Genomic DNA, 144,179 nt, shown 5'->3' with positions numbered 1-144,179 from the left:
TTCTGTGGTTTATCTCTCCCCCACTCCTACCCCCTCTTCTGAGGTTTGTCAGTCTGTACCCTACTTCCACATCTCTGGGTCTACCCTGTTCCTCAAACTGTTATGTTCATTATATTCCACAAATAAGTGAGATCATATGATATTTTCTTTCTCTGCCTGCCTTGTTTTGCTTAGGATAATACTTTGCAGGTCCCTCCATGTCATCTCAAAGGATAAGAAATCTTTCTTTCTTACATCTGCATAGTACTCCATTGTGTATATGTACCACAGCTTTTTTATCCATTTGTCTACTGATGGATACTTGGGCTGTTTCCAGATCTTAGCTATTGTAAATAGTGCTGCTATGAACACAGGGGTACATATATACTTTCTGATTGGTGTTTCAGGCTTCTTAGGGTATATTCCTAGAAGTGGGATCACTGGGTCAAATGGCAATTCAATTTTTAATTTTTTGAGGTAGTTTTTCACAGTGGCTGCACCAGTCTGCATGCCCACCAGCAGTGTACTAGAGTTTCCTTTTTTCCACACCCTCGCCAACACTTATTTGATGATTTGTTGATGGCGGCCATTCTGGCAGGTGTGAGGTGATACCTCATTGTTGTTTTAATTTGCATCTCTCTGATGATTAGTGATTTTGAGAATTTCTTCATATGTCTCTTAGTCATTTGTATGTCCTGTTTGGAGAGGTGTCTATTTAGCTCCTCTGCCCATTTTTAAATTGGGTTCTTTGTCTTCCTTTTCTTGAGTTGTATGAGCACTCCATATATTTTGGAAATTAACCCCTTATCTTATGTATCATTGGCAATTATGCTCTCCCATACAGTGGGTTGCCTTTCCATTATGATGGTTGTTTCTTTTGCTGTGCAGAAGCTTTTGAGTTTGATGAATTCCCATGCGTTCATTGTTTCCTTTGTTTCTGTTGCCTAGGTGATGTATCAGTGAAAATTCTACTGCGTATGATGTCTGAGATTTTGTTAGCTACATTTTCTTCTAGGATTTTTATGAATTCATAAGTCACATTTAAGTTTTTTATCCATTTTGAGCTTATTCTTGTGTATGGTGTAAGTTGATGGTCTAGTTTCATTTTTTTGCAGTAGCTGTCCAATTTTCCCCAAACCGTTTACTAAAAAGGCTGTCTTTACTTCATTGTATGCTCTTTCCACCTTTGTCAAATATTAATTGAGCAAAAAATTTTTGGTCAATTTCTGGAATCTCTGTTCCATTCCACTGTATATGCCTGTTCTTGTGCCAGTACCAGACTGTTTTGATTACAGTAGCTTTTAGTATAACCTGATATCCAGTATTGTGATTCCACCTACTTTGTTCTTCCTTTTCAAGATTGCTGTGGCTACTCGAGGTCTTTTTTGGTTCCATATGAACTTTTGAAGTATTTGTACTAGTTCTGTGAAGTATGTTGTTGGTATTTTGATGGGGATTGCATTGAATCTATAGATTGCTTTGGGTAGTATGGACATTTTAATGATGTTAATTCTTCCAATCCATGAACAAGGTATGTGCTTCCACGTTTTTGTAAGGAATCAGGGGCGCCGCCGAAAAACAGAAGAGCCCAATCAGCCAAATAAACAGGGATCAGGCTTTATTGGGTACACTCCGAGCGGGCTCACAGACTCCGGGGGTCAAGTCCTAGAAGCCGCGTCCAATGCTGGGGTTTGTGCTTTTTTATATCTGCCTGTTGCAGCTGGGATTTGTCTGTTAGGGTTTGACCTTGCTGGGGCTATGCATGGAGCCTCTGGAATGTGAGTCGATAAGAGCAGGATGGGAGTTAGTCTACAAGCCCGGGGCAGGCCGCTCCTGGAACAGGGTGGGAGGCAAGGCTGCGCAAGCGAGACAATGGTCGAGCAGTTTGCCTGGCGCCAGTTTGAGGCTATCGGACTGGTTATATATCTTCCTCTATTTCTTTTTTCAATGTCCTGTAGTTTTCCAAAAATAGGTCCTTGACTTCTTTGGTTAAGTTTATTTCTAGGTATCTTAAATTTTTTGCCACAATGGTAAATGGAATTTGTTTTAGTTTGTCTTTCTGTGTGTTCATCATTGGTGTATAAGAATGCCGTTGATTTCTTGACGTTAATTTTGTATCCTGCTACTTTGCCAAATTCATTTATTAAGACTAGTAAATTTTTGATGGAGTCTTTAGGGTTTTCTATTTATAATACCATGTCATCTGTGAATAACAGTTTCACTTCCTCTTTTCCCATTTGGATCCCTTTTATTTTTTCTTCATGTCTGATTGCTGTGGCTGAGACCTCCAGTACTATGTTAAATAAGAGTGGTGAAAGTGGACATCCCTGTCTTGTTCCTGTGCTTAAGGAAATGCTTTAGTTTTTGCATATTGTGTATGATGTTGGCTGTAGGTCTTTCATATATGGCCTTTATTATGTCGAGATATCATCCCTCTATTCCCACATTGCTGAGTGTTTTTATCAGAAATAGCTGCTGGATTTTGTCGAATGCTTTTTCAGCATCTATTGATATGATAATGTGGTTTTTATTCTTCATTTTATTTATATGGTGTATCACATTTATTGATTTGCAAATATTGTGCCAGCCTTGCATCCCTGGGATGAATTCTACTTGATCATGGTGAGTAATTTTTTTAATGTATTGCTAGATCTGATTTGCTAGTATTTTGTTCATCAGGAATATTGGCCTGTAGTTTTCTTTCTTTGTAGTGTATTTTTCTGGTTTTGGAATTAGAATTATGCTGGCCTCATAAAACGAGTTTGGAAGTCTTCCTTCTTCTTGAATTTTTTGAAATAGTTTGAAGAGAATGGGTGTTAATTATTCTTTGAATGATCAGTAAAACTCCCCCATGAAGCCATGCAGGGTTGGGCTTTACTTTGCTGGAAGAGTCGTGATTATGTCTTCAATTTACTTAGTTGTTATTGGTCTGTTCAAAATTTCTATCTCTTCTCGGTTCAGTTTTGAGAGACTATGTGTTTCTAGAAATTTGTCCATTTCACTTAGATTGTCCAATTTTTTGTTGTATAGTTGTTCATAGTATTTGTTAATGATCCTTTGTATTTCTGTGGTGTCATTTATTACTTTTCTTTCATTTTTGATTTTGTGTATTTGGGTTCTTGTTCTTTGTTTCTGTGTGAGTCTAGCTAAGGGTTCATCAGTCTTGTTTATCTTTTCAAAAAACCAGCTTTTTGTTTCACTGATCCTTTGAATTGTTTTTGGTCTCCATGTCATTTATTTCTGCTCTGATCTTTACTATTTCCTTCCTTCTATTTATTCTGGAGTTTTCTGTTTGTTTTCTTTTTGGTTCTTTAAGTTGTGAGATTAGATAGTCATTTAGAAATTTTTCTTGTTTCTTGAGGGAGGCCTGTAGTGCTATGAATTTTCCTCTCAGAACTGCTTTTGCTGCATCCCATAGATTTTGTGTTGTTTTGTGTTCATTTTCATTAGTTTCAAGAAAGTTTTAATTTCTTCCTTGATCTCCTTGGTAACCCATTCATTGTTCAATAACATGCTATTTAGCCTCCATGTTTTCAAATGTCTTTGCATGTTCTTGTTGCAATTAATTTCTAGTTTCATGCCATTGTGATCTGAGAAGATGCTTGATATGATTTCAATGTTCTTGAACTTGTAGAGACTTAGTTTGTGCCCTAACATGTGGTCTAACTTTGAGAATGCCTCATGTGCACTTGAGAAAAATGTGAATTCTGCAGTTTTAGGGTGTAATTCTCTGTAGATATCTATTAAATCTATTTGATCCAGTGCTTCATTGAGAGTTTGTTTCCTTGTTAATTATTTGTCTAGATGATCTATCCAGTGATGTCAGTGGCGTGTTGAAGTTCCTTGTTATGATTGTATTGCTGTCAATTTCTCCTTTGAAGTCCTCCAGAAAAATTTTAATATATTTTTGTGCTCCTATATTGGGTGCATATATGTTTACCAACATTGTATCTTCTTGTTTGAAAGATCCTTTCAATATTATGTAGTAGCCTTCTTTGTCTCTAGTTATGGTCTTCCATTTGAAATCTTCTTTGATCAGATATGAGTATTGCTACCCCAGCTTTTTTTTCTTTTTCGTTTGCTTGGAAGATTTTTTTCCATCCCTTCACTTTCAACCTATGTGAGTCCTTTGTTGTGAGGTGGGTCTCTCATACACAAGATATATATGAGTTGTGCTTTCTTATCCAATCAGCTACTCTATGTCTTTTTATTGGAGCATTCAATCCATTTACATTTAAAGTGATTATTGATATATACTTATTTATTGCCATTTTTATTTAATGTGGTTATATGCTTTTTTCTAATTCTTCCACTAATTATAGCAGTCCTTTTAACATTTCTTATAGTGCTGGTTTGGTGCTAATATATCCCCTTAGTCTTTTTTTGGTCTGGCAAGCTCTTTATGTCACCTTCTATTTTGAATGATAGCCTTGCTGGGTAGAATAGTCTTGAATTCAGATCCTTGTTTTTTATGACCTTGATTACATCATGCCATTCCCTTCTGGCCTGTTGTGTTTCTGTTGAGAAGTCAGCTGAGCTTTATAGGGGTTCCAATGTAGGTAACCTGTTGCTTATCTCTTGCTGCCTTTAGGATTCTCTCTTTGTCTTTAATTTTGGGCATTTTAATTACTATGTGTCTTGGTGTGTGCCTGTTTGGGTTCTTACTTGGAGCTCTCCGTGCTTCTTGAAATTGAATGCCTTCTTCCTTCACCAAGTTAAGGAAGTTTTCTGTCTTTATTTCTTCAAATATATTCTCTAACCCTTGCTCATTTTATTCTTCTTTGGGGACTCCTATAATGTGAATGTTATTATGTTTCCAGTTGTCCCACAGTTCTCTTAAGCCGTCTTCCTGTTTTTTTTGTTTGTTTGTTTGTTTGTTTGTTTTTTGTTTTTTTTTTAATCATCCTCACCCGAGGAGGTTTTTCCATTTTTTTGTTCAGGTAGAGTGGGAGGAAGAGAGAGAAACAGAGAGAGAGAAACATCGATGTGAAGGGACACATCGAGTGGTTGCCACCCACACAACCAACCAGGGCCGGGGACAAACTGCAACCGAGGTACGTGCCCTTAGCGGGAACCGAACCCGGGTCTCTCGGGACCGCAGGCCAATGCTCTAACCGCTGAGCCAAACCGGCCAGGGCCGTCTTCCTGTTTTTTAATTGTTTTTTTCCTTTTGGTTTTCCGATTGATTGATTTTTTTCTACCCTGTCTTCTAATTCACTGATCTGGTCCTCAGCTTCCTCTACTCTGCTGGTTAGTCCTTCCAATGTGTTCTTTATTTCTGCTCTGTCATTCTTCATTTTCACTTGGTTTGTTTTCAATGTTTTTATATCTTTACTCATGGTGTTGATGTTCTTACTCATGCTGTTGAGCTTCCTGAAGATCATGGCTCTGAACTCTACTTCTGATAACTTACTTAACTGCATTTCTTTTATCTCCTCTTTGGTAGAGTTCTCTTGTTCTTTCATTTGGGATTTGTTTCTTTGTTTCACCATTTTGGCTATCTCAGTGGGTTTTGGAGCCTGCCAAATTTTCCCTGTGGGTGTTGGTGTTCTGCTGTTTGTGGCTCCCTTTACTGGGTTTGAATGAGTGTGGGAGGATCCATGTATAACACCACTGTCAAGTCTTACTTTTGTGGGTAGATTTGCAAGCCCAGGAGAGGTTCAGTTATCCTCTAGCTTTTTGCCTGAAGGCTATTAGTTTCAGTTACTCAGGGCCTTGGGTTGTAGCCTTTAGCTGCATGAAAACTCTCTCAGGTGTTCAGCCTAAGAGAATTTTCAGAGGGTGGGGCAGATGCTAGTTGTTAATGAGTCTCAATTTGCATTTTTTGGCTCAGCTAAGTGCAGTTGAATCTCTGAGGGAGGGGCTGGTGCTTCTTTCCAGAGCTCCAGGAAGGAGCAAGATGGCTACTGTCCTCTGTGGCCATGACTCAGCAAAAGCTCTGAGCACTCTCCAAATCCCAGGTGTTTACACAGAGTTCCAGCCCAGTCCACCCTCCCTCTGCCGGAACCCAAGGTGAGTGGCTGTAGCTAATTTAGTGCTTTGTCCCAGCCCTCTGTGCTGTAAAGCTGGCTTGAGATTTTTACCCTGGGGGCAGTGCCCACAGTTAAAACTGCTGCTGTCCATGGGCTCCCAGCCCACTGTCTTCTTGCATCTCCGCAGACCTACCAGGCTTGATTCAGTGACCCTGGTTATATGGTCCTCTCCAGCTGCTTTTCTGTTGCTTTTTCCCGATGATTTGTCTTTATTTTAGTTGTAATTCCAGTTTGGTCCTGGAAGATCATCTGTGTAGCTTCCATGCATTCCACTGCCATTTTTTTCTTCCATATCGTGTATTTTTTTTATTTTTTTATCCTCACCCGAGGAAATTTTTTGTACAGATAGAGTGGGAGGGAGAGGAAGAGAGAGAGAGAGAAACATCGACGTGAAGGGACACATTGAGTGGCTGCCACCCGCACGACCAACCAGGGCCGGGGACAAACTGCAACCGAGATACATGCCCTTAGCGGGAACCGAATCCGGGTCTCTCCGGACCACAGGCTGATGCTCTAACCGCTGAGCCAAACCGGCCAGGGCCATATCTTGTATTTTTTTATTGGAGCATTTAATCCATGTATATTTAAAGTGATTATTTTTAGCTACATAGTTATTGCAACTGTGTTATTCATAGTTATGAGTTTTTTCTTTCTTCTTAAAAAAATCCCTCTGTTGCAATAATTATAATAATACTGGTTTGGTGGTGATGAACTCCTTGAACATTTTCTTTTTTTTTTTTAAGCTCTTTTCCTTTCTTTCAATTTTAAATGATAACCTTAGCCTTTACGGATACGGTAGTGTTGATTATAGGTCCTTGCTTTCATCATTTCAAATATTTTGTGCCAATTCCTTCTGGCCTGCAGAGTTTTTATTGAGAAGTCAGCTGACAGTCTTATGTTAACTCCCTTGTAGGTAACTAACTTTCTTTCTCTTACTGCATTCAAGTTCCTCTGCTTGTCTTTAACCTTTGGCATTTTAATTATGATATAATTTGGTGTGTGGCTTTTTGGGTTCATCCTGTTTGAGACTGTCTGTGTTTTCCGGACTTATGTGTGTATTTCCTTCACCAGGTTAGCAATATTTTCAGTTATTATTTATTCAAACAGGTTCATAGTTTCTTGCTCTCTCTCTTCTCATTTCTGTACTCCTATGATTGAATGCTGCTATATTTGATGTTGTTGTTCCAGAGGCTGTCTCTTAAACTATCCTCATTTTTTCTTTTCTCTCTCTCTTTTTTTTTCTTGTTTGCTACTGTGATTGGGATTGGTTGTTGTCTGCTATCTTGTTTTCCAAATCAGTGATTCGATCCCCTGCTTCATCTAATTTGTTGTTGATCCCTTCTAGTGTATTTTTCATTTCAGTTATTATATTCTTTATTTCTAATTGGTTCTTTTTAATGGTTTCTACCTTTTTATGCTGTTGAAGTTCTTACTAAGTTTCTTGAGCATCCTTATAATTGTTTTGAACTCTGTATCTGATATATTGCTTACCTCCATTTCATTTCATTATTTTTCTAGAGATTTTTGCTGTTCGTTCACTTATGTCATGTTTCCTTATCTTCACATTTTGGTTGCTTCTCTGTTTGTTTCTTTGTATTGGGTAGATCTGCTATGTCTTCCAGTGTTGGTAGGGTGGCCTTATATGGTAGGTTTTCTGTGGGGCCTAATGGCATAATCTCCCTGATCACTTGAGCTGGGTGCTCCAGGAGTGTCTCTTGTGTGGATTATGTGGGCTTTCCTGTTGAAATTGAGCCTAAATTGCTATTGGCACATCCATGGGTGGGTTGACCCTCAGCCTAGCTGGCTGCAAAAATTGGGCATAACCGCAGTGTTGAGTTTTTTTTTTTTTTGGCTGAACCTATGAAGCAAAATTACGCAGCAGGGTCTAGTACCTGCCAATACCTCCCTTTGGGTGCAGCACTTGTTAAGCTAAATGGGCCATGTTTGATGTGGTCTGAATCCAGCTATTGGGAGGGACTCCAGTGCAAGTCAATGTCAGATGCTGTCTGCCACCAGCTTTGGGCGACCTGTTAGTGGCTACAGAATGATCTTTGGCTGGTAGCTGGTTGGTCTCTGCTGGGCCTGGATGAGCATGAGAGGGACCAAGCTGCATACAGAAGCTGGCTTTCCCCAGTACTGGGCCTGTGGCAGGTCAGTGAAAGGCCCAAGGCACTCTGAAACCCACTGCTGCCTGTCCAATGCCCATTATACTCAACCATTAAAAATATTCCTTGGGTAGCACATGAGTTGCGTGAGGCAGGTTCTCAGGGAGTCACCAGGTGAGAGCAAGTGGTGTTCATCAGGTTAATGCACATTCAAACTTGGCGCCAGTGCTGGGTCTGGGGCCACTCTGCAAAAGTCTGAAGCTACACCTAAGCCAGCTGCCACCTGCCTGACTGGGGTCTGTGGACCCCTGCTGGGGGGCGGGGTCTCAGGGAGTCATCTATGTGGAGCCAGCAGCGATCATCAGGTTAGAGCAGAGTAAGCTTTGCCACGTGGTGGAAGGACTCACAGGAACAGTAGTGCCTGTCAGGTGTTTGGGAACACTACCCTTGCCCTAAAGCCACAGAACTCAGTCTTTCCCTGTGTGTCTTTGTCACCACCACCTCACTGAACTTGCCCATAATTCCTCAAGAATTAAAAAAAAAAAAATGCAGTTTTCACCCATGCTGGTTTTCACTGGCAGAGCTTACAGTTACGTGGAGTGGAGTAGGGCAGGGCCTTTGGGAGCTGTCAGGGTGGGGCTGCCATGGTAATGCCATGTGGGTGAGTGCTCCACCAGAAGGAAGAGTCTGTGGGTGGGGGAGAGGAACTCAACACAGGGACATTGGCACTGTCCTTCCAGCCCTCTCCTCGAGCCACACACCTCAATCTCTCCCTATGTGACTCTAGCACCCTCTGAGCCGCCATCCCTCTGCCAGAGCCAAGGATGAGTGCCTGAAAGTGAGATTTTGTGTGCTGTCCCTTTAAGGGTACACCTGGGTTTCCAGCAGCCTTCCTTTTCATCCAGGTGTGTGGAATCTTCAGCAGTTTTCACAGCCAGATGTTATGTAGGCTCCTCTTCCCAACTCTGGTGCTCCAAGGTGGGAACCGCAGTATGCGGCTGAGACTTCTTGTTTCTTGGGGGCACCTCTGCTAACCCTCCAGTTCTCAGCCACCACCCAGTGCGGAGCCAGCCAGTTCTGCGTCCCCACCTCTTCTACCAGTCCCCATGTGGCTTCTTTGTCTGTCCATAGTTGCAGGACATCTACTAAGCTAGTCTTCACGGGGTTGTCCAGGTGGGTTGTCCGTACTCTAGCTGTAGTTTGGGTGTGGTCATGGGAGGGAGTGCCGTTTCCACCGCCATCTTTGAAAATCCCCTGCTTGTTCTGAATGTATTCTATTTCCATCAGGATTTACTTCATATGCTTTAAAACTGTATAATTAGATGCATTCACACTTATAATTGTCAAATCTCCTTGATGAATTAACCATTTGCTAATTATGACGTATCTTTTTTAAGTCTCAGATGTGTCAACTGATGGTCATTGGTGTCAATTCAACTTCCACAGGAACCTCCAATTTGGGGTGAGGTGAAGAAGGAAACTTCATTCAGGGCAAAATAGCTCAATGTGATACAGCACAGCTGTGAAAACAGCATGGCCGGGAGGCAGCCCTGGGCCAGACCCTGCTCCAGCTGGACAGCTCCGCTCTGCTGCTCCTCGCTCTGGTCCCCTCCTGGCCAGGCCGCTGCACCCGCTGGCCTGCTGGCTGTGCCCTGGTCTATGTTCTATGCCCGTCTGCTCGCACCCGCTGGCCTGCTTGCTGTGCCCTGGTCTATGTTCTATGCCCGTCTGCTCGTACCTGCTGGTCTGCTTGCTGTGCCCTGGTCTATGTTCTATGCCCGTCTGCTCACACCCGCTGGTCTGCTTGCTGTGCCCTGGTCTATGTTCTATGCCCGTCTGCTCACACCCGCTGGCCTGCTGGCTGTGCCCTGGTCTCTGTTCTATGCCCGTCTGCTCGCACCCGCTGGCCTGCTGGCTGTGCCCTGGTCTGTGTTCTATGCCCGTCTGCTCACCCGCTGACCTGCTTGCTGTGCCCTGGTCTATGTTCTATGCCCGTCTGCTCACCCGCTGGCCTGCTTGCTGTGCCCTGGTCTATGTTCTATGCCCGTCTGCTCGCACCCGCTGGCCTGCTTGCTGTGCCCTGGTCTATGTTCTATGCCCGTCTGCTGCACCCGCTGGTCTGCTTGCTGTGCCCTGGTCTATGTTCTATGCCCGTCTGCTCGTACCCGCTGGTCTGCTTGCTGTGCCCTGGTCTATGTTCTATGCCTGTCTGCTCACACCCGCTGGCCTGCTGGCTGTGCCCTGGTCTATGTTCTATGCCCGTCTGCTCACACTCGCTGGCCTGCTTGCTGTGCCCTGGTCTCTGTTCTATGCCCAGCAGCTCACACCCGCAGGCCTGCTTGCTGTGCCCTGGTCTATGTTCTATGCCCGTCTGCTCACACCCGCTGGCCTGCTTGCTGTGCCCTGGTCTGTGTTCTATGCCCGTCTGCTCACACTCGCTGGCCTGCTTGCTGTGCCCTGGTCTCTGTTCTATGCCCAGCAGCTCACACCCGCTGGCCTGCTTGCTGTACCCTGGTCTATGTTCTATGCCCGGCTGCTCACACCCGCTGGCCTGCTTGCTGTGCCCTGGTCTGTGTTCTATGCCCGTCTGCTCACACCCGCTGGTCTGCTTGCTGTGCCCTGGTCTCTGTTCTATGCCCAGCAGCTCACACCCGCTGGCCTGCTTGCTGTACCCTGGTCTATGTTCTATGCCCGGCTGCTCACACCCGCTGGCCTGCTGGCTGTACCCTGGTCTATGTTCTATGCCCGGCTGCTCACACCCGCTGGCCTGCTGGCTGTGCCCTGGTCTATGTTCTATGCCCTGCTGCTCACACCCGCTGGCCTGCTTGCTGTGCCCTGGTCTATGTTCTATGCCCGGCTGCTCACACTCGCTGGCCTGCTTGCTGTGCCCTGGTCTATGTTCTATGCCCAGCAGCTCACACCCGCAGGCCTGCTTGCTGTGCCCTGGTCTATGTTCTATGCCCGGCTGCTCACACCCGCTGGCCTGCTGGCTGTGCCCTGGTCTATGTTCTATGCCCGTCTGCTCACACCCGCTGGTCTGCTGGCTGTGCCCTGGTCTATGTTCTATGCCCGTCTGCTCACACTCGCTGGCCTGCTTGCTGTACCCTGATCTATGTTCTATGCCCGTCTGCTGCACCCGCTGGCCTGCTTGCTGTGCCCTGGTCTATGTTCTATGCCCGTCTGCTGCACCCGCTGGCCTGCTTGCTGTGCCTTAGTCTGCTGTGCTCTGTGCCAGTCTATTCGGGCCTGTGCTGATCTGCTCTGGCCGACATCTTCCCTGCTCCAGCTCAGCCAGGGAAGTGTGCTTGCAGGGGCCCGCGGGCAGCTGGTTTATATAGAGAGTCCCCATCCCTGATCCCTGATGGATCTGTCCTCATGCAAATAAGAACTCTAAATCCTTGCATTTTGTTTGATCCAAAAAGCCCTTTCCTGATTGGTCAGAACTGAACCGCTCTGGTTGGTCAAAGCTGCACAGCTGGATTGAATGGGGAAATCCTCAATCCTTTTGGTTGAAATAGGATTCCAGAAACTTTCCTTTCAGAAGGGTTTGCTCAGATGACAGAACCTCTGGGCAGGCGGGCAGTTCAGTGAGGAGGCAGGGAGTTCGGTGCAGGCTGCTCCCTGGAGTGCAGGCTACCAGGTAGAAATGGCTGCTGGGCTCTGTTTTGTTTTGATTTAGATTTAAGCCCAGTTAGACACCAGGAGACCCTCTTAGTAGGTGATGTCTTCTTTCTCAGGGTTCACAGGTAGTAGTTCTTGTCATAAAGGCTATCTTGTCTGATATTGATATAAGTCTTGGCTTTCTGTCTTTTTTTTTTTTTTTTTATCCTCACCTGAGAACATTTTTCCATTTTTTGTTCAGGTAGAGTGGGAGGGAGAGAGAGGAACAGAGAGAGAGAGAAACATCGATGTGAAAGGGACACAGCGAGTGGCTGCCACCCGCACGACCAACCAGGGCCGGGGACAAACTGCAACTGAGGTACGTGCCCTTAGCGGAAACCGAACCCGGGTCTCTCAGGACCGTAGGCCGACGCTCCAACCGCTGAGCCAAACCGGCCAGGGCGGCTTTATGTCTTTTGATTAGTGTTTATGTTTCATTTCTTTTTCCATCTTTTACGTTGTAATATATCTGTGTTTTGGTACTTAGAGTGAATTTCCTACAGACAGCGCATAGTTGTATCTTGCATTTGACAATCTCTAACTTTTAATTCAGTTGCTTAGTCATTATATCTATAAAGTTATACATTTGGGCTTAAGTCTAGCGTCTTGCCATCTATTTCCTCGGGAACTCATCTTTGCTCCTTTATTACTTAACTCTTGCCATTTTGAATTCTTTCAGCAATTCCATGTATTCTACTTTATCTCCATTATTGGCTTATTAGCTATTTATCTATTTTTAGTATTGTTATTAATTAACTGCTCTGTATTTTACAATAAGTACATGTAACTTATGTCTTACCTTCAACTAGTATATCTTTCCAGGTGTAACGTCTGAGTCTGCAGCAGGGCCTTCTGTTCACCCGTCTTACCTTTGTGCTGTCGTCACACACGTGACTTCTACATCGATTACAGGCTCCACAAGAAATGCTACTACTTCCTCGTCAAACTGTCTTTTGTGTCTACCTGTACATGCAGCATTTCTGGTGCTCTTCTCTCGTTTATAAAACCCAACTTACCGGTGCGATTTTACTTCAAACTGAGGACTTTAACATTTCTATGGTCCAGGACTACTGGGGAAGAAATCTTTCTAGACTTTGTTAGTCTGAAAATGACTATTTTGCCTCCATTTTTGAAATATTTTCATTAGTTCCCACAACTTCTTTCAGCAACTTATGACTTTGGTGAGAAATGTGGGACATTCTTGTGCACACAGTGTCTTCTTTCCCCTTCTGGCTGCAGCTCGGACCTTCTCCTCCTCGGTGGTTGGCAGATATTATGGGCATGATGTGTTTTGGTGTGTTTTTCTTTATGTTTCTTCTGCTTGGAATATGTTGAGCATCTTGAATTTATAAGTTTATAGTTTTCATCAAATTTTGAAAATTTTGACTTATTTCTTTAAATATTTTTTTTGCCCTCTTTCTATTCTAATGATAAGTTAAATCATTTGATATTTTCCCACATGTCAGCAAAGCACTGTTCATTTTTGTTGTCTTTTTCCTCACTCTGTGCTTCAATTCAGGTGGTTTCTGTCACTGTGTCTTCCGTGTCCCTGGCTTTTTTCTTCTGCGGCGCTCAATCTGGTCAACCTTCTGTTGATCCTACTCCGTGACTTTTTTTCTTTTCAGGCTTTATATTTTTCAACTCTAGAAGTCATATGGCTTCATATGACTTCTAGAGTTGAAAAATTATATATACATGTATATTCTGTATTATATATACATGTATGTCTCACATACATATACATATATACATATGCATATAATCTTACATTTCCCTTCTTATTTTGTACATTTCTTCCCTTACATCCTGAACACAGTTGTGAGTTCTCCCAGGTCTAGAGCCAAGGCAGTGCTGTGTCTCGCACTGTTGTTTCCCTCCTGAGGACCCCGCTCCTGTGCTCTCTGTGGCCCAGGCCTCTGAGCACTCGTTTCACGCACTCTGCCTCTTTCCTAGCGGGCCGTGCGGGGGCAGGGCAGCGACAAGGACTCCCACGTGGCCGGAGTGGTCAGTGCCGCAGGCTCCCTGCCCTCTTTCCCGAGTTTCTCCTACTGGGATGTAAATCTGTCAGGTCAGGGACTTTGGTCCACTTCCTTCCTGCTCTACATCCATTACCTAAAACACACCATAAATATCTGTTTACGTATTGAATCAAGTATTTATTTTGTCTGTTATTTAAAATACTTTAGCCAGGAAACAGTGATACTATATTTGTTCCAGTAATTTCAAGTCTTGACATAGCACAATTTCCATAATCATGAGTCCACATTTGGGTGAGTGTAGCTGAGTTCACATCAGCCAGCTCTTGAGGCATAATTAATTAGCATAATGTATACCAAAAAAAGGCCCTCACTGGTGAAATCAAAGAGTAGAGTATGGGCATAGGCTAACATAGTTCAAAAATATTCCTCACCCTTATAGGATGTTAAGAAGCATAATCGTTAAATGATCGTGTCTCCAGCCATTAATCTAGGCAAATATCTGTTGGCCCAACTCAAACTATGAAATGTTGTCATGCATTTTATGCGAAGTGCTAATCAGAGCAGTCAAATGCACAGAGAGCTGGAATTTCATCTGGATTAGAGAACCAGGTATATACAATTTTGTGTCTACTCTTCTATCAATGCTTACTTAGTAAAGGGTAGTACCTATACAGAATTAGGTCTAATCTATGCTTTCATCACACCTGGTAGGAAGGCGGTGGGGCAATGGCTAACCTTCCACCTCAAACTCTTCGGCGGTTACTGCTCTCTACCAAACAGGAGCTAAGAGTTATGCAGGAACAGATTTATTTAGATCAATTTGTAATTGACCAAGTTGGGTTTATTCCCAAGAAAGTTAACTTAAAAAAAATCTAGTAATGTAATTCATCTCAATAGAAAAAGAAGGAAAACACTATCATCATGTTAGGAAATGTATCACAGTTTTGACATATAATTTCAAACAAAATTATGATTTAAAAAATTGTAGCAAACAAGAAATGGAAGAGACCTTTCTTAACTTGAAAAATGTTGTACGAAAATATAGCAATAATAGATCTATGGAATAAATTAAAACCTAAATAACAGTTTGTTTTATGATATTATACATGAAATACAATAATATTACAAATTAGTGAGAAAAGTATTAACTGCTGAACAAATTGTACTCCTTTTATTATCTGGAAGAAATTTCAGTTTAGTGTTTTTTGTTAAGAGTCCTAGTAAACTTTGATAAAAAGTCTGAACTACTTTAAGAGAAAGTAAAAAAGATTAAATACCTCATCTCTTACTAATAATATTTCAGATACACTCTTATTGTGTGCCAATAGTTATAATTCATATACTAGAATAACTGGCTATACCTTCGGGGAAAAATACATTTATTTCATATTATACACAAATATAAATTCCAAACACATTTAAAAATCTGAGTATGGAAAGTAAAAGCTTGAAAACTAGAAGAACACATCAGAGAATATCTTTATGGAATAAGGAAATATTAAACACGGCAGAAAAAGCAAACACCTCATCAATTTATCCAAAACTTAATACTTGTATTATATTACTATAATTTAGTTTCGGTATAAAAAGGATATCTTAGACAAAGCTCAAAGGTAATTGCTATACATATAACCAGTCACAAATTAGTAACACAATTTATATGTAACATTCAGCAAATCAATAAGTAAAAGACAAACCAAGGCAAAAAATTGGCAAAATAAATAAATGGGTAGTTCAAAGAAGATATATAAATGGTTAATAAGCATTTCAAAAGATATTCAACCTCACTAATAACCAGGGAAATGCAGCTAAATATAATAAAATATTATTTCATCATCATTAGCTCGCCAAAGTTTAAAACCAAGCACTGGTTGGGGGCTGTGGAGGAATGAGGACTCATGGAGCACAGAGAGTCAGAAGGACCACTTTAGAAATCAATTTGGCACCCAGCCGTGTGGCTCAGTGGTTGAGCGTCGACCCATGCACCAAGAGGTCGCCAGTTCAATTCCCAGTCAGGGCACATGCCCAGGTTGTGGGGGGCATGCAGGAGGCAACCAGTCAATGTTCTCTCTCGTTGATGTTTCTCTCTCTCTCTCCCTCTTCCTTCCTCTCTCTCTAAAAATCAATATAGAAAAAAATTTTATTAAAGAAAGCAATTTGACGACAGCTAGCAAATCCCTAAATTCCGTGTTTAGGTACCTTGTACAACTTTCATATATGTGCACTAGGAGTCACATACAAAGATGTTCAATGGATGTCCCTTGCAGCATTTTGTAATAGTGAAAAGCTAAAAACAATCTAAATACTCATCACCAGGGCAATAAACAGACATAGATGATAAGATCACCTGGCAGAGATGTTTATCTCTTTTGTCCTTTCCACCACCTGCAGCAATGTCTGGCTCTTAGCAGATGCCTCAATAATTATTTGTTATATATGTGAATAAATGAATTCTGGTACATTTACAACATGTTATACCATACAGCAAATAAAACCATCTAGATACATCAATATTCATGAGACGAGGAAAAATGGCCTGTAAAAAATTTGTGGAGTAGAAATTCATATGTGTCAATTTTCAAAACACACAGAACAGCATTATATGTTGCTGATGCATGTGTAGGTACAGTGCACTTCAAAATAAAACTGGATTCAGCCCCTCCTGCTCACATCCATGCAGCCGGGCAGGGCCCAACCGTCCCCATCTCTGCCCTGGATAACTGCTGTGCCCTCCCTCCTAACTGCTCTCCCTGCTCTGCCTCTGCCCCGTCTGGCATCTGTTCTCCACACAGTCGCTGGAATGGTCCTGTGAAGGTATGTCAGTGATGTCGCTCTTCTGTTCAGAACCTTCCCATCGCTCCTGTCCTGACAACCCTTGGCGATGGACTGCGGCAGTCCACCTCTCCCCAGACCTTGATCCTCGGACCTGTTCTTTCCTCCGGAGCCGGAGCCACCCCAACTCTCCTTGTTCCTTGAACCCAAGCCTCCCTGGCCTGGATTGAGACCCCTGATGTCTGTGTGCCTTCCGCCTCCACCCTCGTCAAGTGGGCCTCAAATATCCCGTCACCTTATCAGACCCTCCCAACAACAACACACCCTCCCTGTTCCCTTTCCTGCTTTATTTTCCTCCACAGCACATCTTCTCGGCTAACATACCGTGTATTTTACTTAGTGTTTGCTCGTTGTCTGTCTCTGCCTCTTTTCAAAGGCCAGCCCCAGGAGGGCAGGGATGTCTGTCCGTCTCATTCACTGCTGAGTCCCTAAGGGCTGGAACATTGCCTGGTGCAGGGTAGGCTCAGAATGAAGTACAAAGGCCCAGCAGTCAAGATGCAGACTTCTTTCAGGATCGTGGTTGCCCTGGAGACCGAGAAACATGGTAGGGTGTGTGGATGGTCCAAATACATTTTGTATTGCTTCATATTTTAATCAACAAAAAAATGGAAGCAAATATGGCAAGTGCTGGCATTAAACAAATCTAAGTAACACATATTATTGTCTGTTATATTATTTTTTATATTCTTACTTTAAATTGATGAATAATCCAATCAGAGAAAGACAAGTATCACATGATCTCACTTATTTGTGAAATATAATGAACAAAATAGATCCAGAGACTAGACGTAGGGTTCAGACTGACAAACCTCAGAGGCAGGTGGGTGGGGAGGGAAGAGATAAATCAAAGAACTTATGCATATAAGTATAACCAATGGACAAAGACCACAGAGCTGGGGGTGGGGGCAGAATGGGAGGAAGGGGTCAATGGGGGGAAAAAAAGAAACATCTGTAACAAAAATAATTTTAAAAAATAAATAAATAAAGGATATTTAGGGGAAAATAAAAATAAATTGATGAATAACATCCATATAATAAAGTAGATTAATCAAGTGTACAGCTTGATGATTTTCATATGAATATACACCCATGTGACCACTAGCTAAATTAATATTTAGAAAATGTTCAGCACCCTATAAAGTTGTCTCCTATTGCACCCCAGTTTGTATCACTTCTGCCCCTGACAATCACTACTCTGATTTCAATTACTCTGAGTTAAATTTGTCTGTTCTCAAAATTCATATAAGTGGATTCATACAATATATACTCTTATGTGTCTGGTTTATTTTACTCAATGACATCATCAAAATTCATCCATGTTGTTGTATACACCAGTAGATAGACCATTTTTTAAAAATATTATGTAGTACAACAGGCTCTCCATATCTGTGGGTTTCAGATCTATAGATTCAACCAACCACAGATTTAAAATATTCTGAAAAAACATCCCACAAAGTTTCAAAAAGTACAACTTGAATTTGCCGTGTGCCGAGCACCATGCTGAATCCATGAGTGAGGTGGTGTGGAGGGTTCCCGCGATGCCTTTGTGCAAATGTGGGTCATGTGCAAATATGGGTCATGTGCAAATACTGGACCCTTTTATATAAGGGGCTGGAACATCCCAGGTTTGGTATCCATGGTACCTTGGAACCAATCGTTGAGGTTACCAAGGGACCGCTATGTTCCATTGTATGAATATACCACAATTACTTATCTAAGCTCTCATGTGGATATTTGACCCCCCCCCACTCTGTACCCTCCACCCACAGTTTTTGTCCTTAATGTATAAAGCATCTATAAATTTCTTGAACATATTTATTTGTAAACATATGCCCTCGTTTTTCTTGTGTACATCCTAGAACTAGCATTTCTGAGTCTGAGTTAAGCATATGCTTAGATTTAGTAAACACTGCCAAATGGTTTTCTAAAGTGGTAGCACCAGCAACTTCTGATTTGTGCTAACCCTCATCAACACTTGCTTTGGTCAGTCTTTAAAAGCTCAGCTGCTCCAGTGGTCATGTGGCAATATCTCATTTAAGGTTTTAATTTGCATTTTCCTTATGAGCAATAATGTTGAGTACCTTCATCGACTTGTTGGCCATATGAATATCTTGTTTTTTGAAGTGCCCAATTTAAAAATTAGGTTGTTTTCCTTTTTGTCTATCATTTGTAAGAATTCTTTATGTGTCCTGGAGTTTTCTTTAGGTGCACATATTGGGAATATCCTCTCCAGTCTGGCTTGTTTTTCACTTTCTTAACCATGTTTTAGTGAATAGAAATTTAAAACCTTGGTGAGATCCGCCTGAATGCTTTTGGGTATTTAAAATATTTTGTAACTAAATTTTAATTTAAAAAAAAGGTAGAAAAGGAGGGCTTTCCCCTTTCCCTCCCAGTTAGACAGAACACATGGTTAATCCTTTCTTTCTTTCCTTTTTTTCTTTTTTGCTGTATATTCAATTGTATCCAACTCCAAGGTCAACACCGAGGACTGTAATCGGCAGGATCGGCTCCCCTGAGCCTGTTCACGGCTCTTTGCCCCTTCACTCTGCTCTCTGTCCAAGGCTTCCGGCAGCGTCTCCGGGCTTGGGGACCCGACAGGTGTGAAGGGGAGAGGAGGTGCCGGCCGGGGCAGGGGCGCTGGTGCAGGTGGAGCAGAGCGCAGGCCACAGCGGGGCGCCCAGGGCTCGGGCTCCTCCTCCTCCAGTTCCCGGGACGTCCACCTGGGTGGTGCCGGGAGCCGCAGGTCCAGGGGGCCACGCTCACACTCTGGGATGCACAGTGCAGGTCCCGCCGCTCCATGAGCCTCGGGAAGGGCTGGGAGGAACAGGGGTCCCCTCGGTCCACGTGCTGAGCAGCGCGGCTCGGAGGCCGCGGCAGGAGAGGAGAGCGCGGGGGGAACTTCGGCCAGATGTGCAGCCCAGATGGCTGCCGGGTGAACTTCGGCCAGATGTGCAGCCCAGATGGCTGCCGGGTGAACTTCAGCCAGATGTGCAGCCCAGATGGCTGCCGCCAGGGGTGGGCGCAGGCGCCGCGTGGGCGACATCTGGGATGCTGCCGCCTACTGCACACAAGTGATCTTCTAGATTGTACTTCATGAATCCAGGGAAAATGTCTTCTACGATGAAAGTAATATCTGCAACTACTATTATCTTCACCACACCATTAGATGGCTAAACTTGAGCATTTTTGTTCAGAATCTAAACTCCAATTTATTCCACCCCGAGCCCTCGTGGACATGCTTTCTATCAACCCTGCGTTTGTTCACATTATCTCGGTACAGCCTGTCTCCGTCACCACACGCCCAGGGCTACATGGGGTGCCCTCTCTGCTGCCATGGTATTTTGCTCATGTTAAAAAAAAAATCATAAATATTCTGGTCACCTGGGAAATTACACATGTTATATGCAAAGAAAAGTTCTTACCACTTTAAGAAAAAGGAGCAATTCTTGTTAGAAAATGTCCCTTGTCTAGGCACAGCATATGACATTGCAGAATAAACATGTTAGGAAAGAACAGAGATAGCCAACTGAAACACGCTTTGAAGTGTGAGTCTTTTCCAACCCTGACTGCGGATGCACCACAGGGTCTGTCTCCGTGGTTTTCAGTAGAATTTCTCTGCCTCTCACAACTCCAACAACTGCCTAAAGTAGCAACGTCTGTTTCTGGGAAGCTGGTCAGGAAGAATTCTGGATCCTCGGGCCTCGAACAGAAAGCTTCTATTTTACTTCTCCAGGTAGCTCAGAGGGGCTGGTTTTGATCTACAAAGCTCTATTGTCTCGGTAAAAATTCCTCAGAGATTTCTGCTCCCCTTGGCACACTTTACATGGTAATTAAGATGCTGGGCTCTGTTACCACTTATGATAAAAAGATCTGAATTTCAGGGAATATGAAATTTGGTCTTGAAGAGGATAGTATTCGCTTAATAATCCTCATATTAATTCACATTAGATTAAGCAGGCACAATTCTGAATAACCTCCAACCTCTGTTCTTTTTGATGATGGAAAACAGGACTAAGTAGGCCAGTGAAACTTTCCCATGAAATTGAGAAATATTATTTTAAAAATAGATTAAGAGAATGCTGAAGAATTTACAGAAAAAAATAGAGATATCATATTACAAAATAAGGCATAGCAAGCCCTGGCAGGGCAGTCTGTGGCTTAGGGCATCATCCCAATATGCCAAGGTTGTAGGTTCGATCCCACATCAAGGCACATACAAGAGTAAAACAATACATAAATGTATGAATGGGTGGAACAATAAGGTCTATGTTTCTCTCTCTCTCTTCCTCTCTACCTCGCTGTATAAAATCAATTTTAAAAGTAAGGTATGGCTTAGAAAACAGAGTACACACTAATCTACCCATTGAAAGAGTAACAACCAAGGGGATCACATTTGAGAAACAGATCATTCCTAACAGAAATTAGTCATTCATGTATTTAACCTGTCTTTATTAGTCATTGGCTGGGCCACACCCATGTGAGAGGCTATGACTACCAACTTATTTACAAAAGGCATTGATCCAGTCCCCAGAGGAGCCCAAGGACAAGATGGGCCCTGCACCAGTTAGTGTTGAGATACATAATACAAGATTTACCTTCAGTTTTCCTACTTCTTTCTGCAACTTCCTCCCAGCCCCTGCCCTCTCTGTAATTAATTTTCTAATTCTAGGCACCAGAATTAAAAACTTACTCTAGGAAATATATATAGTTAGTGTAGTTACATCTCAGTGGGAATTTAGATCACTGTATATCTCCCAATAATATTTATATTTTAAAGCTTATGTATTTCAATGGACATGCTTGACTGGCTTCAGAAAAACAAATCAGAAGAAAGAGGAGACGAAGTCATCAGCAGACGATGCTGACAAAAGCCCTTTCTGTTCCTCCACAGGTAAAGCTAGCCTACATTTTATTATCATTAAGAACTTGAAAGGTTAGCTTATTTAACTGAAAGCTTGAAATAACTTTAGTTAGAGTCATAAAGAAAGTCTTGAGTTGGGTCAAATACTCCAGAGATATACATCATGGTACAATAAAGGGATATTCTCTCTGGACTCTGTTTCTCCAGAGACTATAGTTGGACTGTGCACAGCAATGTTTGTTAACAGAAGTAGGTTGATATAGTTGAGAGGGTCCAGAGCAAGGCACCCAAATGATCAAAGGAATGACTTGTGCATTAGGATCAAAAGACTTGGCAGTGTGTCAACAAGCCAAATAATTGTGGAGTGGAGATACCTGGGTACTAGATAAGAGTTTACGAATATTTAAAAGGTGTTAACACTGAAGAAGGCAAGTCCTCAGTTTGCTTTCTTGGATATGACATAATGTGAAACAGTAAAGGTAAAACTAAAGACAGACTATGTACCCAGAATATCAGAAAACATTTCCAACAAATAACAATTGTGGTCTTTGCAAACTAATACATTATGAAGCATTACATCTACTATGCCCATAGCAGAAACTAACCATGAATAACTTTCTTTATTGGTGAATCATTGTATCTTACTGTCTTTCTTGCCTCTATAGTCCATCATTTAATATTTAACTAACCCCCACCTTCTTCTACCTGTTATCCAAATTCTTCTACATCCTTGTAGATCCTATCAATGATATTTTACCTACATTTAGGCAGAATGGGATTTATATATCAAAATCATATAGACATACAAATAAGGAAGCATGTGCATAATTGAATTGCTGTGTGTGTTCCATTTGTAGCATCTTTTTAAATCAAGGAATGCACAGTTAGAATCACAGAATTTTAAGAACCGGAAGCAAACTCATCAGGAAGGCTGGGTGATGGCTCCAAAATGTATAAGCCTGATGACTAAGCAAAGACTAAAATCTACACAGAAGGCCTGATTCCCATCATATGGCAAAATAATCTCTCTATCTTCTTCAGATCAAATACACTGTAAATGTCCTAGAAGTAATACTTTTCCTGAAAGACTAAGTATTCTGGATATCCTAAAGTGTATCAGATTTGGAGGCAGGGCAGGAAGAAAGGGGAGGGAGGTGGTAGTCAAGAACTGCTTTTTTAATTACCTCATTCCCTCTGTTCTTCCACCCAAGAGAGGCAATGCGTCTCTGTTTAACCCTTTGAAGGACATTTTAGGTCAAGGTTCCCTGATTCCCTAAGGCCCCCTTATCTCCTAGTCCTGCCGAGGTCTGACATTAAACTGGCTCTTCCAGTAGAAAGCAGGCAGACAGCTCTGGTGGGGCAGTGGGGAGCTGGGATAGTGGAAGAATTGAACAAAAAAAGAAAAAAACAAAGAAGAGAGAACTCATGGACATGGACAACAGTGTGGTGACTGTGGGGGGTGGGTGGAGGTGGCAGAGGGCATGGAGGGGATAAATGGTGATGAAAAAAATAAAATAAGAAAATAAATTTTAAAAAGTTGTCTCGTTCACTTCAACTCCAACTCAGGAAAGTCAGCCCCACCCCGGAAGGTAAGAGGTGAGGCCTCAGGTGAACCACAGTGGAACCCCTCGCTCTCCTCTGCTGTGCTCTCATTGCCGGAAGGATGGCTGGCCCTCGTCTGGGAAGAGGAGGAAGGTATAGAAATGGACGACTCTTTGTGTCTCTCCATCAGCAAATCTGAGGCTGATTAATCTCCAAAAGTACCTGAAGAAACATAATTTATCACTAATCTACATGAGGAATTTGTGATCAAGACTATTTTTTCTATTACCCTGGCTTAGATCCTATTCTTTTTTTCAATCTTTATTGTTGAATGTAGACTGTATTACAGCTATTCCTCACTTTTCCCCCATTGACCCCCTCCTCCCCACTCCCGCCTGTTCCCACACTATTGTCTGTGCCCATTGGTTATGCATATAAGTTCTTTGGTTTATTTCTTCCCACCACCCCCAACCCCTTTCCCTTTGAGGTTTGTCAGTCTAGCAATGAATTTGTACTTCTTAATCCCTTCACTTTTTTCATCCATTCTCCCAATCCCCTCCCATCTGCCAACCAACAAAATGTTCTCTGTATCTATGAGAATGTTTCTGATCTACCTGTTCATTTTGTTTGTAGATTCCATTGTTGATAGATATGTATTCATTGCATTTTGTTTGTTCATATATTTTATCTTTTTCTTCAAAAAGACCCTTCATCATTTCATATAATAACGGTTTGGTGATGATGAACTCCTTTAACTTTTTCTTGTCTGGGAAAGTCTTTATATGGCCATTGATTCTAAATGACAGCTTTGCAGGATAGAGTAATCTTGGTTGTAGGTTCTTGCTTTTCATCACTCTGAGTGTTTCTTGCCATTCCCTTCTGGCTGTAAGATCGCCGCGCCGCCGGAGGCAAAGAAGGCGAGGGAGAGCCGGATAGAGAGTCGAATTCAACAGGCAGGCTTAATTGGGACGATCGGGCGGGTTCTCAGACTCTGAGAGGAATGAGCCTGGGAAGCCGCACGCAACTGGTGGGGCTTGAGATTTTTATAACCCCCTGTAACGGCGGGGGAATTTCCACTGCGATTTGGGCCTGCAGGTGTTTGCGCAACCAGGGCGTTCTGGGCAGAATGTCTGTGCTTAAAGATACCAAAGGTATGAGGACTTTCCAGCCCCTACCCAAGCCCAGGGGCCACCGGACAATACCAAAGGTATGAGGACTTTCCAGCCCCTACCCAAGCCTGGGGGCCACCAGACACTGGCCTGCAAAGTTTCCTTTGAGAAATCAGCTGACAGCCCAATGGGAACTCCCTTGTAGGTAACTATCTACCTTTCTCTTGCTGCTTTTAAGATTCTCTCTTTGTCTTGAACCTTTTGCATTTTGATGATGATGTGTCTTGGTGTGGGCCTCTTGGGGTTCATCTTGTTTGGGACTCTCTGTGCTTCCTGGACTTGTATGTCTGTTTCCTTCACCAAGTTAGGAAAGTTTTCTGCCATTATTGTTTCAAACAGGTTTTTGATTTCTTGTTCTCGCTCTTCTCCTTCTGGCACCCCCAAGATGCGAATGTTGGCATGCTTGAAGTTGTCCCAGAGGCTCCTTACACTATCCTCATTTTTTTGCATTCTTTTTTCTCTTTGCTGTTCTGATTGGGCATTTTTTTGCTTCCTTATATTCCAAATCAATGGTTTGCTTCTTGGATTTACATACTCTACTATTGAAGCTGTGTAAATTATTCTTTATTTCAGTTAATGCCTCCTTCAATTCTGACTGTGCATCCATCATTTCTGATTGGTCCTTTTTTATGCTCTTGAGGCCCTCACTAAGTTCTCACTAAGTTCATTGAGCATCCTTATAAGCAGTATTTTGAACTCAGCATCTGTTAGGTTGCTTATCTCCATTTTGCTTAGTTCTTTTCTTGGGGTTTTGTTCTGTTCTTTCATTTGGGACCAGTTTCTTTGTCTCCTCATTTTGGCTGCCTCCCTGTGTTTGTTTCAGTGTATTACTTAATGAGAGGTATGGGGCTCGCTGAGACCAGATGCTGCTTGTTTGAAAGAATTTAGTAAAAACCTGAAGCAGGATCCAAGACAGGCCAATCCTATGGTTAAGCAAGTGGCAACAGCTTGGGTGGGCCTGAAAGTTGGGTGGGGCGGGGCGGGGCGGGGCAGGGCCTCAGGGAGTCAGCAGGGCGGGGCTACCAGTGTGAGCCAGGCTGCTGGAGTCCCAGATATGGGGGCTGTCTGCCGCCCCAGAGAAGGGCTCACCAAAGGAACAAAGGCCTGTGACAGCATGTCTGTCTCGCAGAAAGCCCCTCTCCAGCCCTCGCTCCAGTGCCAAACAGCTCAGTTCTTCCCTGTATGTCTCTGGTGCCCCTCGAGCTGCCCCCCCTCCGAGCTTAGAGGGAGAGAGTCCGATAAGTCCGTGCGCGGGCCCTTTAAGGAGCTGCCTGGGGCTCCAGCCGCCTCAGCCTCCCTGAGCCTCAGTTCCTGCTGGTTTTCCAGCCAGAAGTGATGGGGATTCTCTTCCTGGCACTGGAACCCTGAGCGGGCCACCTGGTGTGTGACGGGGACCCCTCAGTCCTCAGGAAGGACCTTCCCAGCCGCGGGAGCCTCCTGATTTTTATCCGCCACACGTGGGTGTGGGACCAGCCTGTCCCCTCCGCCCTCCTGCCAGGCTCCATGTGGCTGCTGCTTTGATTCCGTAGTTGTAGGACTAACATTCAGTTTGATTTCAGGCGGTTTTGAATGATGGTTGTTCTGTAGTTTAGTTGTAACTTTGATGTGGTTGTGGGTGGACGCGATACCGCGTTGACCTACCCGCCCTCTTGACCGGAAGTCCCCCTAGAACCTATTCTTTACAAAATAATGATGTTGGCCAAACTATGTCGTAGGTGTGTCAGCCGCTCTCCTGGCCTGACTACTGTTGCCAGTGTCCCCACATCCCCTGAGAATGCTCTGCGTGAGCCGGCACTGGCACCACGAGGGTTTGCGCCCCGTGTTCTTCAGAGAGCAGAGGCGAAGCTGTCCTGTCATCATCCGCCACACAGATTACGCCCAGGTGGATGCCCTTGTCAGTGACCCTTGCGCACACACAGGGCACATTCCAGAACTACAGTGGATAAGTACAGCCACAATCCCATCAGTGCACGACACATTCTCTCTCCTATGCATCTCCAGCCATCTAAGTGGAGGAAGGATTTTAAGGAGGGAGGGGACTAGGCAGGAGGGGACCAGGGACAGGAGGGGCGCGGGAGCTGCTGTCAGACGAAGCAGCTCTGAGAAGAGTGGGCAGACAGCACTGCGGGACTCGGTTCATTCATGCACACTCACCCACTCACACTTCACTGGGCTCTGCGCTGGCCTTCGGTGTGCAGTGTTAACACGGTTTGTGCTGCTGGACTGCAATGCTCACAGCTGCAAAGAAGTCAGGTAGGAAGCACTGTAGAGGTTGGATAACACATGTCATAAGAAAGCTTGGTCCCTGCCCTACAGGTAAAAGAGGAATGACACCATGTTATGGACTAAATGTTTGAGTCTCTCCAGCCTCACATGTTGAAACCCTAATCCACAGTGTGGAGGTATTTGGAGGCGGGCCTTTGGAAAGTGAGTGGAACCCTCCTGAAGGGATTAGTGCCCTTAAAAGAAGAGACCCGGGAAAGTGTACTTCCTCACTCTGCCTCCTCCCCCACTCTATCCCCACCACGAGAGGGCACAGCAGGAAGGTGGCCAGGCAGCAGTACCCTGATCCCAGACTTCCAGCCTCTGGACTGTGAGATATAAATGTTCTTAAGCCATCCAGCCTGGCCTGAGTAAGAAAATGACCAGATGGGAAAATGGATTTGTGGGAGCTGAGACTTAGAAGTGTAGTAGAGAGAAATGCTTCTCTTTTCTCCATTGAGAAACGTGATGAGCTAGTGCAGTTCTGAGTGAGAACTTATACCAATGTAAAAACTTATACTGTACTGCCACATGTAAAGAAGGTATGTATACCTTAAAAACAGTTCTCCTAAAATATTAACATTATAAGGTATACAAATACTAAAACCCTCCCAAATGTAAACTCAGTACTCTGAAAGTGACTTAATAGCTTGACATTGCTATTAAAAACAAGGACACTCTAGCCCTGGCCGGTTTGGCTCAGCCATTAGAGCGTCAGCCTGAGGACCAGAGAGGCCTGGGTTTGGTTCCCTCTATGGGCACGTACCTCGGTTGCAGTTTGTTCTCAGCCCGTTGATGTTTCCCTCTCTTTCTTCCTCCTTCTCTCTCTCGCACTCTATCTGAAAGATAAATGCAAAAATGTTCTCGGGTGAGGATTAAAAAAAAACAAAAAACAAGGACACTGTAGTTAGAGAAGTTAGGCTTCCCTAATCACAACACAAATCCAGATCTGGGGTGAGGAATGTCAGTTTTCATTTTGCATTAGCACACAATGGTAGATACTGACGGAAGGCAATCAATAAAATTAGAAATGAGAATAGAAGGAAAAACATGTAAAATAAAAGGAGGTAAAAATGCAATACAATAAGACAAAATAGAGTATAATGAAACAAGGAATCAGAAGAGTCTGTACGTAAATAATAGTATGCCAAAAACCAAAAAGTACCACTGATTGATGTGTTATAGGTGTATACAAACACAATCAAGTTTAAAATGCAAGTAGATGTGGAGACAATTTTGACAACATATATAACAGACAAATTATAACAATATAGAACTCATTGTTCCAAATTAATCAAAAGATGTTAATAATTTTAAAAAGAGAAGAAATCACAATAGTAAAAATACAAAAGGCTAATAAACACATGAAAAACTTCCTAACTTCACTTATAATCTAATAAGAAATCCAAATTAAAACAATGAGATAATACTGTTCACCTAATTGATAAAATAATATTGAAAATTTAATGAGAGAGAAACATAAAGTTTGGAGAAAACAGTTCATTTTCATATATTCCTGCCAATAACCTTTCTGAGAGTAATGTGGCATTACCATAACCTTTTAAATGTCTATTATTTGACCCAGCGATCCTCTAGTAATCTTGCCTAAAGAAACATTAGTACACATTAACAAAGATATTAACTATGATATTATTTATAATTGGAAACAATATCTACTAATAAGGGAAGATCACATTAGCATTCTGATATATTTAATGTACAAAAGTACCTTATAAAACAATATAGCAAAGTATAGCAGCCACCTTTTTGTTTGAAAAAATTAAAGATGTGTGCATGTGTGTGCTGTGTGTCCATGTTAGGGGTGTGTGTGATGAGTGTATGTGGTGTGTGTGCATGGTGTGTGTGTGTGCATGGTGGGGTGTGGAGGTGTGTGTGTCAGGTGTGTGTGTGCATGGTGAGTTCGTGTGTGGTGTGTGTGCATGGTGGGATGTGGAGGTGTGTGTGTGCATGGTGAGTTTGTGTGTGGTGTGTGTGTGTCAGGTGTGTGTGTGTCAGGTGTGTGTGCATGGTGAGTTCGTGTGTGGTGTGTGTGTGCATGGTGAGTTCGTGTGTGGTGTGTGTGTCAGGTGTGTGTGTGCATGGTGAGTTCGTGTGTGGTGTGTGTGTCAGGTGTGTGTGTGCATGGTGAGTTTGTGTGTGATGTGTGTGTGTGTGCATGGTGGGGTGTGGAGGTGTGTGTGTCAGGTGTGTGTGCACTGCATAGACGCACATTCGGGAGTTCTCTCATCACGTGGGTTGGCAAAGTGGACCTGTACAATGGGATTGGAATGGTAATAACGAAGGAGTTCTTTGTCACTGTACACATCTCCGTGTCCTTTGAGTTCTTATTTCAGACTCCTGTCCTGATGTTCTCACCTCTGAGTCATGTTCCCCTTTTCATGCTCGACCTTTAAAGAGGAAATGGTGCCATTTCTATTCAAATCCCAGCACAAGAGACCTGTCCCTTAGGAGCCTCATTTGAGGACGGTGTTATTTTGCAATCTCTCCCCCGTGTCAGTGACATTCCCAGTAAAGGGAGTGATTGTCAGAGCATTTGTCTTTTAAAGCTTCACAGATAGATACATTTGTGAGATAAAGCAGCGGCAACGCGTTTTCTGTATTAAGTATCACACCGAAGCAGCACTAGATAGCGCGCAGAGGTTACAGAAATAGGGAGGCAGAGCACCGGGCAGAAACTGGAGGGGCAGCTGCCATCCCAGCCAGTGCGCAGTGACGGGAAGGGCCTGGAGGGGCAGCTGCCCTCCCAGCCAGTGCACAGGGACGAGGAAGGGCCTGGAGGGGCAGCTCCCCTCCCAGCCGGTGAGCAGGGACGAGGAAGGGCCTGGAGGGGCAGCTCCCCTCCCAGCCAGTGCTCAGGGACGAGGAAGGGCCTGGAGGGGCAGCTGCCCTCCCAGCCGGTGCGCAGTGACAAGGAAGGGCCTGGAGGGGCAGCTGCCCTCCCAGCCAGTGCACAGGGACGAGGAAGGGCCTGGAGGGGCAGCTCCCCTCCCAGCCGGTGAGCAGGGACGAGGAAGGGCCTGGAGGGGCAGCTGCCCTCCCAGCCGGTGAGCAGTGAGGAGGAAGGGCCTGGAGGGGCAGCTGCCCTCCCAGCCGGTGCGCAGGGACGAGGAAGGGCCTGGAGGGGCAGCTGCCCTCCCAGCCGGTGAGCAGTGAGGAGGAAGGGCCTGGAGGGGCAGCTGCCCTCCCAGCCGGTGCGCAGGGACGAGGAAGGGCCTGGAGGGGCAGCTGCCCTCCCAGCCAGTGCACAGGGACGAGGAAGGGCCTGGAGGGGCAGCTGCCCTCCCAGCCGGTGCGCAGTGACGAGGAAGGGCCTGGAGGGGCAGCTGCCCTCCCAGCCGGTGAGCAGTGAGGAGGAAGGGCCTGGAGGGGCAGCTGCCCTCCCAGCCGGTGCGCAGGGACGAGGAAGGGCCTGGAGGGGCAGCTGCCCTCCCAGCCGGTGCGCAGGGACGAGGAAGGGCCTGGAGGGGCAGCTGCCCTCTCAGCCGGTGCGCAGTGACGAGGAAGGGCCTGGAGGGGCAGCTGCCCTCCCAGCCGGTGAGCAGTGAGGAGGAAGGGCCTGGAGGGGCAGCTGCCCTCCCAGCCGGTGCGCAGGGACGAGGAAGGGCCTGGAGGGGCAGCTCCCCTCCCAGCCGGTGAGCAGGGACGAGGAAGGGCCTGGAGGGGCAGCTGCCCTCCCAGCCAGTGCACAGGGACGAGGAAGGGCCTGGAGGAGCAGCTGCCCTCCCAGCCGGTGAGCAGGGACGAGGAAGGGCCTGGAGGGGCAGCTGCCCTCCCAGCCAGTGCACAGGGACGAGGAAGGGCCTGGAGGAGCAGCTGCCCTCCCAGCCGGTGTGCATTGAGGAGGAAGGGCCTGGAGGGGCAGCTGCCCTCCCAGCCGGTGCGCAGGGACGAGGAAGGGCCTGGAGGGGCAGCTGCCCTCCCAGCCGGTGAGCAGTGAGGAGGAAGGGCCTGGAGGGGCAGCTGCCCTCCCAGCCGGTGTGCAGTGACGAGGAAGGGCCGGGAGGGGCAGCTGCCCTCCCAGCCGGTGCGCAGGGACGAGGAAGGGCCCCGGGAGGCAGCGGCCGCAGTGGCTGCGCTACCTTGGTGGCCTCACATCGAAACAATTTCTGTCTAGAAGTATGTTCAGCAGCTGCTGCCGGGTTACCTCCGGGAAGAGCAAGGCTTCTGCCTCTTGCTTTGATTATTTAAACCTATTCTTTTCAAATGAAGAGTAAATTAGAATTATAGATGGTATGGGTGATTTTTTTTTACTGTTTTTCTGTACTTACCCAATTTTCTATAGTAAACACATGCTATTTTTGTAATTAAAACAAACAAACAAACACAAGTGATTGAAATGTACCATTTTTGCAAGGAGAACCCATAAGCCCCCGTGGGGGATTCCTGTGGCCCGAGGAGCCTAGTTCAAAAACAGGCTATTAACACTGAAGTTGGCAGGGCCTCCAACTTATGCAAACTGAAACAACATTTAAGAAAGACATTTAATGAACAGAAAGTAGTAGTGAAATAGTATGAGCTTGTAAAAGAACACAGCATCGGACTCATACACTCTTGTGGTTGATTTTAACTCCGTAACCCTGGAAAGTGACATAGCTTTTCTGCCCCGAGTCTCCTGGCCTGCGAACCGGACAGTCGGTGACCAAGCTGGCAGAGCGCCAGCCGAGGGAGCGTTAACCAGGAGCTATTGTTAGAAGCTCTGCCGGATACACGCAAAAGTGGAGAATTCCACCGCGTTCCCACTCTCTCGGAGACACCAAGTGAACTTTAGATCATAGGCGTTGAGGAGGCTCCAGTTCCCTCTGATCACAGAAGCTCTCCTGCCAGCGACCCGTGTGCACTCAGCCCCAAGGCCCTGGACTCCTTGTCTCCTGAGCTTTCACCCGCTGGGTGTCCCCCATGTTTCCCCGCGGAGGTCTTTCTTACCCACCCATGGCATGTGCACTCCTTCGAGACCACACCCTGTCTGCGCATAACAAGTTCAGTCCCCCAGCACCTCACGGGTTCGGCACTCTCTCGAGGAAACCCACCAGGCCAGAGAGCAGAATCACAGAACACTGGCCCTCCCCAGCCCCTGGCGTACAAAGTCCACCTGGGTTGTCTTCCCCGTTTTTCCTCCCGTCTCCATGGAGACTCCTGCTCTCCATCCTACTCAGCCTCTGCACTTGTGAAGGACCTAAATCCTCATCTGTTTTGAGGCACTCTGCCCCTCTGATGGTAGAAGACTCAGTCACTGTCTAGGAGTAGTTATATATGAATGAGTAGTGATGAACAAGTGTAATTCAATTTTATATACACACATATATATATACATACATATATATATACATATATATATATATATATATATATAAAATTTACAAGAGTACCAAAAAATTAAATACTTAGGTCTAAATTTAGCAAAATATGTGAATAATGTTTATTCTTATAAATACAAAACACTTATCAAAAAGAACCAAAACAGAGAGATATATACTACTATATTCATGGATTGAAAAACTTAATATCCTTAGAATGTCAAGTCTCACAAAAAAGACCTTTAGAGTCAACATAATGTTAGTTAAAATCCCAGAGAGATTTTTATATATTTTAACAAGCTTTTCCTAAAATTTGTATGGAAAGTCAGAAAGGTAGCCATAAAAATTCAGAAAAAAATTAAGTTGGAGGATTCATACTACCTGATTTCAAGACTTATTATAAAGCTATAGTAATCAGTATAGTATAGGGTTGGAGAGCAAGGGGGGTGTCGAATGTGAAGGGACAGGGTATTTTGGAAACGATAAAACTGTACCGTATAGAGCGGTGGTGGCGCACGCATGACTCTGCACGTAATGAAATCCACAGCACTACACACAGTAGGTAAGTGTTTTTAATAATTTCTGTAGTTTAGCTGACAGTATTGCATCAAGACTAATATTTTAATTTTGAAAATCGTTCTACATATTGTTATATAAGATGTTTATACATAAAGAAGCGAGGCCCTGGCCGGTTTGGCTCAGCGGTTAGAGTGTCGGCCTGCGGACCAGAGAGTCCCAGGTTCGGTTCCCACTAAGGGCATGTACCTGGGTTGCAGTTTGTCCCCGGCCCCAGTTGGGGTTGTGTGGGTGACAACCACTTGATGTGTCTCTCTTACATCAAAGTTTCTCTCTCTTTGTCCCACTCTATCTGAAGATAAGTGCAAAAAAAAAAAAAGAAGCGGGGGTCAGATTTTGGGAACTCTACTATTTTTATAATTCTGTGAATCTAAAAATAAAATGTTTTTTCAAAGATAATTTTATAGTAAACTGAGTATGCTATGCTGAATAGAATTTTGCACACAAACTCTTTTATTTTCTGTTAAAAATATTAGAAAAGAAAATTCTAATCTGCCCTTAGTAATTTTGTTTAAAATGTACTACAAACCGCATTCCTAAACATTCTTCTAACCTATTTCTCACCGTCTGAAAGAGACTGATTCTCCATCTACTCTAGCACTTTCCGTCGTAGTTCAGTTTTATTTATCAGGACTACTCTATTATACTTCTTGTTTACAAAACAAATTTTTTCTTTTTCTGATTTTAGTCAGAGATTATAACTATTCTGTGTGTTTTATGCCCCCTCCCCACAATTATATGCTAGATGCCTTTTCAATTTCATAAATAGTTGCATCATTAAATATTTTGACTATCTAATATCAATCTAATATCTTGCTTCCTGATGAAGCTGAAGCCAAATTTCTTTTTTCTTTTTTCTGCTTTCTTTTCTCCCTCCCTTGCCTCCCTCTCTTCCTCCTCTCTCTCTCTCTTCCTTCCTTCCTTTTTCCCTCCCTTCCTTCCTTCCTTCCTTCCTTCCTTCCTTCCTTCCTTCCTTCCTTCCTTCCTTCCTTCCTTCCTTCCTTCCATAGTATTATTGTTACTGATCAGGAACTGGCCTGGAGAGCATCTGTCTTGGACCAGTCAGCAGTGCGTGTGTTCTTGACTTTGGGCAGGAAAGATTTCACCGTGTGAGTCCAGGTGATTTTGCAAGTACATCCATTAAAGCCAGGGGCAAGGCAGAGTCTAGAACAGAATAAGCACAGTAGGGAGCCAAGGCGGGGCTCCTCTGGCTCTCCAGAAATGTCACAGGAAAGGGACCAGCCTAGGCGAGGTTGCGATTGGCTCACTGAAAGTCAGAGAGAAGATGCCTTGCAGACAGGTTTGGGGTGTCAGCCTGGATCAAGCTCCTGCTGCTCGTTGTTCCTCTGGCTGCCCGTCTGCTGGGGACTCTTAGAGTGTAGGAGATGCCTGCCTGTAGGGGAAGAAGAGCAGAAGGGGAAGGAGTGGGATTGCTGGGGGGGGGGGGGGGTGGCCCAGGTAGGTTTTAGAGGCTGGGCGTTTAGGGGAGGTCTTGGGGAGGATCGGAGAATAGTCATCAGCTTTATGCTGATATACCAGAGTGCGGTTTATTTTTTCAGCTTTTCTGTCCATGGTGTGGTGGGCACAAATGACACTAATTGAATTGCTCCTGTCTGTCTCCCCGAGTTGGGTGATTGAAGCTATTTACCCTCTGGTTGGGGAGAGGAAATATAAACCATTTACTCTTAAGTGTCCTTGGTTAGGGAGGATAGAATTTTGCTGTCTACTAGATGGCTGTAAAGTGCTTGGCCTTGTAACTATGTCTCACTTTCCCTACCCCCTTGCCCTGGCTTCCAGCCTCCTGTTACTCTGAAGACGTTTCTTGTCTCCGTGTTTCTCACCGCTCCGTTAGCGTTGCCACACTACTGAGGTTCATAGTTGGCCTGGTGTATTAATCAGCATGAGTTTTAAATAGGCAGAAGAGGAAATGGAAAATTTAATTAATGATTAAATATAACTGTGATGCTTATCTAAAAGCAAGTCTGGGCTCATAAAAATTCTTTAGGGTGACATGGCAGACGCGAGTGGTTTGGGATCTCTGAAGCCAGGCTGAGGAACAAACGGAGCAGAGCTGCAGTTAGAAGGCTTGAGGCAGGTGCTCCCGGAGTAGACCTCACCTGTGGTCACTGGTGTGGGTGCGCATGTGCATCCATGAACCAACTTGTTCTTGCTGTTTGCCAGAATCAGAACCACGGGGCTGCAGGCAGTTTTCACAGACTCACTATTGATGGCTCTTGAATTGGACAGACTGTTTAACTAATGGCTCTATTGTCCTGGATGAATACTTCCAATTTTCAATTTTACATGAGGGCATTCAAAAATGAAGCTAGTAGTGCTATAACACACAATGTAAAATAAATATCAGGTTTCAAAAATTAAGTACTAATATCAGTAAAATTAATTGTATTGCTCTGATAATAGAAAATACACAATCTTTTCATTGGACCCGTGGTACAATAATATATCTTTAAAGTCACAATGAAGATCACAATAATTAACAAAAATGGAAATAATGTAATTTACAGTATTTAAACATATATTTTCAAAATGCTTTTTCTTTACTGATTTTAGAGAGAGAGGAAGGGAGAGGAAGAGAGAGATAGAGACATTGACTGGCCACCTTCTTCATGCCCTGCACAACCTGGGCCTGTGTCCTGACCAGGAATCGAACCAGCGACCTCTTGGCGCATGGGTAGATGCTCAACCAGTGAGCCACACTGGCCGGGCTAAACATACATTTTTAATATAAAAGGAATCTAGCCCTGGCCAGTGTGGCTCAGTGGTTGGAGTGTCGGCCTGCGGACCAGAAAGTCCCAGTTTTGGTTCCCGCTAGGGGCACATACCAGAAAAAAAAAATGCAAATAAGTATTAACTACTTGGAAATGGTAAAATTCTTTCTTAAGCCACATGTGGTTCAAGGAAAAAAACAAAACCCAATATTTAGATAATAATAACGATTACTAAAACACTATAGGATTCAAACAACTTCTGGTTTCGGTTCCTACATGGAAAAAGCTTAGAAGTCGTGACTCTCATTTCTCACAAGAAGGAAAAAACTGAAAACTAAGAACTTTTCTAGATCTGTTAGAATATTGAGGTCACAGGTCAAACTGCCACCCCCAAATCTCGAGAGGCGGGCAAATATCGAGAATCAAAACATAGATCTGATTACTTGAAGCAGAAGCCACAGGAGCCAGTAGCTGTTAGAAACACACGATCGTTTTGATGAATTCCTATAGGCTGAATGTAGCTTGTGTAGAATTAAAAACTGCCGGGGGCCTAGTTTTAGTGGGACTCCCACACTTATGTTTTACCTCCAGGAACTCGACCAGGTTCTCACCATGATGATCAGATAGAAAGAGCCCTTGGGTTTTGGGCAGAGGAAGGAGGAAAGTAACCATTTTAAAATACATCCAGAATACTCTCCCTTCCAAAAGACTGCCCTCCCGAGGGAGCTGTGTCGCCGGAGGCTCACCTGACTGGGGAAGAGCAACAAGTCGGCCACAGCCCCTCTAACATGCCCGCCTTTGAAAGGCAGAGAAATACATTAAAAGGCCAAGAAAAGTTTCACAACCCATTGACTCAGGCTCACCACAAAACTGAGTTTAATCATAAGATCATAGAAAGCTTTCCTTCCCCAAAACCTTGCACCACATCAAAAGGGCTTTAGTGAAATAAAAATGGATTACATTGAGAGAACGGCAAGGCACAGACTCTATTTAAGAAGTTCTTAGGGAAATCCAATTGATACTGTTGTAATTAGCTGCTTATTAGTCATAGAAAAGGAGCAAGGGGAAAGCAGACATCATAAGCATGGCCATTTGGGAATGGCCAGGAAGCTGCAACTTTACATTCCCCAGGGAACCTCCAGTCCATTCCCTGCAGATCATGGGGAGAAGGGACTGGACAGAGGGGAGAAGGGTGCATGAGCAGGAAGGGTGCCTGCCCGTCAAATCGAGGAACAGAGATCATTGGCTGGAGGGGCAGGGCCACTGCAAGCCCATGAAAATGTGAGAACACGTAATCCCAGACAAAGGAATTCTTACTCTCTTGGCTCTGGGCTCTCTTGCATTTGCCCATGTTCCCTCCACAGCCATGTGGCCCTGAAGACCCCACATGCAATAGACTGTGGCTGGAAACACAAAGTAACCGAAGCTGGCCTGATGCTGGATTGGACTATGCCAAACAGAACCTGGGCAATGGCTTTGATCCCAGCTCTGCTGGAACCAAAACAGGACGTCTTCCTTGGTGGGATGAGGGGAATGGACACTGGAAACTCAGGGGTTTAATTCTACAGGACTAAAGCTTTCTACAGTACCTCATCCTATCACGCAAGTCTCAAAAAATTATTTTTCTCGTGACATTGTAAGAAGCTCACATCCCCAAACAACAGTGGGTGTAAGGAGCGTTCCTCATCAATAGCACAAAGACAACAGGGGAGAAAAACAAAACAAGGAAGCTGTAGGACATGGAAACTTCTAGCACCTGCAGCTGTGGCATTGAACACAGCCTAGGTACTAGCCAGGGTCACGTGACACCAGCATAACATCACACAAGAGATTAATTTCACACCAAAAGTTTAATTACCTCATACATCATGCCCTACTTTCAACAAAAAATTACATGCCAAAATGCAAGACAAAACACAGTCTAAAGAAACAAATAGTACAATAATTAATAAATAATAATACAAGAATAAACTCTTTCGCACACTCACAACTGTAAACCCACTTTTGGCCAACCCTGTATTAAGGACGCTGATGGAAAAAGTAGACAGTATGATAGAACAGATGGGTAATGTAAGCAGAGAGATGTAAACTCTAAGAAAAAGTAAAAAAAGAAATGTTATAAATCAAAAACACCATAACAGAAATGAAGAACACCTTTGATAGGCTCATCAGTAAACTGGACCCAGTGAAAGAATTAGTGAACTTGAAGAAATATCAATAAAAACTCCCCAAACTAATATTTAAAGGATAAAAGAAAGAGAAAATAACCTATGGGACATTTCCAAAAGTTGAAATGTACGAGTAGTCAGAATGTCAATAAGAGAAGAAAGAAAGGAGCAGGAATAGAAGAAGTATCTGAAATAATAATGGCTGAGAATATTCCAAAATTAATGACAAACACCAAATCACAAACCCAGAAAGCTCAGAGAACGTCAACAAACATAAATGCCTAAACATTTACACTGAGGCATATCATATTTAAGCTAAAACCACAGACAAATAGAAAATCTTGGAAGGCGAAAGAAAAATAAATTTACCCATTCAAAAATAAGAATATTAGACTTCTCATAAGAAATTATGAAGGCAAAAAGAAAGTGTGATTAAATATTTAAAGTATTGAAAAAACTATCATTGTAATTAGCTAGCTTATTAATATTAGTAATAGGAAAGGAGCAAAGGAAACCCAGACCTCAGAAGCATGGTCACCTGGGCAACTTTGCTAGGAAGCTACGGTGTCACACTCTCCGGGAAACCACTTGTCCATTTTCTGCAGATCACAGCGGGAAAGGATTGAACAAAGGGGACATGGGCACATGTGCAGTGAAGTGAGGGTGACACAGGGAAGGTACCTGCCTGTCAGTCTAGCCTGGGAAAGGATCATTGGCTAGAAGGGTGAAGCCAATGCGAGCACTCAACATCTTGGAAGGGCAAACGAGATTGTCCTTTGTTGGCTCTTACTCACTCTTGCTTCCTGACCTACACTTGCCCGGTGCATTCCCCTGCCATATGGCCTTCAGCAGCCACGTGGCCCGTGGCCATGCAGACTTCACATGCAGGATGCTGGGCTGGACTGGGCTGAACTTTAATATGGAACAGAAATTCTAGGCTGCTGAAGACAAGATTGGACTTTTTTCACAGCGGCATGGACCGAGACGGGATCTTAGAGGGGAACCCCCTTAATTTTACATCATCAATAAAGCTTTCCACAAAACCTCATCCTCCCATGGGGTCCTCAGGAAATTTTTTTCCCCACGGCACCCCAAGAACTCTACTTCCACCAATCACAGCTTCACCAATCTATAATTTTGTATCTGGAAAAAGTATCCTCCCAAGGTGAAAAAGAAATAAATACTTTCTCAGACAAATATACCCTGAAGGAAATGTTAAAAGAAATTCTTCAGAGAAAGAAAACTATAGAAGTAGAAAACTTATATCTAGATAGAGGAAGAGTGAGTAAATCAAAGTAAAATGAAATCTTTAATTTTATTTATTTATTTATTTTTATTCCTCAACTGGGGATATTTTTCTATTATTATCAGATAGAGTGGGAGGGAGGGGGAGAGAGAGACAGACAAACATCAATGTGATAGACCAGAATCGAACCTGCAGCTCATTGGTCCACAGGCCGATGTTCTAACCGCTGAGCCAGACCAGCTAGAGCAATCTTTCTTATTCTTAATTGACCTAATAGATAACTGTTTGAAGTAATAATAGCAACAAGGTGTTGTGTGATTATAGCATATGGGTACATGGAATAAATGACAGCCATGTTCTACGGGTTGGAAGAGAGGAATTAGGAATGCTCAGTTATAAAGTACCTGTGCTACTCAGGAAGCAGTGTAGTGGCCTGACTGGTATAGCTCAGTGGTTGAGTGTCAACCCAGGCACCAAGAGGTCGCCATTTCGATTCCCCGCCAGGGCACATGCCCAGTTTGTGGGCCTGATCCCCAGTGCGGGGCAGGCAGGAGGCAACCAATTGATGTTCTCTCTCATTAATGTTTCTATCTCTCTCTCCCTCTCCCTTTCTCTCTAAAAAAAAAAAATCAGTAAAGAAAAAAATTTTATTTTTAGTGGTTGCCCTAGAGTTTGCAATATATATCAACAGATTAGAAAGAAAAAATTAAAATGTCACTGTTCATAGATGACATGATTATAAACAATCCCAAAGAGCTGATCCCCCAAATTGAACCAAATTGAACCAAAGAATTGACCAAAAACACTCCTAGAAACAATAAGTGATAACAGCAACATTGCAGGATAGGTTAATGTACAAAATTCATTGTTTTCCTATATATGAGCATTGTGAATTGAAACCTAAAATTATAAACACAATATCATTTATCTTAACATCCCTTGGAAAACCTAAAATAATTAGGCATATATTGTTTTTAATGTAGAAGAGCTACACGAGAAAAACAATAAAATAATGTTGAAAGAAATCAAACAAGATCTAAATAAATGGAGAGCTATTCCATGTCCGTGGACAGGAAGTTTCACTTTTGCTAAGACATCAGGTTTTCCCAATGTGATCTGTAGGTTCAAGGCAATCTCAATCAAGATCCAGTGACTGACATACGACATTATGCATTTGTCAACATCTATAGAACGGTACAACACAAAGTGTGAACTTTAGTGTAAACTATAGATTTCAATTAATGATAAATTACTTATTATTTGTTCACTAATTATTACAAGTAGACTACAATAATGCAAGATGCTAATAATAAGGTAAATTGTGTGTGGGGTACAGGGGGAATATGGGAAATATATCTACTAGCTGCCCAATTTTCTATAACTCTAAAACTATTCTTAAAAAGAAAATCTACATGTATAAAAAATTTAAAAGCCATCTTGAGTTACTGCTAAAGTCCATTCGAATGGCTAAAATTATAATGGTTGACAATACCAAGTCAAGGATGCAGAGCAAACAAAAATCTTATACACTATTGGCAGGAATGTAAAATGATTCAACCACTTTAGAAAACAATTTGAAAATTTCTCATTTAGTTAAACATACACCATATAACCTAGAAATTCTAGGTATTTGCCTAAGAGAAATGAACATAATTGTTCATAGCTGCTTTATTTACAATAGCCAAAATTTGTGCTTTATTCCCTTTCTTTAATAACTTTCAGTGGTACTCTGCTTCCTCAACCGTGCCCCTGAAGCGGCACTTTGGGAGAAGGGAGGAACTTCTGCCCATGAAGGAGGTGTACCCAGCCCAGGGGATCCACAGCAGCTGAGAGGGGTTCAGGAAGCAGACTGTAGAGCACACTGAGGAAGAGATGGTAAGCCTCTGAAATGTTGGATAGGGGTTCCACATTAGTTTGCTACTGCTGTCATAACAAAGTCTCACAGAACGGGTGGCTTAAACACGCGATTTTCTCAGTCTGGAGACTAGAAGTCTGAAATCGAGGTGTTGGCAAGGTTGATTCTTCTGAGAGCTCGGAGGGAAGCAGCCATGCCAGCCCTCTTTGGTTTGTGGATGGCCATTTTCTCTGTGTCTTCACATCATCTTCCCTCTGTGTGTGTCTGTGTCCAAAGTTCTCCTTCCTATCGGATCACCAGTCATACTGGATTAGGGCCCACCCTCATGACTTCGTGTTAACTCAGTTACGTCTGTACAGACCCTGTCTCCAAATAAGGTCACATTCCGAGGTGCTAGGGGTTAGGACTTTAACACATGAATTTGGGTGGATACAATTCAACCCATAAGAGGCCTGAACCATTTTCTTTTTATGATCATGTATAGAGCGGTCCCAGATCATGTAAGAAAAGTCCCAGGACTCTGAAGGGCATCTGAGTTACTCTGGCTTCCCAGACCAGGAACCTCGTGACAGCCTGCCCGTCCTCTTTGGAAAATGAGCCCAGCTCAAATTTGAGTCCCATCTCCCGATTAGTATTGGTGTTCACTCTTGTTCTTTAATTCTCACAGAGAAGAAAAAAAGGGAACTGAGCTTTTCTGTTAAGGGTTTATTCTGATTAAAGCTCTTTTAAAAAAAAGAACAAGTTTATTGTGGTAAAATACATATAACACAAAATTTACTATCTTAACCATTTCATGTGTATAGTTCAGTGATATTAGTTCATTCATGTTGTTGCACAACCATCAACACCATCTATCTCCAGATCTCTTTTTATCTTGCAAGGCTAAAAATTCATACCCATTAAACAACAAGTCCCTGTGACCCCATCTCCCAACCCCCTGGTGACCACCATTATTCTTTCTTTCTTAATTTTTTTAATCTCCTCTTTCCCCCCCACAGCCTCTGGGAACTACCATTCTACTCTCTGTTACTATGGGTTCAGTGAGGTTTTTATAATTTTGTAATTTTGTGAGATCATGTACTATCTGTCATTCTGTGTCTGCCTTATTTCACTTCCCATATGTCTTCTAGGTTCATCATGTTGTCACTAATGTCAGGATTTCCTTCTTTTTAAAGGCTGAACAATATTCCATTATCCAGGGTGTCCCAAAAATGTATAGAGGGTATCTAGATTCTTGTATTTTGATAAACACTGGCTTAGTGATTATTCAAAGTGTGTATTCCTTTGGGGAGATATATATCTCTTTATCCACTCATCCAGCTGTGGACTCTTAGGTTGTTTCTATACCTTGACTGCTGTGAATAATGTTACAGTGAACATGGGGGTGCAGATATCTCTTAAAGATGGAGTGATTTCACTTTCTTTGAATAAATACCCAGGAGTGGGATTGCTGGAAGCTCTACATTTGTTGTCTCAGCAAAATTAATAAGGTAGATGTTGTTTCCTTCTTACAGTTTAGGAAAATGAAGCCCAACAACAGTGAGTACCTTGCCCCAATTTTCCAAGCCGTTAACACGTTGCAGAAACGAGAGAGATTTAAACCGAGGTCTTTCTGACTCCAGTGTCCATGCTCCTTCCTTAACAGTGAGCTACTTCACACATACACAAAAGTATGTAAATGAAATAAATTCCAAAATTATTTCTCCCGACTTATGTATAAAGCTGTACTTCTCTGCTCTAATTAAGGATGTATCCTCTAAACAGAAACTTTAGAAAAGAAGATACTACAAAAGAGTTCTAGGTAACCCCAAGAACTTTGAAACTTAATGGAAAAAAATATTATGAATTACCTGAATCTATATCTCACAGTCGTAGGAGTTTATGTGACTTGCCTGTCAAAGAAGCATGCTTCAGGTGTTGTAAAGAAAATAGCACTTAGCGGCAACTGGGGGCACATGAGACCCCCTCAAGAATCTCAGTAGGCCCCCTCCGCTCTCTGGTAGAACACTGATGTCCCCTCAGTGTCGAGTGCAATGAAATACAGCCTCCAACTCCTCAGACCAGATTGCTGCTTCCGCCCCATTACACACCCGGGGGCTGAAATGCAGCCCGGTGGAAAGTTTTAAAAGCTACATATATATGCTGTGGCCCTAGACATCATCAGTACAGCACGTAACTTTACACATTGTGTAAATAACTACGTAGAGTGCAGTGGCGTATTTCTTATCACCAGCGCTTCAGACCCAATCTCACTGGTGGAAGCTCCCTGCAGGGCAGAGCGGGCTGTGCCCTGAGCCTCTCACGGTGCAGTTCCGCAGTGACAGTGGTCCTGGCGCAGGTCCACGAGGAAGGGAGCTCGGGGCGATGGGCACAGCACTAAAGAGCCCGGTCAGGAGGTCACTCACTCTAGTGGGCCTTTAGCCACACTCTGCTCTTGGTGACAGATGGGACCCCCACCTCAGTCCCTTTTCATCTCACACACGGGGAGTGTTTGACCACAGAAGGATCAACTCAAAATAATTTTCAGTGACTTGGTGAATAAACTCTTCCATTGGAGATACTATCGCATTGCTAGACATATTTTGAACTACGAATGTTCCTTGGTGAGATCTGTATAAATGGAGGATCATTTGATTGATTGCCATTTAAGTCCCTGCTTCCAAATGCCTCCTGTAAGCTTCCAGGGGACCTACAAGAATTTGAATTCAGTCCCTCACCTCTTTCTGTTCATACTGAGCTCTAGCAAGACATTAGGATTTACTTGCTTATCCAAAGAACCTTATGAGCATCCAGTAGTTACGATTTAAATGTCAGAGCATCAGGAAACTTTATTCCTGGGTGCAGTTTGATGGAGCATGGATTTCATGCTGGGCTACTTCAGAGAAGAAATGGGCAAATGACCACTTGGAAATATTTTACCCTTTTAAACATTTTCTGTATTTTCAAAGGAGCCCAGGAGACATTCCGCGTAGGCCAGGTGTCACGGGAGCCCTCTGGGGCTGCCTTCAGAGAGTCGTGGGCAGTCACACCGCTGCTGTACCATCTGGGCGCTGGCATCCGGGAGGAATGATGAAGAATTATAAAAGAAATGTTGAAAAATAAACATGATTATTTAAATGTTCTACTGAATGCATTAGCTGTTCCAAGCAAAGACTGTGCTATTAAAATTTTTCGAGAATTATAGAAGTCTGGAGATAGACAAATCATAAACTACGTTTTCAAATATCACATTGAAAAATTAGACGAGATCATTTAGAGAAAGGAGTTACATAAAAAAGATTACATTCTACAGTCTTCTGTTTTGAAAAATAAATGTTTTTAACTAACCTTCTAAAAGTTGATAGTGTCTATCATAAAACAACATTTTCCTTCATTCCATGATAGACTGGTCCGGAATTCAGAAATGCGCTGTTCCCTGGCTTGTAATGAAGATGAAATTTCTATCTTCTATTTTGAGAAATACTAAAAATAATCTTATTTTATTGAATCTGCCATTGTTAAGAAATAATAGTAAGAAAATTCTAAATAATATGTAATAGGTTTAATTTTAAATCATGAAGAATTAAACTAAAGTGGTGATTTGTAGTGAGTTAACAGTTCAAACTATGGAGCTAGCAGAAACAGCCTCAAAGGCAAGGGTCCCTAGCAAAGGGCTGGTGCCTTCCTGTACATCATTCTTTTCTTCCGTAAACTTAAAAATGCTCACAGGTGTGAATAAACTGTGCCCATCTAAGAACCACATGTTTTAATATCTAATTTTCAGAATCCCAAACTAAGACCTAGACTAAGATTAAGTCTCTGCCCAAAGGCTTACATGAGAAAGTGGCAGATATCAATCACCGATGACTTGTTTTTATCTGCCCATTAATTAATTAAAACACCACTGTTTAATTGGCAGCCAAGTCTAATAATTCAAGGGAAAGACAGTTTACTTAAAACCTTTAAAGGCTCGTCACATTAAAAACAAAACCATTTTTTAAAAAATGCCATCCTTTCCAACTGGGGGTGTTCCTGGGAGTTTTCTGGAATGGTCTTACAGAGATGTTTAACTACTCTGAGTATTTGACCGTCTTTGGTAAAAAAAAAAAAAAAGTGACTTTTCTGTCAGTTCCTCGCTGTCATTTGGAACCTGATGGACGGATCAGGGATCATCGTCGTGGAATCACCCGCAGCGACCGCCGACCTCCCCACTGGACGACAGTGTCCTTCCCGGCACACGCCCAGCGTGGTCCCGAGTCAGGCGAAGCTGGCCGCTGCGGCCGCGCCGCCGGGCTGAGTGACAGCTGTCCTCGCAGTCCCGCGATGATGTCACGGGACCGAGCCCCGCGGATGAGAGGGATCCGGCAGGCGCCCTGGCCCCGCGGCTTCCAGCTGGCAGAGCGCGGCCTGGGAGCGAGCAGGCTGCGGCAGGACCGCGCTCAGCCCTGGCGACCGACCGGGCTGCCGGCTGGAAAAGGGGAGGGAACCGCGCGATCCACGCTGAACAAAGACTGTGGACTGGGAGGCGGGAGGCTGACTACCTGCTGAGAGTGAACTTTCTTGATGTCCCTGCTTACACATAAACTTAACCCTGCCTTTGATGTTCTGCAAGTGATCACCGATCAGATTACGGGCATTTCGCCTCCCTGCTCCCCGCCTTTGATCTGCATGGCTAATTTTATTTTCCTGGATTTGAAGTTTCGCCTGGGCTTGTGCTGACACAGTGTGGGGAGGTGGAAGCCCTTCCCGGGGTGCTGCCAAGGAGAAGCCAGGCCCGGAAGGTGCGTACTGGACAGAGTTCAGCACGTCGCAGGTACAGCATTTTGTGTGTGTTGTTGCTTTCGCTCCACTTTTCCTGTGTGTTCTAAGAAAAGTTGGTTTTCCCAAGGAAAAGCAAGCATTTCTGTATTTGACTGCTACAGCGTGCTCTAGATCTGTATGGGGGTAAATATGATACTGGATGCCATGTTAGTAGTTTGTACAAAAAGGTCTGCAATCTGTCATGCCAATTTTACTTAGAAGTGAGTTCTTCAAACAGGACAGAAAAGAAGAGGGCTAACTTTAGCACACAACCCAGGCTCCAGAGCCTGAGGTCTGTGAGCTATAATTGCTCTAGGTATTTACAGCTTACTTTTTTTAGTCAACAGGCAGTGAGATTTTACTTGATGCCAATGTTTTCTTATATGAAAGAGTACAGCACATCTCTGGCAACATTGTTTTGGTAGTTTATTTATTCTCTTACCTCCAAGATGTAAACCTAGCAAATACATTTCTCTGTGCAGTTTGTATCCTCAAGGGAGTCATTGAAAAGGCATTCAAGTATGGTTACAGCTTTTTATATGTAAAACTGAAGAATTTTAAAACAGGGAGGGTAAAATGGGGTAAGTTTGGTTTAATAATCCTCTAGTGATATTCTGTAAACGTTGAAAACAACACAAGCCTTATTTGCACAAACGTTTACAAGTTTAATATTCCTAAATTAACATTTACTTTAAATGTATAGTGACAGCTGTTGTAAGTTACAGTTGGCCAACTGTTTATGAAAACTATCTGAGTAATCAACAGTTATTATATGACAGAGTTTTTACTTACATTTTCACTCAACATGGTAAAACCCAAATATATTGCTGTGCTAAATTTAAAAGTTAATTGTTCTGGATGTTTTTTTGTTTGTTTTGTTTTGTCAATTCAGTAACCACACACACACACACACACACACACACACACACACACACACACACACAGTAAAATCTTTACATTGGGATGCAAGAACTTAATACAGTGAAAAAGTAAGAGTCCCATGTTCAGGTCAGTTTATTTTAATGTTCTAGTCCTAAACATACATGGGTAAAATATTTAATTCTCATCACAACCAACAGTTTATTTTATGTTCCGTGAACCACAAAGAAATTGTAAGTGAGAAGACCAATCATCCTTTAGTCTGAAATTCTGATGAAACAGGAAAGGTCTATTCTTTCTTTCTTTTTTATCTATTTATTGATTTGAGAGAGAGAGAGAGAGACATTGGTTTTAGATGGAGGGAGAAGGGGGAGAGAGATAGAGAGAGAGAGAGAGAGAGAAAGAGAGAGAAACATTGACTTGTTCCACTTATTTATGCATTCATTTGTTAAATAAGTGTGTCCTGACTAGGGCTCGAACCTGCAACCTTGGCATTTTGGGATGTTCTAACCAACTTAGCTACCCGGTCAGGGCACATAAGGTCTAATGAGGCTCATTACATATGTAATTAATTTTTCAGAGCCAATTAATTAAATTACTTTCTAAACTTTCCTCCTGATATTAGGAGGGTAATTAGCACTGTTTGCTTAATTTAAAAACTTTGATAGCTGTTAAGTGGAGATTATTATTATTATTTTTTGTTGTTAATCCTCACCCGAGGATATTTTTCCATTGATTTTTAGATAGAATGGAAGGAATGGAGGGTTAGAGAGAGAGAGAAACATGGATGTGAGAAAGACTCATCAACTGGCTGTCTCCCACACAACTCCTACCAGGACTGAGGATTGAACCTGCAACCCATGTACATACCCTTGACCCAGAATCAAACCTTTGACCCTTCAGTCCATGGCCAATTCTCTAACCACTGAGCCAAACTGGCCAGGGCAAGTGGAGATTATGTTAAACTATACTAAACTGACTATATTTTTTTCAATGTGTCAGTAAGAATCGAATCTAAAAGATTAAACTGTTGTTTATAGTCATGCTAGGAGAGGCATTTAAGTTTTTGTTTTACTGAAAGTATAACAAAGCATGTTCACAATATCCTGGGTTATCCATTTCAGTTGATTTTTTAAAATTTAAAAATTTTTGCTTAAAAAGTTCTCTTTATATCATAAAAGCAGTATTAATGTTCACATTCACATAAAGAAAATTAAGCTTTTAAATTAATGACTGGAGAAGATGCCTAAAGAAATAGTGTGTGTTGAAACTCGATCATTTAGTTCAGATTTGGTATCTAAAATTTTAAAAAATAATTGTTTATTCTTGTTACTAAGTTTATGTCAACAAATGCAGACTCTACTTAGCATAAAACAAAAGGAAGAATAAGCAATTATCTGATTAATTTAGACTTTGTAGAAAACTAGCTTGGGCAAGTCCTTGAAAATCCACTTCACGTCTGAATTAACTGTTTACTCCTTGTGTCTTTGTTGAGAAACGAAACAGATTCCATTTGGTTTTTAAAGAAAGATGGCTATTGCTGAATGTAAGGTACAGTCTCAAAAGACATTTCTTAATTGCCACACGATGATCTTGATTTAGTTTAGTAGATATACTCCATAGTACTTACACTGAACGAAACCCTTATGTTACATTTTTTAAAGCAATTTCCTATCTATTGCTTCAATGGCAGCTTTGTTACTGCAGAAAGTCCAACTCTTCAAAAGACTTTTATTTCTAGTTGTGATTGTGTCACTGATTAGCTATGTGACCTTAAGAGAGTCACTTAACTACTCAGTTTCCTCATGGCGAAATGAGGGAATTGATCAGATCATCCTCATGAAATAAGCAGGGTGGAATTTTGTTGTTGTTGTTGTTAATCCTCCCCCAAGGATATTTTTCCATTGATTTTTAGATAGAGTGGAAGGAAGGGAGGGAGAAAGAGAGAGAGAAACACATCAATTTGTTGCCTCCTGCACATGCCCCAATCAGGGCTGGGGACTGAACCTGCAAGCCAGGTGTGTGCCCTTGAGCAGGAACCTGAGACTCTTCCTGTGCAGGCAGACGCTTTAAGCATTGAGCCACAACGCCCAGGGCAGCAAGGTGGAATTTTTATAGCCATTTTACATATGAGAAACTGAGACTAGAGAAAAGTAACTTGACTATTTTAATTAAGGCCACATTGCGAGTTTTGCAAGTCCAGGGCTCTTCTAGTTTGCCATGCATAATCCATTTTCTAGCAACTGCTAACACAAATGCACTGGGTAGCTGATCAGAGAATAGTGTTGGTTTGAATAACAGAAATAGCCACTTCCTATTGCAAAATTTTTGTTGTTGTTTTCCCGTGATAGATAATGTCAGTCAACTGGACTACTCTGGACATTTCCTAACTATTCCTTTTGCTTCTGTATTTCTACATAGTCTAAACACAATTACTCCTACGTATAATTTACGTAAAGTTATTTAAAATAACTTTCCCCCCAAATTTAATATATCAATTGCAATGTGGATTATATATATTTGTGTTGCCTGTGTGATATATATATACAAGTTTGGCATTATGTAAATACATCTTTGTGTGTTTACAAGTAACTGAAGATGACAGTGTGTCCATAAAGAGTTTAATTGTCAATTAAAAGTTGTTAATCATCAAAGGAGACTCCCAGTGGGATCTTGTGAGATTTCAGTTTGCAAAATCAATATGGGTTTGTACATGATATGTTTCCACACTACATTTGTGTTCCATATATGAATTTATATATGGATTCATGATTATGTTAAGAATCCTTGAATATCCTTTCATTACCGCTATTCTTTTATCTTGGAAAAAAAATGAATATTTTTTGTATATTTTTTGTAAAAATGTGAATATAAATTTATGTATTGACTGTAAATTGTACACATATACACTGCTCTCAAGGCCAATAGATGTCTGTCATGTTTTATCACTGTCATAAAGGTTTCATATAAAGCTTTGTAAATGATAACATAGTAACATTAACATTTATAATTTATCAATTATTCATTAATTCAGTAATATTTATTGAGTACTTGTGTGTCAGGCACTCTAATAGTATTTTTAATAACACTGTCTCTGTTCCCCTGTGTTCACGGCAGCACTATTTACAATAGCTAAGATCTGGAAACAGCCCAAATGCCCATCAGTAGGTGAGTGGATAAAAAAGCTGTGGTTCATTTACACTATGGAATACTATGCAGCTGTAAAAAAGAAGGATCTATTACCCTTTGAGACAACAGAGTGACTTGGAGATTATTATGCTAAGCAAAATGAGCCAGTCAGAAAAAGACAAATATCCCGCGATATCACTTATATGTGGAATCTAATGAACACAATAAAGTGATAAATAAAATAGAACCAGAAGCATGGAAACATGGAGCAGACTGATGAGTCTCAGAGAGAAAAGGGGGGGTGGGGAGGGAAGAGATTAACCAAAGAATTTATATGCGTAGCCCATGGACACAGACTATAGGGTGGTGAAGACCTGGGGCAGGGTGGGAACTGGGTGGTGGGGGCATGGAAGAAAAAGGAGGGGGCATCTGTAATACTCTCAACAATAAATATTTAAAAGTAATAATAATAATAAAACTATCTCATTTAAATGTTCAATTAGGTTTGTCATGCCAATTATAGAGATAAAGAAAGTGTCTCAGAGGGGTCAAATAACATATGCAAGATCACAGGGCTAATTGAATGATAGCACTAGAATATCTCTGGGTTCTTTTGTTCCAGGGCTAGGCAGTTTATTCTAAGAACTATATAAAACCCGGCCCGTGTGGCTCGGTTTTTGAGCGTTGACCCATGCACCAAGAGGTCACCGGTTTGATTCCGTTCAGGGCACATGCCCAGATACCCAGAGAGGGGGCATGCAGGAGGTGGCCAATCAATGTTCTCTCTCATCGATGTTTCTCTCTCTCTCTCTTTCTCCCTCTCCCGTCTTCTCTCTCTAAAAGAAATCAGTAAAGAAAAATATGTATATATTAACATCATTCTTTGTGACTTAATTTTGCTCTTTAGTGGGAAGGATGAGGTGGGGGTGTCAGGCAACTTTTTCAAACTATCCCTTCCAACATAAGCCACCCTCTCTCAGAGATGAGTTCTGGTAAGTACAGCTTTCTCCATCCAGTTAAAAGTCTCCAGCACGTCGGCAGCCTTGTGGCTAGCATCACTGCTGCTGCCCAGTGAGCCTGTTCCTTAGTTCAGCCATAGGCAGCGTTCACCATGTTCATTGAGGACAGGAGGAGAATCAATGGCCCATTTCTTCTCTCATTAAACACATGAAAAGAGTCTGGCCAACAGGGGTGTCGTAAACTCACAAAATCAGTGCAATTGCTACGACTTATAACAACGTTGCTCTATAAAAGTCATGAGTTTGACATTAGATAAACTAAACAACCTCCTTGGCCTTTCATCCATATTGGTTAATGCACTAGCAGTATGCTGAAGATTATATTAGGATTCAAGGAGCTTGGATTTTTTTTCTAGCTTTCTTATTAACTTGGTGTGTGACCTTGAGCAAGTCACTCAACATCTGGCCCCAACTCTACAAGGATAGTCTATAATTGGCAGCATTGGGTGTTGGGAATTATTTAAATATCAGGGTCCTGGTTACCTTTTTACCTTCTTATCTTAACTATATTTGATTTTTAAAATTAATGTATTCATTTATTTATTTTTTAAATTTTATTTTTTTAGTGACAGTATTACAGCTAGCTCCCATTTTCCCCCCTCTACAAAACCCCTGCTCCACCCCAGAGCTTGCCCCATGACATTATCTATGTCCATCAGTATATATATTCATTATGTTCTTTGGTTAATCTCTTCCCATTCCTTCCACCCCCACCCCTACACTGAGATCTGTTATTCTGTTCCAAGCAGTCATACCTCTGGACCTATTTTGTTTGTCAACTTATTTTGTTCTTTAGATTCCAGTTATAAGTAAGATCATGTGGTATTTGTCTTTCTCTGACTGGCTTATTTCACTTAGCATAATACTCTTCAGGTCCCTCCATGTCATCTCAAAGGGTGAGATAGTCTTCTTTTTTACAGCCTCGTAATATTCCATTGTGTACATGTACCACAGCTTTTTTATCCACTCATCTACTGATGGATGCTTGGGCTGCTTCCAGATCCTAGCTATTGTAAATAGTGCTGCTATGAACATAAGGGTACATATATTCTTTCTGATTGGTGTTTTGGGATTCTAATGATATATTCCCAAAAGTGGGCTCACTGGGTCAAATGGCAGGATTCATTTTTAATTTTTTGAGGAAACTCCATACTGTTTTCCACAGTGGTCATACCAGTCTGCACTCCCACCAGTAGTGTACTCGGGTTCCCTTTCCTCCACACCCTTGCCAGCACCTGTTCTTTGTTGATTTGTTGATGGTAGCCATTCTGGCATATGTGAGGTGATACCTTCTTGTAGCTTTAATTTACATCTCTCTGATAATTAATGACATTAAGAATTTTTTAAATGTATCTGCATGTCCTCTTTGGAGAAGTGTCTATTCAGGTCCTATGCCCATTTTTTAATTGGATTGTTTGTCTTTCTGGTGTTGAGGTATATGAGTTCCTTGCATATTTTGGAAATTAAGCCCTTATCAGATGTATTGATGGCGAATATGTTTTCCCACATAGTGGGTTCCCTTTCCATTTTTTTGGTTTCTTTTGCTGTGCAGAAGCTTTTTAGTTTGATATAGTTCCATTTGTTAATTTTTCCTTGCCTTAGGCAATAAATATATCAGTGAAAATACTTTTATGTGGAATAACTGAGGTTTTACTGCCTATGTTTTCTTCTAGAATTTTTATGGTTTTGTGATTTACATTTAAGTCTTTTATTCACTTTGAGTTTATTCTTGTGTATGGTGTAAGTTGGTGGTCTAGTTTCATTTTTTTGCATGTACTTATCCAATTTTCCCAACACCATTTATTGAAGAGGCTATCTTTATTCCATTGTATGCTCTTGCCCCCTTTGTCAAATATTTATTGACCATATTGGCATGGGTCAATGTCTGGGGTCTTTACTCTATTCCATTGGTCTATATGCCTGTTCTTGTGCCAGTATCAGTCTGTTTTGATTACAGTAGCTTTGTAGTATAGTTTAAGATATGGTATTTGATCCCTCTGACTGTGTTCTTCTTTCTCAAGACTGCTGTGGCTACTTGGGGTCTTTTTGGTTCCATATACATTTTTGGAATATTTTTCTAGGTCTATAAGATATTCCATTGGTATTTTAATAGGAATTGTGTTGAATTTGTAGATTGTGCTGGGTAATAGGGACATTTTAATGATGTTAATTTTTCTAATCCATGATACAGTATATGCTTCCACTTTTTTGTGTCTTCCTCTACTTCTATTTTTTAATGTTCTATAGTTTTTTGAGTACAGGTCTTTTACTTCTTTGGTTAAGTTTATTCCCAGGTATCTTTTTTTGTTGTTGTTGCAATAGTAAATGGGATTTTTAAATTTTATTTATTTGTTTTAGAGAGAGAGGAAGAGAGAGAAGCATCAATTTGATGTTCCACTTATTTATGCAGCCTTGGCGTATGGGGATGATCTCTAACCAATTGATCTACCTTGCCAGAGCCTTTAACTATATTTGGCAAACTTTATTATTCTTTGAGATTCCTACCCCATTCAAGAATTCATTCAACAAATTGTTGGGTATTAGGTTCAGGCACTGTGAAGTAAATTTTCATGTAGCTTGCATTCTACCTCTTTTCCTGAAGGAACAGTGATATACCCTAAGAATTACTAGGAAGTCAAATAGTTTTTCATTAACTTTTCTTCCAGTAAGCTAGCTTTTCACTGAATCTGTTTTTCAAGAAGTTTGCTGCTTTATTAGTTCAACTTCTTTGGGGAAAATATCCTAAACAAATATACTTTGCATCAACTTAGATATTGCTAAAAACTAGCTTCAGAAATACCAACTCTTTACCAACAACACCTCTACCAATATCCTTATAGCAATTTGGCTTTTACAGTATAAATGTCAATCCATTAATAATAGTTACAGTAGTTCCCTGCCTGGTTTGGTTCAGCGGTTAGAGCATTAGCCTGAGGATTTCAGTCAAGGATACATACCTGGGTTACAGGTTCAATCCCCCGCCCTGGTCTGCATCATGTGGGAGGCAACCAATTAATGTATTTCTCTCTCATCACTCTTTCTCTCTCTCTCTCTCTCTCTCTCTCTCTCTCTCTCTCTCTCCTCTCCTCTCCCTTCTTCTCTCTCTACAATCAATAAAAACATATTTTAAAAAGTAACAATAATAGTGTTTTAAAGTGGTAAGAGTGCTTGTAGCCCCAATTCTAAGCGTCGATTCCATTCTGAATGAGCCTAGGGATCATACAGTTCTTTTTGATGCTTAATTGTGGGCCTGGATTCTGCTTCAGATTGCATATGCCTTCAAAGTGAGGTGAAGTGGGGAGTATTTATTAACATACCATGCCTTTTCTGTAGTGGATACAATTTGTTTAATAGCTAGAGCACAGAGGTTCAATGTTCTTTGTCCCCATTGACAAATATAATTTTGATCATAATTTATACACTGATGCTAGGCATCATCTGCCCTACAAAAGGTGTGCAACTGCTCATATTGACTGCCATTGAGTGAGCACTTACTATGTGCCAGGCATTGGGTTAAGTGGTCTCAATACCTTATCTTGTTTAATAACCACCAATGAAACAACTCATTTTATAGTTGAAGAAATGGAAATTTAGGGAGGTTAAGTAACTTTTCCGAGGGCATGCAATTAGTGAATGGCAAATTGGCATCTAAGACCAGACTCTCCGTCGCTAAAGCCCATGTGTTCCCAATAGGGTCTCTCTCCACAGTGAGCTAACAGTCACAGACACAGCAGATGATACAAGAACTAATCAACTACATCATGTGTCACTGTCTCTAAGAGGCCAGAGAAGAAAGGACATTGGGCTAAAGTAAAAAAGGTAGTTCCTGAGCTGGCAGAATAAATTCCCCTCAGAAAACACGTACTGAAAGTTTATGTGAATGTTTGATACTATCAGAGACACAAGTCTGAACAAAATATGCCCTTCTCTGAAAGCAGAACTCCTTTTCATTCCCCGGGGAAGAAACCTCAGTCACAGATAGTCATGACACATGAAAGAATGTGGCAAGTGCTATCATTCTAATAAGAAGGTCACAAACCTTGGAGAGACTCATGAGAATTCTGGCTTTTAAGCTGGTCCTGAAATAAGAGTCATTAAGTAAGGCATCAGAGAGGGAGGGAAGTAGGTGAGCATGAAGAGGAAGCTTAGAGAGCAAAGGGAAGGGCAAATTCAGGGCACTTTGAGGCAAGCTACGCAGACCAGTTTGGCCAGAATATAACGTGTACAGTCTAGAGGAGAAAAAGATAAGGTTGAAAATGGGGGTGGAGTCCAAACCTGGAAATCTCTGAATGCTAATTCAAGGGGTATAGAAGCCATTCTTTACAATGAGGAATGTTAATCATTTAATTGGACAGTGACAGCGATGACTAGGAGGAGGAAACAGGCCTGCTGGACAAAGCAGCAGGGAGGAAGTTTTGACAATGTTCAAACCCTGTAGGGGCAATATTTAAGTGGAAGGTGTGAGGGCCTGTGCTGTGGAGGAAGTGATGGGACCAACAGAAAAAGAGGAAGAAGGGGTGAATGCGTGAGTCCTTACAAAGGAAGATGCAGTAATTGAGCTTAACAAATTACTGAGTATCCCGCGTGCTGGCTATGCTCTGGGATATTAAGAAAATAAGATGTGCCTTCAGGAGATTGAAGTCTAGTTGGGGAGAGGAACCCAGACAAACAGATAACTTCAATATAATAATGAGCATTTTAGTGCAGCAGTATACTGAGTCTGAAGTAGTACTAGGCAACAGCTACTAAGCCAGGGAAACATACCTGTTTTGAGGTTCAGATAAGCTAGTGTATATCATTTGCCATTTACAGATAAGTCATTATTGTGATTTACATTCTGGCCATGTCAGATTTGAAGTAGACAACCTTGATGTGTGACACTTGGGATGATAATTTTCACAAGCAACTGTGTTCTCAGTATGATTAGGAGATGTGCTTATCAGTAATTAAGTCTAAAACTTATACATTTGTTCAACGAATATTTATTGAGGCCCATATGGGCCTTGGGGTATATAAAACATAGGATTTTGTTCCATTCAAAGAGACTTGCAGTTGTGTGAGGAAAATGAAACCAACACACAAGATATGGTGGATGCTTTTTTGTACCAAAGTCATGCCCGGTATCTTGGGTTTGAAGGTATTGGTTTTTCACTCATTGGACAAAACAATAATTGCTTATATATCTGTAGCATTCGACTGCTGCAAAAGTATTTTTGTTGCATACATAATTCTTTCACTCCTCCAACAAATCTGCAGAGTGGGCACCCTCCCTGCTTCATATATTAACCACCTGAAGTTCAGGAGTGTCAACACCTTATACAAAATACTAGTGAAGGCCTGGAGGCTAGGCTCTGTGCCCCCTGCATCGCCAGCTGCTCTGAGTGTATTAAGTGATCCTGGGAGTTGGGCTGGGCTGGTCTTGGCGTGGAGGAGGCAGGTATAGTTAACTAGCACACACACCCTGAAAGGCCTTAGGGTGAGTATCTACTGGAAAAATCCATCAGTGAATTAATGAGGCGAGGCGGCTGTTGCTGAGCTAGGTCATCATGATCTTGATAGACTAGAGCAAACGTTCCACACCGTTTTCTCGGAGCCTTTGCTCATATGGTGCATGAGCGTTGGGTAGAAAGTGACCAGCAAGGGAAAGGCACAAAGGTCCTGGGAAAACACGTGCAGGATAGAAAGGCAGGCTTCCTCCCTTCGCCAACAGTAAAGCTAACACAGTAAAGCTCTCGGTGGTCTTGGTGTCCTTCCCCCGCCCTAGCCCCTCCGTCCCCGCCCCAGGTCGCATTCACCAGCTCCCGTGGCGACGACGGAGGGCGGGCCACCAGCGCAAGCGAGCGAGGCCGGCTGGGAGAGCAGGATGCACGGATCGCGGATCGCGGCTGGGAGGGGGCGCCCCCGAGAGCCTAGGGGCGGTGCGAAGAGTGCGGGAGGCGCGGTGGGCGGGGCCCCGAGGTGGGCGGGACCCTAGGAGGCAGCGGCCGTTGCCGGGCTACCGAGCGCCCAGCGGGCTGTCCCGGGAAGCCGTCCGCGTGCGTGCAGAGAGGACCCTCGGCCCAGCTCCGCACCCGGTACCGTGCACCGGCCCGCGCGCGCCCCTGTGCTGCCGACCCCAGCCGGGACCTGCAGGGCACGACGCGGAGGGCGGAGCGTCTCAGGTGACAGAGAGGTAGGTGTCCTGCTTTGCTGGGGCTGTGCGGCGCCGCGCCGCAGTCCCTCGCCCTCGCCCCCGGCGGTCTCCTCGAGATGGCGGCCCTGAGGGGGGCGTCGGAGGGAGGAAGGCAAGCTGGGGCTGCTCCTGTGCAGAGCAGTGGGGTGGGGGGACTGAAGGGACGAGGGCGATCCCGGGGAGGAGTGACAACCTGGGGCTGTTGGGGGAGGAGGCTCCCGAGACGCTGGAGGTTCGGTCGCAGCGGCTGGAGGGACAGGAGGGTGTGAACTATCCCGGTCTCCGTTGGCGTCCGGAATGACCGGACTTGATCTTTCTCTCCAGGGATCTTTTAAATAGGAAATCTTGTAAGGCAGCCGTAAGTATGTACATCAGTCTGCCTGCGGCTTCACCCCGGTCTTTAACCGAGGTCTTAACCGACTGCGCTTAGCCCTGCCGGAGGCACCTCCGGCCCGCGCCCGCGCGCCTCTCTGGAGGAAGCCGTGTGCAGGCCCTGACTACCCAGTTACAGCCCAGGAGGTGGAAGGAGAACATGCACACGATTTGCAAGTGGTCCATAAACGTATTCATTCTGTGGAAAAGAAAGTTTCACGAATGCAAGCATATTTCTTAGGACTGTGATGATGGGTAGAACATGTAGCAGATAGAGAGGAAGGTCCGCTTTCACAGCCCTTGTCAGGCTTCTGATGCCATCTCAAGGGATAGAAATTTAGCCAATATATTCTTCAGTGATCTGTTTTGATGGTAGCAAACGATGCATCAAGCCTACATTTACCATTGTAGGAAATCCAAGTCACCTTTTTTTTGCTTTTAATAAAAGCAAATTTTCAAACAAAATCATAAGCATTGTTCAGTATTTCTTTAATTGAAACAATTTATTTCAGAATATTAAGTTGTGGTTTTGACTCCAATGACAATATTTCTTTACTAGAAGATGATTTCTTTATGTAAACAGTTGTTATTAAATGTGTCTTCTGCAAACAGAAGAATTTATTTTAATGTGTTGTTTTTTCATGATCGGATACGTTATGCAAAAGGGAGGATTATATTGCATTAGTTCAGGATTTACTCAGTGTGTTTTCTGTTGTGCAGTTTCACCTTAGACATTTTTGCCAATGCTACCTTCATTGTAGTTTAAAAATATATTTTATTTCAAGCACTGTTTATTATCTGATTTAAAGATATGTAGCTAGAGAGTGTGAGAATTGAGTCCTACTGTGGAAGACGGTTTTAGACATTATTATTCACAAAGATGTGGGTACTTATAAAGAAAATTTCTTTGCATAATATTTCTCAGGTTGTTCTGAAAATAATACAAAACATAGAAATAACGTTTAACGCCTCGCCAGTGGTTGAGCGATGTCGACCCCTGCACCAGGAGGGCACCGGTGTTGTGGGCCCAATCCCCAGTGCCAGGCCTGCAGGAGGCGCAGTCAGTGTTCTCTCTCATCGATATTTCTATTTCTCCCTTCCTCTAGCTCTAATATTAATAAAGAAAAAATATTTAAAAAAATATATATATATATTGCCTTAACTTCAATGCATGGTGCATGATCATGAGCTCTGTGAGTTCTTTATTTTTTAACCCATGAAAATGTCTTATGACATTTACATTATTACTGAAGCCACATGGCTTTATTGACTTTAGAATTTTTTTCCCCATAGTGAACACTAACTCTGGGGCATTCATGAAAATAATTTGTTTCTTTGATGGGAGTGCCTTATTTTTTTTAAGTTTTTTGAAGTTCTCAATTTCTTATTTATTGATTTTAGAGAGAGAGAAACATCAATTTGTTGTTTCATTCATTTATGCATTCATTGCTTGACTCTTGTATATGCCCTGACCAGGGATCGAACCCACAACTTTGGCATATTGGGAGGATTCTCTAACCAGCTGAGCTACCTGGCCAGGGCCTGATGGGAGGGCCTTGTGACTGAGTTCAGGCTGGGTGTAGAATGTGAAGTTAAGGACATATGAAAGCTTTTTATGCACTTGAAATTTCAATGTGAAGAATTGAGAAACAGTAGTCACATGCTGTGCTGTATGTATTACTTTAATTTTACTAGTTATGGCTCTAATATATGAATCTAGTGAGGTATTCTGAAACATAAGAGGAATTCTGCTAACACTCATTTGAGTCTCCTTTTTCACGTATTTCAATCTCTGAAGCTACTCTTACCCAATTGCCTGCGACTTATCAGTCCTGCCCTTCAAAAATTAGCACAACACGAACACAAACTGCAGGCTTTTAATACAGGAAAAGCCAAGTCCTTTTTAATTTGATGAATGAATATGTAGAATGAAGCATTTAAAATTCTAGAGAAGGTCAACAATCTCTATGTTGACTTTCAGTTGAATAAGAATACCCACTTTGAATAAATGTACCCCAGGAACAGTTAAACAATTAAATACCTTGTCACATGGCAGCTAATTAGTAAATGGTTATATAGCCTTTTTAAAGTAACTTTCTAGCTGAAGAAAAAGAACAGTAAAGCAGTATGAACACAATTTCTTTTCATGATTTACTGGTTGAGCAGTGAGTTCATTCATTGTATTTTATCTTTCTAAAATGTTTACATTTAAAAGTAAGATGTTTAAACAGTGTTGGGTTATCTTCTCGCCCACACATCACAGAATATGTACCTTTTAAACCAAAGTTTTAAGACCTGGGTTTTAAAAAGAGAACAACCACCTATCAGCAATTATGGAAGACAAAAGAACTTGTATATCTGAAAATTAAATGTTATTTAGCCACTCTTGAGCTGGCTTGGCTTTCTGATATGAGGAAATGCTAAAAGAATGGGGGCTACTCACACTGGAGAAGAACACTACAAATGTTACTGAGAGTGGTTTTGGAATCTGTCCAGATTCACTTCTAAAATAAAGATTTAAACAGCTGTGTTTTAGAAATGCTTATGCACAATTCTCTTAGAATAGATTGGGTCGATGTTTGAAGTACCCTAGTCTCTCATGCTGCAATCACTTTATTTGTATTTTAGGATAAACATTTATGAGTTTGGGGAAAAATACCTTAGTTACAATATGCTTGTTGAGTGAACAGTTTGAGAACACTGTATGACAGTTATTTTCTGAGGGCAAAGATGATAGAGTCTACAACTCTATCAGAAGAGAAATAAGAGGAATTGGTCCCCAAAACTCTATCCTAGTTTAAACTTCAAAATTATTGGAGCCTGACGGTGAGCGGTCCTTAATGATTTTGAACTCTGGGGGAACTGAAGATACTTTATTTGGCAACAGAACATTTTAGAGCTTATAGAGTTTTTAGTAGAAAATAGTTCATGATTTGAAAAAAGGGAAAATCATTCTCATTTCCTAGCCAACACCAATATGTATATTTCTGATACAGCTCACCTTTGTGAGCTTCCTAGGCTACAGAAGGGGCTGCCAACTCTCCGATGTAGGAAGAGCAGTCACAGACTACAATGAAACGGAAGGTTAAGATACAGAATAACTAGAGGCTATAGGGGTTATTATTCTGTTGGAAATAGCAGTACCCCAAGTTTCTAATTAATTTTTTATTCTCTTAGTATATGGGACTGGCATTATTTCTAAGCCATTTATTATTTTGCTCCACCATTAAAATGTTGAGGTCTGCATGTATAGCACAGGCTTTATTTCAATGCTGATTTTATATATTGTGAACCTGCCAGTTTACTTTACTGTTGAGTTAAAAAATTTTTTTTCAACTTATTGCATATCGGAAAAATGTATGAGTTGGATATATTGCATTACATAATGTTAATATAGTTTTACTAGAAAAACTGTTACCTTTGCATGCACTGCATGTTAGATAATAAATCAAATGGTGTTCAAAGGATGGAAAAAATAAAGAAAATGGATATATTCTGAAAAAAATTATCCAGATTATTGGAATTATTCTGAATCATATAAGATCAAAAATAAAGATCCTTTTCAGAAAGGTTACTGATTTGTTAAGATTAGAAAGATAAATACCAGAACTTCATCCTTAGTGATGGTTGTCTATATTGTAGCACTATTTTCAAGAAATGGGACCCTCAGCTAAATTGTACTTTGTCATAGTAACTTGTATTTCAATCTTAAGTTATAGGTGCGCATGTTTTTCACATACATCATTTTAGTCCTTACAGCAACCCTAAGAGATAAAATATTAGCCCGAATTAACTTTTTTTCCCATTTATTTAATGTGTGTAGGGTGCATTACAGTTAGAGCAAGATCACATTTCCTGTCATTAAGTCCTTACATGCTAATACCTGGTGAACTCCAGGGCTTTGGTTGGGGATAAGGTGAAGGAAGTCAGCCAGTGTGCCGATGGGACGTGGGGGGACCGGGCCTGGAGGTGAAGGGAGGCAGCCAGTGTGCCGATGGGACGTGGGGGGACCGGGCCTGGAGGTGAAGGAAGTCAGCCAGTGTGCCGATGGGACGTGGGGGGACCGGGCCTGGAGGTGAAGGGAGGCAGCCAGTGTGCCGATGGGACGTGGGGGGAACCGGGCCTGGAGGTGAAGGGAGGCAGCCAGTGTGCCGATGGGACGTGGGGGAACCGGGCCTGGAGGTGAAGGGAGGCAGCCAGTGTGCCGATGGGACGTGGGGGGAACCGGGCCTGGAGGTGAAGGGAGGCAGCCAGTGTGCCGATGGGACGTGGGGGAACCGGGCCTGGAGGTGAAGGAAGTCAGCCAGTGTGCCGATGGGACGTGGGGGAACCGGGCCTGGAGGTGAAGGGAGGCAGCCAGTGTGCCGATGGGACGTGGGGGAACCGGGCCTGGAGGTGAAGGGAGGCAGCCAGTGTGCCGATGGGACGTGGGGGAACCGGGCCTGGAGGTGAAGGGAGGCAGCCAGTGTGCCGATGGGACGTGGGGGGACCGGGCCTGGAGGTGAAGGGAGGCAGCCAGTGTGCCGATGGGACGTGGGGGGACTGGGGCCTGGAGGTGAAGGGAGGCAGCCAGTGTGCCGATGGGACGTGGGGGGACTGGGGCCTGGAGGTGAAGGGAGGCAGCCAGTGTGCCGATGGGACGTGGGGGAACCGGGCCTGGAGGTGAAGGGAGGCAGCCAGTGTGCCGATGGGACGTGGGGGGAACCGGGCCTGGAGGTGAAGGGAGGCAGCCAGTGTGCCGATGGGACGTGGGGGGAACCGGGCCTGGAGGTGAAGGGAGGCAGCCAGTGTGCCGATGGGACGTGGGGGGAACCGGGCCTGGAGGTGAAGGGAGGCAGCCAGTGTGCCGATGGGACGTGGGGGGACTGGGGCCTGGAGGTGAAGGGAGGCAGCCAGTGTGCCGATGGGACGTGGGGGAACCGGGCCTGGAGGTGAAGGGAGGCAGCCAGTGTGCCGATGGGACGTGGGGGAACCGGGCCTGGAGGTGAAGGGAGGCAGCCAGTGTGCCGATGGGACGTGGGGGGACCGGGCCTGGAGGTGAAGGGAGGCAGCCAGTGTGCCGATGGGACGTGGGGGGACCGGGCCTGGAGGTGAAGGGAGGCAGCCAGTGTGCCGATGGGACGTGGGGGGACCGGGCCTGGAGGTGAAGGGAGGCAGCCAGTGTGCCGACGGGACGTGGGGGGACTGGGGCCTGGAGGTGAAGGGAGGCAGCCAGTGTGCCGACGGGACGTGGGGGGACTGGGGCCTGGAGGTGAAGGGAGGCAGCCAGTGTGCCGATGGGACGTGGGGGGACTGGGGCCTGGAGAGTGCGTGTTCGTCCACAGAGGGAACAGCCGATGCTCTGCTCTAGCTCATGTTACTTTGTCGTGGGACTCATGATGGCCAAATTCTCTAATTTTCAAGAAAATTATTCATTTTCAAGATTGGAAACTTATTTTAAAAATTAAGTGTAGTGACTGCAGAAAATAACACTGCTGCTGACAACACAGGGCTGCGGAGAGAAAGCAGCAGCCAGGTGAGGACGCTGTGAGAGAGGGCACGTCCCTGCTGCTGTGGACACGCAGGGGAGGCGCGTCGGAGGGCCCAGAAGAACTTTGCTAAAGGGGGGCAGGCATGGAAGGTGAGGGTACTGGGATTTAAGAAGGCCCTTGGGCAAAAAAGGCGCCGCAGTCAAGGGAAGTGCAGGTTGAAGTAACCACAGTGGTTGGGGACCCAGCGGTCCCAGCCAGTTAGAGACAGGCCGAAGGGCTCCTGCGGGCGGGCTCCCTGAGGCCCTGCCTCTTGGCCTGGTGGCTCACCAGCACAGAGTGTCATGGTTTGGGCAAAGGAGTAGAAAAGGCATGTGTTTCAGCCTCTGCTGGATTAGGACACGTTCGTGTGGTTACCATTCATTCAAATGAGCAAGCTGAGCAGCTTGATTTGATGAGACCCTCTTTCTGAGCAGCTCAACAGAGTGTTTGCAGCTCTGGGCTTGAGGCTCTGGGCTTGAGGCTCCGGGCTCCTCCGGTGCCGCCACCCTGCCGGCCGTTGTTGAGCAGCAGATAGTGAGGCAGAAGTCCCGTCCTCCTGCCTTCGGTAAACGGGGAGCTGTTGCCTTCTTCCTGCTCGGCTGGGGCAAGTTTCTCTGCACACGGTTTGCCAAAATGGTCGCTCCATGTTTAGTAGATGTTGTCTAGTCCGTGTATTTTGCAAACTGAAACCCCAGTAGACCTATTATTGTACATAGTAACAATAATTTGTATGTCTAATGTTGGATAAGTATCCCCAAATAAATAGAATACTGAAGTATATAAAAGCATTTTTCTATTTGGGCCAGACCCTGAATTCCTAGAAATTAAAACCAATTTCAATAAACACCTTTTTACAGCCTTATTTTATTTTAAATACTAGTACTTAAACTCTTGTTATTTCATAAAAATGTTTCTTCTTTTTATGAATGTCAAAACATTTCTTAGGGTATTTCATTTTATTCCAAGAAATTCAAGGTCACACTCATAACACCCCACCAGCTAAACTGTTTATTTCTAGTTGAACCAGGCTGTACTAAAAGGTGTTCAGGAGAGCTCACCAACCTGCTGTGCTGGAAGTGCCCCGAAAGTGCACCTGTTCCCGGCCAGTGGGGCTCAGGGATGGAGTGTTGTCCCGTGGACTGCGAGGCCCCAGTCCGACTTCCCGTCAGGGCACTTGCCTGGTTGCGGGCTTGATCCCCAGCAGGGGGTGTGCAGGGGGCATGCAGGAGGCAGCCGATCAGTGTTTCTCTCTCACATTGATGTTTCTATCTCTCCCTTCCTCACTCTCTCAAAAGTCAATTAGAAAACTTATTTTTTTAAAATGCACCTTTGTCGGTGACCCTCCAATTTGATGCTGCCTCCTTTCAGGCACTCAATAACTCTTTCATCAGGGTGTGTTGAATAAATGGATAGATCATGAGATGTATTATTTTGCCATATTGTTTTGTTTTTGTTGATCAGTTTTGTTGATGTATTCCTACTCTGCCAAATGGAAGGGATTACCGGCTGCTGCAACATAAGCTACAACCAGAGTCAACCTGGTGGAATGGCTGAGAGCCCTGTTTGGCTTGCAGTCAACAGCATGAGCTAGATTCATGTTCACCCTTACTGGAACACCTGTCCTTTGACCTACGGTTTTCTTTCCCATTGTACAGGGATACATATCTACTTTAGAGTGTGGTAGTAAGAGAACAATTTCTATTTTTATGAAGCCTTAACATAGTACATAACATTTGAAATGCTTAGTTCAAATTCGGGTGCTTTCTGTAGGCCTTATGTCTACAGGTCTGAAACCCCTGAAAAATGTCTCTCATTTGTCTAACAGGTTACAATCTCAAAAGACTGTCACATACATTCGATCCTTGGATCCTCGTGGTAATATCATTAATAATGACAGCCATCATTGCTGTCATTTAACACTTCCGTTGTGCCAGAAACAGTTTATATCAATGAACTCTCCGTGACTTGTCCAGGTTCACACAGCTAATAAGTGGTGTTCTTAACAACAGCAACCACAAATAACAGCATAACAACCACTGATTACACTTCCAGTCCTTTCTCAGCACGTTATGTGCATTATCTCAGTTTTTCCTCACCATGCCACCCCCTCCCCTGAAATAGGTTCTGTTTTTCTCTCTGTAGCTGGGTAGTCTCAAAGTGACATTGCTAAGAAATAGGACTGAAAATCCAGATGTTCTAGTTGCCATTTTTCCCTGACAGTTCCCAATAAAACTCAGGCTATTTTTACCCATATCGGGTAAATCTGGACTTTGTAGCAACCTGCTGCTGTCGGGACAATCTACTCAGTCTAAATTATCTCCCAGTTTCTGGGTATAAAAGCCAGGATGAAAGGGAAGTCACAGAAAAGGGAGGTGACATATTTCAGCCTCTAGCTCCCATTGTAAGAAATCTTGCATTTTAAAAGTGAATTTGAATTTTTACAAGTGTATTAATATATTACTGTATTACTTAATGCCTTGAAGATAAAATAAGATTATATATAGATTAGAATGTTTATTTTGTTCACCACAGAAGAGTTAAGTCTGTTATGTGCAACCAACTCTCACTTGTTTTCCACAGTATATTTTTCCTTGTTTTGTGCTTCTTTATTCTCTTAATTCCCAAACGTTCATTGAGCACTTTTATGTGCCAGGCACTGTGCTAGACACCGAGAATACGAAGAGTGATGAGATGTGGTCCCTTATTTTAAAGAGCATATAATCTGGTGCATAAACTGAGACACAAATAAGCATCACCGCTGTGCAGCATGATAGATACTGTGTGTGGATGTGGCCGGGGCTCTAGGACCACAGGGAGCCAGCCCCCCGTCTGCTTGGTTACAGGCAGCGGGGTGGCCACGGAGCAGGTGCCTGAAGGCCTCAGGTCGAGGGGAAGCCTGTGTGCGAGGGCAGGGTCACTGGTGCTCAGGAGAACAAATGTGGTGGCAGGGCCAAGCCGGTGGGCAGCGAGAGGGATGACCCTGCGGAGACTGGCAGACCAGTGGGTGAGATTATAAAAGGCATTGGGGCAAAACAAAGGAGTTTAAAAGGTAATTTGTGGGGACAAACCTAGCTGTACCCTTGGAAATGTAGGCAGGGCAATGCTACATTTATATTTTCCATTCAAACTATTCAATTTAGCATGTGTATTGGGAGAACAGTATGAGTCAGCACATAAAATATAGTTGCATTACTATTTTCTACCCTATAATCTAAAAACACCATCTCTGTGATACAAAAATCAGTAATTTTCTCTTTTCTTTGGTAGTGTTTATATAGTTTTTATCTTGTCACCTCTTTTATAAACGTTTCAAGAAGGACTATGTCACTTAGCTTTTTTCCATTATTAATGAAATATTTACATTATAAAGAATTTTTAGGAAAGGGGGCAGGGGTAAATCCACCCAGAATGCCACAATGTGAACCTGACCATTGATAATACTTTGACATAAAATAGATGTATCTTATGAAGTCAGAAGCCTACTCCCATGCCTCCTAGCTGGTCCTGTCACTGGTCACCCTTACAAGAGCATGCTGCCATACTTACCACCTTCCTCAGCCATCAGTACAGGAGCCCAGGACAGCATTTTGTCCAAACTTGTTGCTAAATTATTGTATGAGTGATTCTGTCAATCTCTTTTTCCTCATATCTTGTGTAAATTCTTTGGTATCTATACCCTTTTCCATACTAGTTTAATTCTGTATAGATTTTATGTTTTGTTTTTGTTTTCCTTTTAAAAATTAGCACGTCAAATTCCTTAGGACCATGTTGAGAAAGATGACCTGCAGCGTACCTTTCACGGAATGCGACTTTGTCTTCTGAGCCCAACTCTGCCCGCGTGAGCGGCCAGCTGCATGGCTGGGCGATCGCTGGTGATTTTGAGACATGCAAGGGGGTAAAAAAAGGCTATGGGCAAGAAGCTGGAAAAGCACTAAAGGCTGTTTGAATTCACTAAAAACGAGTCATTTGTTCAACAAATTTAAAAATGATATTTTTAAAGCCCTGCTGATTGGACCTGCTCCAGCTGGAGTGACTGTCTGGGTTGTGCATGTCCAGGCTGCGGCCAGGCACACTCAAGGCTGCGTGGCCGGCAGTGACCCAGCAGCCTGCCCAGCAGTGACCCAGCAGCCTGCCCAGCAGTGACCCAGCAGCCTGCCCAGCACTGACCCGGCAGCCTGCCCAACGCTGCTGCCTCTCGTTGTTGTCGTCGTTTTTCTTGAGCTATTCAGCCCACAGTTCGGGTTCTCTGGCTTCTTTTGAAGTAGTCAGATTATCTGCTCTGGGTCTCTGTTAGTTTTGGAAGAGTCAACTCTCAAGGGGAACTAAACCCTTGTTCTCTACATGATAGGTTCAGCCACCAGATAAACTCTTTGAAAAAGTCTGCTCCTGTGCCACCGTCTGGATCCATAAAAACCAGATTTGTTTCTACATTCTAGATCGTTTCTGGTGAAGACAAAGAGGGGTGGGGTGTCTTTTATTGAAATGTCAGATAAGTGCCTCTAATCCATCACTTGTAAATGATTTTTAGATGGTTTTAAATAAATGCATATATTTTTTTCTGCCAATATAGAATTTGCACTGAACTGGCTTGGGGGACAAATGCCAAATGTTAGCTGTGTCTGCTTCTTAGTAGAGTTGAGATCCAAGCACATTGTTTGCAGGGTACAGTGACACAGGGACCCTGGAGCCAACCCACCTGGGTTTGTATCCGGTTCTGCCTCTCATTTGCAATGTGACCTTGAGCAAGTGACTTAGCTCTCTGAGCCTCAGTTTACCTTCTTTGAAATGGGGATAACAATAGTATCTATCTTCTAGAGCAGTGGTTCTCAACCTTCCTGATGCCACGACCCTTTAATACAGTTCCTCATGTTGTGGTGACCCCCAACCATAAAATTATTTTTGTTGCTACTTCATAACTGTAATTTTGCTACTGTTATGTCTTAGGCGACCCCTGTGAAAGGGTCGTTCGACCCTCAAAGGGGTTGCGACCCACAGGTTGAGAACTGCTGTTCTAGAGTAATTGTAAAGATGAACTGAGTTAACATGCTGAAAATAGTACCTGGAACATAGTGCTTAGCAGGTGTTAATTGTTTTTGTTTTTATCACTATTATTATCCTGTTGGCACTGATTGAATCCATAGAATGGAAGGCTTTCATGCTCAATGTTTGAATATAATTCTCTACTGGGTGAACTAGGTTGGACACTGCAGAGACTTGGGTAGAAAATAAAGGCCTGGTAATTCAAAACCAGTAAGAATTTTGCAAATGGTGTGGTGTGTATATAGACAAAGTGTTAACTAATAACTTAAATTTTTAAAGATGACATCTTATATGCCAATTGTATCTTTTTAAAGGTGATTCCTTTTAAAGCATAAATCTGTCATCTAGTATATATAAGCAAACAGTAAACATTATTCAGTGAATGCAGAGCACAGCCACCAAGTGTCACTAACGCTGTCTGTGCCCTCTAACCCCCAGAACTCGTCAGCCGTGAGTGCACCTGACAGGAGTCATGGCTCTAAAAGCGCCACTAGCACAAGAGAGGACGCTTTTCACCGTTGTAGCTTTACTAGCCTATTTGGTAAGTCAACTCTCTTCATAAGAATGTGATGAGCCCTGCCTTATGCGGCTCAGCTGGTTGGGCGTTGTCCCATGCCCCGAAAGGTCACCTGGTTCTGTTCCCTGTCAGGGCACGTGCGGGGTTGCAGGTTTGATCCCCAGGAGGCAGCTGATCAGTGTTTGGCTCTCATGTTGATGTTTCTCTCTCTGTTTTCCTCTCTCTCTCTCACTCTAAAAATCAATAAAAATGAAAAATTAAAAAAGAATGTGGGGAAAAAATTCATATAAGTAGTACCAAAACTATTTTCTATGTCTGATTCTATATTTAAAATTTTTCTTTCAAATTATATTTTATAATTGTTACATTTAATTAATAAATCAAACATTGCTCCTGAGTCTGGATGTTTGTAACAGTTGTTGAAATTGTTTTATTTAAATTTAGATGAAGTCATAATCACAGCCCACGATTCTTACCTTGGTTTACAGGCATTCCCAATGCATCTCCAAGGTCCTGACTGGGAGCCCATGACTCACACAGTTTGTGAAGCATTTAGAATTGATTTTTTTTAAAGTTCTGTTATTTTTATATAGTTATTTATATCCTTGGTTCCAAAAGCATTAAGGCCAGATGGAGAATTTTTGTGTTTGAAAGCTTGGCACAAAAGATCTATGAAGTTGTTAAAAAAAAATTGAAACTTATTTAGTTTGCAGATATAATCACGATCTACAACTATGAAAATAATTATTTACACTGAAGGCAGTACCCAAAGTCTTATTAGAAAACAAAATAAGAGGAAGTGGGGTCCATTTGGAACCTGAGATTCATGCACATGTAAGGAAAGCTATCTTTCTGTCAGTTGAGGTAGTTAAATATTGAAACGAAGGTCCATGAGGGGGTTTGGGGAATGTCTTTCTCAAAGCCATTACAGCCTCTGTAGGAGGGAGGGCATCTCCTACCTCTCTGAAAGCCAACTCCTCTAAGACTGGTAGTCAAGGGCGGTTAAGAGAGGCAGGAGGAAATTATTAGACCTCTGGCCCCAAATCATGTCCTCGTCCTAAATCCCACCTTGAACTCTGCTTCCTGCCTGCTCTGCAGGGTCAGCCTTGGATTTTATAGACGGAGGCTGGCAGACACTGCAGGTATTTCTGCCACCAGGTGAAGGTAGTTTGTGCTGAATGATCGCTCCTTATTGCAACCATCCAGCACATCCGCTGTGCACCTCGTGTGATCGCTTCATCCACAGCAGGCTGCTCCTGTGCTTCCTAAGGGTTTCCGCTTCCACCCTGGCAAACAGGTTCTATCAGGAATGGTGGTGCGGGCTTTCCCGCTAGTGATCAAAGGCTGAGCTGAACGTTGTCCCCAATCTGAAATTCTGTTATTTCCAACATTTTTTTTTTAAACAAAATACTGTTAAGAAGCAGATTAACACACTTTTTAAGGATGATAGTATATAAAGTGAATTTACTGTTTTTAGATAAAAGCTATATTTTGGAAAATTACTTGCAACCTTTATTTTTTCCAAAATAGATACGTTTTCCATTTAAGTCCTATGCTGTGTATTATTAGGTCCCATTTAAATCGTGAGATGGTAATCAGTAAGAACATAAGTTATATTTACACAGCACTTTTACTTGGAATCATTCAGAGTGTTTGGCTACAATTGTCATCTTCATCATCCTCAAGAATTTTACTGATCTCGCGATTGTCAGAAGTTTTGAAAGACAACCTCTAAATAAATGCAGTGCACCTAAAATGGTTGAAACTTCTACATTGAAACTGGGTGGCAGATATGTCTGGAGGGTGGTAGCAAAGTCCCTGCAGCTATACTAATTTATTTCATTTATTTACTTGCTCAGTTCATTATCCTTGAATATGCTTGCATTTCTCGATGATCAAAAAATATAGTTTTGGAAATCAGAATTTGTGAGATTGCAAAATGAGCTTGGGTCCCTGCATGACTGTTCTTTTACACATCCTTTTAGAAAAGTCATTTTCTACTTGAGGTCCTCAGAAATGCCTCAGTGGAAGACAGCTGTGGAGGCCAAGAAAAAGAGACCACATTTAGAGAACTCAGAGAAAAATCAGGCTTATTGATTTATTTGTTTCATTGACTTATTAAAAAAGTGGTTTTCCTTCCTATAGTGAAAATTAAATTGGCCTCATTCTGACTTAATATTTTACATTCGGGGATTGTGGGAATTAGAGTGATGATATTGTTCTTCCTTGCAAAAAAAAAAAATGCAGTGAACTTACTTTGAGATAATGTTTTGTGAAACTTCTTTCAGGTATGTCCAGTGACTTGTGAAACAGGGGACTGCAGACAACAAGAGTTCAGGGATCGGTCTGGAAACTGTGTTCTCTGCAAGCAGTGCGGGCCCGGAATGGAGCTGTCTAAGGTGCGGCCTTTTGGGGTGCAGTTGTAGACCTGTGTTTTAAATGCATTCTTTCTAGCAGAATTCTTTTAGTTAGTTACTAGTGAAGATGTAAGCACCATGGCAGAATTCTTGGTTCACTGTGTCACCTTAGCCAAATAGAACAAAATTTCATTTTCAATACTTTTGACTATGTGTCTTACTGAGATAAAAGAAGGAGGTTCTAATAACCAGGATTCAATAAATGTCATTGTTTTTATATAACTTAGTACTTATTGTACTTTATTGAAAGAATAGAATTATTAAGGTTTATTTTCATTAATTAAAAAGAATCAATAGTCTACAAAATATTTAAAAATAAAGCATTGATAACAGAAAGTGGTAATGCTCACATGTATGGAGACTTCTCTTACCTAGAATGAATATACCATTGCTAGCCAAGGAAGAGAGCTCAATAGTGTCTTCAGTAACCAGGCCCCCAGAGAGCAGTTATTTTTTCAAAACAGGGTTTTAAGCATTTCTTTGACAATGCAAGTATTATCAATCTAGCCAGGTTGAGTGTATGTTACTCCCAGGATCACTTTTAAATATATTCATTCCAACCACTGTTTATTAAGGAGCAGTATGTTCAAGCGTATTTTAGAGTCTTGGATATTCTTGGGGCTCTTCTCGTTTGAGAGCAGGTTCAGAGCTAGACATCTATTTGCTCTATTTTCTGTCCTTTTAAAGATGTTATTAGTTGTGGAGAATTGATGTGTCATTTTTTTGTTCTAAATAAAGCATCAAAGTCTTCCTGTTAGAAAAGGAACAAAAGATTTTTCTTTTTATTTAAAGATTTTTTTTTTTTTATCCTCACCCGAGGACATTTTTCCATTTTTTGTACAGATAGAGTGGGAGGGAGAGAGAGGAAGAGAGAGAGAGAGAGAAACATCGACGTGAAAGGGACACATCGAGTGGCTGCCACCCGCACAACCAACCAGAGCCGGGGACAAACTGCAACCGAGGTACGTGCCCTTAGCGGGAACCGAACCTGGGTCTCTCCGGACCGCAGGCCGACGCTCTAACCGCTGAGCCAAACAGGCCAGGGCTAAAGATGTTTTTAAAAGAAGTCCTTTGCCCCAACAGACTGCTGTTATTTAAAGTCGAGTGTTGTCATTCATAGATTTTCGATCAATGATCTACAGACAGCAAGACACTAAGATCAGTGTGTTCCACCGTAGTTCCTGGCGCACGGCCTCTGGTGGTTGTGTTAAGTAGGTGGTAGCTTCCATATCCTGTGCTTTCCTTTTGGGTTGAAACTAGCTGACTTTCGAACTGTGTGTGATGTCTAGTTAACTGTGGCATCTCTGCTGATATGTTTTAATCTGTGGATTGTAGTAACATGCATTTCAGACAAAGGTTTTGTTCCATTGGTTGTACAGAGATTCCTCATAGAATATATGCATGTCTAGGATCAGTGGACAGAATAGTTAAAAATGCTATAGTGCCCAAGATGAAAACAGACGATGATGCTTCCACCCCGCAAAGGCTCTTCATTCCCCAAATCTCTGAAAATCGAAATGAAACTTTACAGATGCCAAGATGAGTAAATCATTTCTAAGGACTTCATCCTTTGAATCCAGAGACTGTAACTTCAAAATTATTTCTGGAGAACCAAACCAGAGGATGAAGGTGGTACTGTCAGCTCTAATCTTTTTTTTTATTTTAAAAAAAAACAACTATCTTCTGAGATGATCTGCTAGCAGTTTCCATATTTCATGATGTTCCATGGACATCCAGAGAAATATTTTTCTCCAGGTAGCAGTTGTCCCTGAGCAATAGCTGCCCAACCCCATTCCATTGGAAACAGCCAAAAGCAAGCAATTCAAATTCTTCTTCTTTATGTACTTATTTTATTTATTAATTTTTATTTAAACATTTATAATTTTTTTCACTTAAAAAAAAAAAAAAGACCAGGACAAGTTGAGTGTCCCTGTGTGCCTTCAGGTGTCCACCTTGAGGACAGGTGACCTTGCATCCTCACTGTCTACACACAGTACCTATCTCCTGGCAGACACGGGACGTATCTTTTATAAATACTCATTGCTTTTTACATGGAATACTAAATATATTATGATAATATATACTTTTCTACTTCCTATTTACGACAAATTGAAATGTGGCTTGTGTCAGCAAGGAACTGGATTGCTCATTTCATTTCATTTTCACTAGTGAAGTTTGAGATTCTCCACGAGGCCATGGCTGTTGCACGGGGCAGTGCAGCTCTAGAGGTGAACGTCCCTCCAGGGCTTCTGGCTGAGGACCCGCTGCTGGAGCAGACAGCAGTCCGAGGGGGTGACCCCATGCACGTGCCTGCGGGAGCCCCTCTCTGGTCGGCCTTTCTTGTGCTGGCTGCTGGCTTCCAAGCACCCACCTTCTCTTCCTCTGCCGCCGGCCAAGTGGGAGCCATCCCGGCTCCTCACCGCAGGTGGTGCCTCCCTCCCTGTGCCCTCTTATGCCATCCTGAGCAGGCTCATCGAATTAGCTCCTTGGGTTTCCAGTCCCCCCCCCCCAAAGACCCAAGCATCACTTCTTATTTAGGTTCTTTTTAGCAATTTAGCTTAATAAGTAGTTTTTGTGTATCTTTGGGAAAACTCATGACCCATCACTGAGCCATTTGGAGTCTGATTTGAGGACTTCATCCACTGAGCCATATTTTGTTTCTCTCTCTTCCACCACAGGGTTTAGTTTTTGAAAGTTTATGAGAAAGATAATTGATAGTGTCTTTTTTCTATTTCTGCGGCAAAAAATACAAATTACAAAATGCTGTTTGCATTGCCCCATAAGAAGTAGGAGCTGTGAACTGGGCGGGAGGGTCACGCGCCATCCTCCGGGCTCCTGGGAACAACAGCCCTGGGATGTGAGAGGAGATGAGTTCTGCTTTCCCGAGGGACCACATTGCACTGACTCCCTACTGTCGACAGTCGGCCGGCCGGGAACCTCCTCCTCCAGAGCATGGATGCCAACAATGTGCTTTTAACATGATAGCCTCCCAGCAGGGAACCAGGAAACTCGTTTTTGCATGAACCACTTGAAACAGACTTCAAGTCTCTGGCACGATTTTCAAAGTAAGCTTTTCTAACCAATTATTGGGGTGACTTTAGCTAATGTGAGAAAATTAAATCTTGTAAACAACAGCATACTTCTCTCCACACGGTGCATGTCTGGCTTCATATTTTTAAAGAAATCAACTTTTTGGAAAACTGTTTTCATCCATATGAAGAAAGTCATACACAAAAGATTAATGTAATTTGCAAGCATAAAAAACATTCATTTTTTGCCATTTAATTACAGTGTTGCTCACTTTATTTACATTTAATTGCACCTAATCGAGCCCTGTGATGTTTGGCAGGAATTAGCAAGCTCTAGCCTGTACCTTTTCTCTAAAAAATTCAGCTACAAATTTTCATAAACTGAAAGTTGGGGGGAAATATGTCTTTGGCGCTGTTTTATGAAAGGAAATTGAAAAAGCTGATTTCTAAACACCAGCCACGTAAATCTAATTTGTCATTTCCATTTGTGTGCCCTAGATTTTCTCCACAAGTAACTTCTTCTTTGTCCAGACTTGAACTTTTACATTCAGAGAACCCAAGTTAATAACTTATTGGTTGTACAAGTAAATAGTGCTGCAGACCCGAGGCCCCAGCGCCTGTTCCCTGGATAACTGATGGTCTGCGAGGAGCCTGTGGCCTGCGGAGCTGCTCCTCGAACATGTAGCTGTAGGTGGATCCGCTTGTGTTTCTGTTCTGTGCTGGATTTGCAGGGAGAAAAACGAGAAGGGGATTTGAGGACTGTTTACTTTGAGTCATCTGGCTACGGCAAAGCCACCAGATGTGGCCTAAAAGTGTTGGGCAGAGCGACAGCTGCTGCTGTCTCCAGCCTGTGTGGAAGCAGCCATCGGGGTCCAGGCCTCTCCTGCCTTGGAGCCCCACAGAGAAGGCGCTCAGGCGGCGTAGGCAGACCCCACCCTTATTGCCCCAGCCCCTGCTCCGCCCACCAGCCCAGGAGGATCTTACCAAGAGGGAGGGAGGCATTGTCGTGGACTGGACATGGTTTTGCTCCCTGAAATAAAATAAAAGTAACAACTTTAGGAAATACTGCCTTAAACAACATTCATTATTCAGTTAGTATTTATTGCTCATTAGTCAGTTAAAAAAATATGAAATGACGCTCCATGAAAATGGTAAGGCAGACTATTCAGGACCTTCGCAGCAGGTATAGGGACCAGTGCAATGGGGTTTTACAGCAGGGAGAGGAACTGGGCTCGACTCCAAACCCAGCGTGGGCGAGGGGGAATTGTAGCCAAGGGGGGGTGGGAGGTTAGTGGGTAGAAAATTGCTAAGAAGAAACATCAGAGTAAGGGGGGTTCTGGCTAAAGCCAACCTAACACGGGGTCAGACGTCACCTTGGCAACAGTGGAGGATAGGAACCCTATCATATATTGAGGGTGGGGCTTCTGGTTAAAGTGACTTCTTGCCAAGACTGGATTCTGCAAGGCTGTGCACAGATGGGCCTCGGAGAAGGTCGGAGCCTGGCTGAAGCCTGGCCAGGCAGACTCCGCAGGAGCGGCCGAGCCAGGCTCCTGCGCAGTGTGGAGGGAGACTCCAGTCCAGAGGACTGTGAGCGTAGTGTGTCGTTTGCAGAATAGGAGCCCACAGCAATGCTGTTTTTTGAACTGCGTTACAAAAGTTATGTATCTATTTTCCCACCTCAAAATTTATTTGTAGAAATATTTTCTGAGGGATTCAGGGAAGGTATTTCCTTTAAAATTTTAAGGTACCAGTTTATAATTTCAGAAATAAGACTGTAAGATTATTTTAAAGCCTGAACACATTCTTACCATTGATATTAATGGCAGACTGTGCCCCAGAAAGCGCACACACATTTTATGCTGAGGCCCAGGCCGATGGCTGACTCACTCTTCCCCAGCCTCCTCGTCCTTTCTCCCCACACACGCACACACACGCACACCCCCCCCCACATGCACACGCATGTACACACGCACATGCACACACACGCACACACACCCCGAGGCCCAGTGCAACTGGGAAAGTGTCAAAGGGCAGAACAGGGGTTCGAGCAATAAAAACATGTTATTCAGGAACTATTGCCATAGGGGAAACAACCCCACAGAGAACCGGGCTCACTTCCAAATGCAACATGGACAAGTGGGCTTGTAACCGAGGAGCAGGGCCGGGATGGAGCGTTGCTACAAGGAAACATCGGAGGAAGGGGATTCTGGCCGAACAGACCTAACAGGTTGTTGCTGAAGGCAAACCAGGGTGATCAGACATCACTGGGGGGTGGTCGATGAGGACGTTTGGTAAGATATTGAGGGTAAGCAGTATGAGGCAGGTGGGGTGAGGGTGTAGATTGCAGCTACACCGACTTGACAGGGTTTTTGGACAGCTGGGCTCTTCAGGACAAGGCCTGAGAACGGCCTGGCTGACAGTGGCTCAGAGGAGCCTGTGGCCTTGGTCCAGGAGAGTCTGTCAAAGGCCAGGCCGAGCACAGCATGGCTAACCTGCACTCTCCTTCAGTAATCTGTTTCATTTCACCACAGCCCACTCATACTTTTTCTTCTGTTCCCTACTGTAATATAATAGCTGGCCACAGCCCTGGCGCTGTGGCTCAGCGGTTAGAGCGCCAGCCCCTGGATCAAAGAGTCGTGGGTTTGGTTCTGGTCCGGGGCACGTACCTGGGTTGTGGTTGGGTCTCCTGGTCGAGTCGTGTGGGAGGCAGCCAGTCAGTGTCTCTCTCACTTCAATGTTTCTCTCCTTCCCACTCTATCTGAAGATAAATGGAAAGAAAATATCCTTGGGTGAGGATTAAAATAAAATAGCTGGCCACAGAAAGTAATATGCCTAAGGAAATTGTCCCCTTTTTATTCAAAAGTAATAGAGGAAAAACCCTAGAGGTTTGATACTATTGCTATTAAATGCACGGTGAGATCAGTGATGGGCGCTGGTGTAATCCACCAGACGGGCTGCTCTCTGTGTCCTGCCCTTCGGACGCATCGATAGCTCAGGACTCTGCAGTGGCTGAGGCTGCAGGCATGCAGTGGGGTGCTCCCCACTTGGATCTGAGGTGCCCTCTAAGGCACTTTCAGTGGGGACAACAAGACAGTTAGTTGCGGGACAGTTGCACATACGGAGGATGTTTCTGGGAGGTTACCCCAAAACCTGATAACAATGTGCGCCTGGGTGGAGGGAGTAGGAATTTAGAGACTAGAGATGAGAAGGAAGGTGTATTTTTTTTTTTTTTTATCCTCACCCGAGGACATTTTTTCATTTTTTGTTCAGATAGAGTGGGAGGGAGAGAGAGAGAGAAACATCGATGTGAAAGGGACACATCGAGTGGCTGCCACCCACACAGCCCAACCAGGGCCGGGGACAAACCGCAACCGAGGTACGCGCCCTTAGCGGGCACCGAACCCAGGTCTCTCTGGACCGCAGGCCGACGCTCCAACCACTGAGCCAAACCGGCCAGGGAGGAAGGTGTATTTTTTAAAAAATCTTGTGTTATAGTAGTTTTACAATATAAAAGGTGATGAAAAGAGAAGGGGAAAGAAATGCCCTCTACCCTCCTTTTTCTCTTCGTAATTATTGACTTTAAGGGGGAAGATTTCAAGGTACTTTAACCACCTAATTGTGCTGAATAAAATAAAACATCATAGCAGACATTTATATTGGGGGTAATTTAAAATTTACAGTTGACCCTTGAACAATGCAGGGATTAGGGGCGTTGACCCCCCCCCAGAGCCGCCCTCCAAATTCATGGATTCCTAACCTCAGATTGAAAATACATATATGCTGTTTAATTTATATTAATTACAGCCTCTCTGTTTCTAGAGCTTCAGAAGTAGGACAGTCTGTTCTAAAAGAGATTGCTGCCCTGTACACTATACTGTAATTTAATTTCTTGGAAATAACTTCTCTGAATTTTCAATTAATTTAACATTTCTGGTTAATTTAACATCTAGAATTGTCACTTCATAACTGCAAGCTATTTACTTTTTAAAAGTTTTAAAATAATAAGCTTGTTTGCTAATGTTATCTTTTTAAAATTGGCAAAGACTTTAGAGAAAATATATTTAAATAGCATTTCCCCAAATGATCTCTGTGACAGTTCCCAGGAGACTGTATGGTTCATAGTCCCTACCTGGTACATTGTGGCATGGTTTGTGGTAGTAACTGATACAGAGCCTTATTTAACCTCTCACCTGAATCTGCCATAAAGATTATTATTGCTGTCACCAAAACATAAACTCTAAGCAGAAATAGTAAGTTGATCCCCAGAAAACGAAGGCCAACTATGAGGCATGGAGAACATTTTTTTCTGTACATGACTTGGGGGCACAGTAGACTAGACCCCTAATTTTTTTTAAGACGTCCTCATTCTACAAAATGATGACATAAATGACACAAAATGCTCTGTGGCAACAAGGCATTGGTTAAATTGTCCTTGTGTACAATATAAACTCTAGAATACAGTCAGGAATAAAAAAATATGCACAAAGATCTCCCCTGCACTAAAGTCTGTGATCCTTTTCAAAAGAGATGAAAAGTTCATTTCTATTTGGATCACTTAATCCGCTTTCTTGGAATGGAGGGAGCAGGTGAATCCTTGGAGAAAATGACACTCAGAAAGGACAAGAAATGAGAGGTGACAGCCTGGCAGGGGCGCTAAAACAGCAGAACTGCCCACATACCCAGAGCACAATGCAGCAGTTGGTTCAACCAGAGGTCACGTTATGTTTTAGTTACCCTTCTGTAAAAGGCAGGCAATTGTGACTCATTTTAGAAAATTTTTATTCATGAAAAATGTTTTAGATGGAAAGTAATGCTTTTAAGTTACCTAAAAAAAAAAAAGGGATCTGAAGATTCCCTGTTCCCCAGTGACTATACTTTAACCAGAAAAGTTGGTTTATTGGGTTGTAGAAAACCCAAAACAATAAAAGCCCTAGATATCGCGTATTTGTTGACAGATGTTCACTCTGTGCTTCCTTTATAGTTCAGAGGCTTAATAGGTTTTCCTGCTTATTCCTCAAACCAATTTTGTAGGGCAGGTGTTATTATTTCTATTTCGTAGATCAAGAGACTGAGAATCTGAGAGTTCCCAAAATACCTTCGCTGACAAGTGGCAGAGTTGGCATCCGAGCTCACGTGTCTTTGGCTCCGAGGCAGGAAAATACACTTTTCCTCCTCTATCATTCTGGCTTGAAAAACAAAATGTCAGACATTTACTCCCAGATGTTACCCCTCTTCCGTCTCTTTCTCCTTTCTCTCCCTTTGTTTTCCTCCTACTCTTCCTTTCTCCTTTCTTTGTTGTGTTTTAACTTGTATGTGAGACCCTCACAGTCCAAGTGGCCTGGATCCAATCATGATTTTGAAACATTGCCTCTTTGTGAACCTTTGACATGGAGATGCTGAGCCTGTGAGCAGCGAGGTCCCCCCCACCCAGGGGTTACCTGCTGGCCTTGATCCTGGGGGGGGGGGGAGCCTCTGTTCTATGCTTGAAGAAAGCCTTCGGAGGAACTGGGCTTTCTCAACAACTGAAGTGCTCAGCACAAATACACTCTGTCCCCATGCAGAACCGCACTGCCCATGGGCAGAGTATCCCCCAAAAATAGCATTGGCCTTCTCACAAAGACCTAGCACATGACCCAAGAAATTCTTTGTGAATACATATCTTCACTTTTTTCCTGATTACTAGAGCAATGGATTTTTTTTTGTAAAAAAACTAAATTATTACAGAATTATAAGAATTGAGAATAACTCATAATTCCACCAATTCCTGTTAATGGTTTTAAAGAAATTCTAATTTGTGAATTAATTCTTCAGATCAAATGATTGTGTTTTCCCTCCTCCCTCTGTGCTTTGGTGTAGACCAGTGTGTAGCCAGAGCACTGGGGATTGAGGGTTGGCCTTTTGCTTTCTCACCCCCCCCCACTTTGTTTTGTTCAGGGTATGCATTTGAAAGGCAGGCAGAGTAAGCAAAAGGAGGAAAGAAGGTGTCGCTTCTCCAAAATGTGAATGACTTCATCAGTAAAAAAAAGTCCAGATTGAAGTGTTATTACTCATACTATTCTTTATTGAGTACAGGAGATACTGGCTTTTGTGTTAGTTTTGATTTAATTTTTGGCCAATAAGTATTGGTTCCTTGACTATGTAAATAAATATAGATGAAGAAATTAAAATATATAAATTTTATTTTAAAAATGGGAATTTTGGCCCTGGCCGGTTTGGCTCAGCGGTTGGAGCGTCGGCCTGCGGACCAGAGAGTCCCGGGTTTGGTTCCTGCTAGGGACATGTACCAAAAAAGGGGAATTTTGAACTAGGTAGGATTTGCATCTGTAGTTGATATCCCAGGAGCTGAGTCCCTGAGGGAATTTGTCAGAGTCCTCCCAAGAATGAGTGAGAGAACATCTGTAAAGTTCATGGTGCAGAGTACACAGCACTAAATGTTAGTGCTCATCACTAATGTTTTGTAAGAGGTGTGATCATGCTCTAATGCTCTGTGACAGCTTATTCTTTGAACAATCACAAGCACACATCTGCCTCATTCTTTTTGTGGTTGCATCATAATTACATGAGATAACCTGCTACAATGTGTTTAGTTCCTGAATTTGTGGAAAGGGTCACAACAGGGGTCAAAGAGCCATTTGTTTGCCTGTTCTTGGAAAACAGCTCTGTGTTCTAACATTCAGATCTGGAGACATTGAAGACCTTCCATAGCCTACAGTTTTATCTGAACAAGAATGCTGTGTTTTTAGAGAAATATGTAGGAATCTTCCTACTACCAGACAGTGTTAAGCTGCTAAACATTTCAAGGTGCTCTCTGCTGGACAGACTTCAAGGCCTGTACACTTGTGGAATTTCTTAGGAGTTATCTTCGTTTTCTTAAACACTACTGTTGATATCAAAGTACTAATTTTCTGCCTTGATAAGTACATAAAGAATATTCACTGACGTTAGTTTCTACATTCACTGGCTTCATCAGAGGAGAGGCAATGCCGGCAGTCTGTCACAGCCGCGGTGGGGGTCCTGGAGAACCATTATTATTCAAATGCTCCTGGCTTCTTGAATAAAGTGGATGACTAAGTATACTTCTCATAGTAAGAGAGATGATTAGCAGTGGGAGACACATTTGAACTTGCTTGGAGAGTGGCCTTTGTCTCTAGGAGGCTGGCACTCAGTAATTACTAGAACAGGTCTTCCTTTCATCCCGGCGTCTCTCCTCCTTCACGCTTGCGGTGTCTGAATCGCTTTCTATTGCCTGTTAATCCCTGCAGGAATGTGGCTTTGGCTACGGGGAGGATGCTCGGTGTGTGACGTGCCGGCTGCACAGGTTCAAGGAGGACTGGGGCTTCCAGAAGTGCAAGCCCTGCCTGGACTGTGTGCTGGTGAACCGCTTCCAGAAGGCCAACTGTTCCGTCACCAGCGACGCTGTCTGCGGGGACTGCTTGCCAGGGTAGGTAGGATGATTTCTTTCCCTCGTAATTACTCAGTTATTTTCAAGCAGACATTTTTCCTGTTCTTTTCCAAATATGAATGCACACTGATGTTAACCTGAGCACATTCGTTGAGTGCCTATGACGTTGCATCTCAACAGTCCCCACTGGATTCTTGGTGCCCGAGCCATGGACTGTGACAAGTGCTGGTTGTAAATAAAATGAATAAGCATGCTAACAAAGGAAGAGTGTCAAGAGATTCTACAGAGTATATATAAATAAAAAGAGAACATGGACACATGGACCAGAGAATAAACAGGCAATTCACAAAAGCGGAAACACATGTGTTCATCCTCACTAGAGATCAGAGAAATGCAAATCATGACCATTCAGCTATTTCAACAGATATTTGTCCAGCAACCGTGAGGCATTGCTTTAGGTACAGCTGTTATTGGTGGAAGTGGAGTTCTTGGGGTGTCACGGGGAAATGAATTTCCTGAGACCCCCATGGGAGGATGGGGTTTGTGGAAAGCTTTATTGATGGTATAAAACTAGGGAAGTTTCCCCTCCAAGGTCCCATCTCTGTCCATCTCCCCATGGGAGAAGTGCCATCTTGTCTTCAGCAGGCTAGAATCAAGGCCACTGCCCAGAATTTCTGCTCCATATAAAGTCCAGTGCAGTCCAGCCTCTGGCTAGCTTAGCTTGTGTTCCCAGCTCCAGTCCACTGCGTGTGGGGTCTGCATGGCCATGGGCTACACAGCTGCTTAAGGCCACCCGGCTGTGGAGAGAGAACAGGCGAGCACACTAACGAGTATAGGTCATGGAGCAAGAGAGCACAAGGGCAAAATAGAACAAGAGAGAGAGAACTCTCTGTGGGGTTATGTATTCCCATATTTTCATGGGCTTGCATTGTGGTCTACCACTAGCCAATACGTTGTTCCCCAGGCTAGACTGACAGAGAAGCACCTCCCCTGCACCACCCCAACTTCACTGCACATATGCCCATCTCCCCCTTTGTTCAATCCCTTCCCCCAGCGATCCGCAGGGAATGGACCAGTGGTTTCCTGGGGAGGTTCCTGGTGAAGCTGCCCGGGTGACCATGCTTATAATGTCTGGCCTTCCCTTTGCTCTCTTCCTGTAATATTAATAAACCAGCTAATTACAATGATAACACAGCTAGGCATTGCTTAGATTGGGAGGCAAAGATCCCTACTCATGTGGAGCTTATATCCTAATAAGGTTTTTAAAAATATCTAAACAGCCCTGGCTCGTTTGGCTCAGCAGTTAGAGCGTTGGGTCACTGACCAATGAGTCTCAGGTTTGATTCCGGTCAAGAGCATGTACTTCGGTAGCAGTTTGTCCCCTGGTCGGAGTCGTACAGGAGGCAACCAGTTGATTTGTCTCTTTCACATTGATGTTTCTCTCTCTCTCTCTCTCTCTTTTTTTCTCTCTCCTTCCCTCTCTCCCTCCCTCTCACTCTATCTGAAGATAAATAGAAAAATATCCTTGGGTGAGGATTAAAAAAATATATATCTAAATAGATATTAAAGAAGCAAATTATGCAGAAAAGCAGAAGATGATGATTTCTGTGGAAAAAAGAAACCCTAGAGCAGCGAAGGGGGATCAGGCGCGCCCCGTGGAACGGCTCCACCCGCTGCGGTATTAACGTGCCGGTGTGACGTGGGGAGGGCACCGGAGACACCGGCAGCCAGAGCAGGCCTCACGGTGGACATGAACTTGGTATATTTGGGAAGCTGCAAAGAGGCCCGGGTATCTTCAGGAGGAGGGAAGAGTCACGTAGAAAAAGAAAGAGTGGGCCCGGCCAGTGTGGTCAGTGGTTGAGCGTCGACCCTGCACCAAGAGGTCACTGGTTTGATTCTGGGTCAGGGCACATGCCCAGGTTGTGGGCCCGATCCCAGTGGGGGGCATGCAGGAGGCGGCCAGTCGATGTTCTCTCTCATTGATGTTTCTACCTCTCTCTCCCTCTCCCTTCATCTCTCTCTAACATCAATAAAGAAAAAAAAATTTGTTTTTAATTGTTAAAAACGAAAAACAGAGGGTGGAAGGGAGTGAGCACGTGTGAATAGTGGACACCGTCAATGTGTGCATTGCCAAGGAACCCAGGCCATGGAGAGAAAGGGGCCAGGCGAAGAGGCAAAGCTCAGGAGAGGAACTGTGAGTGTGCCTGGGCAAACAGTGGGTAGATATGCCCGATGAAAAGGCAGTTGGGGGACAGACTCCACATGAAGAGTGGGCCTCAGGGAGGCACGGGTGATGATCTGTTAGGGAGTGAGAGGCATTCCTCCAAGGTAAAATACTTTCATGGGTGTAGGGTGCACCCTGTGTTGTCAATCAAAGACGGACAGGAGAGAACCCAGAATTACAGGAGCTGTGGAAAGCAGGCTTTGTCGCAGAGACAAAACAACTAGAAATAGCATCACAGGAGCAGCAAACTTTTATCATTTGTACTGTGCCAGGCACTTACATGAGTTATGTTTTGTAATGTTCACGGTGTCTTAAAAATGAAGAAAGCAAGCCTGTCCAGGTTGAAGTTTATTCAGGCAAGATCACTCAGCCAGTGTGTGGTGGAGCTGGGGCCACACGCGGGAACCTCCTGCCACAGTCCGGGCCCTAGGTCACGGCAGAGGAGGGCCTCTGGCTGGACTCGGCGCGAACATGCCACAAGATTAGGGTGCTTCTGACCAAGTGGCACAGTGACAGGCCTGGGACTCTTGTGGAGTCCAGAGCGGGAGACAATGCTCTGGACATGAAAGGCAGGAACAGGATAGGAAATAGCCGGTGGGTCAAGTTATTGACCAAAACAGACGCAAAAGCAGTGATTTTGCACCAAAAGCATAAGCAACCGAATAAAAAATAGCTATATTGGACTTAATCAAAATGAAAATCTTTTGTGCTTCAAAGGATACCATCAAGAAAGTGAAAAGACAACCCACAGAATTAGAAAAACTATTTGTAAATTATGTATGTGATAAGGGACTGTCTTATCTAGAATACATAAAGAACTCTTACAACTCAATAATAGAAAGGCAAATAACTCAGTTAAAATATGGGCAAAAGATTTGATTGGACATTTCTCCAAAGAAGATATACAAATGGTCAATAAGCACATGAAAATATGCCATCAGGGAAATGCAGATTAAAACTGCATACTTCACACTCGGTAGGATGGCTGTTACCAAAAAGACAGGCAATAACAAGTGTTGGCGAGGATGCAGGGAAATTAGAACCCGCATACACTGTTGGAGGGAATGTAAAATGGTGTAGTTGCTTTGCAAAAGTCCAGCAGTTTCTTAAACATAGTTGCTGTGTGACCCAGTGATTCTGCTCTTAGATATATAACCAAGATAACTGAAAACACATCTACAAAAAAACCCTGTGCACAAATGTTCATAGCAGCATTATACACAATAGTCAAAAGCGGAACAACCCAAATGTACATCAATTGATGAATAGATAAGCACAATGGAGTGTATTCAAACATTGGAATTTTATTCAGCAATGAAAGGAATGACTTACTGATACATACTATAAAATGGATGAAACTAGAAAACATGATGTTAGGTGAAAGGATCCACTCACAAAAGACCACCTATTGTATGATTCCATTGCAGGAAGTATCCAGAATGGGCAAATGTGTAAAGGAAAAAGTAAGTTAGTGGTTATCTAGGGCTGGTGGCGATCGATGGTAGGGGTCGGGAGAATGGGGGTGGGGTACAGAGTTTCTTTTTTGGCTTGATGAAAATGTTCTAAAATACATTGTACTTATGATTACACAAATCTGTGAATATATTAACACCATTTCTTTGTGTATTTTAAATGGATGAATTCTAAGGTTTATAAAATATTTCAGTAAATCTGTTATTTAATAAAAAAGTAATGGTCTAAAATCTCAGAAGACATTGGTGCCTGTGATCATTACCCAGAGTTTTGACCTTGTGCAAATCTATTCGAGGAACACACACTGAACACCTGACACATCTCTAGTGTTCCTTTCTACAGCTTTGAGAAAAGCATGTCTGGGTATGTGTGCTCTCTTCATCTGGTGGGCCGGGGAAGAGAAGGTCCGCAGGAGATAATGCCCACCTTGCGTCTGGCTGCGGGCTGAGGGCTGAGGTGGGCAGTGCCCAGAGAGAGTGGGCAAAGCACAGGACATGAGGACCAGGTTTTCACGAAAGAGCCCAGGAGTGTGCTGCTGGCACGTGGGAGAGGGTACAGTCTCCCCAGCAGCTCCCACCAGATGTGCTTCCGCGTGCTGAACCCCATCTGTGGTCCTCTGAACCCATGGCTTTAGTTTCCACAGTGTTGGCTCGTTCTTTAAATAAATGCTTAGATGCAGGAAAGTTAGAAACTAGTAGACATCTGAATGATGTTTCACAGCTTATTTACATCTTTTCTAAGCCAGCATGAATGTATGATGCAGGCAGTAATCACACAGTGACTTTTACCAAGGTTTTCCATTGTTTTAAAAGTGTTCATCCTTGCCCAGCCAGCGTGGCTCACTGGTTGAGCATCATCCCACGCACCAAGAGGTCGCAGGTTCAATTCCTGGTTATGGCTCTGATCCCCACTGGGGGCATGTGGGAGGCAGCCAATCCATGCTCTCTCTCATCGATGTTTCTATTTATCTCTCCCTCCACCATCCTCTAAAAGTCAATCAATCAATCAGTCAATCAATCAATAAAAGTGCTCATCCAGTCCAGCCGGTGTGGCTCAGTAGATTGAGTGTTGTCCCATGGACTGAGAGGTCGCAGGTTCGATTCCCAGTCAGGGCACATGCCCGGGTTGCTCAATCTTAAGTAGGGGTTGTGCAGGAGGCAGCCGATTGATGTTTCTCTCTTACATCAATGTTTCTATCTCTCTCTCCCTTCCTCTCTAAAAAAAAAAAAATCAATAAAATACATTTAGAAAAAATAAATAAAAGTGCTTATCCAGCTTAGAATATGATTTGCAAATATTTCCTCCCTTACTGCAGGTTGACCTTCACTGTTGTTGTATCTTTTATTTTTAATCCCTGAAGGAATCATTATTATTTTATTATAATTTAAAACTAATTTCAGTCTGACTTACTTTTTAAAACCACTTTATTAAGTAAGGTATGATTGACATGTAAAAAGCTGTACATATATAATATATAGAACTCAATGAGTTTGGGTGTAAATATACATTGATTGTATCCTTTTATGCACACATTTTAAGTTTGATGTGGTCCCCTTGTCTGTTTTTGGTTTTGCTGCCTGCTTCATATATGCCTTCTGGTGTCATGTCCAAGAAATTATTGCCAAGTTCAATGTCATTAAGCTTTTCTCCTATGTTTTCTCCCAGGAATATTATAGTTTGGGGTCTTTCATTGCTTTGAATTAAGTTTTTGTATATGATGTAAGATAAGGAGCCAACTTTATTCTTTTGCATGTGGGTACCCAGTTTTCCCAGCACCGTTTGCTGAAGAGATTGCCCTCTCTCCATTGAGTGGGCTTTGTTCCCTGGTCAGAGATCGTCTGACCCTGTGCGTGAGGGTTTGTCTGCAGGCTCTCTTCTGTTCATCAGTCTGCATGTCTCTCTTCATGCCAGTCCACATTGCACTGACTAACGTAGCTTTGGAATATTTTGATATCAGGAAGTGTGAATCTTCCAACTTGTTCTTTGATTTTGACTTTCTAAATTCCAAAGTAAATATCTTTAATTAAAATTTGGCCCTGGCCAGTTTGGCTCAGCGGTTAGAGAGTCAGTCTGCGGTCCAGAGAGACCCGGGTTCGGTTCCCGCTAAGGGCATGTACCTCAGTTGCAGTTTGTCCCCGGCCCTGGATGGTCGAGCGGGTGGCAGCCACTCGGTGTGGCCCTTTCACGTCGATGTTTCTCTCTCTCTCTTCCTCTCTCTCCCTCCCACTCTATCTGAACAAAGAAATGGAAAAATGTCCTCGGGTGAGGATAAAAAAAAAAAAAAAATTTGGTGGGAACTCATTGTATTACAATCATTTGGACAGATTTTTCAGTCAAATGAAAGTGGAACGTTGAGCAAATAAGGAAAGTCTTGAATATTTGGAGTAACTTACCTAGTTTCAAATGCAAATTTTGTTTCAATTATAAATTATACAGATTTGTTATTGCATTATCCAATTTCACAAAATAATTTCTTCTACCTGACCTTATAAACTTGATCTTTTTCTTTTTTTAACTTATCTTTATTGGTGAATGTATTACAGATGTTCCTCATTTTTCCCCCATTGGCCCCCTCCTCCCAACTCCCGCCCCGTTCCAGCCTTTCCCCACACTGTTGTCTGTGTCCATTGGTTATGCATATAAGTTCTTTGGTTTATTTCTTCCCACCCCCCAAACCCCCTTCCCTTTCAGGTTTGTCAGTCTAACAATCAATTTGTACGTACTTCTTAATCTCTTCACCTTTTTCACCCATTCCTCCAACCCCCCTCCAATCTGGCAACCAACAAAATTTCTCTGTATCTATGAGAATGTTTCTGTTCTGCTTGTTCATTTTGTTTGTAGATTCAATTGTCGATAGATGTGTATTCATTGCCATTTTGTTTGTTCATATTTTTTATCTTTTTCTTCAGGAAGACCCTTCAACATTTCATATAATAATGGTTTGGTGGTGATGAACTCCTTTAGCTTTTTCTTGTCTGGGAAACTCTTAATATGGCCATCGATTCTAAATGACAGCTTTGCAGGATAGAGTAATCTTGGTTGTAGGTTCTTGCTTTTCCTCACTCTGAATATTTCTTGCCACTCCCTTCTGGCCTGCAAAGTTTCTTTGAGAAATCAACTGATAGTCTTATGGGAACTCCCTTGTAGGTAACTAACTGCTTTTCTCTTGCTGCTTTTAAGATTCTCTGTTTGTCTTGAACCTTTTGCATTTTTATGATGATGTGTCTTGGTGTGGGCCTCTTGGGGTTCATCTTGTTTGGGACTCTCTGTGCTTCCTGGACTTGTATGTCTGTTTCCTTCACCAAGTTAGGAAAGTTTTCTGCCATTATTGTTTCAAATAGGTTTTTGATTTCTTGTTCTCTCTCTTCTTCTGGCACCCCCAAGATGCGAATGTTGGCATGCTTGAAGTTGTCCCAGAGGCTCCTTACACTATCCTCATTTTGTTGGATTCTTTTTTCTTTTTGCTGTTCTGATTGGGTGTTTTTTGCTTCCTTATATTGCAAATCGATGGTTTGCTTCTTGGCTTTACCTACTTTACTATTGAATCTGTGTAAATTATTCTTTATTTTCGTTAGTGCTTCCTTCATTTCTGACTGGTCCTTTTTTATGCTCTTGAGGCCCTCACTAAGTTCACTGAGGTTCTCACTAAGTTCATTGAGCATCCTTAGAAGCAGTATTTTGAACTCTGCATCTGTTAGGTTGCTTTTCTCCATTTCACTTAGTTCTTTTCTTGGGGTTTTATTCTGTTCTTTCATTTGGGACCTGTTTCTTTGTCTCCTCATTTTGGCTGCCTCCCTGTGTTTGTTTCTGTGTATTACTTAATGAGAGGTATGGGGCTCGCTGAGACCAGATGCTGCTTGTTTGAAAGAATTTAGGAAAACCTGAAACAGGATCCAAAACAGGCCAATCCTATGGTGAAGCAACTGGCAACAGCTTGGGTGGGCCTGAAAGTTGGGTGGGGCGGGGCCTCAGGGAGTCACCAAGGCGGGGCTACCAGTGTGGCCAGGTTGCTGGAGTCCCAGATATGGCGACTGTCTGCCGCCCCAGGGAAGGGCTCACCAAAGGAACAAAGGCCTCTGACAGCACGTTTGTCCCCAAGAAAGCCCTCCCTCCAGCCCTCACTCCAGTGCCAAACAGCTCAGTTCTTCCCTGTGTGTCTCTGGCGCCCCTCGAGCTGCCTCCCCTCCGAGCTTAGAGGGAGAGAGTCCGATAAGTCCGTGCGCGGGCCCTTTAAGGAGCTGCCTGGGGCTCCAGCCGCCTCAGCTTCCCTGAGCCTCAGTTCCCGCTGGTTTTCCAGCCAGAAGTGATGGGGATTCTCTTCCTGGCACTGGAACCCTGAACGGGGCACCTGGTTTGGGACGGGGACCCCTCAGTCCTCAGGGAGGACCTTCCCAGCCGAGGTGTCCTCCTGATTTTTATCCGCCACATGTGGGTGTGGGACCAGCCCGTCCCCTCCGCCCTCCTACCAGGCTCCATGTGGCTTCTTTTTTTTGTTGTTCAGATAGAGTGGGAGGGAGAGAGAGGAAGAGAGAGAGAGAAAAACATTGACGTGAAAGGGACACATCGAGTGGCTGCCACCACATGACCAAATGGTGCCGGGGACAAACTGAACCGAGGTACGTGCCCTTAGCGGGAACCGAACCCGGGTCTCTCTGGACCGCAGGCCAATGTTCTAACCGCTGAGCACCGGCCAGGGCTCCATGTGGCTTCTTTAATCTCGTAGTTGTAGGACTTCCATTCAGCTTGATGTTAGGTGGTTTTGAATGATGGTTGTTCTGTAGTTTAGTTGTAACTTTGATGTGGTTGTGGGAGGACACGATACCATGTTTACCTACCCGCCATCCTGACCAGAAGTGTCCTTACCAAAGAATCTATACTAAAGTGTGTTTATACATGATGGATTATAATATTCCCACTTTCTTTCCCCACTTAATATTTTATGAGTTAAAAAAATTATGTATGGTAAATCTGTATGATTGTTTCTAAAGCCCACCTTGTGTTATTTTGCCTTGATTGTAACATAGTTGGTCATATCTACTGTTGGGTGTTGAGATTGTGCCCAATTAACTTCTTTTCTTTTATAAACAATACTGTGATTGCATTCTTACACATACAGTTTTACCCACCTGATTATTTCTTTTGGATACATTTAAAAAAAAATGAAATTATAGGGTAAATAAACTGAGTTCTGATGACGTATTGCTAAATTGCCCTCCTCCAAGTGGCAATATATACATGTGCCTATGCCTACTCTTACACCAACATTTTCTCAATTTTTTAAGTAAAAATGGTGTATTTTCATTGCAATTTGTAGTTACTTGATTGGTAATGAAGTTAAACCCTTTAATGTTAAATTTAAAAATTAATGTCATTCTTTTTAGTTTTAATCATAAAAATTATAAAATGTTATGTGATTCTTTTGGGAATTAATGTTCTTTGCCTGTTTTTTCTTTCACCATAATGATTTTTAAGTTTAACGTTATAGACTTAAGTTGTAGAAAATGCTGTGATCAGAACTAATTTTTTATTTTCTTTTGCCCAGTAACTAGGTTGATGATACTTGGTTTTTGCTCTTCATTTGTCTTTAATATTCTGTGTGTGTGTGTGTGTGTGTGTGTGTGTGTTTTCAAAGTTGTTAATCTCTTCCATTCTGGCTCCTGGGTCTTTTTCCATCAATATGAATTAATCTTGTCATGCCTAGAAAGATGTCCCCATATCAAGATTATATAAACACCTCCCTACATTTTTCTACTGTTTTAATGGTTTGTTTGACTTTTTTAGTCTCTGAATTTTAAATGTCAAAAACTAGCACTTTATTTATAAGGTGTTTTATCATTTAAATAGATTTAATGTTCCTACTCCCAGTATAGAAAAAGGGAGGCTGAGTAAAACCTGCAGCGATGTTGAGTGGAGCCGACATTTCTTACCACTCACTGCAGCTCACAGGGCTCTCTGGACGTCTGTCTAAGATGCTACTATACTTCAGGCTTTGAGAACCTTTCTTAAAGCAATAGAACTGGTAATGGAAACTGTCAGTAATGTATGTAATCTGTTCACTGGGACTGAGTGCCTAGATGAAAGAGCTAACAAGGATTCTTTTCTTTTTCTTTTTCTCCTAGATTTTATAGGAAGACAAAACTTGTTGGTTTTCAAGACATGGAGTGTATACCTTGCGGAGACCCTCCTCCTCCTTACGAACCACACTGTGAGTGAACTCCATACAAACACAGCAGAAGGGCTCTTGGCCTTTTTTAAAAAAAAACAAAACCTTTGTTCAGTTGGCAAATGGAGCACAATCTCTCCCTACTGTGGGGCTTATAGTGCATACTCTTTTATCAAGCTTCCAGCAGGACATAAAGCCCCTTTGTTGTGTGTCTCAGTCAGCAAACTGCGTCCATTGATTTGAATCTCAAAGTGAAATACAGACGTTTTGTGGCTGCTGTACTCCATTCAAACTCTTTCATTCTCTCTCTTTCTCTATGTATGTATGTATATCTCAGGCAACTCCAAGTAACTCAGTGGTCCAAATCCTAATGCATAACGTCTGTGGCTGTGGCCCTATTAATGCCTGTGTTTTCCCATCTTAGTCCCTAGGCACTGTCTTGTGGTATCTTTTCTGCCATTCCTGAGACATGCCTCTCTGTGAATCGCCTACCCTAATCAATGTATTGTTAAATGAAGTCTTAGTTCATTTCATTCATTCCTTATTCTTCTCATTTAATAAATAAGAAGAGGAACCCACTGTGTACTAGGAATATAACTGTAAATGAGAAAATTGTGCCTTTTTCTATTTATAGTAGTATTAATTCATCTTTTTTACCATACTTTTCCCTTAGATACAAAAGGTAATTGCTACAAGTTTTATAAACCTACACTGATTTTGAATGGGAACTTTAAGTACAGATCTGGCCAATGAAAACCAACAGGTATTGGGCCAGGAAAGAAACCAGCAGGTGGCCCTCGCGTGCTCAGCTCTGGCTGGTGCTGTCTAAGCAGGGCTTTGGGAGCTGGGCTCCGCGGTGCACAGGAAGGCAGATCTCAGCAGAGGACGCAGGAGACTTTTATCCCGAGCATAGGTGGCTCCTGACTTTCTGGGGAGCCTGGTAACATCAATGTTTATATTTAGGGGTTGTTTTGATATAATTTTCAATGCATGGGATTTGTCCTCTTACTTCTTTCCGTGACAAAAGTCTCCTCTAAACTAATTGAAAATCATTGCATTATTTGATAAGGTCACATGGTACTTGTGTCTCCCAGAACATCATGGAATTTTGTAGTCCATATTATTATGTCCTTTACCAAAATGCATTACTTTTGTTGTTGTTGTTAATCGTCACCCAAGGATATTTTCCATTGATTTTTTTATTTTTATTTTTTAGATAAAGTGGAATGGAGCAGGGAGAGGGAGAGAAAGAGAGCGAGAGAAACCTCAATGTGAGAGAGACACACCGACTGGTTGCCTCTCGCACAACCCTGACCGGAGCTGGGGTCAAACCTTCAGTCCACGAGCCAACACTCTAACTGCCGAGCCACACTGGCCAGGGCTAAGTGCATTACTTTTTATTCTTCATTTGAAGTGATAGAAAAGCAGAAAAAAAATACAGACTAATTTTTATAGAAATTATTTTGACCCTCATTTTTATAATATCCAAACATTCACCAATTTATGAATGCAATGTTACACATTGTCATCATTGGGAAACAATTTGTTGTGCTTAATTTTCTCAGTACCACATCACCTGCCCACATTTGGGGGACACCAGGTCCAGAGGGTCACTAACTGTTCGCTGTTGGCTGGTAATTGGCAGACAGTATTCAAACCTAAGTCTGTCTAACTGAGTGGTTGGTTCTTTCCATACATTCTGATGTCCTTCTAAGAAAACCAGACTATCTAATCTGTCCTCTGATGGCTGTTGTAATCTATTTAATGTTGACCTTTTCTTATATTGTTTGCTTTACTGTCCATAACTTAATGAAAACTAAAAATCTAGCATAGAGAAGATCCTGAAAGAGCTTCTTTATGCTTCATAATCTATAAAATGACATGTTCTCTCGCCAATTCAAATGGGCAGCAGTTGGGTTTGCCAGTGGGTCAGCTTAGCCATCATTTTGTCCAGAGGGCAAAAAGTGTGCTCTTCATCCCAAACCACTGTAAAAAGATTTAGTAAAGAAATTGGGCCAGGCCCGTGTGCTCAGTGGTTGAGCCTCCACCCATGCACCAAGATGTCGCCAGTTCGATTCCCAGTCAGGACACATGCGCAGGTTGTGGGCCCGATCCCCAGTGGGGGGTGTGCAGGAGGCAGCCAGTCGATGTTCTTTCTCATCGATGTTTCTATCTCCTTCCCTCTCCGTCTCTCTCTAAAAATCAATAAAGGGGAAAAAAAACAAAAAGAAATTGAGAGTTGGAAAGTATTGGGTTAATTTTTTATGTTTAATAATCTAGTAATAAGTCTGAGACATTGGAATTTCTTGCCTTTGAGGATCTAAGTTTGGACATCATAAATTCACCTTTAAATGTAGGTTTTACATTTAACTTTTTTTTTTTTTAATCCTCACCTGAGGACATTTTTTTCCTTTTTTTTTTTTTTGTTTAGATAGAGTGGGAGGGGGAGAGAGAGAGAGAGATACATAGACATGTAAGGGACACATCGAGTGGCTGCCATCCGCACGACCAACCAGGGCCGGGGCCAAACTGCAACCGAGGTACATGCCCTCAGCAGGAACTGAACCCGGGTCTCTCCCGACCGCAGGCTGTCCCTCTAACCGATGAGCCAAACTGGCCAGGGCCACATTTAACTTTTAATGTCTTCTAAAGTCCTATGTCAGTTATAATTTGAGAAAGTAAAACAGTTTAATGTATGTATATAGATATATTTCTCCATATATGAAACTCTTTAGAAAGCAAGGAGACAGATTACTTGCCGGGTCAGGAGCTCGCTGCACAAACAGCTTGCATCCCGAGCAGCAGCTGTGGCCGAGGGCGAGGTTGCCCCTCTGCAAGGGCCAGCCGCCGCCTGGGCACAGTTCTTGGGGTCACTCTGGAGCACAGCTGATCTCCTCCAATGACATTTGGGGGTAATCATGTAAGGCACCTTATGCTTTCATTTCTCCCACTTCGGGCTTTTCAACTTATTCACAAAACCCAGTTTTTTCCCGTGAGGAGCTCCTACGTTAAGTAGACTCTTAGCTGTTAGAAAGGGACGCCCCTCAAGCTGCCTGGCGTCCTGGGTTGGCCTCCCGGATACAGGCAGCAGTGAGAGGAGGGGAACCCCGGGCGGCGTGGCGGGCAGCCTGGGGCCGAGCCCTGCCCGGGCCCTGAGCAGCCCCCAGCTGCTCGCTCGGCCTGCGGGCCGCTCGGCCGCTCGGCGTCCCTTCCTGCCTCCCGCTGCTTCTGCCCTGACTTCCCCGCTGGGCTCGCGGAGGACATGATCGGATGGATGGGTCTAGTTACATGCCATCGAGGCAGAGGCTTCTCCGTTTACCCGCCGACAAGCATGCGCGCCAGGCACGCAGTGGAGGACAGGCAGACCCCAGGCCCCTCTCCGGGGAGGGTGCGGTGCGGACAGACGCCCCGGGTAGACGCCCGGGTAGACGGGGTTCAGGTTCAGCACAAGCAGGGACAAGCTGGGACTTCTAGTCCCTTTTCTGAAGGATCCCGGTGCTCCGAGGGCGAGTGCTGGGTAACGGCTAGGAGCACTGGGGAAGCTTTGCGCTGTGATTTAAAGGTCACTGGAGGAGGAGGAGCATGAGGAGGCGACCAGGCGAGGTCTCAGAAGCGGGGAGCCGGGCGTCCGGTGGCCTGGCGGTGGTCTGCGCGCGCCCCGTCCGCCGACGCTGGGGTGTCCTCCCCTCGAGGTCTGCGATGACACCCACAAGAACCATTTTCTCGAGTGATGGAAATAAATGGGAGCCACATTAAAATGAAGCAAGAAGTTTATGGAAGGGGAGAATGGAGACCGTTACAGACAACTGCAGATGCGTCTGTGGCGAGGGCCTGTGCAGTGTGCAGGCCAGGGAAGGGCTTTGTTTTATGTTTTTCAGTGTAGACACATCTGCATGTTTTCACTTTGAGAGAACGAAAGAATAACCAGGCACGGAAGGTTCTTGGAGAAGGTCCTTCTCCGGGGGGAGGGGAGACCCTGGGAGGGGCCGTGAGCGTGGGCTTGTCATGCACTGATGGGTGGGAGGGCTCGTATGCGCGGCTTCTGCGTGTGCGAGGAGCAGGCACCGTGTTCGCCAACGGAGGCAGGAGCCCAGGAACGCGGGCGGGGAGAGCGAGCACAGGTGTCTGGGGTTCTCATTACAAAGAGTGGGAGGCCAGTTGATTAGAGGAAATAGTGGATTTCCTGGTAGCAAGGGTCCACCTGAAGTCTGTGGTCATAGTGGCGCATTGTGTGCCCCTCTAGGATGTCTGGCGGGGCTTCTGCTGGGAGATGACTCAGGCCACCTCTGAAGCAACCCCAAGACATGCATAAGTTGCACCCTAAACGTACAGTGTTTAGCAAGCTGCAAACAAGTTCTTAAAGGGATGACTGTCTGTGTTAATAACACAAGAATATTTTAAATTAATGTAATGCTTTAAAAAATATATTTCTATAATACCTGAAGCAAACCAAACTAACGTGAAACTGAAAACTTCCCATATATCTGTCAACCTTTCGAGGGGCCACCCCAGATCCATACTTATCTATGGCTGGGTACCTTTGGCCAAGTGACTGACTTAATTCTCTTCGAGCCAGGTTTTGTCCCTGTAGAAGGGAGTGGCACCTCTGAAGGTGGCTGTAAGAACTGGATAGTAAACACATGTAAATTGCCTTTCATAGTGTCTGGCAATGAACAAGGTTTCCGACCTGTTAACTCCCTTCCTTGTCCTTCTACCCTGCAAGGCTTCTTGGTTGTTGAGACCGCATCTCCTAATATTTTGGGGACTTTGTTATCTTGAGAAAGAACTAAGTAATTGCCCAGGGGTTTGGTGTTCAGCAGAGCGGTGGTTCAGTGGAGACCCGTGAGCCCATGTGTGGGTGTAACTGGCCACTCAACAGGAAATGGTGAATTGAGAGACTGCTGACATTGCAGCTGCCACATGAGAAATGTTCCTCTGCAGCTTACATTTCTGATGAAGTGTCTAAATGTAGTTTCTCTCTTTGTAGGGCATACCTGTATTTCCTGTGAAGTGATATTGAAAATAAGAACTTTCTGTCCCTCGTGGTTCTTTATACTGACCCAGTCTCAAAAAGTCCTCCACTCGCTGGTGTTCGTCAGGCGGCATGTAGAGCAGAGCACAATATGAGACTGTTGCTGGAAGTTCTGGGTTCACATCCAGGTTCTGCCTTGTACTGATGGTGCTCTTCACCACTTTGAACTCCCATTTGCTCCTTGGAAAATGGGGATAGTCATGCCATGTTGGCAGATCTTAGCTAGGACTAAATGAGACAAGCATACCTGCCACAGAGTGAGCTCGGTAACAACAATCTGCCCACTGGCCTGCCCTCTTCCAAAGGGAGGCGAGGCTGCATCTGCCCTGCGTCCCTTGGCCCCACCCTCACAGGTGTGCTCTGTGGAGGTGGCGCCGTTGGGAGTGTTCCATATGGGGAGGATCTCATGATGCAGCTGGCTTTGCTGGTCCCTCCCCTCCACTGCTGGGTGAACAATGGAAGATACCTACAAAGGGTTGCAGTGAATTTTTGCTTGTTACTTGAATGGCTCATCCACCAGGCTGTAGAGACCCTACTTAGGCTGACCTCTATTCTCTCTGTTCCGTTGTCCAAGGCCTCATGCCCCATGCCCACATGGGCTCCGCACCCCTCCAGGTGGTGATGGATGTGTGCTAATAATTTATTAGGCCACCCATAACCTCTTTGTCGGTCACTAATAGCATTCATTTGTGAGAATGACTGGTTGGACGAGGAGTCCAGGGTTGTTTAGTGACATCACTGTGAATTGCAGGTGAATGAAAGGGACCCTTCCCATGAATCCCTGCTTTAGGCTTCACTCCTCTTTGTCCCTTTAATGCACCCCTTAGAGCATTAGGAAGAAATAGACAAAAACACACAAGACATTTTAGAAGAACCGCATTCTGCCTTGGGTTCGATAAGAAATGCGGATTTTGTCTGATTTCTTTTAGCAGTGTTTACTTAATGTGGCGCAAACACTGCGGTTGGAACAAATGGTTGTGAAGAAAGGCAAAGCCATTTTCACCCAAGTCCAACTCTATCTAGTGTGTTTAACCTAGATGTTTGCTTTGTTCTTGGGGGCTTTGTAAAACAAGCCGTGTGATCACGGAGAGATGGGCGATCAGATAAGGCTCTGTGGGGAGAAAGAGCTGTGGACGGGCCGCAGGGATTCACGTGCCAGACCAGAGAACTGCAGGGCTCCGGTCAGTAACACACCGCATGATTAAAGAATGACTGTTTTCAGAAGGACACTTAAAATACCTTCTAAATAATGAATGAAAGTAACTTCAAAATAAACTTTTCAAAGAAACATTTGCTCACTAAAGATTATTTTTAAAGTTTAGTAGGAAACAGAAGGGGAGAATACCGTAAACAAAATATTTCCAACACCAGAGCATAAAAATACAGCCTTTTGATGGTTTTCTTTTTTCTATCTGTACCACAGAGTTTTTAAAAATAGATATAATTATGCTGTACATTTTATTTCTCATCCTCCTTCCACTTGACGTTGAGTCAGGTCCCAGGGAGGCATGTGCACGGCGGGCCGTCAGGGCTCCCGCCATTCACGCCGCCGATCACGGCTCTGTGGGTGTCTCCTGCTCGTGCCGAAGAAGCGACACTCGCAGTGTGTGTCCAGAGGTATTACTGTTTTTGCCTCTTGGCATACAATGATAAATTATTTTAGAGTAAGGTACCTGGTAAATGTCTCTTTTAAAGAAAACAAAAACAAATTTAAAAGAAAATAAATTGGGAGTGTTTTGAAATCAGTACCAATACGAGTTTTCTGGTTTTCTTTAAAGGAGGAGGGAGTGGGGTGAGGGAGGAGGAAGAGGAGGGGAAGGTGAACGACAGGCTGACAAGCTTTACCGGAGTGATTTAGCAGCTGGACTCCCGAAGCCAGCAGCCGCTCCTGGCCTCCTCCCAGGGCCAGTGCTCGCATCCCGGGGCATTAGCCCTTGCTGGGTCCGAGCACAGCAAATGCCCGTAGGATGGGAGGCAGAGGAGACACATGAAATTTAAACATTCTTTGCATTTGCTTGGGAAACATGATTGATTTTTATTGTGTCTGTGTATGTGGTTTTCCTTCAGCAGCAGGGTTCTTGAGTTTGGTGATGTTCAGTGGCCTTGGCTTCTCAGAGGTCCCTCTAGACCAGTGGTTCCAACCTTCCTGATGCCACGACCCTTTAATACAGTTCCTCATGTTGTGGTGACCCCCAACCATGAAATTATTTTTGTTGCTATTACATAACAGTAATTTTGCTACTGCTGTGTCTTAGGCGACCCCTGTGAAAGGGTTGTTCGAGCCCCAAAGGGTTCGCAACCCACAGGTTGAGGCCCGCTGCACTAGACCCTCTGCAGGATGGGGGTGGGTCTGCAAAGCCATGTGCACTAATTAAGGGTTCAGGTTACTGAAGGCTTTCCAGTAGTCTGTGGTCCCAGGCCAAGACTCTTCTGTGTCAGCCGGGCACTTGCTGCCATGTCTCGTGCTGATGGAACCTGCTTTGGGGATGGTTTTGGGAGCAAGATGGGTTCTGCTGTGTCCTGAACAAACGGCTAAGGCAGTGAGATAGGGAGCTCCCACCGAGGGGCCGTAGCACTGTTCTTCCCTGTTAGACCGTCGGGCGGGGAATGAGGAGGCAACGAGGCCGGGGCTGGGCCAGGCGCGCTGACACGGGGCAGAGGTTCCCGCCCCACGAATGGATGCTGGTGTGGGCGCTGCTCTCCCCATTCTCCGCCGTCTGCTGCTCCCTGCTTGTCCTCCACGTCACCCTTTCTTTCTGTCAGTATTGTGTACTTTTATTGAAAAACAAATTTAAAGTAGTAGCAGTCAGAGATGATTTCTTTGGAAACAAACCAACCAACCAAAAAGAAAAAAGGTCTTCCTGCGGAATCCAGGCACCGAGTGCCCTGCGGGAGGGATGCCTTGGGGCCCCGGGTCCCATGTATCTTGTGATGTAAGCCTGGCCTTGCAAACCCAACAGCCTGGTGCCAGGAGTGGGAAGAAGCTACCAGAGGCAGAGACCTGGGTGCGGCAAGAAGCGAGAGGCCGGCTGCAGCCCAGTGGGGAGGAGTCAGGCACCAAGCGGCCACAGGAACTTCGAACACACCACAGTTTTGTGCCAGTGAGTGTGGAGCAAACAGACCAGACAGCCCACTGACCGGCCCGTGAGATCTAACACCACGCGGTGCAGTAAATGCAGTTCTCATTATTATTCTCACATGCAAAAGGGGCGAGGGATGATCAGATTACAAATGTGTTAAGAAAACTTATGATTTATTTTGGAATGATTTGCATCCAACATTATCCTTTTTAAAGTTTATTTGCTTATCAAAGTAAACAACTGTTATCAGAAAACATGTTGAAAATTTGTTATAGCAGGGCCCACATTTTCCAAGGAGGATGAAAAAAATAGCCGGGCAGTGGAAATGCCTCAGCCCCGGTAGAGAAAAGGTGTGCTATCGGTGCCCTGCTTTGGGTGGTTACCCAGTGATTTCAGATATTTGTCTTTCCTTAGTCCCAGTTTCACTCAAGTTATAGAAATCAAAAATTCTTAAGAGTTTCTTAAACTTGTGCTCTACACTCATCCCTTTCTCCCAATAAGAAATGGCTAAAGATTTGTAAGCCACTAACTTTGTCAAAGTGAAGAAAGCGGAAATGCGTGCCTGAGCCGGGGCGTGTGTCTTGAAGCCGGGGTGCTGCGGAAGTTCTCGCGGCCTGCGACCGTCCGAGGGGCAGGAGTGTCCCAAGGCTTTGACCAGCCCTCCAAGAACAGCAGCAGTTGATTATTACCTAATCAGCTATGAATCTAACTTCTCTGCCTTTATCTTCAGTTTCTTTTAGACATTTAAAGTCACTGAGCGCTGGCTGGTGTGGCTGTTGGTTGCGCGTCATCCCATGTACTGAGGGGTTGCTGGTTCAATTCCCGGTCAGGGCACTTACCCAGGTCGCGAGCTCCATCCCTGGTGGGTGTGCAGTAGGCAGCTGATCGATGTTCCATTCTCTCTCCCTCTCCCTACTTCTCTCTCTAAAAATCAATGAAAAGAATCTAAAAAAAAAAAAAGGAGAGAAAATAAATAAAGCCAATGAGCTGGTTTAAATATTTACTCATGAAGAAACAGGTTGTGGTTTGTTAAAGGCCGACACTAAATTAAATGAATGTTAGATTAAGTACAGTTTATTTTAAAAATATGTAAGCCAGCAGGCCTGTTTCATTAAGTTGTGGACTTTTACAAATGAACAGTGATTTGCGTGTGTACCCATTAAATGCTTAAAATAAATAGATGTGGAGAAAAGCACTCTAACACTTTATGCCAAACCTAAATGGAAATACTCAGTTTAAGCTTAGAGGTCACCCCGTTGTAGACACAGCGTTTATTCCTGTGGGTTCGTGTACAAGGGTTCACTCTTTGCCAGGAGTTGGCCCCTGTCCTCTGGGGGCCCACGTTCTAGAGGGGACTGGAGCAGGTGGCATTTCCAGTGGCATAGGACCCTTATCTTCAAGCAGGGTGAGGGCCGGGCCACTCCTGCGTCAACTACTTCAGGGAGGGGATTGAACTGGAGAAATACACTTTGAGAAGGGAAGAGAGAACCACCAGGAGAGTTTAAGATAGAATCACTTCTCTGTGGTGGGCCTGCCGAGTGCCCTCATTTCAGAGCCGGAGAGCAGTTACGTGGCAGAGGAGACAGGCCTCAAACCCAGGTCGGCCTGACCACACAGCAATGCCAAGCTCAATACTGCCTCTCCAGGTGAACTCAGGAGGACCAGGATGAGAGTTTAAAAATAATTTTAAAATTAAGAAAAAAAAGTGAAACTACAAATACAGTGTATGAGTCATCTTACTAGAAAAAAATAGTGTCAAATAACTTAAAGGTTGGAAAGGCAGTGGAAACAAAAAATTGAATGCTTGAAATCAAGTATCAAACACGGATTAACTTTGTAAAGATCACACCCCATCTTGGGTGTTTAGAACATTCTTTTACCTGCTTCATTTGTTGTTTTACCACCTCAGAGAAATTGTTAATATTCATGAGAGTTTTGTCTACATTATGAATCATGTAGCCATTTTCTTAGTTAAATATTCAAGAAACATCTTTGCTTGATATTTATACAGTTATAACTAAAGGAAGGAAGTGCATCTTTTTGACCTGTTGCAAAATAAGTTTTTACTGTTACTGAAATTTAATTGACATATAAGAAGATGCACCATTTCAAGTGTACAATTCAGTGAGTTTTGACAGATAATATAGACCTGTGTAATCATTTCCCCAGTGAAATGTAAAATCTTCCTGTCATCACCCCCAAAAGAAGTCGTGTTAAGCAATGACTTGGGAGTAGGGTTTTTTGTTTTATACCAACTGTCTCGAAGATATAGTTCGGACATCTCTCTGTTGCCTTATATATATTTTTTAATTTATGTATGTGTGTTTTAGTGTTTTCTGTCCATGTTTTATTTTCTATCAGGAGACAAGAGGGTTATAATATTAAATGTTGAATTTTACCTTTAAATGATGTTCTCCAAGATCTTCAGTATCAAACTTAAGAAAATGTTATTGAACATCAGTCATTTCTGGAAAGGTTTTTAGTGGTCATAGGGGGCATGCTTTTATTTCGAAATGAGAAAAATTACTTTTTAAAAGTTTGTATTGGGCTGTTTAACTCAGGAGGCATGTCAGGGAATACATTCTGAGTGCATAATGCTAGCCTTGATCTTAGCAAAATGCCTCATGAAGACAGCTCTCCCATGTTGTAAATTACCTGCAGATGAGTTGGTCCCCTCATTCCTTGACCAACATACTGAATGCTGACTGTGAGGACTGATGTGGGCACTGGGCACCCTGCAGTGACAAACAGACTGAATTCCCAGTCCTGCAGGAGCTGACAGTCTAATGCTCCAGCGTAGGCCTAAATAATGGGAGCCGAGGCGGGGTCCTGAAGGAAGGGAGGAGGGAGCAAGCCCTGGGCAGTGAGCAAACACTTAGCAAAGGCTGGAGCCCATTGAATGGGAGGATGGGCTGGAGGGAGGATGGGCGGGAGGGAGGATGTCGACCGAGAAGGACCACTTGTAGGCCACTGTACAGACCTGGTCTCTACTCTGGGGGAGGTGGGAAATGTGAATTACAGGAATGGCATGATCTGACTGAAGATTTAAGAAGATCCTCTGGCTAATTGAGAATAGACTTCAGGGGAAGAAGCAAGGTGACTAGTGAAAATGCAATATTTTTAGCTGATACAATTTATGTGCACAATTTGAAGAACAGGCTTTCCATCCCTTTCTCAAGAGTTAATTATTAGTTTAATTATTTTAATTTAAATGCGTTTAATATATTTAATTATTAGTTATACAGACACATCTCAGCTTTTTAACATCTCCCATCTCAAACAATTCAGTTCTTGATCAAGTTGTTCACAGAAAAAATGTCTCTAGATTGTTGAGCAAAACTTCCACATGACAACCGTTTCATGTCGATATGTGATCCGTCACGTGTCTCCCAGGTAACAAAGGAGAGAATGCACACGTATCAGTCAGTTTACCACTAACCCTCATGTTAACATCTCAGGAAATTGTGCTATAAATGTGTGTGTGTGTGTGTGTGTGTGTGTGTGTGTGTGGTTTTGTTTTGCTTTTGGGGGATCTGGAACAGATTAATTTACATTATTTCACATGGGAAAAAATGATCCTGTTTTTGAACCAGTTGCTTTTCGAACAGCCTTCTAGAATGAATTAAGTTCAAGAACTGAGGTTCCACTGATTTAATACTATAATACATGTTATGTTTTGCCTGCTCTGTGTGATGTCAAAGAAAATTATAGAAGAGATCTGGTTGATTTTTTTTTCTGAACTTGGGCAAAACACAAATTTGGAAGAGGTTAACTTAAGATTTTACATCGTACCATAAATTTTACTTCATCATAAATGGTTTCTATTATTTTTAGGTAATAGAGACACAGATAAAGATCTGAAAAATAAAATTGGGGGGAATTTCTAACTTTTAATACAAATTACCACCAAAAGGATACATTCTGATAACTATGTTGCTTGATCTTCCCCAGACTAATGCAAACTAATACCAACTTGATGTTTTTCCTGGGTTAGCTCATTTAATCTTCATGTGAAGAGGGCTTGATTTTGAGTTCTGGTCCTAACATCTAACTTTCAGACAAGTTACTTAACTTGTGCCCTAGTTTTTTTCATGTACCAAACAGTGTTCATTTTAAAAGAGGAATGAAGCTTTGGTTGAATTCCTCAACATTCTTCATGTCCCAAACCTGCAGAAAAGTGTGTTCTTGCCAACCTAACCTACAGTTCTGTTTTTTAGCATAAGTTCTGTCAGCTGTAAAGCGATAAGGAAGTTACGCAGCATAAGGTCCTTCTGGAAGAGGAGTCAGCAAGAACCATAGTCTAAATCCGGATTTCTTTTCCGTTCCGACCCAGCCTGTCAAACCACACAGAACACACACACATTTCGTTTTCCCTAGGAGAAAGCTAAAGGGCGGAAATCATTGAGTTTCATCATCTTAAAATAATTTCACAGATTACTTCTTTTAATACTGCAGTGAGGTAAATAAGAATTATCCACTTTACTAATAACAGGGAACCTGAGAATCACAGTCGCAGAGTCCCTAGGGGAGAGCGTGCCGGTCCCGAGTGCCTCCTCCGGAGATGAGATCGAGTGCACAGGCCAGCTTCCCCGGACGCGATTCCGGGCGCTCCCTGCCCCGGCGCCCAAGGGTTCAGCAGAGGCCATGCAGGAACTGGGAGGGCAGAAGCCCAGGTTTCACATCTTCGTCTCAGCTCCCAGATGGCAGCCTTGTTTGTTCGGCCCAATGGAAGCAAAAGCAGTTTTGAGCTTGTGTTTCCCCCAGCACAGATGTTCAAGGCCACAATAATGTGTTTCTCTTAGGATGTCTTTTCTGTTTCTTGGTGTAGAAGCTTAAAAGCTTCATTGTTTCATCAGTCAAATAAATACAGCAAGACCTTATAGGAATGTAAGATAATAAAAAGAAGAAAAACATGCTTGAAAGCAGGAGAAAATTCATTTACTTGATCATGTTTATAGAGAAATACTGTAGACGAGCAGCTGCCATTTTGTGGCTTATAACTTTTTTAGTGTTAATTATGGTGTTTGTCTTAATTAGCATACCACACAGTTATACCTAGAATCCACCAAGTGCCAAAGAGAAACCTAACGTAATGAGCTTGCTCTTGGCCTAGCAGACTCGGGGAGCGGCACGGGACAGCAGACGTCCTAGTCAATCCCATGATCGCAGTGCGCCGGGGCGGCCTGCCCTGCACCCGCTCACAGCCCTGTCCTGGGCGGCTGCCTCCTCTCTCTCCCTCCCTCTCTCCCTCCCTCCTTCCTTTGCTTCCTTCCTTCCTTTCCCCATGATGATGATATGTGACCTCCATGGTTTTGGTGGCAAACAGATCACTAGGCCAAGTGATCTGGAAGCAAGATTAAGAACAGCAGAAATGCCCTGACTGGTTTGGCTCAGCGATTAGAGTGTCGGCCTGAGGTCCAGAGAGACCCGGGTTCGGTTCCCGCTAAGGGCGTGTACTTCGGTTGCAGTTTGTCCCCGGCCCTGGTTGGGTCGTGCGGGTGTCAACCACTCGATGTGTCGCTTTCACGTCGATGTTTCTCTCTCTCTCTCTCTCCCTCTCACTCTATCTGAACAAAATATCGAAAAATGTCCTCGGGTGAGGATAAAAAAAAAAAAAGAACAGCAGAAACTAAATTTAGTTCCTTAATTTACCATATCTCAGCCACTGTGCCCTTCAGCTCCCAGTAACAGCGCCCCTATCTACAATTCTCTCTCTCCGGATGCTTCTACATGTCAGTACCTTATGAATACACTTACTTTTCATTTTCTGGACAGAAACATTTACATTTTATATTGATAAATAAAATACAAAGCTAAATGTAAAGAAAATGTTAGAGCTTCGTCACTCACTGTGGTAGCAGGGCCGCAAGCACGGAGTGAGCACTCAGTCACTCGTGCTCCTGGGGACAGGCCTGGCGGGGTGCCAGTGCACCTCACAGCCCTCTGGTCCCTCACCAGGAGCCACGCCCTGCTAACCACATCCACACCCTGGGCACATCTGTCCACCCTTGCCCCTGGTGTCCGCAGGCGTCTGTGTCTCATAGCTGCTCCTCAGCCAATACTGCGCTTCGGGCCACACGAAACGGGCCCCTGTGGCCGATTTGGGCAGCAGGGCAGCCGTCGGCATGGCCTGGCCTGGCAGGATGCAGGCTGGGTAGGAGGCCTTGCAATTGAGGAGGTGATGAGCCAGAGCCCAGGTCGCCCCTGAAGGACAGGAGAAGGGAGAGACCCCGGTACTGGGAAAGGTGGTTCAGAGCGGTGCGCATTGCTGGGTGTGAAAGGTGCCAACGCCGGGCTCCAGCAACTGGCGTGCAAACTGCTTGCGGCTGCAGGCAAAGTGAAGGATGATCTTGTGGTTTTTCGACCACACAAACCATATCGGCAGGGTGGTGATGCTTTGTAAATTGTTGAGCACCATCAGCTACTTCATAGTCAGTTTACAGCTGTCTGCTACCCAGCAGTGAGGAGCGGAATTCAGTGCACAGAGTGCCGCGTGGGGCTCTCTCCAAGGAGAACGGGGCTTGGTGGCCCGAGACTGACACAAGGCGAGGAGGCCATCGGGAGGGGGTTTGTGAAGGAAAACAGTGGTCTCAGTTGCACCGGGAACCAAGCCCAAGTCTACACACACCAGTAGAGACTTGGTGACTTCTGCCTTATTTTTTAAAATCAGTTTTTGTAACCATACAGGTTAGTAATTCAAGTCAGAAAATGTTGCTAGCTGTGTTGATGAGAATTAGAAACGGCCATATTTCTCCTTAACGTCACACTGTCAGCTTATTGCCAAATAAAGACTATCACAGACTTCCTTGACTGCTAAAATGTGCCCGGCTTTGAGTGAGAGTTTGATTCTCCCCAAATAAAAACAAAAAGGTAAAGTCGAGGAGAGAGAAGAGGCGAGGGATAAAACATCACCAGCCGTGGATACAGTTTCCATTGGTCGGTAGGTCTTTTTGGTTGTGGATGCTATGCTGGGCCAGATGGTCTTCCTCACTCTTCAGATATGAATATGTCTCTTCCCATGTTGGCAATCCGATTGTTGATGACAGTCATTTGATTGTCTCTGATACACCTCCATGAATGAATTAGATCATTAAATCTAATTAACTTGTCCACGAGATAGTTATCAATGTCCATGTAATTGGGTTTTTCTTGTGCCATAATTTGCAGTAAGGCAAGACCATTTAAATATTGGCAGTAGAATCAGACATATATACGCGCGTGCACGTGTGTGTGTGAGTGTGTGAAGATACAGGATTCTTCTCTGTCTTCCTTTTTCAGACTGTCATTCCTATTAGTCACTTTACCTTTTTGTATGTGATTTAAATATATAAATATTTTTGCTTAATGTTTGTTTATATTTCTGTTTATCTGTCACTATGTAGTTAATAAGTGCAAATCGTGGTTTTAGTACTCAAGGAGTGAGGGAAGAAACAATTATAATGTTTTAGTTCATTCTCTCCAGGAACCTATACTAGTAATACTTTTTTTTTTTTTTTTTGGTACATGCCCTTAGCGGGAACCAAACCCGGGACTCTCTGGTCTGCAGGCCAATGCTCCAACAGCTGAGCCAAATGGGCCAGGGCCCTATACTAGTAATACTTAATAAAAGCTTTTGAAAAAGATTTGAGAGTGTTATACAAAAACTACACTCAGTTGTCTTATTGTCACCTAGCATCTCAAATATGAATTGTCCACAAAACTAAGGAAAAGTACGTGCAGGTCCCATAGTGTGTCTTGCGGATCCCTCAGTGAGAACATTAACACGCACCCTCGGAAGTCTTGGTGGGTGTGCCTCAGCCCTGGTCGTAAGAGCACTCTCTCTAACTGACAAATCATTAATTTGTTTTCTTATTTGCCTATCAGAAGGTTTTTTTTTTCTGAAAGATTTTCCTTAGTAATGGCTTCCCCATTCATTTTCAATAAGCCTCGAGGTTTAGCTATTTTGTTAATTGTTGCTTATTGTTACATAACATTGCTAATGTTACCAATTAGAAGGTTGTATTACAAGACCACACTTAGATAAAAAGTGGTAGTAGCTTTGTCTCTTATATGAAGCTTCTCTGTACTTCCAGAGAGAACTGTTTGGGCTTATCCTTACTCTTAATGTTCCTTCTGAACTCCCAGTGCACTGGGGGTGTTACGGGGACATGCGCAGGAATATTCAGTACAAGGAGCTCATTCCGTCCAGGACTCAATGACCGACCTGCTATGTAGATGGTTTCAACTGAGTTAGAAGACAATCCAGATTCCGACATAATAATTATAATATAATGTCTGATTCCAAATAATAAAAGGAGATAGCATGGCTAACACTTGCAGAAATCTCACTAGTTCGAGGTACCATGTGCCCCACTTCATTCCGTGCTCACAAACCCCATGAGGTAGGGGTTGTTATTTCCTGATCTTATTGATAAGAAAATTGAGAAGTTGTCATTTGCCAGCCATAACACAGCTAGTAAATGGCAAAATTGGGATCGAACCCAGGCCGCCAGTGACATAGCTCTTAACCATTAGAATGCGCAGCCTCTTACCGAAAGTTTTGAAGCCAGAAGGGGAAAGGACAGAGGATGAACGGAGGCCTGCCGGTGTGCCCCTGGAGGGAGGCTTCTCCCCAATCCTTCTTGAAATTCAGCCCATCAGCCTTCAGAAGCGAAGGGTTTAAATTGATCAAAAGCCACGCTTCTGGCTCTCCCAGCAGTGGCTGCTCCGGAAGGGCAGGTCAGGCCCCGGGAGCACGTGTCTGCTGTTCTCATGCTCACTCAGTGCGATCGGGTCACGGAAGCAGCTCGAAGATGCTTTGAAAACATGAGCTGCTTTCTACCTACCAGAATCTGCTAATTGTTGGTTTTTCTGTGTATTAATTAGCTGGACAGTCATTGCTACCATTTTCTGCTTCGTCATTAGTAGGTCTAATTAAAAGCAACTATTCCTTATTATTGAAATATTGATACTGAATTATTATTTTTAACCCTTTGATGTGTAATAATGTTCGGTCAGTACCAAACTATGAGCGATCGATTATCTTTTATTTTTTAATGTGTTTTTTTAGTTGACTTTTTAGAGAGAAAGGGAGAAAGAGAGAGAAATGTCAATGTGAGAGAGAGACATCGGTTGCCTCCTGCACGCCCCCACCGAGGATCGAGCCCAAAACTCAGGCCCGCGCCCTGACTGCAAACTGAATGGGACCTCTCAGTCCACGGCATGACGCTCAGTCCACTGAGCCACACCGGCTGGGCAATAATCTTATTTTTTCATTACCTTATTCCACTGATTTTAGTTTAGATTTTCTGAGAGCAGAGATAAAGTAGCAGATAAGAACTGACGGAGCAAAGAACCAACAGGCCTGTTAGAGAAGTTTCTGCTTTTCTGATTATACATGTCTTCTGAAATAAGGAATTCAGTAAGATTTTTCTGATGAAAACTCTACAGAATGTAATAAAAGGCTTTGCTTCATATCACTAATATTTTAATTACAATATTTGGACCTTTTCTTTTATGATTCAAATGATAATTAAAAAATTGGGGCCATTTTAGACTACTGGCTACAATTCTATCTTTTAAAATGTCTTATAATAGATAGTAATATTTATTAATAATCTAAAGGAAATTATTATTTAAATGACTTCATGTAAGAATATGAGAATAAACATAAATGTGAAGGACATTGCTAAGTGCTTTAAATTTAAGAATGAATGTAGAGCTAACCCTTGATCAATGCAGGGGTTAGGGGCACCGACCTTCTACACAGCTGAAAATTCACTTATAACTTTTTACATTTTTTCATTTAATTTTTAAAATTTATTGGGGTAACATTGGTTAATATCACAAAGTCTAGTCTCCTTCTGTCAGCATGTATTTGACCCCCTTAACCCTCTGTGTCCTCACCTCAGCCCCCTTCCCCTCTGTTGGTTTGTTTTTTTATCCTCACCCGAGGACATTTTTCCATTTTTTGTTCAGATAGAGTGGGAGGGAGAGAGAGGAATAGAGAGAGAGAGAGAAATATAGATGTGAAAGGAACACATCGAGCGGCCGCCACCCGCACAAACGACGAGGGCCGGGGACAAACTGCAACCGAGGTACGTGCCCTCAGCGGGAACCGAACCCGGGTCTCTCAGGACCGCAGGCCGATGCTCTAAACGCTGAACCAAACCGGCCAGGGCCCCCTTCCCCTCTGGTAACCACCATTCTGTTGTCCGCAGCTGTGAGGGTTTTGTTGTTGTTTGCATGTTTCTTTGCTTTTTTTGCCTGTTTGTTTGTTGTTCTCTGTTTTCTATCCCACATGTGACTGGAATCATATAGTCCTTGCCCTTTTCTGTCTGATTTCACTTAGCATAACACTCTCAAGGTCCACCCATGTTGTCGCAAATGGCAGTATTTCACCTTTTTTATGGCCGAGTAGTATTCCATTCTGTATCTATACCACATCTTCTTTATCCAGTCATCTACTGTAGGACACTTAGGTTGTTTCCATGTCTTGGATATTGTGAACAATGCTGCAGTGGACATGGGGGTGCATATACCTTTATAGATAAGTGTTTTCAAATTTTTCAGGCATATACCCAGAAGAGGGATTGCTGGGTTATGTGGTAGTTCTATGCTTAAGTTTTTTCAACTCAACAACAAAAAACAAACAATGTGATTTAAGAAAAAATGGGCAGAAAACCTGAATAGACACCTTTCCAAGGAAAACACATATAACTTTGGCTCCCCTAAAACTTGGGTTTTGGTTCCAGGACCTCCCTATGGATACCAAAATCTGTCAACACTCAGCCCCCCACAGCTGTGGATTCCCAATCACAGTTCAAACACAGTACAGACTTCCGGTCAAGAGGGCGGGTAGGTAAACGCGGTATCGTGTCCTCCCACAACCACATCAAAGTTACAACTAAACTACAGAACAACCACCATTCAAAACTGCCTGAAATCAAGCTGAATGTTAGTCCTACAACTACGGGATTAAAGCAGCAGCCACATCCAGACTGGTAGGAGGGCGGAGGGGATGGGCTCGTCCCACACCCACGTGTGGCAGATAAAATCAGGAGGCTCCCGCGGCTGGGAAGGTCCTTCCTGAGGACTGTCCCCGTCCCACATCAGGTGCCCCACTCAAGGTCCCAGTGCCAGGAAGAGAATCCCCATCACTTCTGGCTGGAAAACCAGCGGGGACTGAGGCTCAGGGAAGCTGACGTGGCTGGAGTCCCAGGCAGCCCCTTAAAGGGCCCGCGTACGGACTTATTGGACTCTCTCCCTCTGAGCTCAGAGGGGAGGCAGCTCGAGGGGCGCCAGAGACACAGAGGGAAGAACTGAGCTGTTTGGCACTGGAGTGAGGGCTGGAGAGGGGGCTTTCTCCGGGACAGACGTGCTGTCAGAGGCCTTTGTTCCTTTGGTGAGCCCTTCTCTGGGGCGGCAGACAGCCCCCATATCTGGGACTCCAGCAACCTGGCTCACACTGGTAGCCCCGCCCTGCTGACTCCCTGAGGCCCCGCCCCGCCCCACCCAACTTTTAGGCCCACCCAAGCTGTTGCCACTTGCTTAACCATAGGATTGGCCTGTCTTGGATCCTGCTCCAGGTTTTTCCTAAATTCTTTCATACGAGCAGCATCTGGTCTCAGCTAGCCCCATACCGCTCATTAAGTAATACACTGAAACAAACACAGGGAGGCAGCCAAAATGAGGAGACAAAGAAACAGGTCCCAAATGAAAGAACAGAACAAAACCCCAAGAAAAGAACTAAGCGAAATGGAGATAAGCAACCCAACAGATACTGAGTTCAAAATACTGCTTCTAAGGATGCTCAATGAACTTAGTGAGAACCTCAGTGAACTTAGTGAGGGCCTCAAGAGCATAAAAAAGGACCAGTCAGAAATGATGGCTGCACAGTCAGAAATGAAGGAAGCATCAACTGAAATAAAGAATAATTTACACAGATTGAATAGTAGAGTACGTAAATCCAAGAAGCAAACCATCGATTTGGAATATAAGGAAGCAAAAAACACCCAATCAGAACATCAAAAAGAAAAAAGAATCCAACAAAATGAGGATAGTGTAAGGAGCCTCTGGGACAACTTCAAGTGTGCCAACATTGGGGGTTCCAGAAAGAGAAGAGCGAGAATAAGAAATTGAAAACCTGTTTGAAACAATAATGGCAGAAAACTTCCCTAACTTGGTGAAGGAAACAGACATGCAAGTCCAGGAAGCACAGAGTCCCAAATAAGATGAACCCCAAGAGGCCCACACCAAGACACATCATCATCAAAATGCAAAAGGTTCAAGACAAAGAGAGAATCTTTTTTTTTTTATCCTCACTCGAGGACATTTTTCCATTTTTTGTTCAGATAGAGTGGGAGGGAGAAAGAAGGAGAGAGAGAGAGAGAGGAAGAGAGAGAGAGAGAGAAACATCGATGTGAAGGGACACATCGAGTGGCTGCCACCCGCACGACCAACCAGGGCCGGGGACAAACTGCAACCAAGGTACTTGACCTTAGTGGGAACCGAACCCGGGTCTCTCTGTACCGCAGGTGGATGCTCCAACCGCTGAGCCAAACCGGCCAGGGCCAAAGAGAGAATCTTAAAAGCAGCAAGAGAAAAGCAGTTAGTTACCTACAAGGGAGATCCCATAAGGCTGTCAGCTGATTTCTCAAAAGAAACTTCGCAGGCCAGAAGGGAGTGGCAAGAAATATTCAGAGTGATGAAAAGCAAGAACCTACAACCAAGATTACTCTATCCTGCAAAGCTGTCATTTAGAATCAATGGACATATAAAAACTTTCCCAGACAAGAAAAAGTTAAAGGAGTTCATCACCACCAAACCGTTATTATATGAAATGATGAAGGGTCTTTTTGAAGAAAAAGATAAAATATATGAACAAACAAAATGGCAACAAACATATCTATCAATAATGGAATCTACAAACAAAATGAACAGGCAGAACAGAAACATTCTCATAGATACAGAGAACATTTTGTTGGTTGCAAAATGGGAGGGGGGTTGGGGGAATGGGTGAAAAAGGTGAAGGGATTAAGAAGTACAAATTCATTGCTAGACTGACAAACCTCAAAGGGAAAGGGGTTGGGGGGTGGGAAGAAATAAACCAAAGAACTTATATGCATAACCAATGGACACAGACAACAGTGTGGGAAAAGGCGGGAGGGGGACAGGAGTGGGGAGGAGGTGGGTGAATGGGGGAAAAATGAGGAACATCTGTAATAGTATATTCAACAATAAAGATTTAAAAAAAAAAACAAAAAACGTACAGGCATTTATTGAAAAAAGTTGGAATATACGTGGACCAATGCAGTTCACACCCATATCGATAAAGGGTCAACTGTAACTATATTTCCCCTCTGTCCCCCACCCCACCTCCCAGGTTCAAGAGGACATTTAATATTCTTCATCCTATCCTCCCAACAAACGTGGTAACAGGCTGAGAATGGCGATGAAACAGCGATAGGCAGCAGCCCAGGGGAGGAGGGACTCCATCGGGTCCGCAGGCTGTGTGGAGAGGGGGCGAGTCCTCGGAGGAGCCTGAGGTCTCCTGCTCCGCGCGGCTCTGAATAAGAGTGCGCTCCGCCCCTAAGGGCGCAGGGAAGAGGCTGCGGCCCCACTGCGGATGGCTTTGGTCTGGGGATAGCCTTCCTTCACACTTCACTTCATGTACTCACTGCTTAGCCCTTCGGTGCAACTTGACCAAATGGGAAATAAAGATGTGAAGGTTTACTTCTTGGGGTGGGGGGAGTTCTGTTTATAATAAAGCCATCGTTGTGACCCATCTGTATTAGTATTAGAAAAAAGCAAGCTTGGGGCTACCTTGAGTTCTGCTGTGGTTCACGTGCATTTAAATCATGAAAGAACTGGTAATTAGGGCAGTGCCAGAGGAAACTTGAAAGAAGGAATCAAGCTAGAAATTCTCTATTTATAAACAAATGTTACATTGTTGCTCAACAAAGGAAAAATGCTTGCATAGCTGGACTGTGTTCTGGTGTGCACTTACTTGGAAAGGAAAGTCAGGAAGAATAGTTCAGGGCACTAACTTGGAAACTCAGCCTTCAGAGAAGGTTCAAAAGTAGTCTGGCAGGATGAACTTTGATTCTAGATACAGATGTTAGAAGACAGTTTGGCCCATGTTTATTAATCTTAGATGCTGGTAAACAGAGATGCCAAGCCAAAAAAACACATACTTGTTTGGGCGAAGCTTCAAAAGTAAGGTCAGAATGATTCCTTAGGAAAAAGATGCAAATCCTAGTATAATCCTTCTGTCAGTCATTTGAAAAATGATACCTTCTTAATTCACATAATCTTGCTTATTAAGTAATGGAATCTTAAGTCATGTGTACTATTTGTTATAAACTGCCACTGAGCTTTGTGCTTCTTATTTTTGTGACATCATGTTTCAAAATCACAATTTGGTGTAATTTTAATTCAAAGATTCATTCAACAATAAATTTGCAGGCAGCTACAAGGGACAAGGTTACTAATTTTCTTAAAAACAACACAAGATATCCTGAAGTAGCCTAGTTATTTAAGCATCAAAATAATTCATCTTTTTAAAAAATATGTTTTTATTGATTTTTGAGAGAGAAATATCGATGTGAGAGGGAGCCATCGATCAGCTGCCTCCTGCACGCCCCTGGGGACCGAGCCTGCAACTTGGGCATGTGCCCTGACGGGGACTAGAACTGGGAACTCTCCGTTCATGGGAAGACACTCAGTCAACTGAGCCACACCTGCTGGGCATGAATTCATCTTCTTAGGCTTCAGTTTACTACTTTCTTAAAATGTGTTCTTTTGTAGGCTTCCTTGACACCATTCCTACTTGTTTTCTTCTTATCTCAGAGGCTGGCTGGCTCTTCTGCTTCCATGATTTCAGAGTGTAGTTGGGTTCTGTCCCAGGTCTCTTTCTTTATTTACACTATACCTGTCGGTGATTTTAGCAGTCCCCTGGCTTTGGAGAGTATGCACTCATGATTTCTTTAATCTCCAATTCCAGTCTCTCTTTTGCCTTATTCAGATATCAAATGCCAACTCAACAGCTCCACATGGATAGATAATGGGATCTCAAACGTAACATTTCAAATCAGAATATTTTATTCTCCCCCTTTGTCAAATCCACTGTCCCTCAAGTTTTTGCATCCTAATCAGTAAATGGGACCATAATTTACTTGGTGGTTTACTCCAAAAACTAGGCATCATCATTGATTCCTGTTTCCTTGCACCTGACTCATCATCAGCATATACAGTTGCTCTGACAACAAATATTTCTCAAATATAACCAGTTGACAACATCTCCATGAGTATAATCTTTACCCAAGCCATCGTTGCTGTCACCTAGACCACTGCAACCCTTCCACCTCGTTTCTTTTCTCCTAAACTGTAAGGCACAGCGTGTGACCCTCCACACGTGAAACCTCCAATCACTTCATAGTATTTTTTTTATTGTGATAAAAATTTGCCATTTTTAACTGTGCAATCCAGTTGTACATAACTGCATGCACAGTGTGTGCACCATCAGCCCTACCTGCTTCTTTAGTCCTTCATCTCCAAACAGAAACTGTGGCGATTGAACAGCAACTCCCCATTCCCTCTCATCCCCACCCCAGTAAATTCTAATAACCTACTTTCTGTCTCTATGAACTTGCCTATTCTAGATTTTTAATATATGTAGAATTACATCAATATTTGTCCTTTTCTGTTTCACTTATTTCACTTAACATAATGTTTTCAAGATTCATCCATGTTGTAGTCAGCATGTATCAAATTTTTATTCCTCCTTAAGGATGAATAATATTCTATTGTTTATACAGGGTAGGGCATAAGTAGGTTTACAGTTGTGAGTTCACGAAACAGTTTTTTCTTGTATTATTATTTATTAATTTTTGTATTTTCCATACAAATAATTTTAAACCTACTTTTGCCCCATCCTGTATATACCATATTTTTCTTATCCAGTCATCTGTTTGTGGATGATTAGTTCGTTTCTATCTTTTGGCTATTGCAAATAATGTTGCTATGAAGATTGGTGTACACGTATCTATTTGAGTTTGTTTTCTACTTTTGGGGATATATACGTAGGAGTGGAATAGCTGAGTCACAGTGATTCTGTGTTTACGTTCTGGAGGAACTGCCAAACTACCCTCCAGCAGCTGCGCCATGTGACATCCCCTCCAGCTATGTACAAGAGTTATAGTCTCTCCACACCTTTACCAACACTCATTATTTTCTTTTACTACTACTATTACTCTAGTTACCTAATAGGTGTGAAGTGTGGTATTGATGTGAGTTACCCTAATGACTAATGATGTTGAGTATCTTTTCCTACACTTGTATGTTTACCTTGGTGAAAATAATGTCTGTTCAAGGGCTGTATCCATTTTGTAATTGGATTGTGTGGCTTTTTTCTGTTGTTGAGTTACAGTTATTTATATATTTTAGATATTAAACACTTATTAGATATATGATTTGCAAAATCTTCTCCCATTCTGTGGGTTGTCATTTCATGTACTTAGTATTCACTGAAACACACAAGTTTTAATCTGATAAAGCCCAATTAATCTATTTTTTTCTTGTGGTGCCTGTGCTTTTGGTGTATATTTAAGGAACCATTGCCAAATCCAAGGTCATGAACATTTTTCCATGTGTCTTCTAAGACTTTTACAACATTAGCTTTTAAATTTAAGTCTTTGATCCATTTTTTAGTTAATTTTAAAGTATGGAATGGGCTAGTATCCAACTTCATTCCCGTTCGCAGGTGACTGTCCAGTTTCCCCAGCACCATTTGTTGAAAAGCCTGTTTCTCCCCTTTGAATGGTCTTGGAACCCTTGTCAAAAATCAGTTGACCAAAGATGTGTGGGTTTATTTCCGGACCCTCGGTTACAGTCCATTGTTTTATGTCTGTGTTTATTCCAGTACCACGATTTTCTGATTGCCGAAGCAGTCATGGTAAGTTTTGAAATCAAGACATGTGAGTCCTCTGAGTTTGTTCTTCTTTTTCAAGATTTTTTTGGCTATTCAGGGATTCTTAAAATTCCATATGAATTTTAGGATGGAATTTTTCATTCCTGCAAAAAGAAAAAAGGCGTTAGGATCTTGATGGAGAAGATATCAAATTTTGTCCATCATTTTAAGAAGTGTTGTTATCCTTTTTATATGTATAATTTTTAAATTATTTTATTGCTTTGAGAGAGGGAAGAAGGGAAAGGGAGAGAGAGATAGAAACATCGATGAGAGAGAACATTGATCAGCCACCTCCTGCATGCCTCTCACTGGGGCTCAGGCCCACAACCTGGGCATGTGTCCTGACCGGGAATTATTACTGGCGACCTTCTGGTGCAAGAGTCAACACTCAACCACTGAGCCTCACCGGCCGAGCAGTAGTGTTGTTATCTTAACAATATTAAGTCTTCCAGTCTGTTAACTTGGGTATGTTTCCATTTAATTTGGTCTTTAATTTCTTTCAACAATGTTCATGGTTTTTACTGTACAAGTTTAGTGCCTCCTCAATTGAATTTATCCGAAGTATTTCAGTCTTTTCTCTGATATTGTCAATGGAATTGTTTTCGTAATTTCTTTTTGGGTTGTTCGTTATTCATGTATAAAATACAGCAGATTTTTATATGTTGATTTTATATTCAAAAATTTTACTGAGTTTGTTTATTAGTTCTAACAGTTTTCTGTGGAACCTTTATGCTTTCCTACATTTAAGATCATGTGTTATCTTTGCAAACAGAAGTAAGTTTGCTTCGTCTTTTCCAGTTTGGTGGCTGTTTCTTGACTAACTGCTCTGGCAGGGCCTGTACTATGTTGAATAGAAGTGGTAGAAAAGAACATTCTTGTCTCCTGGACGTCAAGGGAAAAGTGCTGAGTCTGATGTTAGCTGTGAGTTTTTATACATGATCTTTATCATGTTGAGGAAGTTCTCTTTTATCCCTAATCTTTTTTCTTTCACAGCCATTTCCTTTTATGTATAATTTGTGTTCATTGCAAATCAATTTCATAATATGAGAAGTTACTGTGAATCTCCAGTAGCTTGAGAGCTGTTGGAAATGGTTGTTCCCATGTAGGTTTCTACAGGTTGGAAAAAAAGACTTTGGTTTTCAGGACTCCTATGGCCATATTAGATATTGGAACATCTAAGTATCAGGGTTTGATCATGCAAATAAGATTATAGGCAGTCTTTATTTAAAAAAAATTTCTGTGCATTGAGATATTTGTGAAAAAGATTTACTTTTGAAAACCAAGCCCATTTTAGGCTTAGAACCAGATGCAAAATAATTAAAAATATTAACTGATAACAGAAAGTGTTTCAAATGCAGCTATTCTGATCTATAGAGTTTTTAAAAATATTTACAGAAAGACTAAATGTTTTTCTGAATTTTATCCCATCAGTTTCCAGTCTTCACTTCCCAAATACTTGATTTACTGTTTGGCTCCTTCACATATTTGCCATTTTAATTTCAAGATTTTTCCATTTTACCTTCAAAACAGATTATTTTTTGGAACTGTAAAAATTAATCAACATATGCAGAAATAAAAAAGTGTTTTAAATTTGTTGAGGTCATTGTAGGTGATAAACATATAAGCAAAATTTACTCATTATCCTTGGATTTAGGATAGATTCCAATCCATCCTTGCCCTGACACATGTCAATTACCACATAAAACATCAAATGCAATGTCAAATCCAGAGCCTCAGAGCAAAGAGTTCGGTTCCCATGAGAATAGTGATAGTTTAACTTTAAAACTTTATGTAGAATGTATCAGCTTTAAATTAATACTTTGAGACAGTACATTGAGGATTTACAGTAACACCTGGACATGCCTTCTAATGTACATGTAAATCAAGTCATGGAAGCTTTTTGTATTGCTTGTTCTATGGCCTTATAGATTTAATGAACCAAATGAAAAGTGAATCTCTGTTTCACTTCCCATTCTTTATCTTTAGATATGATAGAATCTATTCTTATTTTCAATAGAGTTTTGTGTTTTTGTGTTCATCTTTCTTAAACCTTCACATTTAAAAAATTATATTCTAACTAATTTTTGATGCTGTCTCTCTTCATCTTGTACATGAAACTCCAGCAAATTTAGGTGGCATTTATCATCTAGTCAAACCCTTCACATGATCATGAAATCAATCAAATTTAGGATCTTCAAATTTTTCTGTGTCAATAAAATAAGGTACAGAATTAGCAGATTTGATTAAAGCCAGTTTTATCCTTGCCACACGGGACATCTAGATGCCATTTGGATTGGGTTTAGAAGACGGAGAAGTGTAGGTGGTTTTTGAACCAAGTCTGAACAGTGGAGATGTAGAAGGGAGAGCAAGGTCCTGACGAGACGGCTGTTGGCCTCAGAGCACTGCCACTTGCCTTGGTGGTGGTAGTTGGGACAGCTGAGGTATTCAGTGAGGAAGCACTTACAGTGTTACAACAGTTGTTTAGCTTGAATAAATCTATATGGGTCAGAAGCAACAGCCCAGTCCAGACTTGGGCCCCTCTCCATCCATGTCTGCTCGGTTGGTGCAGAGCAAGTCTCACCGGGTGCTGGGTATGTGGAGAACTGCTGGCCCAGGGCGAGTGCAGGTAGAGACTCTCCAAATGTATTGAGTGCTTTTGTCATGAAAGGATATTGAATTTTGTCAAGTGCTTTTCAGCATAGTTGAGATAATCATGTGGTTTTTTCCCCTCCCATTTTATTATTGTATATTATAGTGATTAATTTTTGTTTGATCAACCATCATTGTCTTCCTGAGATATATCCCACTTCATCATGGTGTATAATTCTGTAATATGCGATGAATTAAATTTAGTACTACTTTGTTGAGGAATTTGCATCTGTATTAAAAGGGATCATGATCTATAGCTTTCTTCTCATGTAGTTCCTTTTTCTGGTGTCAGGGTAATACAATAAGTTAGGAAGTGTTCTCTATTTTTTGGAAGATTTTTGAGAAGGATTGGTGTTAATTTTTCTTTAAACATTTGTAGACTTCCCAGTGAAGACATCTAGTCCTGGGCTTTTCTTTGTCAGGAGCTTTTCAGTTGCTGATTCCATCTCTTTGTTATAGTCTATTTTGATTTCTATTTCATCTTGTGTCGGTTCTATTGGTTCATGTATTTCTAAGAATTTATCCATCTCTTCTAGTTTATCCAATTCATTGGTGCACAGTTTTTGTAGTATTTTTAAATCTCTTTTTATTTCTGTAAAGTCAGTAGCAATGTCCTCTCTTTTATTTCTGATATTTAGCAATTCAAATCTTTTACCTTTTTTCTTAGTCAATCTAAAATTTTGTCCATTTTTATTTTTTCAAAGAACTAACTTTTGTTTTTATTAATTCCACTGTGTTTTTATTCTCTATTTTTTTCTGCTTTATTCTTTATTATGTTCTTCCATATGTTAGCCTTGGGTTTAGTTTGCTCTTTTTTCTAATGTCTTAAAGTTGAAGGTTAGTTATGATTTTAGATTTTTTGTTTGTTTGTTAATCCTCACCTGGGGATATTTTTTCATTAACCTTTTTAGATAGAATGGGAGGGAGGGAGGGAGAGAGAGAGAGAAAGAAACTTAAATATGAGAGAGACACATTGATTAGTTGCTTCCTGCATGACCCCAAACAGGGCTAGGAATGAACCTGCAACCAGGTATGTGTACTTGAACTGGGAATTGAACCTAAGATCCTTCAGTCTGTGACCAATGCTCAGCCACTTAGCCAAACTGGCCAGGGGCAATGTTAGATATTTTTTTAATGTATACATCTACTGCTATAAATGTCCTTCTACACACTACTTTTGCTGTTTTCCATGAGTTTTAGTATATGTTTTTATTTTCCTTCATCTCAAAGTATTTTCTAATATCCTTTATAATTTTCTTCTTAGACCGATTGGTTATTTAAAAGTATATTATCTAATTTTTGCATATTTGTGAATTTTCAATTTTTCCTTCTGTTAATGATTTCTGGTATAATTCTGTGGTGATTAGAAAAGATACTTTGTCTGATTTCTGTCTTCTTAAATTTATTGAGACTTGTCTTATGACCTAAGATATGGTCTCTTCTGGAGAAGCTTGCCATGCACTTGAGAAGACCGTGCCTGTGCTATCACCGAGTCTTTCCTATTATTTGTAGAAAGGAAACTGAACTCCCACTACCGTTTATAACTCCCTGCATGAACCGACCCTGACCAGCTTCTCTGGCATCATCTCCCTCCACTCATATACTTTTTGCTCGGGAAATATACTTTATTTCCTGACATTAATTAATTTAATGGTTTAGTGTAATAACACTGAATATATGACTGACTTATTAATGAACTTAATGCTTAGTGTACTAACAATAACATATTGTTTGATACGTGGGGAACGACTCCTATGTATCTTTGTGAAGTGTTTAAAAATATATGGAAAAAGCTTGTACATGAATGCTCATAGCAGTTTTATTCACAATAGCCAAAAGTTGGAGACAATCCAAACGTCCATCATCTGATGAATGGATAAACAAAATGAGGTTTTGTTTGGTACAGGTTTCCCCCATTACCCAAATGTAGAGCCTTCCTGTGCAACCCTTTGTAAGCCAAAATGGCATAAAGCTAAGAAGCAATTACCGTAGGACACATCTTGCTAACAGATGCACAAAATAAACTGAGATAAAGCACAGATGCTCGGAGTTCAAAGCTCCGGCGGCCCCTTGCTGAGATGCCGAGTGTGGATCCCGGGAAAGCGCCCAGCGGTGCCCTTCTCCACGCCCTGGGCGCCGCTGCCTCCGGCGGCTCCTGGCAAAACAACTGGGAATGCTGTTTTTACCTTTCACCTTTCATAACAGCCAACATGCTGTGTGGGTTTCTTCTGGTTACCAAAAACAGGGACTAATGTAGGTCTTTAGTAAAAGCAATGTAGCACAAGACAAATTTTCCAAAGTGAGGGACACCTGTACATCAGCGATGGAAAGAAAAGAAGTTCTGATACGTGCTACAGCATGGAAGAACCTTGAAAATGTGATGCTTAAAATGAAAGAAGCTGGACACAAGAGGCCACACACTACTGCATGATTTTGTTTGTATGGAATATCCAGAGTAGGCAAATCCCTAGACTGAAGCACAGTCGTGCTTGCGAGGACGGGAGCAGGACGGATGGGCAGTGGCCGCTCAATAGATGTGTGGTTTCCTTTGGGGCTGATGAAAATGTCTGGATTTGTGGTGATGATTCACAGCATTGTGAGTATACTTAATGTGACTAAAGGTAAATTTTATGTTACATAATTTAACCACAACTTTAAAAATCTGTCCAGTTTATTTATTTATTTACTGAATAAACAGAAAAGAATTATTTAGGAGTAATGTTTCTATCAGTTATTAAAGACCAAAGTGTAGAATGAAAAAAAGCAAATGACACAGGCTTAATCTTCTACACTCTTCCAGTGTTGGTCTCAGTATCAAGCGGATTAAAAAAATCAAACTATTTTGTTCATTGGCAGACTCTTGTTGCACATCTGGAATTCAGATGTTGAGTGTTACCATAGGTGTTTTGTTGAACCAGTTTAGATTTACAAGATAAAGCGTGCACTATAGAACTATATACCTTCCTCATTAAGACTGCAAGGAGTTTTTTTGTTAATAATTGTTGGTTTTTTTCTTTATTGATTTTAGAGAGAGGGAGAGAGAGAGAGAAACATCAATGAGAGGGAACATGGATTGGCCTCCTCCTGCATGCCCCCCACTGGGGATCGGGCTTACAACCTGCGTATGTGCCCTGACCAGGAATTGAACAGCGACCTCTTGGTGCATGGGCCAATGCTCAACCACTGAGCCACACTGGCCGGGCAATAATTGTTTTTAATTAAAGAACATGGCTAGAGGAAGATTTATTAGGGTTAATTTTGCTAACTCTTTACCAACATGGCTGTTGCTGGTGACGGTGGTGGAGAAGCACAGACGGCAGGGGGGTGAATTGTAGTTTTTTGAAACAAACGTAAAAGTCAAAGATAAAATATTTTCTTGAAAGTTATTAGAAAATGTCTTAATTGTATATTTATAGTCCAGAACTAACTGTTCATTGAATTTTATGTGCCAAATATGTTCATCAACAAGTCAAAACGCTCATCTATAAAACCTTTACCATAAAGGGTTATTGTGACATTTTCAAAGTGCGTAAGTAAGGGACTGGCCCATGCTAGGTGGTAGATAGTAGCTGTCATTTGGATAATTTTCCACAAAAAATAATTATAGGCTCCGGTTGTTAACAGTTATTTAGATGCTCATGTCATTTTATCCATACTTCTGAATAATATTTTTTAAATTTATCTTTATTGTTGAATACTTTTAAGGGGAGAGGGTACGTATAAAGGTAGGATTAATGTACTTAATTTGATAAAATGATAAGGATGTTTAATTCTTCCTTTTTTCAATTTGGCTAATTATCAGTTTCTGAAACTGGCAGCAAAGCAGAATTCTGGGAAAGAACTTGATCTCCTGGAGGCCCCCTTTTCTGGGTCCCTTGGTAATTCATGGTAAATCTGCCATTGCTATACATGCATTGTTAGTAGGATTACATTTGGCATATAATAACTAAAGTAAAACTCTTGGTGATGAATCCATAAAATGCTAATTAAAATTGACTGGAGAAGGCTAAATTTTTGTTTGATATTCATTCCAAGGTTATATTCCTTGATACACTTCAAGGTTTGTGTATCAATAGAGCTGAGCAACCCTTGCTCTTCACCACAGTCAAATGAACATTATATAGAAGAAGTGCGTGCAGATAAACCTGTTATCTGCCTCAGGTCATTTCCACCTGTTGCTGTCCTACAAAGCCAAAGATGGATGAATAGAAGACAGGCATGTTTCTGGCATAATTTCATCTTTAGAAACATTTAAAAATTAAATCGGGGAGACATTGGTTGCTGAAATCATACAGGCTTTACGTGTACAGTGCTGTGATACATCCGTATACTGCATTGTGTGTTTACCACTCAAAGTGAAACTGCATAATCTCATCTGATTGCTTGGACAACTCCCCGTTAAATACATTTGTTGGAATACGTAGGGTTTTTCAGTTTCTTTCACAAGCATTCATTTATCTCATTGTCTATCAACTATTCATCAGGCGCCAACTGTGTGCCAGGAAATCTTGTCATTAGAAGTGTAGCAGTGAATGGAACTGTCCACGTCCTTGCATTTGTGGAACCTGCATTTCACTGAGGGCTTTAACTGGTTAGGGCAACTGTCACAAGGAAACTCCAAATATTGCAGCCTCAGTACGACGGAAGTGCCTGTCCTTCCTGTGACAGTCGCCCGCTCAGCGTGGTGGGGCGCTCCGCTGCAGCACACCCTTGGGCGCCCAGCTTCTTGCCCATTGCTTTGCCAACCTTTGCGTTCTTTCTCATGTGCAGGAGCAGGCCCAGGCTGCTGCTACGTCCAGCTCCATCCCCAGTGAAAGGGAAGCCCGGGGCAAGCAACTTGCCCCTAAACTGGAGATGACACAGGTGCTACACACACCGCCCCTCCCCCGCCGTACTCCCTTGCCTCTGATGTGGACATAGGAGCACACCTAGCTGTAAAGGGGGCTGCAAAACGCCGCCCTTGCTGGGCCCAGCTTAAACACAAACCAGGTGGATGTGTGGGGAGGCAGAATGGATTTTATTATCCCACCGTAGGGAAGAATGACGAGAAGCAAACTAGTTAAATATAAAAGGCCAGGCGGCGGCATGTGCCAGGGAGGAACAGAAATAAGGAAATGGGTAGAAAGCCCTGGAGAGGTGGTGACTTAGAGTCGATGGGGAAGCCTCACTGAGCAGATGACATTCGAAGAAGGACCTGCAGCCGAAGGAGCAGCAGCCCAGAGGACTTCGCAGAAGGGGGCAATGACAGGTGGCAGAGATTTGTGGGGCACTGAGGGGTGGGTTGAGGGGGCAGGAAGAGAGTGCATCATGATTGCAGTGAAGAGCTCATGTTTGGACATACTGAGTTGAAGACACATCCCTGTCCAAGTGGAATGTTCAGTAGACTGTCGGATACATGACTCTAGTGCTCAGGAAAGAAGTTCCGACAGGAAATATAAATTGCTGAGTAGTGAAATACACATCCGACTTCATCTCATTCTTTGATGTAAAGCCAATGATTATTTCTGTGGGCAGAAACCAGTCAGGCCATAGAGAGGTCACGGGACTTCTCAGTAGCTGACCTGTCCAAGTGTGTATGGAAGCTAGCTTCACGCTGAGTTCCGCAGCCCTAAGGGAAACTGTCAGTGACCCCTATGGTGGGTCTCGGTGTCTACATCATGAACTATTGTTTAATCTTCCCTGCGAGGTAACTGGGATTCAGAGGTGAAAAGCCTGTTCATGGCCAGGGTGGACAGGGGTGAGAACCGGGTTGGAGACCGATCCTCCTCCTCCCAGGCCAGCCCTTCCTGAACAGGCCCCTTCGCCAGGAGTGTCCTCCCTGAAGAAGGACCTTTCGCCTAGCAGGTTTTTAACCATAGCCAGCTCAGTCGGCAGGGCAGACTTAACCAGCCTGCCAGGAAGTCGGAGGGGTTCCACATGTAGGGAGATCAACAAAAAGCAGAGCTGTGGTCACACCGAGGAGGTGGGCCCGGAGTCTGCGCCGAGCGGGCTGACAAGCCTGCCGTCTGCAGTCCCCCGTCTCTCCCACAGCCCTTTCCAGACCCAGCCCCTCCCTAAGGTTTCTTTCCTGTGCTCCCGCCGCGTGACACTGCGTCGTGGCAGCTCCCTGCTGCCGCTGAGGTCCTCTCGGGCAGGTGCTGGGTGAGGAACCAGCTCTCGTACACGCGTGAACAGGTGTGCTGTCAACATGTGAACAGGTGTGCTGTTAGGAAGCGCCGTGCTCCTTCTGGGCCTGGCTGGATCTGCCCAAAGATTGGAGCAGACGTGAGCCACACTGCTGTTTTCTCGCGGAATATTTTACTCTCAGGAGTTGATGCATCCACGAACACCCCTCCACGGGAAAGGGCCAGACGCCTGATTCCAACTCTCCAGGTTGCTGTGTCCCCTTGAGCAAGTCACTCAGAGCCTCGGTTTTCTCATCTACCCAGTGAGTCAGCGGTGCCGGCCAGCACGTGGCCTCGCGGGTGGGAAGCTGCCGCCCCGGAAGGTGTTGGCACGCAGAGGCCAGCAGAAGCCGGCTTCACAGTTCGGTCAGCCGTGTGGCCTGCACATGAGTCCTCTCCGAGACTTGCCCAGGCCGTCAGAGTCCAGTAACATCTCTGCAGTATGCGTGTCCCGGCCGCCTGCAGAGCCCTGCCGAGCGGTGCCATGTGCAGAGAGCATCTCTGCTGTTGGGTGTGGCACCGGCCGTACTCCGCAGGGTGAAATGGACTTTATACCAACTCTCGCCAAACTTGGCTGGTGACCTCGCGTTTTGTTTTTTCTATTCAGATTCTCATTCAACATATTGGATGACTTCTGGGGCCGTATGTGTAATAGATGTTCAGTTCCTCATTGTTGAGTTGACTCCTACGCAAATGTATAATGTAAGCCTTGCGTCTGTCAAGTATGTAATGTGGTGTGAGAGGTTCGCTAAGAAAACAGTTCTCACTGAAGTGAATTGCCACAGGGTAGTGCTAAGACTACAGTGGAATGTAATAACTTAATTGGTTGAGGTAAGAGACGCCTTTGTATTCCAGAAAAGTTAAGACTTTCCGAAGAGTGTGTGGGTATTCCTATGCCCGATTCTTCAGAAGTACATCAGCAAATAAGGCTTGCAGAAAGTTCCTCACACTCGGCTGCTTGGTGAACTGTGGACAGGGAATTTAGTCAAGGCATGTGGGCGGGAAGAATCTTTAATCTCATCATCAGTACAGCAGCCACAGATCAGGGAAACAATGTTTCTTCTTTTGTAGCAGATAAATCTTTCCCAGGAGTTCTCAGCAACATCTCAGTGAACCAGGACCACTGGGCGGGCCATAGAAGCCACCTCACAATCTCAGTATCAAGCTTCTCCCCCACTTTTTTTCTGCTCAAGTTAAAGAGAAAATGGGCTTTTAGCAGGAATTTATATGAATCGGTTTCTGGGATTTTTCCAAAATCAAATGATAGCCCAGTCTCCGTTAGCTTCCACTTTATGTCTGTGTTGCTGCTGTATGTGACAGTTGAACTTAAGAATGATGAACCCATTTCCTATAAAAAAGATTATGCTTGCTGTGCCATAAATGTATACATATAAACAAGAATCAAGAAGGTGCTTTCCAGAGCCCTACTTCCCATGGGGACTCTGAGGGGCAAGTGAGTTAACAAGGTACCTTTTCTTGCATAAGTGTCAAACACTGAGCGGTAAAACCACTGTATTCTTCTTGTTCATCCTCATGTGCACTGCCTGGGAAAGGTATGGCGAGAAGGGACTTACTTCCTTTAAATTGGTGCTATTATGGCAACTCTATATTATTGCATTTACAGTATTTGTTTTCTGTCATGGAAAAATATGTTAACAAGACTTCTATGATTGGCTTGGGAAATAAATCCTGAATCACAACCATCAAATTAAAAATAAAATTTTCATTTGGGGGCATTTTCTTTTGTTTATAAGTCAGAAAGAGTTCCTTTTATATGAAGTTAAATAAATTGACTAATACACTTTAGAAAGATTTTAAACAAGAAGGACTAATAGGACTCTAATCATGAACCTAAAATCCCTATTTTAGTTGGGTTTATCTGACTAATAAATACTATGTTAATTGATGACCTTAACTTAATAGTTACAACATGATTAGAAACTCTGATATCTTCAACTCACATCATGTACCATATGTCACTTTGAAGACAACCGGAGCTGGGTTGTTTGATGGAAAGTATAGACTGCAGGACCTGACCTCACTCCTGCAGACTGCCTGTCTTCCAAACATGAATGAGATGGCAGTTTGCCACAACTTTCTCATTGGTCCAAATGAGAATAGAATAGAATAGAATAGAATAGAATAGAATAGAATAGAATAGAATAGAATAGAATAGAATAGAATAGAATACTTCTATTCCCAAATCACTTCCCCTTCAATGTAGCCTACAACTTCACTGGCATAGGACATCAATTCCTGTTGGTTATCTGTTTGTCAGTGTTTGTACAGCTGTACCTGTGTTCATAGTCCTCTTGTGGATTTGCCCACTGATGGAGACTGTTTCAGATTTAGATTCAATCTCTGTCAGGTCAGGGATGTAATTTGTTTAACTTGATGTGTGATAAACATTTAACCTGTGTTATTTGATTATTACAGGATGTCTGAGACTATAGAGGATAGCTTCAAGTGATAAAATGTATCTAAAAGGTTCACAAATATTTTTTAAAATGTGTGATTGGATTGTGACCTCTGTTTATCCAAGGCATATATCTTATATAACTCCTGAGTAAATTATTTCCTTTCCATGTGGCAATAAGAAACTTTTATCATGTGGCTCAGAATCACTGAGCCTAGAAATACCAAGATGCAATGTTCCAAGATGGTCATTCCTGCTATATTTATGACTCAATAATATTCACCCAAAAGGTTCTCTGTGGTTCTAGCCTCAGGGTCATATGCAGCCAGGGACAAGGAAAAAGTTACCATTTAATGAGTTGGCTTGCATTTAGGCACTGTGCTGCACAAATACACAGACTAGCCTTTAATCTCTAGAGTTTCAATGTCCATTATGATTGGCTCAGCCACATGTGGCCAGTGACCATGTGAAGTGTGGTTAGCCCAAACTGAGATGTGCTATCAATGTGAAATAACATCCACATTGTTACACTTTTTAACAAAATGGAGAATGCAAAGGATGTCAGTAATTTTTATATTGAATGCATGTTGGAATGATAATATTTCGAGATATAGTGGGTTAAGAAAAAGAGATTAATTTTACCTAATTAATTTTCCTTTTTAAATGAGGATTCCAGACAACTTACAGTTACATGAGGGGCACATGCTTCTATTGGGCAGCAGGGCTCTGAGGAGCCCTCAGCAGAGGGGAGCTGGTGCTGGGTGCGGCTGAGGGGCTGAGGGCCACCGTGGGGAGCAGGATGGGGCCCCCCTCAGCTCCAAGGCTGAGCTGTCTCTCTGTTTTGGTTTCTTACCATCTCTCAGATTCTTTTGAGGCTAGTTAAATGGATATGATGTAACCTCACTGAATACAGATTTCTGAACTGAGTTTGTCCATCCCAGTACCCAAAGATAAGATGCCAACTGCCACTTTATTGCCACAATGGCTAATGATTCTTTAGACCTAGGTACAGGGCCTGTTCTAAGTGCTCTTCATGATCACCCATTTCATCCTCTCCCCAGCGAGGTGAAGCAGGTACTGTTCTTACCTCTGTTTGAACAGATGTGGGCTTGAGATTCTGAGACATTAAGTAACTGGCTCAAGGTCACACCTCTAGAGGTGACCCCAGCAGTAGGATTCCAGGACCTCGGCCCTTAACCATGATGCAGTACCGTCCTCTGAAACAGAAGCTCCTCTTTGTGCTTCTAACACATCAGTATGCATGCCTCTTCACAGCACCACAGTCTCCGTCTCTCCTCCACAACTTAGATGCCGTTCAGTGATTTGACAGCGAAGATTCAAAAGTGTTGACTGTCTCAGAAATTGGGGACCTAGTGAAAGGTCATGAAGGATCCAACTCCTTGTTTTTCCCCGAAAGCATACCTTAGTTCCGTCTGCTTTAAAATGCAGGTAGTTTAATTTCAATTAATATGAAGTATCTACTATGTGCCAAACACATAATCAAGTCCTGAGGACACAGAGATAAAGATGATAAATTCCCAAATTTGCAAACAGTTCTTGTCTGCGGGACCTAAAAGCACATTCCTGCAATACAGTGTTGAGGGTTATGTGTCTAGTGTTGTGGGAACGAAGGAGCATCCACACTTTTCGAGGTTCAGGGTAGAGGTGTAGTATTCAAGAAATCTAAGAGGAGGGGGTGCTGGAGCCGTCTTAACATACCTGCCACTTCTCCCTGGGGTTCGAGTTACAGCGCATGAAGGCCATTGCTAATAATGACAGCAAGCATCTGAGTGTCTCCGGTGGCTGAGAGCCCTGATTCCCTGCATTTGGTTTGCAGGCACCAGCAAGGTCAACCTGGTGAAGATCCCGTCCACAGCTTCCAGCCCGCGGGACACCGCGCTGGCCGCTGTCATCTGCAGCGCCTTGGCCACCGTCCTGCTGGCCCTTCTCATTCTCTGCATCATCTACTGTAAAAGACAGTTTATGGAGAAAAAACCCAGCTGTAAGTTCTGAGCTCTTTCTATTTCTTAGCAAAGTGCGTGTATCATCGTCGTCATTTGGGTGGTCCACAGGGGACGTCGGGTGGGAATCAAGGAGCTGTTGAAGGGACAGAGAGCACATGAGAAGAGGTCTCGCAGTCCTCTGCCCCAAAGAGGCACTGAGGGAGCAGATTGATGGGTGGCGCCACATTGTAAGGCCATTGAAAAGGCAGGGATGTCGCTGTGCCAATGGGCAAAAATAAAAATTGTTCTAAGTTCTGGCAACACGAGTACTCCATTTTGAGCTTTCTTGACAAATTATTTCATATGTGTGCCTTTGTGTAAGAAGAAACATTTTAAAATGTGAATAATAGCCTTCTTTCTCTTTAAAAAGAGCAACGGTAGGAGGCACTGGTCTGCATTGTGGTGTGAAGGGAATTCACCGACAATTCTCACCCTCCGCTAGGGTCGCTGAGAGCGCAGGACATCCAGTACAACGGCTCTGAGCTGTCCTGCCTGGACAGGCCCCCGCTCGGCACACCTGCTCCCAGAGCCTGCTGTCAGTGCCACCAGGACTTCGCCCAGACCTGCGGTGAGTCACCCGCTGAGGGACACTGACGCTGCCCAGAGCTGGTCGTTGGTCCCCCAGCGAGGTCTCTGCCTGGCTCCTCCTGCAAGCTAAACTTGTTCGAGTGATGCTGCACCGTGCTCTAATGCCCGTGCAGCCGTGTCCCTGCAACATCAGCAGGAAGGAATCTCATTAAGCTCCAGACGTCTGCAGCAAGGTTTTTGAGCCAATTTGCCTCGGTTGTTTCGAATCCCTTGATTTAAAACACTGTCAGCCGTTTGCAGAGGAGGAGTCTGCGTGTTTCCTGCCTCGTGGGCGCACACCCAGCGTCCACGTGCCCACTCCAGTCCTTGGGCTGCTGACGGAACGGGGGAGGGTGTTCTGACAGGTTTTCCACAAACCACACTTGCCTCCTAGGTTGCTGACAGAAACGAAAGTTTAGGGAAGTAATTCAAATGGGAATTGGTTTCTAATGTGGGCAACCATGGGCAAAGGTAGTACCACTTTCTTTGCCACTTGTTTATATTCTTTAACACAAGGTTTCCACCCTTATGCTCTTCACTCCCATTGCCACTACCATGACCTCATCTCCTCTTCAAAGTAAGATCTAGAAGCCTGCCCTAGCCTCCCCCTCTCCACCCTCTCCAGCTCTCCGCGCCCTGCAGCTCCTAACAGCACCTGTCTCATTCTCTAAGAGAAACGGTCCCAACGAGACTGGTGCATCCTCTCGGCACTGTTCGTTAATCCTGATCAGATTAACCAGGGTCACTTTGTGAAGTTGCAGGATTCAGCTTTGCGATCTAATATCTCGTGTGTGGGTTAGGGAGTTCTCAACATAATTTTTCTACTAGTCATTACTGTATTTTATTTTAGGAATAGGTTTAAGAATGAAATATAAGACTTTGTGGGGCGTGGGGATCTGTGTTTGCCTCTGCCGACACAGATGACAGGCTCAGACAGCTGGTGGCAGCCACGCAGGATGCTCAGAACGCCCAGCCTGTCTCCTAGATACTGTACCCTAGACAGCTGTGACGTGGCATCGAAGTGAGGGTAATTTCTTGAGAGATGAACTCACATTTTAAAAGTAATAAAATACAGCGTTGTGCAAACTGCCTCACCTGAACATCTCTCTGAAAAGAAAGATTAAATGTATAGATAGCCTGGCTTCATGTCCTCTGAACAGATGCCCAGGTTCAGTCTGGCTCTTTATCTGCTTTGCTTCCTCCTAAGGACAGGGCCTTTTTCCTTTTAACTTATTTTGACATATTTTCAGACTCACAAAAGTGTTGAAAGTTTAGGACAAAGAATTCCCACATACCCTTTACCCAGATTCCCCAAATTTTAACATGTTTCTCGTTTGACATTTACTTTATCATTTTTATCTCTCTAAGTATGTAGTGGTGGGGTGTGTGTATTTTGTATAAAATGAATACATACACATTTTTGCATACACACACACACACATTTTTTTTCACTTGCCATTTAAAAGTCAGTTGCAGATATGATGTCCCTTTACCCCTTAATACTTTGTGGTTTGTTTTCTAAACAACAAACATTCTCTTACATAACAGCATGATTACTGCCCTGGCCAGTTTGGCTCAGCGGTAATATTTTTGGTGAGCATAGGCCAGTAATTTTGCAGAATGACCCTCAGTTCGGGTTTTCCGATGACTAGAGTCAGAACTGTCACACAGGTGATGCTGCATCCTGCTCAGTGCGTATCAGAGGTACATCTGCCCCATTCCTGATCAGATTAACCAGGGTCACTTTGTTAAGGTGGTGTCTGTAAGCTTTCTCTGCTGAAAATTATTGTTCTCTTTGTAATTAATAAAACTTCATAGGAGATTACTTGATATTATGTAAATATCCTATTGCTTCTGAACTTCTGCTCAGTAGTTTAGTATTCGCTGATGATTCTTACCTGCATCCGTTATTAGGACAATGATTAGCAGTTGTTGGTTTCCTACTTCTGTCATTCTTTCTGCGTTTATTGGTTGGCTTCCTATGGTCAGACACTTCCCCTTCTTCCCATGTATTTACTTTAATTAGTGTGGACTCAGGGCCCCATTCAGTGGGTTATGGTCCTTTGCTATCATGTTTTGGTGCTCAGAGTTTCCTAGATCTGGCAGGTGGATGTCCCTTCACGCTGTTTCATGTGCCATTTTCACTTATTCTTTTAGCACTCTCCTACTTTCTTGCACAAAAAGAAGTTTCAGGCTCTCTTATACTTTCTCTTTTGAGCCCCAGAATCAGCCATTTCTAGGAGGAATTGGCAGTGCCTTTTGCTTTTAAATACTTTTGAGAAATTCCACAGTGAGCATGACACACACCTGTTGAGTTAATTTGGTAGTGAATCCAAGTGAGTTCCCATGGTCATAGTGGGTTCTATTCAGACAGCACAAGGTGTGGCCTGTTTGGAGAGATTCAGATGAAAGTGTGCTGGGTGTCCATCCTGCTTAACACTGGTTTGCAATTGCACCTCAATACATAACATTTATTTTTCAAAAGGAAACTATTAGTTTCATATAATTTTTTTGTTTATAAAAGTAGAGATAATCCTCATATTAACTTTGAATATACACAAATGTATATGTACATGTAAATATATAATTACTTCAAGTCTTTTTTCTCTATATGTGTGTCTTTGTATTTGCCTGTATGCTTTAGTATGTTTGTGGTTTTATAAAATTAGAATTATATGTGTATGTATATATACAGAGAAAAGTCTAGAAGGCTGTTCACCAAATATTGACAGTGTTTATTTCTCATTTATAGGGCTAGGGAAGATTTATTTTTAAATTTATCTAATCTCTCTCTTTATTTCTAAATTTTTCTTCAGTAAATTTAAGTATACAGTTCAGTGGATGAAATCCATTCACATTATGTGCAGCCATCACCACCATTCATTTCCAGAACTTTCCATCTTCCCAAATTGAACTCTGTTCCCATTAAACACAAACTCCCCATCCTCCTCCCCCTCCCCCAGCCCCTGGCTGCCAACATTCTACTTTCTGTCTCTATGGATTTTACTACTCTACGTATATCATATAAGTGCTTCATCATTTTTTTAAGAGAAAAAAGAGAAAAAAAATTAAGCCTCATGTTCCCTTTCCCAAAAGTCACCCAAAGGGAATAGCTAAAGTCTCAAGAACGGTGTTGAACTGCCATTAAAGGGAGCATCCCTAGGAAAGCATGTGCCTCACCCTGTGCTGGCTCCCCTAGGGCCCGTGCACCTGATCCCGTCCTTGTGCTGTGACGACACCTGCAGCCTCGACCAGGCGACTCTGGGCTGCAGGGTGCATTCCAAGGCCACACTTCAGGAAAGGTAACTGGGTATTTTTTAAGCAATATAATTTCATAATCCTTTGTACAAATACGCCTTATACTCATTTACCAATATGCATACAAAACACTTGAAAATGTCTCATGAGGGCATCACTTTTTTAATATCATTAATGACATTCTGGTCATTGGAGGGGGCATGTGTTTGGCAAGAATTAAATAAGTCTCAGGGTTACTAGTATCCAATGCAACATTTTTTATGCCTTATACCCAATTAATTTTATTTTTGTCTTATATTCATGATTTGTGACACTGCTGTCATCTGCAAGTAATTTTTAACAAGGCATGTACTCAGAATTTTAGAACAGTCTAAACTCAGTTAAGACCCAGGAAACTGCATGTTTTAGACATTGTATTAAGTATAACTATATTGATTAAAAGTAGGTATATTAATTAAGTTTAAAGTAAATAGAGGAATTAAACCTGTCGTATTAAAACAAGTTTGTAACAACTAGAATTCTGACTTAATAAATTGCCGTTTCATCTACAAAACATAAAGTGGAGCTGGAATGTTGCTTTGTGGCTCTTCTCCCTGAAGAACCTGTCTCTCGAACATGTGCTCAGAAACGCAGGTGCGGCGGGCGAGACCGCGCCGGCCTTCTTCGGGTCCCGTTCTCGGTCCATGTGTGGCGAGTTTTCGGACGCCTGGCCTCTGATGCAAAGTCCCATTTGCGGTGACGACGTCTCCTTTCGCGACTCTTACCCCGAGCTCGCTGGCGAAGACACTCGCGCTCTCCGTCCAGAGGAGTCCCTGGGCTCAGACAGTGGTCAGGATTTGGCTGGTGGCTCTGCTGCAGTTCTGGCTCCTTCTGCAAACTTCGCGGAAACCCCCGGCTCGTCCAGACACAGCTCCCCGACAGGCCGGAGCCGGGGCGCCCAGCTAGGTCCCCCGCGGGGGCCCGTCGGCCTCCCCACCCGGGCGTCCCTGCAGGTAAGGCGGTGCCCGACTTCGGTCGGCGGGGCAGGGACCTGCGGGAGCCCGTGGGGCGAGGACTTGTTCCCCCACCGCAGCGTGCAGGGGGCCGGATGAGGTTTCCATCCTTCAAAACTTCTCTGTGTTATGGAAGAATCTATGTTAAATTAAATTCCAAGTGTGTTTTTTAAACTAACAGCTAATGTGTAAGGCCATAAAGGGCAGCTGCATCTTTAAAATTTTTCTTTATAAAGCCCACGGTCTGAACCGCACACGTGGGAGCTGGGGCGCGCCCCGCACGGCAGACAGTCCCCGGCAGCCCCCTCTCCGGAGGCGAGCTGCCGAGACAGCCTGTTCCAGGGCAGCAGCAGCAGGGTCGCACCAATGAGGAAGCACCAACCAGCTCCGCCGGTCCTGCGGCTGGGGACCTGTTCGCCCACCCGGACCGGGAACCCTCCGCGACGTCAGGAGGTGCCGCGTACTCTGTGCTTTGTCGATTGTGTACAATGAAGTAAGCGAGAGAAAAGAAACCACCGTGAAGAAATCACGAGGAGAAAATGTACTTACAGTACTGTACATAGGTGTGTGCTGAAAAGCCCACATATAAGTGAGCCGGCCGAGTTCAGCGCCGCGGGGTCCGGGGGCCAGTGCCGCTGGCTCCATCCTGACCCGAGAGCAGTGAGCACGGGGCGTCCGGCCAGGCCTCCCCCGTTGCCCCGGCGACGCGCGCCCGGGACTGGGAAGCCCGGCTCCGCGGGTTCGGTTCGGTTCCGGAGCGCTGGCCCTCGAGCCAGGCTCGTCCTCCCTCTCCCGGTCTCCCAGCTCGCTCCACGTTGGCCGGCTGATCAGTTTGTTCGGAAATTGGTTGTAGGTTGTGATCTGGGACTAAATGCCACCCAAGAACCTTCTAGATAAGGGGTTCCGCCCGGTTGCGGTAGGGGCAGCTGCGGGCAGGAGGGTCTTTCTGGCGCCCGCGCCCACCTGCTTCTCCTTCGCGGAGGCTGACTCAGGGTTTGTCAGTGTTTCCCAGCGGAGGCACGTGCGTGGTTGGTGCACCCTCCCGGCGGGACTGCGCCAGCCCGGGGTAGGAAGGCCCGCCGGGCGCAGGCGCCCAGCCCCGACCCGCAGCGGGTCTCTCCCGCGTGTCCGCGGGTCTGCCCTGCCCTGCCCGCCGCCCGTGCGAGGCAGCGCTCGGAGACCCGCCGCGTGGGCTGAGTGTGCAGTCCGCCGACGCCGCGCAGCTCAGCAACGCTTGAGATGTGCTCCTTTTACGAAGAGTACAGAGGTTATATATTGATCTAAATCTGCAGCACTTCTTTCTTAATTGTCACTCGAGGATATTTTTCTATTTATCTTCAGAGAGAGTGGGAAGGAGGGGGAGAGAGAGAAGTATGGACATGAGAGAGACACAACTGGTTGCCTCCCACATGACTCCACCAGGGCCCGGAGGAACCACAGTGGAGGTAGTGTCCTTGGCGGGAATCGAACCCCAGACTCTTTGGTCCACAGGCCCACCCTCTACTGCTGAGCCAAACTGGCCAGGGCACTTTTTTTTTTTTAAACTACAAAAAATTTCTATAGAGAATTTATAGGAAATTCTATACAAAAAACATTTGTTAGCTTCAGGGGAGAAAAACGTTTTCTCAAAAGAAGAAAATGAAGGAGAGAAGTAAAGGGAGAGAAAACAAACAAATTAGACAATTTAAAAAATGGTGATTTTAAACATAAAATAAAATTTAAAAAAGAAAAAATCAACAAAATGCATACCTCTGTAGCTAGGAAAGATTGTTTACTGACCTTGTTTTTTTGAGCCATCCCATAATTTTTATAACTTTCATGATAATAATAATAAGAAAAGACTTAGGAGTTAGCCTGACTGAGTGTAGGTCTCGAGAATGGCTTGTGGCCCACAAACCTTGGGGCCGAGAACTCCCAAGGGGCCCTGACAGCAGGTCAGACAGCAGGACACAGGATAGAGGGGCCCCTCCCCCCACAACCAGTCTCAACTCCCCGTCAGATGCCTTGCCAGGTCCTCCGCATGTAAGTCTTAGAACTTTTAAACTCTAATGAATTCCATTTTCATTAAAAGATGTTGACATTTCTTTTATATTGTCAGTTGGCATTGATATCAAACTTGCTCGTATTATCTTCACAAATATCTGTTACATCTTTCCATGCATCGTCGCCAGGGGCAAGTCTGAGTACTGACCGCAGTTTCTCAGAGTGTTGTCAGTAAATACAATTACCATTCATCTTAACTTTATAGCTCGGCCCCAATTTTGTGATGTAAATACTAAGGAATGAAACATCTTGATACCAAGTCATAAAAAAGCCAACTCATTCTCTACGTTTTTCTGTTTATGTTGTTGGTGAAGTGGACAAAGGGTTAATAAGCACTATTATCACAGTTACATGAATGTAAAATGTTAGAAACGTAGTTTAGTATGTAAGAGTGTGTATGATGACCTTTTCAAAGAGCGTTCTCAAGGTGACTATGATTTGCATAAAGTTATTTTCAACAAAAATTATTATGGAAAGAACATTATAATTACACATAAAATGAATGAGAAAGTGTTACATTCAAGTTGCACAATGTAATTTATTAATGAAAGGTTTTTTATTATCTTTCCAAGTTGTATGATAATTATTATATAATAAGACAATCTGAATTCAGGAAAGGAATTGTTAAAATGTGAATCATTTCTGTTTTCACCTTAAACTTAAAAACAGCGGATACTATTTGAGCCCGCCCTAAGGGAGAACGTTCCGGACTCTGGAAGGCACTTCCCCCTCGGCACTCGCTGGATGGGGAAGTTGGGGAGTGAAGCTCAGTCGCCCCCAGAAAAGAGGAGATGACGGCGACTGCACGCACTCTTGGGAAACTGATCCTCTTCTTTGTATTTTTCTAAGTTTTTTTAATCCACACATGAGGATATTTTTTTCTATTGATTTTTCAGCGAGAGTCGGGGGAGGAGGGGAGAGAAACATCCATGTGAGAAAGAGACATCCATTGGCTGCCTCCACACACACCTTGACACAGGACCAGGGCGGGGACTGAACCTGCAGCCCAGGTACGTGCCCTTGACTGGGAATTGAACCCGTGACCATTTGGTCTTAGAGCCAGTGCTCTAACCACGGAGCCAAACCAGCCAGGGCTCGATCCTCTTCTTTATTTCAAGGGTCATTCAGCTATTTAACTTGACTTGTTCTGTTTTTCCCAATCCATCAGATTACAAAAAGCTAATTCTCCAGAGTGGAGAATACACTTCCTTCTTATTTAGACATTTGATTTCAGCAGCCTACCACTGTGAACCAAAGCAGAGGTCTCCGGCTCCTCGAGGTGTGGCCAGCGGCTCCCTGGCGCGGCTCCTTCCCCCAGGACAGCGCTGTGTTTCCTTCGGGAGATGTGTGACGGCAGCAACAACCATAACAGTGATTTGTTTTTTAAGTGAAAATTTATTTTATTTTAAATAAAACTGCAAATTCCTCCCCAAGCATTCACTTATATTTGCAATTTGTTAGTATCTTTTCACTCTTTCCCCCCAGATTTATTGATGTAATTGACACATGACATCGTATAAGTTAAAGATATACAACATGATTTGCTACACGTGTATATTGCAAAATGCAGAACAGCACTTGTGTCTTTACTTGGTGTAAAGTTCAGATTTCTAATGCATGATGCATTTCTTTCCAAACACTATATTTTTTGCACAGTAGTTTTCTTGTGGGTGGTTTAAGACCACCCAGAATCCAATGATGATAGTTATGGTTCAGGATAAAGCAAATAGGTGTCAGAGTCTTCTTAGGTCTGTGTGATTTAATTTCAATCCCTCCCCAGAAGGGAGCAGACCTAAGATAATTGGAACATCGTTTGCTACGATGTTTGGGAGAAGGAAGCAGCCTCTTTCCTTACAGGAAAAACATTTTTTTGGTGGTGTTTTTTAACCAGGATTTTAAGTGTCAGCATAAAACAATGGAAGGAATGGTTAAAAAAAAAAAAGATAGGAAATGGCCTGGGTTCTAGTTTTGTTTTTTGTTTTTTTCCTGGGTTCTAGTTTTAAATCTATTAAAATCTCGTCAGGCCAGTGTGGCTCAGTGGTTGAGTGCCGACCCGTGCACCTAGAGGTCACCGGTTCGATTCCCAGTGGGAGCACACTCCCGGGTTGCGGCCCGATCCCTGGTGAGGGGCATGCAGGAGGCGGCCAATCAGTGTTGTCTCTCATTGATGTTTCTGTCTCTCTCTCCCTCTCACTTCCTCTCTCTGTAAAATCAGTAAAGGAAAAAAAAATTAAAATACATAAATCTATTAAAATCTCTATTTCCTTATAGACAACATGAGCATAATTTGCTTCCCACAGTACTGTTAATGAGGCTCTTATTAGAACTATTGGTTGACATATTTGACTAAACTAACTCTGATTTTTGGGAGTACTTCAAAAGTTTCTATTTTTAGATAATCTCAGACCTAGGGGGAAATTTATTTTTCATAAACTTACCTGATACATCACCAATGCCAAACTGGTGGTACATAAGCTAATGAAGAGTCAGTGCACAAAATGGTTTCACTCACTCAGAGTAACGATCAGTTGGCCGATGCCTTGTCCCGTCGTGAGGTGAGGTCACTGTCCTTCTGTGACAAGGACAAATCTAAGGGCTCCACTTTGCAGAGGGCACTGGTCTTACGAAGAGTGTAAGTATTCCAGGGCGAGCATTCTAAGGGAAACCTCATTCCCAAATTATTTCTAAACTTTCTCAGTAGTTTAATGTAAGTTTGGAATTCAAAGGTGAAGAATGGCACTGTTCATTAATCATCTTCATTCTTTTAAATCAGGGTCAAAGGCTTCTAAGATCTTTACCTACAAATGCAGAGAAACAAGCTTTCAGTGTTAAATGAGGATGAAAGTCAGCAGCAGAATTGTTTGTTAATACAGTTTGTTTGCTATAGCTATAGGTTATACTATCGTCTTTTTAAAGTACTATTTGTAAATATTGAGTGACTATGAATTTTATGGAATCTTTCTTTTATTCTCAGAGTACATGGGTACCTGGATATTTGAACACCGTTACATGAGCTTCTTGTCTGCATGTGATTAAATGCATGTGTATTACTAGTAAACGTTTTATATATTAATTTTTTACAATAACAGTTTCCCAGCTTTAATTTGTAAGGTGTGGATTTTAAAGCTCTCCTTCTGTTGCTGTTTTAGGAAGCTTTTTAGGACTCCATTCTTTCTGGAAGAAGCGCCAGGATGGAGCCCAAGGGCACACGCTTGTCCGCTTACACTATGGACTGAGCAGTCTGGACCTCACATGGCTTCTGGGGGCAAAAGTCTGAACCGAACCAATGGCTTTTTAAGCCTTTCATCCAGTTGCTTCTGAGCCAGACTAGCTGTAAACAGAAACCTCAAGGAACAACAAGAAAAGACTGCAGATACTCACGAAGCTTTGCATCTTCCTAAACAGGACGCTTCTGTGCTGCCAGCGTGACTTCAAAGACCGCTGCACCGAGCGGCAGCGCTGAGGTCGCGGCTCACGGAACCGGAGACGCAGCCCCGCTGGTGCTCACGGCGAATGCGCCCACACGGCTCAGGACCAGACTACCCGTTTTCATCTGCATCTGTCCCAAAAATAATTTCACGTAGCCGGTTATCCTACTAAAGGTCAATGTTAGATTAGTTACCTTCGTTTTTATGTAGAATGGGTTCAAAATGAGTGCTTCTATTTGAGGAAGGTTTCGTCATCCGAGCAGCGGGCTTAGGAGGGTGGAACAGACTGACTACTCGTGGCTTTTTAGATCAAGTCGCTTGGCCTAAGTAGAAACGAGAGCAAGACAAGTCTCTTGAAGAACTGATGCTTCTAACCTCAGCCACCATCTCGCAAACACCTGTCTGCCGGAGCCAGTCACAAGGGCACCAAGTCAGGGTTCAAGGTGGAGAGAGGGCTGCCTGCCACCCGAGTCCACAACCACTAAACACACGCTCTCCAGACCCGCATACAAAGATGAGCAGGTTTCTGTGGAAATCAGTTGATATGGAAGCATCTGTCACTCTATCCCTGTGACTGAGCTTAGAGGATGCAGAATTTCTCTTGTATAGAAAAGTGGTATTTATAATATTTTTTTCCTTCTCTCACCCCTCACCTACCAATCTGTTCTCTGTATCTGTGAGCTTGGTTTGGTTGTTTGTTTTTGCATATCCTACCAAGAGATTTAGAAACTATAACCTATCGGGTTCCTTTACTACTGAAATGTGTCACCAAGTGAGCAATCTTATGAGCCTACACATTAGAACCAGGAGAAAAGGCAGCTTGTCAGTGGCCTCAGGTGAACAGCCTGACCGGAAGCAGAGCGGTGTGACCTGGACAGTGCCCTGCTCCATGTGGTCCCGTCGGCTCGGGTAGCACAGAGATGTCCCACCTTAAGCAGGTGATGCTGAGTTAAGAGTGTGGTGCTCTGCTCAGGCGCTCACCCCACCCCTTCTCCCTTTGCTTGTTCTGCACCAGATGTAGCTCGAGAGCCGAGACAGAAGTAACTGAGTTCGGTCATGAGCTGGGCTGTCTCATTTCTCTTCATCTTTATGGCCTGCAGAGGAGTTAACGGAACAGGACTTATTTTTCCTACTTTACCTACTAGATCAGATTTGGCCTTTGCCTTCTGATTACATCAGCTCTGTCCCATTTGCCCTTTGCACATCAGTGTGTTGGAGTGCACTAAAATATTTTGTTTCAGAATCGCCCATCCAAGTCAGGGTCTTTCACCTAAACTGAATATTGAAAACCTGTCTTTCCTTGGGCATCTTTATCTTCTCACTTTTTTTTTTTTCTTAATCCTCATCCAAGGACATTTCTCCACTTTTTATTCAGATAAAATGAGCGGGAGAAAGAGGACGAGAGAGAGAAACATCGACGTGAAAGGGACACATCGAGTGGCTGCCACCCGCACGACCAACCAGGGCCGGGGACAAACTGCAGCCGAGGTACGTGCCCTTAGCGGGAACTGAACCCAGGTCTCTCTGGTCCGCGGGCCGATGCTCTAACCGCTGAGCCAAACTGGCCAGGGCCCTTCACACTTATTATCCCATACTCTTCTCTTTGCAGGGCAGTGAACCCTAGTGATCTCTCTCTGTGTCTGGAACAGTTCTTCTTCCCGTGGTTTCAGGCTCTGATATGTGCATATAATCTGGCCTGGGTTTGGTCCTTCTCGTGACCTGAGCTCCTTCTAACTGAAATCCGAAATTAGAGAGGCTCGTGGTAACTCAGAATATTTTGCGTGAGTGCCAAGTCGTAACTGATTGATTTTGATTTCTACTTTCTTCTCGTTCTTTTTTTTAAGCATAAACTTCAGTACTCACCAACTCTTATGAGAATTGCCTTTAGGACACTCAGGTGAACTATTTAGGACTTGACCACAGATGTCTATGAAAATGCAAGCAGGGTGGCTTTGCTGTGATTCGCACACGTGTGCCATTGTCTGCGGTCTGATTGTCTCTGTTATGACAGAGGGATGATCAAAGTAAGCCAGGGTTATGCTCATTATTGTAACCTGAATATATTTTCCGTATGTAGAGCCCTCATTAACTTCAAAGACAAACACTGCTAGAGAAAGCTGGATGGACGAGAATGAGACATTGGCCAAAAATACAGAAATACCACTTTTGATTAGTAGAGAAATACTTAGGTGATTAGAGACTGCATTTGAAAAATCCTGGCTTATTTTTTATCCAGATGAAGACGTTTTACCCCACTACTACAGAAACATACTCTACACTCTGTAAGCACTTGAGAAGAAATCCATTTTGCATTTCACGTTGTTGGAATACCCTACAGCACTCCAGGAACGTGGCTGCCGGGTGCCGAGGCCAGGAGCCCATTAAATAACAACAGCAGGAGCATAACTGTAACTTCAGTGCTGCGAACACTCATCGACAGGAATGAGACGAGGATTTGAAAAACAACCACGTAAAGGCATGAGTTTTCTCATTTGTGTATATGGAATATATTTTTCAAATGTAAATTTTTCTACTTTAGATAAAGTATTGATGTTGCTGTTACCGAGGTTGAGCCCTACTTACTGTCTTATGCTAGTAACAAAATAGAAAAAAAAAAATCTGTCATTGCTTTAAGGTAGTCAGCTTGACTCAATTTAGATTTCATTATTACTCTTTTGCATACTGGAATTTTCTTATATGGATAGTTTTGTAATACCTTTTTTATCTGTGAATAAAACTGTTACCTGGTATTCTTACTTGCATGTCTAGTAAGAAAGTGGTAGGTGGAGTTGGGGCGCACCTGCTGTCCATGGGACGGTCTCCCCAAGTTCTGATCTTTCCAATAGAACCACTTCTGGCCCCTCAAAAAAAAGGGGGAGATTTGAAATCCTTACTAGTGACTGGCTATATATTTCTCAGACATGTCAAGCTACTGAAAATGCTTTGAGTTATTTGAGAATCTTTGGTATAATTTTATGATCGGTATGTTTCCTGCTTCATGTTATGACACAGGGAAGACCGAAGAGGCTCTGTGTTCATTCCTTGGAGGGCATGAGGTGCTCTGCTGCAGAGGCGTGGACCGAAGCAACAAGTCTCCACGAGCGACGGTCCCTGTGCCAGTGTCCCCTTCCCAGCTTCTCCCCTTTCTTCCCCTCAGGACTTATATTATTAGATTTTGAGAGGGGACTTTAAACCTCCTGGGGAAAATGGGTTATTTTAAAGCAACCTCATATTTTCTCGGCTGGTTAGTCTGTGTTGTTAAAGGACACGGTGTCCCGTGAAGAAGGGTGTCTTCCCCCCCGCCCCACGCTCCAGCCCCTCGGCTCCCGTAGACGGTGTCCCTGCAGGCAGGCTGGGCTTGTGGGTGCCACCAACTCTCTGAGAAAAGTAACTCAAAGCTTATGAGGTTCTAACAAGAGGTCTGAAGTATTCTATAACCACGTAAATGACATATTTTTGTTCTTACTGCTATTATCAAGGTCTCTTTGCTATTTGCTGCTTGTTATCCTGAATTTGTTTATTTGTCCCATTTTAATTCAAGAAGACACTGTCTGATTTTTAAAAACGTATTTGGCACCCAATAAGGTATATAAATGCAGCTTAAATGTATCATCTGGTCATCTTCAATACGCAAGAAATTTCAGTAAGACCTGGCATGTGATTTTGGAGATACAGTGACACTGACTCAGGTCAGCGGTCGAGATGGCATCACTTATGCCACGTCGCAGCCGGAGGACGGGCGCCGGGGTCCTGCAGAGCGTGAGCAGGCAGGGTCAGGTCCTCCCAGGGACACCAGGGGCATTGGGATTAGTGTGATTTATGGCTGCCTTCAAAGGAGCCTCTCCAAAAGACTTGAATTTCAGAAACGTAACCAGCAAAACCCCTTTTCCTGGAACCATGGGTGGTCTTCTGAAACAGGTTTCAATTAGTGTATAAAAACAGAGGACTCTACCTTAATTTCGAATGGGATTAGGGGCCCTATCCCAGACAGAAATGGCTGTGCTCCATGTTTGTTCGGGAGAGTGTAGCCAGCAGAACACAGGGATTCCCTCACCTCGCGGACTGCACAGGCGACAGGCCTGCAGAGCCCCGCTGCCCAGCCTGTGGCGGCGACGCGGAGGCCACAGCACACACCTCACTCTGGAGCAGGTCTGAGCTGTTTCCCTTGATGTTCTCAGTGCAAGTCTCGTCCTCCTCCGAGGACTGGAAGAAGAGGCCGTTCCTTCGTCCTTCCTTACCCCACCGGCCATGTACCCCGGCGGGGGCGGCTGCAGGTGCGATCCAGTGTGAAGCAGACACTAAGAAGTAGGAGAGGAGCAAACCGTGCAAGGATCTGTGAAATGGGTCTTGATTGTGAGGACAACTGCAGCTTCTGGGCCGGGCAGCAGGGCCGCCCTGGGAGTCGGGAAGCGCACAGAGCTGCCCTGCAGGGCTGCGTGGAGCTCACCGCAGGGGCGAGGGGGCTGGCAGGCGCGTGCCGAGGCCCAGCTTGGTCTGAGTGCGAACACAGGAGTGTGAGCAGCAGGGGTGAAGTCGCTGGGGCCTGAGGTCCGGCTTCACGTGTCTGGTGGGCTGTACCCCAGGCTTTGAACTTACCTGAAGGGCACTTATTTGCCTTTAAACAAATGGGTGACACAGAATAAACGTGTAAAATCTCTGAGAGCCGAATAGCCCCAGTAATGGAGGGAACATGGCCACCTGCACGGGGGAGGTCAACACCCAGTCCCTGGTCTAAAAATAGTGAGCCCGAGGCTGTTCTCTGTCCTCAAGGTCCCCTCGGTCCCATCCTGATCTCAAGGTGGGGCCCAGTGAGTGCTGAGCGTGACACATGTTTAGGACTTGGCTGTACCCCCTGCTCACATCAAATCGACATTGTGTGCGCGTCCCTGAGAAGGCACCTGAGGGATGACCATCTCCCCCGCCTCGGGAGCCTGGACAGCATTACACATGGACCATGGCCTTTCTCTCCGGAGCCCATGGCTCAGACTGATGGTCTCGCCGGACCGGGAGCTCCACACACCTCTGCCCTGCACAGGAGTGAGCCCTCAGGGTGGAATGTCCTCTCATGTCCAAACCTTGTCCAGTCGCCCGATCATTTTTCTCAGCCCCTTATCCTCATCCTCCAAATGCCGTCTGTCCGGGGCTGAGCAGCCTCCCCTCAGGC

The 144,179-nt window shown here is 43.5% G+C and overlaps 1 protein-coding gene across 1 annotated transcript; it reads left to right on the top strand.

Moving 5' to 3' along the window:
• Positions 1-45,045: 45,045 nt before the first annotated feature.
• TNFRSF19 (TNF receptor superfamily member 19) lies at positions 45,046-139,643 on the top strand. Its single transcript, XM_036250212.1, has 9 exons — positions 45,046-45,102; positions 67,649-67,751; positions 70,016-70,126; positions 80,436-80,614; positions 90,392-90,477; positions 128,562-128,726; positions 129,170-129,295; positions 132,494-132,596; positions 138,737-139,643. Exons 2-9 carry the CDS (start codon positions 67,683-67,685, stop codon positions 138,906-138,908), a joined length of 1,011 nt encoding a protein of 336 aa, XP_036106105.1. The 5' UTR covers positions 45,046-45,102; positions 67,649-67,682; the 3' UTR covers positions 138,909-139,643.
• The last annotated feature ends 4,536 nt before the right edge of the window (positions 139,644-144,179 follow it).

Source organism: Molossus molossus, unplaced genomic scaffold (assembly GCF_014108415.1).
Source record: "Molossus molossus isolate mMolMol1 unplaced genomic scaffold, mMolMol1.p scaffold_m16_p_9, whole genome shotgun sequence".
Classification (NCBI taxonomy): Eukaryota; Metazoa; Chordata; class Mammalia; order Chiroptera; family Molossidae; genus Molossus; species Molossus molossus.
Note: the sequence above shows the minus strand (reverse complement) of the source record. Positions and strands in the feature narration are given on the sequence as shown.

Bases quoted from the DNA above. Each gene is read 5' to 3' on its own strand.
- TNFRSF19 (XM_036250212.1), top strand. From the start codon at position 67,683: ATGGCTCTAAAAGCGCCACTAGCACAAGAGAGGACGCTTTTCACCGTT. The intron at 67,752-70,015 runs GTAAGTCAACTC...AACTTCTTTCAG, and splicing joins TAGCTTTACTAGCCTATTTG to GTATGTCCAGTGACTTGTGA. The intron at 80,615-90,391 runs GTAGGTAGGATG...TTTTTCTCCTAG, and splicing joins TGCGGGGACTGCTTGCCAGG to ATTTTATAGGAAGACAAAAC.